Source organism: Mustela nigripes, chromosome 2 (assembly GCF_022355385.1).
Source record: "Mustela nigripes isolate SB6536 chromosome 2, MUSNIG.SB6536, whole genome shotgun sequence".
Classification (NCBI taxonomy): Eukaryota; Metazoa; Chordata; class Mammalia; order Carnivora; family Mustelidae; genus Mustela; species Mustela nigripes.
Window position 1 is genome coordinate 57,063,977 of NC_081558.1, and position 143,744 is coordinate 57,207,720.

Sequence of the window (143,744 nt, forward strand, 5' to 3'; positions counted from 1 at the left end):
GTAAGTACTGTTGACCCTGCACTGATGAGTAAGCAGCTCTGAACTGGGAACTGGGAACTGGGAAGCTCCATGTCTGCAGCTTGTTCCCTGGAACCGAACTGAGGCAATGGTCACAGCAGGATGCCAGGTGCAGAGTCCCCACTGGGGACAGAGGCCTGAAGCACAAGGCCCGGGTGTGGGAGGGGTGGGACACATCCCGGGCTCCCTCTCAGGGCAGAGGCTGGGGAGGCCCCCAAGATGGCCCTGGTCAGAGCACACCACGGATGCCCAGGAAGCAACAGTCAGAGCCAAGGCTGCCCTCTGGGCTGGGTCTGTTCTTTCCAGTAGAGATGCGACACAGCAGTCTCCAGGGCTGTGTGTGTCGGGGTGTGGGGTGCTCCATGTACTCTGTAGGGATCCTGGGAGGGTCTGGGAGTCAGCATCAGGACTAGGGGGCTGTCCTTTGGGTCTGGGCCCCAACTCAGACTGTGTGTCAAAGGGAGGCCCTGCTTGGGGAAGCCTGGGACACAGGGGGGAGTTGGGCTTTTTGGGCGGGTCTGGGGGTCTGCCCGTCAGGGGAGCAGCAGGGTCAGGGAACAGCAGAGCCCCCTATGGCTGGGGCTGGCCAAGTGTCAGGGGAGAGGCTAGCCAGGCCATGGCCAGCCAGGACAGGTCCCTTGAGGGAGCCTGAAGGCAGCAGGGAGCTACGCAGATCCAAGCAAGGAGCTGAGCTGAGTAGTGTGTGACCTGCCTTCGGAAGGTGCGTGGAGCTGGTTGTGGAGACAGGAGGCCGGAGGCAGGGCAGGCAGAGGCTGGCTGGGGAGGGAATGGCTGCACGGGAAGGGCAATGGAGGGTGAGGAGAGGGGGGGTAACTGGGGTGGGTGCACCTTGCCTCCTGGCTTCCCTCAAGGCAGGGCTGGCTTGTCCCCCCTCAGCTGAGCCCCTGGGTGAATGTGTGCAGAGAGCAGGGGGGAGGCGGGGTTGCAGCTTTGGGAACCCCCAGGGGAGGGAGGGGCAGAGCCAGGCTCAGCTCTGGGACCTAGGCCCCTGGCCATAGTTTCCCTGTTTTAAAGCCTAGGACTCTGTCCCAGGGTCCGGCAGTGCTACGGTGCAGGCAGAGGCAAGCGAGGGCCCTCATCACAGCCTCTTTGGGGTGTGTGGTGGCCGGGCTCAGACCACTCTCTTGGGGATTTTTCTTCCAAAGGGCACATGTAGGCTTGGGGGCTGCCCAGCATTCAAAGACAGCAGGAAATCCAAACTGTAGGCATTTCTTCTCCCTGGAAAAGGGGCCTGGAAATGCCTGGAGTGTGACCCCTCTGGAAGGTCTAGGCTCCAGGCCTCCATCCCTCAGTCAGTGGAGTTACCAGGCTTCTAACCCCTGGAACAGAGCCAGACACCAGAGCCCCTGCTCCAGCCCCACTGTGTCCAGAGCCTGTCCAGCTGGGGTCTTACAGTGGCTTGCCAGGATGCAGGCAGTACAGGAACGAGTGTCCCATATCTGAGGAAACTGAGGCCCAAGGCCCAAGGTCACACAACTAGTCACAGCAGACCTGGGATTTGTCTGGAGGTTGGTCTGACCTCCACGATGTCCGTCTGTCATAGAGCAGGGCGTGGCAGACTGAGTAGTAACCAAGTACAGTAGGACCCAGCCACAGTGAGCAGCCGTGCCAGGCAATCTTTATCTGGCCCCCATGTCAGCAGAGGCGCCCTTCTGAGAATGACCGGGAACAGACCCCAGAGTACCTGGGTGGGCTAGGAGTTCATGGACTTCCTGGTGCCAAGAGTCCCAGTGAGGCACCACTCCCTACTAGGTGCCGAAACCATTCTCTGCCCTGGGAACATAACAGTGAGCAGAACCAGTCTGGCCCTCGAGGGGGCTCTGCTGACTAGGAATAAAAGTTCTGACTTGTTCCGGCTTCAATGCTGGGGCAAGGAACTCCCAACCCCTGAGCCGGTTGGCTCATCTGCAAAGAACAAGGATAGTAATACCTTCCCACAGGGTTGTGGATCAGAGATCCCAGGCCTGGTGCCCCTGGTTATCGCTCAATCATACGCCTCAATCTGCCTCCACAGCTCAAACCCAGCTGAAGGCACCTGAGGCCCAGAGAAGTGCAGTAACTTGCCCGAGGTCACACAGTTACATCAACTCAAGCTCCTTCCTGCCCCTTAGGCATTCACTGCTTCTCTGCTAAAGGATCCCATATGGGTCTAGGGCAGAGAAGTCTTAACAGGACAACACAAGGCCTGTAGGCAGTGTGTAGGCCCACCCCACCCCACCCCACCCTCACTCTGGGCCTGGAGACTAGTTAGGGAAGCCCGCTGGGCCAGTGGAACCATCTGTGGAGACATGGCCACCTGGGCCAGCTCTAGGCTCAGTGGTGGACAGAACCAGTCTTGGGCACCATCAGCTCTTTGCAGAAATCTGTTTAATGGTTTAGGAATGTGTACATTCTGGCTCTGCCGTTTCCATAAAGGCAACTTTTCCATGTTTCAAAAAAAATAGATTTGCTATAAAGATTTATGTATCATAAATAGGAAATGTGAAAAATCCCCCCCAATGCAAACGGCATCCTTGGGCTTAGCGGAGGCCCTCCCCACGGCCCAACGGTCCAGGCCAGCAGGGTGTGGAGGGTCCGAGGCCCCAGCCCTGGCAGCCCTCCTGGGAAAGAGTAACTGAATTCAATATGAATTAGGAGCTTCCTCCAGCTCCGTGCCTTCTGGGGCCTGATGTCCACGAACCCCTCTTCTGGAAGGACAGGGCCCCACCTCTCCGGTTCGGTAATCATGATCCGTGTCCCTTGTCTTCTTGCTCTTCAGCCTGTGTGGCACTGGCTGCACCCCCACAGAGGGTGCTCTCCCCGGGCCTGCTGGCCGCCAGGACACTTCCACGCCCTCTGTCCCCTGCCTCCTCTTCCACACCCTACCCCCTGCCCAGACCTGTTCCTGCTCTTGGGTAATTTATAAACAGAGGAAGAGTTGAAGCTCGCTGGCCCCAGAAGCCCCAGGCCTGCTGCGGGAGGAAACCGAGGTGGGTTGTATTATTTCTCAACACTTCCCCACTTTCTCCTACCCAAGTACAGGTCCCCATGTGACAAAAGATGGAGACCCAGGAGACGGTGAGGCCTCTGGCCAACAGGGCCCTACAGGCAGGCAGCGCAGCCGGTGTGCAGTCAAGGCCACACCAGCGTCGGGCCCTGAGCACGAACGTTTGTATCTGGGCCTGAAGCTTGTAAATGGTCTATTTGAGCCTGTAGGAAATGGTTCCCGCTGAGGCAGAGGGTGACAAAGAACTCAATCTTTGCCAAGGGATACTGTGAGCAAGGGACCAGCTTGGGGTGGGGCCAGTTCTCAGAGGTGTCCAAGTGGGTCATTTGTGGGACTCTAAATGACACAAATAAAGGCTGGATGAGTGGGTGAGTGGATGGGAAGGGGCAGCCTGGACAGAGGGTGCTCCTGGGGGACAGGGTGCTAGGGAGAAGCCAGGGCAGAGCTGTGGAGGCCATGGACATCCAGAGCCTGGACTGTATCCCGAAGGTCCCTGGTACCCCAAAAGGTGAGGGGACAGCATCAGTATGACCTTTTGCTACTGCCACACTGACCGCAGCAGGAGGGTGCCTCGGGCTGCCCAAGCTAGAAGCCCAGGGGCCCAGGAGGTCCATGAGGTGTGCTGGGGAGGCTGGGGCCTGTCCAGAGCAGGGGCAGGGGGCAGAGTGAAAGTGGGATCCTAGCACTGTGCTAGGGTAGGGAGAGAGAGTGAGGAACCTAAGACAACCCCTGGATTTCTAAGCTAAACCCCTGGAGGCCGTGGTGGCAAGACACCCTGGGACTGAGAAAGGCAGGAAAGGGAAGTGTTTTCAGTGTTGCTAGGTGAGCTAAAAGCTGCCAGTGGGCAGAAACCTCCTTGGTCCTAGATGAGCCGGCTGCTCTCTTCCCTCCTCAACCAAGCCCCTGCAAGGTTTCGGCCTCTAACCCTGGGGTCTAGAGCAGGAGGATGGTTCATAGTCCAAGCCTCTGTCACCAGCCAGCTACCTGTTGCTGTGCCTCCCAAGGGCATCCCTGTGAAGGAGGTGGAATGGAAGGGCCTCCCGTGTTCCCTAGCAATCCAACCCTGAGGCACAGAGACAGCAAGCAAGTAACAAGGGGCAGGGTCCGTATCTGGGCTCAGCAGGAACTGAGGCTGCAAGTCAATCATGGGGGTAGGCCCAGGCCTGCACTCCAAGGCCCCCTGCACCCTTGCCACCAGCCCCCAAAGCAGCAGGTCTTTGCAAGGTCAGGCTTCCTGAGATTTCTCTTCCAGCCTGAACAAACATCACCCCCCCAGCAGAGGTCATAGGGCAGAAGACCTCTGCCCTTGGCCTGAATGAGCATTAGTCACAGACACATTCTACTTTGCAGGTAGAGCCCAGGCACTGCGGTGAAGGGGCATGGCAGACACCAGTTCTTCCTGCCAGCAGCTGGGCTCCAGGCCCCACTCACCCCATCCCACTGGCAAAGCCACTGAAGAAGGAAGCCAGGTGGCCTTCTTACTCTCAGGTGCCACCCCACCCGGCCACCAGTGAGCTGGTTCCCCTCAGTGCAGGCCCCTGCTCAGTAGCTCCTGGTCCAACCAGACCACATCCTTCCTCTCCAGAACCAGGCTCAGCCAATCCCAGGGCTGCCTCCCTGCCTGAAAGGGAGTCACCAGCCCTGCTTGTCTTGGTCTCAGCCAGGGAAGCCTTCCATGCCCGACCCTACTTCACCAGACTGCTGTGGGTCTGGCTGCTGCAGAAGATCTGGCTTCTGGCTCTGCAGTCAGGCCTGCCTGCGAGAGGGGGTGACGCAGGCCAAAGGATGGGAAATGGAAGGCAAGGGAAGTCAGTTGGAGACCTGTGGCCCACCACTGGAGGGCCAGGGCTGGGCCTAGGGCGCTGCCTGGGCTCCACATCCACAATGTGGGCTTGTGATATGCCAAATGGCTCTGATGGCAGTGTCCTTCCTGGGGCTCCATAGAGAGGGGTACCTAAGGGACTAAACCGGGCTGACACGGAGGGCCTGGGTGGTACAGGAAGATCACCTGCCTTCCCCAGCTCAGTCTCTGTGATCCTCTGAACTACCCCCAGAGGCTGGTATGCTTCCCAGAGCCCCAGGAGGAGGACATGGCCAGACCCAGAACTGCCAGGGCCTTGCCTTCTTCGTCCCGGAAACCACAAACTAGACTGGGAGCAGTGGGCGAGCTGTCACTCTACGGCTGCACGGGTGGCAGGAAGGGCTTCTGCACAGGTCAGACTAGGCATCCCGAGCATCCCTCTCAGACCTTAGCCTCAGCCTTTTCCCTTAAATGTCCACATTCCTACCTCTTAACCCCCCAAGTTCTGAGAGTCAGTGCTGAAGAATCAGCTGGTTTTGCAACCTGAGAGGCAAAACTTTGGGCCCCAAGTGAGCAGACAGTCCCTGCTTGGCTGCAGGCCCTGACCCCATGCTCATGCCGATGCAAACAAGAAGCTACATGGAAAATGAGAAAACTTGAGAGGTCTTGCTAAGGCAGCAAGCCAAACCCCAAGCTATCTCTGAGCTTAGAGCTGGCAGTGAAGGAAGGAAGAAGGTTCCTTGCCCAGAAAGAGCTAGGGCTTCCCTGGGGCTCAGGAACCAAGTCTGTCGGCCCGGTTTTTCTCGTGCTCTGAGGCTCACGCACAGAGGCCCTGGAATGACTCCGAAGAACCCAACGCACCAGCTGCATCCCTGGAGGCAGCCACCTGCCACCATAGCCGCAACAAAATGCAAGGAGTGGAATGGTCAGAACCAGTTGGTGCTGAGCAGGGGAGGCACGTCCTGGCCCCTTCTCCTATGGTGGTCCATCCCGGCAGGCCTGGAGCCAATCTTGGACTGTGAAGGATGCAGAGGGGACAGTCCCTGGCTGGTAGAATGGGCCCCACACCTGATACCCGGTATGATACCCGCTTCTTCCTTCCTCGAAGGTAGCCTTCCCATCAAGTACCCAGGCCACGGAATGGATCATTCCAGGACTTTATCTGGCTGCTCTAGAATCACTGGCGCCATGGAGGGCCAGCTCTGGAGGGGGGCCCGGCAGGCCAGAGAGAGAGAGAGAGAGAGAGAGAGAAAGAAAGAGAGAGGAGGTGGGGAGGGCCCTGCCTGCCTGCCCTGTCCCCCGGTCAGCAGCCACAACCCCAGCTCTCCCCGACGTCCTTGCTGTCCAGCTGGATGTGGTCGGTGCCCTTCTCGCTGAGCAGAGGGCCGCCGTGCCTGACGACCAGCTCCGTGGCCACCCTCACGAAGGCCTCCTCCACGTTGCTCGAGTCCTTGGCGGATGTCTCGATGGCACACAGGATGTCATAGTGCTCTGCCAGGCTCTGCGCCTCGGCCAGCGGGACCTCCCGGAGCTCGCCCAGGTCCGACTTGTTCCCTGCAGGGAAAGGCCGGGAGCAGCTAGGTGAGGCCCACAGGTGCCAGCAAGCCCTGTCCCCTCCCTGGCAGGGCCAAGCTGAGAGACCCTGGTGGCCCTGTCCACCACCAACGAATATCGTTTTGTGTGACCATCTCTTTTTTTTTTTTTTAAAGAAAACAAACAAAAAAGACCTTGTTAAATTTTAAAGCACTTATTTCAACCTTCCATCCCTCATTTTTTTTTCTTCTCTCCTTTTTCTTTTTGCCGGAGGCTCACATACTTTATTGCTTCCTCTTAACAAGTAGGAGCAGGAGAGTTTGGTGCACAGAACGTGGTACTTCAGAGATGCGAGGAACTTCGGCTCCCCTTCCCTAGCTGTGTGACCCTCAGGTAAGTCACTCCATTCCTGAGAGTTGGTTTCCCCATCTCTGATGCCACCTTCAGCGAGGGAGGGGGACTGATGGTACACGGAGCAGGAAAACAGCTGGCACTCGCCAGGCACACCCTATGTGGCCATGTTAATAAGGAGATCAAGCATTGCCAAGTCTGTTCTTTGCTAACATTTTGTTATGCTTATTATCTATTCTCTCCTATTTTCCTTTGGAACTCTCTCATTCACTGTAAGATCGTGGTTTTCAATTATTTTGCTTTTCTGCACACCTCTGGCTTCTCCTACAAGCTATCAGATGTTTCATTATGTTCCCCAAAATCTGGTCAACTGCCCCTTGACCCAATTTCTAGAAGAATTCTTTTACATCTCTAAATGGTTGACTTTTGTAATGTGACTATATGGGGAGTACCAAACAAACAAACAAAAATAGAGAACCATCTAGAAAGATCTAAACTTTTTTTTGTAGCCTGAAATGATGCAGTAACCGATTTCAGTGTGGGGAGCTTATCTGGATCCTGCTTTCAATAAACTGAAAAAAACAGTACACGTGATATTTAGGAGCAATGATAAATCTGAATGCCGATCAGCTACTGGATTGTATTATAAAAATATCAATATTTTTCAGACGTGAAAATGGGATTGTTGTCAGGTACTATTTAAGTGTTTGTATCTTATATCGATTCATGCTGGAATATTTACAGGTGAAATAGTTAACGGTGCTGGGATTCGCCCCAAAGCAAGACAAGGGAGGGGAAGAGATAAGGGTAAAGGAGAAACTGGCCATGGAGTTGCGCAGAGCTGAAGCCAGGGGTTGGGTATTCGGGTTTCACTGCACTATTCTATTTTTTATATTTGTATAAAACACCTCTAGGACAGGATGTTTTACTTTAAGTGTTCTGGATAAAAGGGAAGTGTAAGGCCAGGTAAGGAGAACTCCACTCCGGCCTGGGGAGTCCAGCTCGGCCAAGCGCTCCCCCATCCCAGGCCAGGCAGGCTAAGTAGAACCAAGCACCACCCTTTCCCCAGATGGAGTGATGGTGAGGCCCCATCTGAACAACCTCATCTTGGAAGAAATCAGCCTGACAGCTGGAATGAGAATCCCAGGGACCACACAAATGGTCCAAAGCTTCTTGGGCTCAGGTCTGGGAAGGTGATTTAGGAGGGAAAGGGAAAATGGCAGTAAGAGCAACAGTGGTTCTCAAAGTGGGGTCCCTCGGGCACAAACATGGCACCGCCTGGAAACCTATGAGAAATGCACATTCAAGGGCCTGGCATCCATGTTTACACAAACTGCAAAGTGATCAGGAAGCACAGAGATGGTTGAGAAGCCTTGCTCTGCAGCACAGTGTGACCGAATGATGATTGGCAGAGCTCAGTCACCGAATGATGATTGGCAGAGCTGAGGCTGCCTATTCATGAGCTCACAGGCTGCATGGACTGGGATAAATTACTTCACTTTTCTGAGCCTCAGCTCCAGCCCCTGACAAACAAGGAGTTGCCGGGGTTACAGGAACTAAATCCAAGGACACCAGTGAAGCTTTAACCAGTGTTACCCACCGTGGAGATACATGGTAACTGCAAAGCGAACATTAGCTCCCTGTCTTCCTCCAATTCCGATTTTGAATATAAGCATGAGAATTTGGAAGATCACTGTTCAAGTTCTGGCTTCCTTCCTGCCTGGCTGAGTTCAGCCTCTCTCTGTGCTCCATGTGCTCTTTATTTAAAAAGGAGAAAGAGACAAGGACAGACAGAAAGACAAGATCCGCGGTCCTGAGGAACCCTCCTGCCCCTGCCTGTTCCCTGCCCCAGCTCACCAATCAGCAGCTGCACGATGTTCGAGCCTGCATACTTCCTCACATCCTCGATCCAGTGAGGTACTGACAGAAAGGAGCTCCTCTTGGTAATGTCGTAAGCAAGGATGGCCCCATTGGCACTGCGGTAGTAGCTCTGGGTGATGGTGCGGAATCGCTCCTGGCCAGCTGTGTCCCAGATCTGCAGCTAAAGAAACAGGGGGAGTCCCGTGAACCTGGTGGTGTGACCACACACAGGGGATAGGGAGGGCACTTCCTACAGACCCATGCCCAAAGCGCTGGACCCACACCTTGGCAGGAACCATGCAAGAGGGGCTAGAAGGTGGACAGAGAGAGAAGGGACTTCTGAGCCCTTAGGAAACAGCCCAGTGGCCCAACTTTTGGGGGACACAAGGATGCAGAGGGAAGGTGGGGAGCCCTCATCTCTGCTCTCTAGAGTCCCCAGGGAGAGGTACTAAGGGGACATTCTGCACTGTAGTAGGAAGTACATATAACCCAGGGTCCTCTGTGTGCCTTTCTCCCCTATACACCGGGCTCACTACTGGGAACAATGAACCTGAGGAGCTCCATCAGCTCATGGTTCCTTCCAGGTGGGCTATGATGCTGGCTGAGTGTGCACATCCTGTGCCTTCCCCTCTCTGAGCCTGTAAATGCACCACTATACCCAGCCGTGTGGAAAGTTCCTCCAACATTAGGGTTCTCTACTCCTGCCTCAGTGATGCCCACGAAGATGGCTCACAACCTGGTGGTTGAGGGGGCCTGGACTGTGGCAGTGAGGGCCCAGGGGGAAGCAGTGGATAGTGTCCTCCTACTGGGCCTTGACTACCTGCTGGCCCAGCTTGGCCAAAGGCAAGAAACTTAGGGTCTTTCCTTGCCATGTCTTCACTTAGCAAACATCCATTGGTGCCCATTGCCAAGCCCTCCTGGACACTGGCCATGGAGGAGAGGTGCCCATAGTAGGAACTCCCCTGGTTTCTGCAGAAGCAGCAGCCTGGCATGACAGACGCCAAATAGGGTAGGGGCAGGGGATGCAAGTGGAGCAGACCTGGACCTCCACTGTGCCCGGGCTGGGTGGAGATCATCAGCTCTATGCCCAGAAGAGATGGGCTGTTGGGGGCCATCAGAGTGGGCAGATGCCAGGGCCCTTGGGTGCTCAGGGTTTGTCTTCTCTGCTCCACAAATCACAGGTTCTTGGGGCTCTCTGAAGGTGAACACGAGCCTTTGATCTCCACCGAGCCGTGGGTCCATCCATCCTCCTTCACGGGCACAGGCACTGTAGGGGCCTCTTTATCTAGTTCACAAGGTGTGGGAGGCCTCCTCATCTGTCCAGGATAGGGAAAAAACCAGAGGCCTCAGACAGTTCCTGAGGCCAGGGCTGTGGAGGGGACTGCCTCTTCCCTAGGCACCACCGACAGAAGTTTAAGAGTTAACAAACTCTGGGCCACAACATGCCCAGTGGAACCCTCCAGTCCTGAGAGCTCCTATTTACTCCTCAACTATAAAAGGCTCCAAGGAAACCAGGTGTCTGCTAGCTCACGCATGGGGTGAAACCTGGAATCCAGATGACCAAGAAACCCATCTCCACACCCCAGAGGAGAGCACGTAAGAGAGGCCAAACAAACACAGAAGAAAAGTGACTTGGACCAAATAAAAACTACACTGAGGCCAAGTTTTGTTTACCAAAGACAAACACCAGTATTTTTAGAGATAGGAAAAGATCGTAAAACAATAACAGAATACTATTTCTTAAAAACAACAACAACAACAAAACAGTTGAGGGGGTGTTCAGAAAAAGAAACAGAGGGGCATCTGGCTGGCTCAGTTTGAAGAGCATGCAACTCTTGATCTTAGGTTGTGGGTTCAAGTCCCATAGGGATGTAGAAATTACTTAAAGATACAATCTTAAAAAACAACAAAAAAAGAGCTTTTGATAATTCAAAATAGAACATCAATGGAAAATGCAACCTAAGAGTTGGAACATAAAGTTGAAGAAATCCTGCCAAAATAAAGAAATACAAAGAGATGGAACAGAGAGGGGGAAAAAATTGTAGAGCCAGCCTAGGAGGTCCAATATGGGAATAGTAAGCATTTCAAAAGAAAAGAATGGTAAAATCAAGGGGAGGAAATCAAAGAGAAACCTTGAGAAAACTTCCTCTGGGTTGAAAGAGCCCACAAAGCACCCACACAATGGAGGAAAACAAACCTCACAAAACACACCATATGGGAATTCCACAACAGTGGGGAAGGGGAAAAGGTCCTAAAAGCTTCCAGAGAGGAAAAGAATAAGAAAAAAACAGGTTTTAACATTAAAGTTTGATAAAATCCACATGGCATTAGATACTCAATGAAAAAAATGCCTCAAATTAGGAGAGAAAATGATTTCCAACCTAGAATTCTCTACCCAATTAATCATCAGTCAAGTGTAATGGTTTACTAAACAACATTTTCAGATATAGGGGCCTCAAAAAATTTATCTTCCTGCCACACTTTCTCAGGAAGCCACTGACAGTTCCTCTAACTAAAGAAATCAACTGAAAAGAAGAAGATGTGGGATTCCCCAAAACAGAGAATTCAACTCAAAGGAGAGGCATAGGGAACCCCAGGATGGTGGTTGAGGGAGATCCCAAGATAAGAGCCGAGCAGCAAGCCTGGACATCAACCCGTCTGCAGCAGGCCACCGGGCTCCAGGCACAGCTCTCAGCTCTGGCAGAGTAATTACTGGCAGCTGAGCCCTCCCTCCACAAACAACCACTAGACTGAGAAAAATATGGGAGGTTGCTGTTTTCAAAATGTAAACAACAAGCAGCAGGAGACAATAATCCTGAAAGACGCAAAACTTTTAAATTGCGTCTCCCATCACCATGACTCTCTACCCGGGGATGGCTTCCTGACTGCCAGACAGTGGGCTAGAATCCAAGCAAAGCAGCCTGGTCCCACGTGGCCAGGAGGCAAACAGATTCTGGAGCAGCTGATGGGACTGGAATGAGAAGCGAAGCAGGAGTGGGAAAGCCGAAAGTCTGGGTGTGGTGTGGGAGTCTTTGGTGAGTCCTTCCCTGAGGGATCCATGCACACGGTGGGACTACCAGAATTTTACCAGAGAGTGACTCCTGCCAGATTGAGAAAAGACCAGAGATAGAGGCTAAGCAGTGCTAAGGGAATGCTGGTTCTAATCCAGTCATGATGAAGAGGCTTCCCTAGCACCTTGATCAAAGTAACCCAGGTAGTAACCGGAGACATCAGAAAGGCTTTCACCTATGAGTGAAGACCATGACCAGACAAAGGCCTCCAGATACCTGCCCTAACAAAGCCTAAAACCAAGCACCAACACGAGTTTCAGGTTTGGAGGCTGACTTCTGTCAAGACAGAGAGGCTAGAGAAACATCCTTGGACTTCTACCTATCTGCCCTAACAAAACATAAAAGCAAGGCTACACAGGTTCAAGGTGTTTGGACAGCAAACTGAATTGACTATTAGGTCATGAATCAATGGGGGTGCTTGAGTGGCAGATAAATGAAATCATACTACTGCAAGGTGAGCTACACTTGTGAGGTGTCAGAGGTGAAGTGAGAAATGATAAGTGTTAAGAGTCAGTTGTAACATATGAAGTTATACAAAACTGATTCTAAAGAGACTTTGTAAGTTAGTCCTATCAGCTAATAAGAGAAATAGAAGGTCAATAGAGGAAATACAGTAGTATTCTTAAAATAAATAAATAAATAAATCAACTAAACCAAAAGGAAGGAGGAAAGGAATAAAGGAATAAGAAATAGAAGAGGGAAAGAGAAAAGGAAGAGCAAATGGTAGATTTAAACTCAAACAGATCAGTAATTACATTAAATATAAATGGATTAAACACTCCAAATAAAAGCCACAGCTTGTCAGACTGGAAAAAAGGCAAGACTACATGCCATCTCCCTTAAATATAAGGACACAAATAGGTAGCCCCCCCCCCAAAAAAAATATATATATACACACACAAAGTACATGTTAAAAATAAGCATAAGAAAGTATGACTCAAGTTATAGGAATATGAAAATAGGCTTCCGAACAAAGAATTACAAGAGATAAAGAGAATTTTGTAATGTAAGAGGCAATTATCAGAAAAGACATAATGATACCAAATATGTATCTACCTAACTGTAGAGTTTTAAATTTCATGAAGTTAGAACTGACATAACTAAAGGGAGAAACAAATCCATATTCGTAGTTGGAGATTTTATTACCTCTTTCTCAGAAATTGATAGTTGGTAGACCGCCCCCCCCAAAATCAGTGTGAATAAAGAATATCTAAACAACACTATCGCTCAAAATGACATTTCCAAAACATTAAACCCAATACTGCAGAACCGCACATTTTTTTTCAAGTGGATCTAAATATTCAACAAGGTAAACCATACATATGCTGGGCCTCAAAAGTCTCAATAAATTTCAAATGGCTGAATTCTTAGACTATTACTCTAATCACACACCCACACCCCACCCCCAACACACACATGCAAAACTAAAATAGAAATCAAGAAAGCTCTGAGAGATTTCTTCAAGAAGACAGAACTGAGAGGTGCCTGAGCCATGGGGGTTTTGAACCAATCAGGCTTACTAACTGACTTTCAGACAGTAAGTGTCTGACTTCGGCTTAGGTCATGATCTCCCGTCCTGGGATCGGGCTGTGTCAGGCTCCCTGCTCAGTGGAGAGTCTACTTCTCTTTCTACCTCTCCCTCTGCCCCTTCCCCCACTCATGGTGTCTCTCTCTCTCTCTCTCAAATAAATAAATAAAATCTTTTAAAAAACCAAAAACAAAAACAGAAGACGGATCTGAGAAAAGGCCATACATTGAGAGGCAAGGTATACAATACACTGGACAGATAAGGAGGAAAGGTGTATCAATTAGGATCCCCCCTAACTGGGGAGATGAATTAATGGTAAATACATAGACACCTAAGCAAAACAAACATGATTACTACTTCCAGGAAAAACTGGTGACAGTGAAAAATAATGGCAGTGCACCACATGGCTTAGCAGTGAACAGCACTTACTAATCATAAGGTATTCATTCACCCATTTTGGTAAGAACTTACTAGAAACCTACTATGCATTCCAGATACTGGAGTGGAGATACCAGGGCTGACAAAACAGATGCAAATTCCTATCCTCAAGCTTATAGTCTGGTGCAGGAGACAAATGCTAAGTAAGATCAGAAGTAATAAGGATCTATAGTTATTAAAAAAACATACATATTTATACCTACATATATAATATAAATTAAAATACTTATTACAAAATAAATAACAAAAATAATAAGTATGCTAGATAGTGAAAAGAGTGGAACAAATGAGCAGGGGAAGAAATTATAAAGCACAGTGAAGAATGAAGATTTAGCCAGGACAGCCACAGAAGGCCTCATTGAGATAATCATTGGTAATGATCTGGAAAGGGGTGCCTGGTTGGCTCAGTCGGTGGTGTGTGAGTCTTGACCTTGGGGTCATAGGTTCAAGCCCCAGGCTGGGTGTAGAAATTACTTAAAAATAAAATCTTAAAAAAAAATAATAAATATACAGGGGTGCCTGGCTGGCACTGTCAGGAGAGTGTGCTACATTCGATCTCCGGGTGGTAAGATGGAGCCCTGTGCTGGGTGTAGAGATTACTAAAAAATAAACTTTAAAGAAATTCTCTTTTAAAAAATAGGGGTGCTTGGGTGGCTCAGTTATTAGGTGTCTGTCTTCGGCTCAGGTCATGATCCCAGAGTCCTGGGATTGAGCCCCTCATTGGGCTCCCTGCTCAGTGGGAAGCCTGCTTCTCCCTCTCCCACTTCCCCTCCTTGTGTTCCCTCTCCCTCTCTTGCTGTGTCTCTCTCTGTCAAATAAATAAATTAAATCTTCAAATAAATAAATATAAATAAATATGTGGAGGAAGTTAGCTAACTATGCAGATGTCTGGGAGACAAGCATTCCAGGAATAGAGTAGAACAAGTGCAAAGGCCCTGAGGCAGAGACAAAGCAAGCAAGAAGATTGGTGTGTTTGGAGCAGAGTACAAAGGGAAAGAATAATAAGGGATGACAGAGAAATATCAAGAGGCCCAGATCACACAGCACCTTCTAGACCACAGTAAGAACTCTGGACTTTACTCTGAGTCAAAGTGGGAAGCCATGGGGGTTTTGAACCAATCAGGCTTACTTTTTAACAGAATCTCTCTGGTTGCTGTACTGAGAAGAGATCAAAAGAGTTCAAAGACGGGGCGCCTGGGTGGCTCAGTGGGTTAAGCCGCTGCCTTCGGCTCAGGTCATGATCTCAGCGTCCTGGGATCGAGTCCCGCATCGGGCTCTCTGCTCAGCAGGGAGCCTGCTTCCCTTCCTCTCTCTCTACCTGCCTCTCCGTCTACTTGTGATTTCTCTCTGTCAAATAAATAAATAAAATCTTTAAAAAAAAAAAAAAAAGAGTTCAAAGACAGAAATAAACCAATTAGGAGGCAATGGCCATAATCTGGGTAAAAGACAGTGGCTGGACCAGGATGACAGGTAACAGTGGAGGAAGGGAGAAGTGAGCAAATTCAGAATACATTCTGGGAAGAGAGCTGAAAGGAATGTAATCATGATCTAATCACTGTTGCCACACAGCTCTACTGGGAGGATGCAAAGTGTGTACGTGTGTGGTGGGGGCTGGGGCAGCACTGAGAGTTAGTTAACCATCACCTTCCAAAGTCAGAAGTCAACAAACTACGCCTTCAACTTGGGGGAAAGGGGGGTGGGTCACAATATAAGCAAAAGAAATGGAAAAATCCCATCAGCTGAAAAAGAACCCGAGGTGATTACCTGCCCTCCTACCGCTCCCCCACCAGGCTGCAGGTGGGGGTACCAGGAGACAGACATTTTTGTAACAAGCCTTGTTGAACCTAATGACTCTTTAAATCACACATACGTGTAACTCTGATAAAAATAAAAACTAAATTAAAAACCAACAAAATAGCTCCAGATTAAGGTATCTAGGTCAAGCAATTGGTGAAATCTGGGCAGCAATGGAGGAGATATTTCTGGAAAGTAGGTCCTTCCCATGACTGGTCATATTCTCATCCTACTCTCCCACATTAGAGAAAGGGAAGGAAAAGAACAGTGTCAGTGCTCCAGGGTCCAACAGGCCTGAGAGCATAAGCCAGCTCCCATCACTTTCCAGCATGGTGTCTCTGAGCTACAACTTAATTGAGTTTCTCATTGGTTTCAAAAAAAAAAAAAAAAAAAAGTACAGTAAGGGCCAAATGATAGATTCAGGGTGCATGGTACCTGACAGAGAAGGTGCTAGACAAATACATCCATTTAGGCTCAGTCCGTGTCTGTCTTGAGCTCAGGTCATGATCCTGGGGTCCTGGGATCAACCCCTGCATCAGGCTCCCTACTCAGCGGGGAGCCTGCTTCTCCCTTTTGCTCTGCCTGGCGCTCCCCCTGCTTGTGCTCTTTCTTTCTATCAAATAGTTTTTTTTTAAAAATCCATTTAACAATATTTACTGTGCTATTACAATTTTTGCCTAGTGTTTTAAATATAAGCAAAGGAGCTTTAATGCAAGGTAGAATATATAAAATGCCCAAAGAAAAATATATTGGCTGTGTGCATGGGCCAATTGACTTATTTGTCTGCTATGTACTGCGTTTCTGCCATGGGCCCCTCCTTGTTCCAGGAGCTGGGGAGACTGCAAACAAAACAGAGTTCACATCCCAGCGAAAGAAGACAGCAAGAAGAAAGCAAATAGGATCATTGCAGAGAAGGATAATGAGCACTCTGCAGAAAATAAAGATAATAGGGAGAGACTGCCCGGGACAGGGGCCACCTGGGTGGTCCCAGAAGGTGACACTCGAGCTGAGGCCTAAGGATGAGAAGCCAGGCACAGGGACAGTGTTCAGGCAGAGGGAACAGTGTCACAGTGTCCAGAAGGACAAAGCTTGCCGTGTTGGAGATACAGAAAGAGCAGTGTGGCCAGACAGCAGTGAAGCAGGCACATGTTAGGAGATGCAGTCAGGGGCAGCTGAAGCCAGAATATGCAGGATCTTACAGGCCGACGTTGAGGGTGGATTTTATTTTTATGGCAATGGGAAGCCACTGGAGACTGTCCGAAGTGGGAAAATATGTATTAGAGGTCTCTTTTATCCCACCTCACATATCTTAGCAGCCCACCCTGAACTCCAGCCCACTGCAGGTAACAACCAGCCCACACAGTATAACGGCCTCAGTAACTTCGCTGCCTACCTTGGAGCCTCCCCAATTTCAAACCAGGAGACCTGCTGGAAACCACCAAGCATTTGTCCATTTGTGACCCAGAAGTAAGAAGGCCTTACCCATTTATGGATCAACCCTTGGCCAACGGGGAACAAGGCATGCCTGGCTGGAACAAGGCATGCCTGGCCAAATCAAGCCCTACTTGCCCATGGGAGGGACCAACTTGAGGATGCAGCCTTGTAGCATTTCCTTCCTCCTCTGTTTACTCTCTCTGGTACCCAGAACAAAGGAGCTGCACATAAGCCCGTGTCTCAGGCTCTTGTTTTCCAGAGGGAACACAGGCTGAGAAAAGAGGTGCTCTGACTGATGCTCATCAAGTGTCACCTGGGGTGCTGGGCAGAGCGGGGGTCCTACTCTGTTCAGTAAAAGAAGCTCAGTCTCCAGGCCCAGATGCCCTGTTCCAGTACAGGTGGGAGAAGCCAAGCCAGGTGAGGGCCTACTTTCCCAGCAGCCAAGCAAAGCTTCCCGTTAGGCAGGGTCCCAAGGGGGTCTGGGTGAAAAGTTTAATGAATGCGATCAGCCGCCTTAGCTACTCAAGAGACAGGTGAGGACGGCCGCAGGCTCTTTTTCCCAGAAGCCGAAGCAGAAGCCACCTCATGGATGCTGTGGGGTCCTGAGGCAGCAGGCTGGGTCCCCATCGGAGCCTGCAGGCAGAGACCACCAGCCCAGTGCACATAGCAGAAGGGCAGACTCCCACCATGCCGTGACTGGCCAAGGCATCAGAGCCTCATGCTAAGCCCACGCCCATCTGTCTATATGTCTGTCTGCCTACTTCCCTGCTCCCCTTCTGTCCTCAGCAGGGGCCTGGGTGAGCAGCAATCATGGGCACCAAGTACTTTGCTGCTCCCTCCCCTCCACACCGGCTGTCACTGAGCCTCACACCACAACCGCCACTGCAGCCAGCCACAACCCTGCCCCAGGCTTCCGCCCACGCTGCGGTCCACTCTCCACATAGCAGCCTAGGTGAAGCCCCGAAAAACAGTGTTTTAAGTAGGATCTTGTTGCTCCTCAGAGCTCCACCCCGGAAAGGCCTAAATTTAGGACCTGCACAACCTGGACTTTATCTGCCTTCACATAACTTCTCTTCAGCTGTACTTGCTCCTGGCCAGTCCCCTGAGCCCTCAGGGGTCTCTCTATAAAGACCCCCACCCTTGACATTCCCCTTCCTGAAGTGTTCTACTCCCGGATCAGCACATGATGGCTGCCTCCCTTCACTCCACCTGCTTTCAAGCACCAAGGGCACACACGGGTCTTTTGTGATCCTCCTTTCTTAAAAGAGCAGCCCATCCTGTCCCCTCATCCTGATTTACTTTTCTCCTGGGGCAGCCCTCACACACATGCACTTTTTTAAATGTTGCCAGCCCTTGGCCGCCTGGGTGGCTCAGTCGTTAAGCATCTGCCTTCCACTCAGGTTGTGATCCCAGGGTCCTGGGATTGAGCCCCATGTCGGGCTCCCTGCTCAGCGGCAAGCCTTCTTCTCTGTCTCCCACTCCCCCTGCTTGTGTTCTCTCTCTGGCTCTTTTTCTCTCTGCCAAATAAATAAAGAAAGAAATATTGCCTGCTCTCTTTCATAGGAGTTTCACGATGGCAGGGCCTGACTAGCTGGCTTTCCACATATGCCCAGTACCCAGCATAGTGCCTGGCATGTTGAAACTGCTCGATTAATGCAGGCTAAACAGGTGAGTACCCTTCTTGCCCTTAGAGCCTGTCCCCCTGCTCTGCCGGGTTTCCATCTAGCAGCTCGGGCTGCAGGCCTTAGCTTAGGAAAGCAAACCATCCAGTGTCTGCAGTCTAACAAGACTGAGTATCTGACATCAGCCTGAAACCAATGAGAGCATCTGCCAGGTGGAAACCGCCACCTCACCCACCAGAAGTCCTCGGCCAGCATGCTCACTTGACAAATAGGCAGGGACTTTGGACTATGGGCTATACCCCAGTCGGCCCTCCCCAACTCTCCCACTTGCCACCTGGCACGCCACCAGCCTCTCCTACCTTCCCCAAGCCAGGCCTTCTTATCTTACATTGGACGTCAGGGGAAATTTTCAGGGCTTCTGATGTCTGTAGTAAAGTTCAGAAGCATCTGCCGGGTATGGAAGGTAGGAGCATCTCCGGGTATGGAGAAGGGCTCCTAGAACATTTATTTATACTCAGAAGAGGGGAGCTGCAGAGGTCAGTCAGGTAGGTTCAAATGGGTGGGGGCAGGGGTGGCTCCCCTCTTCTGTGGGCATTTCTAAGCTGTAAGGTCCTGGGTTTCGTTTGGGTCCTTCCTCTGCCCTGGTGATGGAAGGGCTTGGGCCCATGGATTGTTGCCTCAGTCTGAGAAGTATGATCTCAGGGTAAGAGATGAGGCCTGTTTTGTCTTCTAAGCCCCACAGTCAATGACTCCTTGTTTACACTGTCCCTCCGAGTCCCTAAACCCGTGATGGCATATTCTTGTCTTTATCTTCCTTTCCTAGGAGAGATTGCATTCATCTTGATCTTTCGTGAACTCCTACCTAACCTTCAAGACCCTAGTTCAAAAGTCACCTGGTCAGGAGAACTTTCCCTGACACACAGGCCCAAGCCTCGCCCAGGGCAGAATTCACTTCTTGCCCTCCTGCTCCCTAGCATCTGTGTTCTTTCCTCTGTAACAGCACACACTGCAGAGTATGCTCAACATTTAACTCAAGTGTCCCAAACTGAGGTGCCTTTGGGGGCCAGGCAAGGAACATAAAATGCAGCAAGACAACAGAAAAGCTTATCCGACCTAAAGCAAATCCAATTAAAAACAAAGCTGCAAATGACCGTTCTGCAACGACCAAAAAAGAGGTTTTTTTTTTTTAGTGGGACTGGCCTAAGACTGTCTTCTTGGTTTGTAAGTCTCTCTTGCTCTCAAGAATGGGCTCTTGAGGGGAGAGACCCCATCTTACTCCTTTATGCCACCAGCAACCAGGCACAGACCAGGTACTCAATAAAGGAACCCCTTCTGAAGGCAGAGCCTGGTAGTCAGGCCAGTGAGAGGGAACAAGACGGGGACAAGAGGTATGGTGAGGCTAAAGCTGCTTTCCAGGGATTTGTGCCTGCTTGGCCCTAAGGAGTGACTTCCCATGTGCCCCAGTGGGAAATCAAGTCTGCTCGTTAGCTTAAAAGCGCCGCTAGCAGGGTGGTTGCATGGCTCGGTCAATAAAGTGTCTGAGTCTTGATTTCGGCTCAGGTCATGATCTCAGGGTCATGAGATCGAGCCCCCTGTCCACCCACACTCAGTGCAGAGTCTGCTTGGGATTCCGTCCCTCTCCTTCTGCCCCTCCCACTAGTGCTCTCTTTCTCTCTCAGATAGATAAATAAATCTTAATAATAACAAGCATGATTAGTGGTTCAGTTCCCAAAACCTACATCCAGCACCATCTCCCCTGGTGGAAACAGAAGAGGATTTTACTCAGTCTTTCTCCTGCATGATGAAACAGACAGTGGAAAGTTCCTTGCTTCTTCATAGTAGGAAAAGACCTTGGAAAATTTAGTTCTGAGGACAAAACTCTGAAAACTGGTCAGACTGACCCAAATACGAGTTTCTGAGCTATTTTTCATTATGTCTTGGGATGTGGTGTGAACCAGGAGGTGGAGTCTTCAGGCCACTTCTCTGGCCAGCCACTGTCACTTCTCCTATGTCAGTCCTCTAAGGAAGAGCCTGGCCTGGGACGTGGGGTGACAGACCCAGGGTGCATTCTTAGGAGCAATAGCGAGAAGCTGCCAAACATCTGGTATGTTAGCTGAAGACACACAGGCAGGTGGGCAGAGGCCGAGGGAGGGAGAGCAGGGTAAAAACAGGCTGGGCTAGTGATACAGGGAGGGGCAAATGACACGGTCCTGAACACAGCCAGCTCCTCTGCAGTGGGCAGTAAGGGTTACATGCGTCCTTCTGAGCTCAAAACACCTCCTGCCCCCTCAACACAGCTGCTCAAGGTCCCAGTATCACAGATGTTTCTTTGTCCCTTGTTACAAGGCAGCCCTCCTTGGCAGGTTATCCACAGCTGGAAGGGAACAAGCAATCGGGAATCTCGGGTTCCCGTTCTACTCCTTCAGCACAGGCATCAAGGACAGTCCCAGTAGCTTCCTGGGGTCTGGCATTTCCTCACCGGGAACTTGGGAACAGTGGTGGCTGGTCCCACTCCACAGGGCTGGTGGGAGCATGGGGTACAGGAGGGGTTCTAACGTCCTTCGAGAACCTCTGGGTGCTACCTGTGTTAGTGTTCCCCTCTGCCAGCCAGTTACTTTCTGCATGAGGGGTCTCAGGGAAGCAGCAGCAGCAGAACTTTGTCGGACTCTAAAACCCCATGCCCTCTACTATGTACACAATTTCCTCTAGAAACCTTAAACTCTTTTGTTTTGTTTTGTTCTGTTTCTTCTGTGAAACCTCAGTGATGATTCATACCTCCTGCAGGAATCCGTCAAACCCCTTCCCGAACAGTCTTGGTGGAGAAAAGACAAGACGTGGGAAATGGACCAAAGCCTCTCACCAAGGAGTCTTGCCTTGGTGGCTCGCAAAGGGCCACTGGCTCCCCAGGGATGCCCCTTCTCCCTCTCACAGGGAAGCTGAGACCATCAGGCACAACCCAAGCCCCTTCCTCTGTGGCCCCCTTCCCTGCTGCCACTAAACTGCACTCAAAGGCCCTCTTCAGCACTACAGGGAAACAGAGAGCGATCAGACTGAAGCAGGGAGCCAGAAGCCCCTTCACCCCTGATGCAGTGGTCAGGCAGGCCTTCGAGGCTGGGAAGAGCCTGTAAAAAAGAGGTGGACTGCCAACTCCTCGTGGCAACAACCTATGCCCACCAGGAGAAGCTGAGAGCAAGTGATGGCATTTCCAAGACCATGGCCACCGGCTCCAACTTCCTGGGTAAATGGTGTCATGGAGCCCTCACTACTTCCACACTAATTCCCTTATACCCACCTGCCTCTCTTTTTCCAAAGCTCCTCTGAAGCAAGGACCTAACCTAGAGAGGAGTCAGATGCCCTATGTCCCAAAACGAGCTCTGCCTTCCCTCGAACTGTCCCTCCTGCGCCCCTGCCCCTAGGGTTCATGGACAGTGTGCCAGGCCGGGAATCTTGCTCAGCCTTGACCCCTTGGTGCCCCTCTGCTCAGTCACAGCTGATAGTGCCTCCAGCCAGCATCAAACTTCCGGACAAACAGTGGGTCTCCCACACACAGCTTCCCACGGCCCTCAGGACACAGTTGACGCACCTTTCATCATCAGAAGTCTGGTGCTGAGCCCCATCCCTAGTCTCATCTCCCCGACACTCTAGCTCTGCTTGACTTGGACAAACACCCACACTTCCTCTCCCACACTTCCATGGCTTTGCACATAGATGGCTGTGGTAGCAAAGCCCCTTCTATCTTTCCTCCCTGGGAAATTCACATATCTTTCAGTAGCTTGAAACTCACTGCCCCCGTCACCCTGGGGAGGGCAGATTGCTGCCTCCTCTGTGCCTCTGTGGCACTCATAAGACATCCCTGTGATGGCCATGGCAACCACAGGGCCCTGCTTTGCAGGAACAGTCCTAATTTTCAATATTCAGTCTTGCTGTTGCCAAAATAAACATACACATACTTGTCAGGCCATGTGTTTCCGACTCCTGGTTCAGAAACTGGGCAACGCATTAACAGCACTGCACGCTAGCTATCTGTTTATGCGTCTGTTCCCCCCAGTTAAAAGCTCCTGAAGAATGGGGACTATCTCTTATTCACCTTTTTGACTTGAGCTTAGAAGAATGCCCGGGAAAGGAGGTAATTCTCAACGGACAGACCAACTGTCCACTATTTGCCATTTAATGATCTCCCCAATACACAGTTTATGTCTCAGGGTATCAGATGGTCACATCTACCAACAACTATAATTAGGCTGGACAAAACACTTTTGAAGTTTCAGGCATTTTGCCCTTTGAATTCAATTGCATCCTGCTCTAGGCAGAAAAGGCCAGCTCAAGTTATGATTTTTGAGTGATACCTCAAGGAACAAAGTTAACAGAGCAAAAAGGCATCTTTTAACAATAAATGCAAATAGATAAATCTGGTAGATGCTACCAAGTGATCAAACCAAGGCATCATCAGTACCAAAGCAGGAACCTGGCATTGTGTGCCACCTGTCACAGCAGCAAAGGGCAGCACACAATGTTACTTGTGATTCATTCTCACCAAAACTGTCCCACCCAAGTCGAATCTGGCCTCTAACTCAACCTCCAGCTACAGGAAACTCAGGAGACAAAGGAACAAGTGCAAAGACACCACAAGGGAACCATGAGACAAATCCAGGAACTGAATCTTAAAAAATCAGTATCATTAACAACACCACCAACAAAAAGTCATTAAAAAAAAAAAAAAAAAAAAGCAAGGTGTTGTTCTGGACCGAACTATACTGGACAATGGTTCAAAGAGGAAAAACGGGGGCGTCTGGGTGGCTTAGTCGGTTGAACCTCTGCCTTTGGCTCAGGGCATGATCTCAGGGTCCTGGGATCAAGTCTTGCATCAGGCTCCTTGCTCAGCTGGGAACCTGCTTCTCCCTCTCCCTCTGCCTCTGCCCTTCTCCCTGCTCATGTGTTCTCTCAAATAAAATCTTTCCAAAAAAGAGCAAAAGACAAAGAGGAAAAACACTATTAAAAAACATTTGGGAGAAAGTTGGAAAAACTTAAAAATTTGACAGGAGATGCTATTTGATAAAAATACCAGTTGACCCTTGAACAACATGGGGGTCAGGGGCACCAACCCCCGAGCAGTCAAAACTCTGTGTATACTTCTGACTCCCCAAAAAAGTAACTACTAATAGCCTACTACCGATGGGAAGACTTGTAGATAACATACAGTCGATTTAAAACCTATTTTTGTACATTATATGTATTATATACTGTATTCTTAGAATAAAATAAGCTAGAGAAAACCAATGTTATTAAGAAAATCATAAGGAAGAGAGAATACATTTACAGAACTGTACCATAAAAAAAATCCACATAGGGGCGCCTGGGTGGCTCAGTGGGTTAAGCCGCTGCCTTCGGCTCAGGTCATGATCTCAGGGTCCTGGGATCGAGTCCCGCATCGGGCTCTCTGCTCAGCAGGGAACCTGCTTCCCCCTCTCTCTCTGCCTGCCTCTCCATCTACTTGCGATTTCTCTCTGTCAAATAAATAAAATCTTAAAAAAAAAAAATCCACATAGAAGTGTACCCAGTTGTTCGAGATGTACTGATTTACTTAGGCATGTTAAAAGAATTGTTCTTACTCTTATTGGGGAAATAAAAATCAAAACCACAATGAGATGTCACCACCTGTCACCTGTCCCAATGTCACCCGAAATCTGTCAGAATGACTAAAATCAAAAAGACCAGAAATAGGAAGTGTTGGGGCACCTGGATGGCTCAATCGGTTAAGCATCTGCCTTTGGCTTGGTCATGATCCCAGGGTCCTGGGACTGAACCCCACGTCAGGCTCTTCACTCAGAGGGGAGTCTGTCCCTATCCCCTGCTCACTCTTTCTCTTATTCGCTCTCTCAAGCAAATAAATAAAATCTTAAGAAAGAGAGAGAGAGGAAAGGAGGGAGGGAGGGAGAAAAGAAGGAAGGAAGGAAGGAGGGAAGGAAAAGGGAGTGTTAGCAAGGATGTGGAGGAAAATAAAGCCTTGCACACACCATTGGTAGGAATGCAAACTGGTGCAGCCACTGTGGGAAAAAGTATGGAGGCACCTCAAAATATTAAAAACAGAACTACCCTATGATCCAATAATTCCACTCCTGGGTATTTACCTAAAGAAAATGAAAACACTAGTTCTAAAAGCTATAGACACTGAAGCATTATTTACAATAGCTAAGACATGGAAGAGACCCAACTACCCAACTACCCAACCACAGATGAATGGATAAAGACAATGTGGTAAATTATTCAATGGAGTATTACTCAGTCATAAAAAAAATTATGGGACCTTGGCATTTGCAACATGGACAGATCTAGAGGGTATAATGCTAAGTGAAGTAAGTCAGACAGAGAAAGACAAATCACTCATATGTGCAATTTAAGAAACAAAACAAAACAAAAAAGAAAACAAATGAGCAAACAAACGAAAAGAGACAAACAAAAAACAGCCTCTTAAATACAGAGAATAAGCTGGTGGTGGCCAGAAATGGGAGCGGAGATGGATGAAATAGATAAAGGGGGTTAAGAGCACACTACTCAAGGGGCGCCTGGGTGGTTCAGTGGTTAAGTGTCTGCCTTCGGCTTAGGTCCTGGAATTGAGTCCCACATCATCAGGCTCCCTGCTCAGTGGGGAGCCTGCTTCTCCCACTCCCTCTGTCACTGCCCCTGCTTGTGTGCTCACTCTCTCTTTCTGCAAATTAGTAAGTAAAATTTAAAAAGTAAAAGAGGGGCCCCTGGGTGGCTCAGTGGGTTAAAGCCTCTGCCTTCGGCTCAGGTCATGATCTCAGTGTCCTGGGATTGAGCCACCACATTGGGCTCTCTGCTCAGCAGGGAGCCTGCTTCCTCCTCCCTCTCTCTCTGCCTGCCTCTCTGCCTCTCTGCCTACTATCTGTCAAATAAAATAAATAAAATCTTAAAAAAAAAAAAAAAGTAAAAGAGTACCCTTACCTTGAAGAGCACTGAGCAATGTACAGAACTGTTATGCTGTACACCTGAAACTAACATAACACTGTATGCTAACTACACTGGAGTTTAAAGAATATTAAAAAAAAATGCCGATTCTTAAAAGTTGTATTTAAGCTATGGGTGATAGATCATGTTATCTGCAACCCACTTTCAGGTGAAAAAAAAAAGATATTACATCTACGGAATACAAAGCAAACAGAGCAAAACAGGAACAATCTAGGTGGAGGATAGGTTTGGGGTTTACTGTGCTCTTCTTTCAAGCATATTCAGCTTTTCTATATGCTTGAAAGTTTTCATAATAAAAAGTCAGGTGGGGCACCTGGGTGGTTCAGTGGGTTAAGCCTCTGCCTTCAGCTCAGGTCATGATCTCAGGGTCCTGGGATTGAGCCCTGCAGCATCGGGCTCTCTGCTCAGCAGGGAGCCTCCTTCCTCCTCTCTCTCTGCCTGCCTCTCTGCCTACTTGAGATCTCTCTCTTGCTGTCAAATAAATATATAAAATCTTAAAGAAAAATGAGAGAAAGTCAGGAAAAAATAAGAGTATTAATACCCGCAGAATGAAAATATTACTGATATGAAAAAGAACCAAGTAGAGATCTTGGAAACTAAAACTGTAATTGTCAAAATAAAGAAAACAAGAGATGGAATGAATGATCAGAACAGATACAGCTGAGGGACACCTGCGTGGCATAGCTGGTTAAAGTGCACAGCTCTCGATTTGGGCTCAGGTCACAATCTAGGGATGGAGCCTGGGGTCAGGCTCTGTGCCCAACACAGAATCGGCTTGAGAATCTCCCTCCCTCTCGTCTTCCCCTCCCACTCATGCTCTCTCTCTCTCTCTCTTAAATAGATAAATCTTAAAAAAAAAAAAAAAAAAAAAAAGAACAGACACAGTGGAAAAGGAAATCAGCAGGGTGCTGGAAGGCAAAGCCCAGGGTTTGTCCAGAACATAGCACAATACAACACTATGTTATTAAGATGGAAAAGGTAAGAGATGTGGAGAACAGACCCTAAATTCCAGCTCCCGACCCCTGCAAGCTCCAGAGGGAAGAAGAGAAGCTAATCAAAGACATTTTTTAAAAATTCCTTAGACCTATAGGGATGCCTGAGTGGTGCAGACAGCTAAGCATCCAACTCTTGCTTTTGGCTCGGGTGATCTCAGGGTCCTGAGATTGAGCCCCATGTCTACTCCGTGCTCAGTGTAGAGTCTGCTTGGGTGGGTTTCTCTCTCTCTCTCCTTTTGCTCTTCCCTGCCCCATGCTTGCTGGCATGTGCGCGTGCTCTCTTTCTCTCTCTCAAATAAATACATAAATCTTTTCAAAAAATCCTTAAGACTTTTAGAAATACAGGAATTTTCACTCTGATTATACCTACTGACTTCAGAGCAGGGTGAATGAAAAAAATATCCCACAACCTAGACACACTATGGTAAGATTTCAGAACATTAGAAATCAAGGGTCACTTGATTTCAAGAGTCCCTTAGGGATTCTTTCTGAAAGAATCACTTAAGGAACAATTCAGGCAAAATCCAAATGAACTAAAGAAATAGAAAAAAACATTAAGCCAAAAATAAATCAATAAAACTTGGAATTAAAGTCTAAAATAACTGTTGATGCAAAATGTCAAAAAAAAAATCAATAATGATCTGGCCTAACCCCAGATGATTTCAACGAGGAAAGTGGGGGTGGGAGGCAATGAGGAGGGAGGAAAAGTGCCTCACAGTTCTTGTCCTCTTAGGGTCAAAGAAATAAACACTAATTCTAGACCCCAGGTAGGAAAATATAAATTTGAATATATGGGATGAATTTCCAAATTACTAAGAGGGTGGCATGGGGGGAGAGATCTAACAGAAGCCAAGAGTACTTTGTGATGTGGAAAAATTCAGTCACTGAACAATGAGGGCAGAAATGTTCATTAGTTAATTCAGCAACAACAGAGAGGGTGCGATGTTGAGTGCTGGGACACAGCAGAGCTCACACTCCCTCTTGAGTGCTGGGACACAGCAGAGCTCACACTCCCTCACCGGCATGGGAACAAACAAGTGAGCAAGACAAGGGTTGGGAGTAAGTGCTAGGAAGAAAAACACAGAGCAAGGCAAGTAAGGGAGATAACTCAGACTTCAAAAACATTATGCTTGGTGAAAGAACCCAGATGCAGGAAAACCCGCAATATTGTAGGATTCTATTTATATGGAACGTCTAGAACAGGCAACTTTATAGAGACAAAGTAAACCAGTAGTTGCCAGGGGCTCTGGGGAGGCAGGAAAATATCTGAAAAATGATTGTGGTGATGGTTATACAACTCTGTTAGTATACAACACCACACTGAACTGAGTTCTACGGCATATGGATTATATCTCAATAGATTTTTTTTTTTTTAAGGAACTTGGTAGAGTGCTACTTTAGACAAAACAGTCAAGTAGGGGGCACCTGGGCGGCTCAGTCAATTGAGCATCTGACTCTTAATTCTGGCTCAGGTCATGACCTTGGGGTTGTGGGATTGAGCCCCATGTCGGCTTCTGCACTCAGCGCAGCATCTGCTTGGGATTCTCTTCTCCTTCCGTCCCTTCCCCCAACTCACACTCTCGCTAAAATAAATTTTAAAAATCTTTCTAAAAAAAGATACTCAAAACCATAAGAGACTCTTAATCTCACAAAACAAATTGAGGGTTGCCGGGGGGAGGGGGTACAGAGAGGGTGGTTAGGTTATGGACACTGGGGAGTGTATGTGCTATGGTGAGTGCTGTGAAGTGTGCAAACCTGGTGATTCACAGAACTGTACCCCTGGGGCTAATAATACATTATATGTTAATTAAAAAATTAAAAAAAATTTTAAAAGTTAGTCAAATAAGGCCAACTCATGTAAAGCAAAACAACAATCTATTGATGTGTGTACACATGTATACACACAGAGCAAACTGCCCCCAAACATCTTAATACACAACTTAACTTCTATCCATTATCACTGCTCAGAGGCAGGGGAATCCCTGAGTGGTAAAAAGAATCCAGCTAGAATTCTGTAACTTGGAGTCCTTTTAATACTTAATGAGTTTTTCATGCTAGGCTTGAAAACACCAATCTTGACCATTTTGCCTCAAATTGGCAAAACTTTGCCAGTTAAATTTTAAGAGATTAAGCTTTTTAACAAACCAGTCTACAAAAATTTCCCCACCAACTTGAGCTATGGTGATCCTGTTTCTCAAAAGTCGTAAAACCAAACTGAATAAAACCAAACCCCCGAGTTCCTATAACGTCTCCCATTTTCACCTGACACTTCTCTCTCCTTGCTGGCTGGAAGCCCTTCAGCTCCTGCGTGAACCCAACCCTTCAAGCAGAGGTTCACTGATACCGTTTCTTGCTTAGAAGGCTCTCTTTTCTCTCCCTCCCTTCCTCTCTCTCCCTGTGTCTCTCTTTCACTACTTGCTAGTTCATTCGGCCAACACTTACCAAAGGCTTATTCTGGGGAGAATAACCCCAAGAAAACACTAGAGTTAGAGTCTACACTGAGGTATTAACCTTGTAATTTCAATAATAAAATAGATTTTTCTCTATGTATTTCAAAGAATTTTCCCATATTTTATAAAACTGATCTTTTTCTATGTAATTATCTATAATGTAAACATGGCAGATATTAACAATTCATAGCTAGTGAACTAAACTTTCTTCTGACAGCTAAGATCTATTTTTTCATCACAAAATCTTTCACTATTTGTGTACTCATGAGAGTTAAAACCCAAAAATAAAAAACAAGTTAAAAGAAAAAAAAAAAAAAACCCACAAAGTTTTTCATTAGAAAATGTAAACAGAACATTTTGAATTTTTTTTTTTTAGATTTTTTTTTTTTGGAAATTTATTTCTTTAAGAGAGAGAGCGTAACACAAGTTGGGGGAGGAGCAAAAAGATAAGGAGAATTCCAAGCAGACTCTGTGGTGAGCATGGAGCCTGACACGGGGCTTGATCTCACAACCCCAAAATCATGACCTGAGCCAAAATCAAGAGTTGGATGCTAACCCAACTGAGTCAATCAGGTGCCCCAAGATATTTTTCATTTTCAAAATACCTAATTTTTACCCTTCTCAGGCATCAAAATGGCAGGAGTGGGGATTTCCTGGCTTCAAATTGGAAGAATTTCTTTTTTTCAGAGAGGGATGGGATCCTTCAGTGATGAAATGGTCCAACACCATCAGCATGAGCTAACCTAACCCACTAACCATAAGCTGTGAGCTGCAAGTCAACCTTTCAGACCTCTCGCATCAAGATGAACAGCGTCTCCTTCAAAAACAGTCACCTCAAGAGAGGACACACTCTAGTGACCTGTCACTGCCCAACACACATTGCAATTGCTGTCAGGGCCCTTGGACAAGCCCCCTGGCCTGACGTGAACCAGGATTCTGACTTTCTGGTTAGACCTCCCTTTGGAACAAAGAACGATACCACTATGGAATGTTTTCCAATACACCCCTGAAGGACCTGCCAGGAGGAAGAGCTGCAGGCTCTGAAGAATGTAAATAAGGATCATCACAGGATGCCTGGGTGACTCAGTGGGTTAAGCCTCTGTCTTCAGCTCAGGTCATGGTCTCAAGGTCCTGGGATCGAGGCCCACATCTGGCACTCTGCTCAGGAAGGAGCCTGCTTCCCCCTCTCTCTCTGCCTGCCTCTCTGCCTATTTGTGATCTCTCTTTCTCTCTGTCAAATAAATAAATAAAATCTTAAAAAAAAAAAAGTATCACCACAGCTGATCAAACACCTGGGAAATCCGTGCACAATTTCTCAAGGAGACTATCCTGAAAGTGGGGAGCACCCAGGAACACATCAGTCTCATTACATCTTAGTCACACTCCAAATCTGGGACGATGTCACCTCAAACATGGACGAACAGGTGCGAAAACCTCGAAGAACTCACGATGTTTACACACCTCATGGAGGACTAAGTTCCTGTTTTTCCAGTCGAAGAAAGGGAGGCTCACAAGGCAGAGGAGTACAAGTCAGATCAGAGGAGTCCACATACATCACAGTATAGACATAGAAGCTATTAATGAGAAACGGTCCTTGCTTATCAATTTATCACAGCAGCTTGGAGAGATCCTCTCTCTAACAGCAGTGGCTTGGGTTCTGCGGCTCCATGTTCAACAGAACAGCATTTTGTAAGCCGTTCTAGAAGATGGGCTTTTTCTTTTGTTCACAATAGCCATATGCACCAATTCACCCAATGCATCTGAATTAATAAGGATTTGTTTGTTTAACAAGCACTGGGCATTAGGATGCTGATACAGTATTGTATCAAAACACCAAAAAACATAAAATGCAAGTGATATACAATGGCCCAGATATTAAACTCATCCCCCACATTTCCGTACGTGTATGTGTGGTGTTTATGCACGTACTACCAGTGGGTGATCTGGAACACAGGCCTCCATGTCCTGCTCTGTAAGATGAGGATCCTTCTCACAGGGTGACAGTGAGAAAACCCTGTGTGAGTAGGTGAGATAGGGATTCTCTCTGCAGCTCACTGACCGAGAAACAGATCACTGAAATGACTTGTACAGGTCAGCTGGGCACCCAAACTGAGAAGCCGAGCTTCTGGACTCCCCATGCCATGCTCTCTTCCAGGTAATTTCCATACCAACATCAGTCCCCATTTACTGATGATCTGCAATGGGCCAGGTCGCTGAAGCTAAGAGGGCTCCAAGAGAAGCAGATCAGGAGTGGTGATGTCATGTGCCTGGAGCACTACATGCGAAGTCAAGATTTTAAGGTGGTGCCTCATGGGTCTAACACTGACCCTCCTTCCACTGTCTTTCCATGACATGTGCTATGTCAGGGCTGTCAGAAAGCTCAGGAGGCAAGGTTTATTTGGCAACAGGATAGCTGTCATTGGCCTCAAGAGCAGATTTCAGACAACCAGTATGACCCAGAACTTCTTTCTTATCTAGCAGTCCTTTTGCTATTTCTTTTTTTTTTTTTTTGAAAGATTTTATTTATTTGATAGAGAGATCACAAGTAGGCAGAGAGGCAGGCAGAGAGAGAAGGGGAAGCAGGCTCCCTGCTGAGCAGAGAGTCCGATGATGATGCTGCGGGGCTTGATCCCAGGACCCTGAGATCATGACCTGAGCCCTTTAAAGGCAGAGGCTTAACCCACTGAGCCACCCAGGCGCCCTCCTTTTGCTATTTCTGATCAAAACTGAAAAAGTCAGGGCGCCTGGATGGCTCAGTGGGTTAAGCCTCTGCCTTCGGCTCGGGTCATGATCCCAGGGTCCTGGAATAGAGTCTTGCATCCGGTTTTCTGCTCAGCAGGAAACGTGCTTCCCCCCCCTCTCTCTCTGCCTGCCTCTCTGCCTACTTGTGATCTCTGTCAAGTAAATAAATAAAATCTTTTCTAAAAATTAAAAAACAAAAAACTGAAAAAGTCAAATCAATAACATCCATATAAGGAAGGCACCTGATCCAAATAGCAAAATCAGACCCCTGATTGGAAGGACCAAAGAAGCAAACTTTAAAAACAAGGCAGTTCCTATTTCCTTGGCCGCCCCCTCCTTTGGAAGCCACTACAAAAACAAAGGTGATTTGTAGGGCCTAGAGAAGCTTCAGTGCCAAGGCCCAAGGCCATACACTTTACCTCTGTGAGAGATCTGGCAACATCCCCAACAAGGGGAAAGTGAACCTGACAGAGAGTCGAATAAAGGGGGTACAATTCGACAAGGCTAACCTCTGTGTGTGGACTTGAGGCCTGTGTCCCCAGTGATCTGTAAAATGAGTTTACATAACAGGCCTTTGTGTTGTCCCAGATAAGAGAGAGTAGAGGAGTGGTCAGAATGTTTTAAGGATTTAGAACCAGCTGAGATTTCCTGGGGGACAGTGAGATTGGGGGTGGCAGGGAGCAGGGGTGGAGCCAAGGATGGGGGAAGGGTGAGTTAAGAAATCATGTCTGATCTAAGGAGGAAAAAGGTTAACAACGACCACAATAATTTAAGTCCTCCTTTGTAATTCCTTGGTTTTATTAGCATTAGCACTTTCAGGATAGACAAGAAACCAGTAACACTGATTTCCTCTTCTTAGAAGGCAGTGTGGAGTTAGGGGATGAAGGTGGAAGGGAGCTGTTGTTTGTTTTTGTTTTTACTGTATGCCCTTTTACACTTTTGAAATTTTGAAATTCTGGACCATGTATTTGGATTATCTATTCAGAAATATATAAAGTGAATTTTTTTTAAGATTTTATTTATTTATTTGACAGAGAAAGATCACAAGTAGGCAGAGAGGCAGGCAGAGAGAAAGAGGAGGAAGCAGGCTCCCTGCTGAGCAGAGAGTCCGATGAGGGGCTCAATCCCAGGACCCTGAGATCATGACCTGAGCCGAAGGCAGCGGCTTAACCCACTGAGCCACCCAGGCGCCCTATAAAGTGAATTTTTATACTAGTTTAAGCATGTCCATAGTTTTCCAACAACCCTAAGAAGCAAGCAGAGCAAAGATCATTAGTCCCAACTCCCAAATGAGGAAGCTGTGGGGTCTAAGAACTAAGAAGGGAAAAAGAATTTCTAACATAGAGTAGGAGAAGAATCAATGAAACAAGATGGGATTGGGAGAGAGACAAACCATAAGTGACTCTTAATCTCACAAAACAAACTGAGGGTTGCTGGGGGGAGGGGGGCTGGGAGAAGGAGGGTGGGGTTATGGACACTGGAGAGGGTATGTGCTATGGTGAGTGCTGTGAAGTGTGTAAACCTGGCGATTCACAGACCTGTACCCCAGCGGATAAAAATATATTATGTTTATTAAACAATTTAAAAAAAAGAAACATGCATATAAATAAATTTTTTAAAAAAAGGATTTCTAACATAACACAATTTTAAAAAAAGAAGGAAAGAATTGGGCCACAGTTGTGGTGAGACTGGAAATAAGACTCGGACCTTCCAAATCCTAAGCCAACGCTCTCTTTCAGAGACCCCACAGTTTGAAAGATGCAGCCCACCCCCGCATTCGCTCTTAAAGTTCAACCTGCATAGCTAGAGCTGTGGGAATCCACATGGGGTATGGCACAGGAACCCAGCACAGCAGGCTAGGTGAGCTGTTCAGAGCTGGCTAGATGTTTTGGGAGCAAACATCCTGAAACTTGCTAGAGTTTCAACCTTTATTACTGAAAAATCTATCAAATGCCCAAGTCCACGTTGCTTCTCAAAGTACAGTGGCTGCAACTGCATTTTTACTAGATTCATTAACTTCCAGGCTCTTGGGGTCATCACTTTGAACTCAGAGGGACTTAGACAGGTGATCAAGTGTAAAAATGAGCACTGGGCTTAGAACCCAGGCAGACCCTGGGTTCAAGTTCTGATTTTGCACCTGATTTGGGTGTGACCTTAGATATGCTGGTCACTTCCTTTATTTTGGCCTCAGCTTCCCCTCTATTAATAAAAATCAATTCACAGACATGTACTGTGCACCGTGTGTCTAACACTGCTGCGGGTGCGGGGCCTCACAGGCCCACAGAGCAGACTAGATCCCCGCACTTTCAAGGAGTGGACAGACCCTGTACAGGAGGAGATCAACACATGGGGTCATTTCCAGTCTGATGAGCTATGAATTTACCCCCTGAACTCACCCTGTAATGTGGAGAGAGGGTCCACATTTGCAGTGGGAGCCAAATGAAGAAGCAGGAGGGGGATGTAGGGACATAATATGACAGGCAGGGGGACAGATACAAAGAGCCCAAAGCAGGCATGTCTGAAGGACAGAAAGGGCTAGTGAGGCTAGAGAGCAGCAAGTGAGGGCAGAGGGAAGGAGATAAGACAGCCAAGGCAGACAGGGGGCCCACAGCTTCAGGTGAGGAGTCTGGATGCCATTCTAGTTGCAACAGGAAGTAATTACAGAAATAAAGAGGTTTAATTAGATCTGTGATGTTGCAAACTTTCTTATTTTGTAGCAGCAGAACTTTTCAGTCAAATAAAAACAAGTGGAACCTCAATGTAGAACTGGATAAAAGTGGTTTTGCTTGGGCTGGGTGAGAAGCTAATTAAGGCCCTTCTGAACTTGTGGCCTCTTGGCCTTTCCCCTTTACCCCTGCGGCAGCTCCCAAGCACTGGAGCTCAGAGGAGCTGCAAAAACACCAGGTGATCTACCTCTGGGTTCTTCAAGCTCTAACAAAATCTGGCATTACAGGGAGAGGAGGCATGGGGAATCATGCTGGATCCTAGCTGGGCCCCTGACAGCCCCTGGAAAGGTTTTAAATCCCTGAAGTGCAGGAACAATAACAATAAAATCTGGCTCATCAAAGGTTCCAGTTAAAGTGACATTGCTGAAACTATAGGGACAGAAAACAGATCGGTGGTTGCCAGGGGCTAGGGTGAAGGGAGGACACTGACACAATGGGAGGGACACAGGGGAACTTTCTGGGTTGCTGGAAGTATTGTATACTGTGACTATGCTGGTGATTATGGGACTCTATACGTTTCATCAGAATTCACAGAACTGTACACCTAAAATGGGTGAAGCTTAAGGAGCATAAATTTAACTTGAACAAACCTGATGTTTAAAAAAAAAAAAACAAAATACAAAGACACCTCCGAGGTATTTTATGGATGGAGAAACAGACTTGGAGAGCAAAAATGACTTGCTCCTGCTGAGTCAGAAGAGCCCCCAAATGGCTGATTGAAGGGCTACCTCCACCCCCACGCCACCGCTCCTCAGTTTCAATCCCAAGCCTCTTTAGTACCTAGCCTCAGGTTTCTCTGACTTGCAAACTGAGGAGGTAGATACTTGCCAAAGACTTTCCCACTCCAAACAATCAGATTCTAAGAAGCAGGCTGGTGTAGGGGAAAGACCTCAATGTCAGAAACACTGGAAGAAAAATGCCCACTTGTGTCAGTTACGAGCTGGGTGCCCTGGGGCCAGCCTGTCCTATGCCAGGATAGGGTTAATAAGAACAATCTGTACATCAGCTGGCACACAGCAGCCTCCAAGAGGGGCAGCCATTATCACCCTTCTACCCCGACCAGATCCCAGTCCCTATCCCACCAGGCTGCTTCCTAAGAACAACGTGGAGGTAACCATAGGGAACAGAAATCGCCAACTCCCTGCCCTGCGTTGCATAACCTGTGCTCGGGTACACAGTACACCCTGGGCTCCACTGGGGCACAGGCTGTTATCTCGCCAGGTAAACAGGAACACCCCGCCCCCTCCTTGACCACCGTCAGCACCCAGCCACCACAAACACTCGGGGGCAGGAGAAGGCCGGCAGCGCGCAGGAACACCACTGCTCTTTATGCCTATATTTTGGGCACTCCACTTTCCCTGTGGCTGCTGGCATCATCGCAGGGCACAAACTCATCCACAGACACACTCCACCCATCCTACAGCCCTTCCCTCACCACCTGTTCCAAAGGGGTGTTCCCAAATAATGACTCAAAGCTGCCGGCCCCACCTTGCTTTTTTTTTTTTTTTTTCTCTCCAATGTAAGGCAACCAAAAACACAGAAACCCAAAAGATTCTTTAAGACAAAACAAAACAAAAGCCTTCAGGCAAAGAGATTCTGCTTCCGCTGGCACATCAAATCATGTAAAGTTTGTTGGCTTACTATTTCTCCACGGAGGAAGAGGGGGTAGGCAACACCCAGAAATTATACCAATTTTGCAGAAACAAAGAGCTAAGTACCCTGGAAGGCAAACATGAGCGGGGCTACAGCAGCCCAGGGACGCAAAGCCCCAGAGCATCAGGTCTCAAGGGACTCCCCCATACCTTGGCTCAACTTCTAGAAAACACAGAGATAACAGGAGATAACCCTTGTCCTGTGCTGCCCCTGCCCAGTGCTCTTAAGGACTGTCATGGAGATCATGTGAACTGAAAATCGTGAGAGAATGGAAACGATTTCTGCAGAGCTCAGTTAAGTTACTGAGCAAAAACGATGCTTTGCCCCAGCCACGGTCTCCTCACTCTATGAGGGAGGGCTGGTAGCCAGGTTAAGAAACTGATTCATTAATCACAAATATTATTTATCAAACCACTGCCAGGACATTGTGGCAACTACATCCTGCTGTTTCTCTTCAGAGTCATTGCCAAAGTTGGGTCCTCTCCCCCACCTTCCGGTATCAGTGAACTTTTCAGTTTCTATCAAACTCCAGCTGGGGGAGGGGACCCAGGGCTGGCCCTCGTCGAGTAAAGTTCCACCACCAGGTCCACAAAGAGACTGCAGGGAGGCGTGGCCAGGCCGGAAATTCTGACAAAAAGTTTTGGCCCTCGGGTCCTAGAAACAACTACTTCCCGATCCTTCCTAGGCTTGGGGCGGTGTAGTTCTCAGGCCGGGTTCCCCCCACCAGGGCCGAGCTGGGGGCTTCAATCGAGGGGGGGAGGGTCAGGCCAGCCTGGCGGCCTTCTGTCCCCCGCACCTCGAGCCGCTCTGCTGCCTTCCACTGGCTAAGTTATTTTGGAGCAAAAGCGCCCCCAGGGTGTGAGCTCCGGAGGGCAGGGCCTCCTCCCCCGCAGCATCCCCCAAACACACACACACACAAACACCCCAAGGCCGGCGTTCTGAGGACTGAACCCGACCCAGACCCCAAGGCCCAGGCCTGCTCCGACAGGAGGAAGGGAAAGGGGGAATCGAAAGGGATTTGCCAGAAACCTGAGGACAATCCGGGGCGCTCGCAGCGGCCTGGTGCCGCCTCCGCTAAGGGAGCGCTTTCTAGGGGCCCCGGTCAACCCCCGGTGCCCGTCGGAGAACGGGCTGCGCGGCAGTCAGAGAGGGCCAGGCCACCCCCGCCCGGCGACCCCAGGCTGGGCCTCCCACCTTGACCCGCTTGCCCTGGATCTCCAGCGTCTTCATGGTGAAGTCGACGCCGATGGTGCTGCCCTGGCGCTCCGAGAAAGCGCCGGTCTTGAAGCGCTGCACCACGCACGTCTTGCCCACGCTCGCGTCGCCCACCAGCACCAGCTTGAACAGGAAATCGTACTGCTCGTCCGGGTCCCCCGGGCCCGGGCCCGGCCCCGCCATGGCCGCGCGGGAGCCGAAGGGCCGGCGCTCCGGACGCTGAGGGAAGCCTGGGCTCACGGAAGCCGCGGACCGCTTGGCGACGTGGAACCACCGCAACACCTGAAGAAGGGGCGCCGCCGTCTGCCGGTCCCGGCCCGGACCCGCCCCGGACCCGCCCCGGCCGGCCCCCCGCCCCGCCCCCGGCCAGCCCGGAGCCCCGCGGGCCTAGCCTCAGCCAGGGACTCGCCTAGTCCCGCCTCCGCAAAGCTCGCGGCCGGCCCTCTGCTCCTTCCGGGCCAGTCCGGTCCTCGCGCTCTGCCTCAGCCCCGCCCCGGCCCCACTCTACCCTGAGCGCATCGCGCCCGCCCCATCCCCCGCTCCAACCTCAGCCCTTCGCGGGACAGACTCCGCCCTCAGCCACACCCCCAGTTAGACCCCGCCCCCGGCCCCCCAGCACCGCCCTGGCCGGGCTCCGCCCCCAGCGTCGCTCTAGGCCCCGCCCCCAGCCCGACTCGCTGCCCTCGGCCCGCGGACAGTCAGCTTCTCAGCTCCTCCCCTAAACCCGCCCACAATCCAACTCCGCCCAAGGCACTGCCAGCACTCGCCACGCCCCCCACCGCCGCGGGCTAGGCTGCCTCACTGGAGCAATCAGGACCCGCCTCGAGGGTACGGTGGAGTCCCTGGGGCTGCAGGCCTGGGGGCCCATTAACCCAAACCTTGAACCAGGAACGGCCTCCTCTAGAATGGATCACTGGTAAGGGGACAAGCGGTGGCAGAATCCCTGCAACAGAGGATGTCTGTGTCTCCGACACAGACGGGAAAGGCGAAGGAACGAGAAGGCTTCAGTGAGGCCAGAAATTAAGCCGGCTACAAAACTGGGGTGAAGACCAGAATCCTGGTTGGGAAAGGGACCCGAAGGCTGCCCGCTCAAGGTGACGCCCCCTTCAGGACTCTCGAGAGAAGGGAACTAGAGAGCCCATTTGGTGGATGGCAAGGCGGGAAGGAGGAGTTGGGAGATCACAACCCCCAAAGGCCTAGGGGTTGTTGAAGCAGCTGTCCTAATGGCTCAGGGTGGGCTGGTTCAGTTGGGGTTATGGGTGCATTTGGGGGAACTGACCCAGCCAAACAGCACCAGTGCTTGGGCTGAGCAGAGGAGCATGGGAAGTTTGTGGGGAATTCTGTGGAAGGTCAGACAAGCTTTTGCCAAGATAATCCATAAACCAAGAGTCCTTGAAGAGGGCACCTGGGTGGCTCAGTGGGTTAAGCCGCTGCCTTTGGCTCAGGTCATGATCTCAGGGTCCTGGGATCAAGTCCCCTGTCGGGCTCTCTGCTCAGCAGGGAGCTTGCTTCCCTATCTCTCTCTCTGCTTGCCTCTCTACTTGTGCTCTCTGTCAAATAAATAAATACAATCTTTTAAAAAATAATAAAATAAAATGTCATAGTATCTTAAAAAAAAAAGAGAGAATCCTTGGAGAAATGGAACGGAGCTAAGCTTAAAATAGATCCAAATGGAACCTATCCCCAAAAAGGGCTTCCCAACTACCCAGCAGGGAGGGCATTGAGGACACTCCTGCCCTCTTCAGACTCCAGGTCTACTTGGTTCAATAAATTGTTATTAATGCCTACTATAGACCCTTGGAACAACACATCAGTGAACAAAGCGAGCAAAAATCCATACCCTCCCCAGCAGAAAAGGGAAGAGGGCTTTCCCATAGCTTAAGGAGACCACGGAGGGCAAGTCCACCAGGACCAGTAGTAGTACCCTGAGGATCCCCGACCTACCTTACTGGCTAAGTGGGGAAGAGACTGGATTAGGAGGCAAAGACAGACCCATGGAGAAGATGGAGCAGCAATCTGTTCTGGAACCATGGAAGCTCTTCTCCCATGGGAAGTGCCCAACAGTGTTAGACAGAAACCCCCAAAGTGCTATGGAAAAACAATTCGGGGAGCCCAGCTTTATTATATCAGACTGAAGGGGCAGGAAATAGCTTCCCATTCTGAAGTAGTAGGAGACAGAAGGACATGGGGTGGAAGACTTCCACAGGCTGGGGTTGGCTCTGGGGCATGTCAAAGCTCAGAACCCCAGAAAATAACTTCTGTTCCAGCCCAGAGTGGCTCCTCACAGCCACTGGTGGAAAGAAGAAAGGAAAAGGTGAGCCCGGGGGCTGAGATGAGCCAAGACTCAGCTACTGGAAGCATGGGGAAAGGAACAAAGAGAATAGACATTCACAGGGTGGGGTGGACATGTGGCTGAATAACTGAACTGGCCTTTACGTTTGCCTTGCCTGGAATTGGTTTAGGGTAGGGTGAAGGCCCATTGGGCTGGCTATGGATCTTGCCAGAAAGTCCAGCTACCACTTGTCTTTGTGGGTGATGGAAATGTTCTAAACCTAGACTGTTGGGGCACTTGGGTGGTTCCATTGGTTAAGTGTCTGCCTTTGGCTCAGGTCATTATCTCAGGGCCCTGGGATCAAGCCTTGCATTGGGCTCCCTGCTCAGTAGAGGACTCTGCTTCTCCCTCTGCCCCTTAGCACTACCCCCCACCTCCTACAAGCATGCCCTCTCTCTCTCCCTCAAATAAATAAATAAAATCTTAAAAAAAAAATAAAACAAAACTAGACTGTCATAAGGGCTGCATGACACAGGAAATGTATTAAAATTCTTAAATTGTACACTTACAATGGGTAAAATTGATGGTGAGTAAATTATACCTCAATAAAGCTATTAAAAAATATCTGCATTACCTCTTTTGGTGGTAAGTTTCTACGTAGCACAATGGCATTTTATCTGAAATCAAATTATGCTCATTTGAAACAGAGTGATTCAAATCCAAAAATGTTTATATCTCACTTAATGCCCCAGTTTTGAAACAATGCATATCCCAAATTTTTTAAATGTGCCAAGAATTTAACATTCTTGGGGCACTTGGGCACCTGGGTGGCTCTGATGGTTAACCAGCTGCCTTTGGGTCAGGTTGTGATCCCAGGGTTCTGAGATTGAGCCCCAGGTCTGGCTTCCTGCTCATCAAGGAGACTGCTTTTCCCTCTGCCTCTGCCTGCCACTCCTCCTGCTTGTGCTCTCTCTCTCTTTCAAATAAATAAAATCTTTTTTCAAATTTTAAATTCCTTTTTTAAAGATTTTATTTATTTATTTGACAGAGAGACACAGTGAGAGAGGGAACACAAGCAGGAGGAGTGGGAGAGGGAGAAGCAGGCTTCCTGATGCAGGACTCAATCCCAGGACTCTGGGATCATGACCTGAGCAGAGGGCAGATGCTCAACAACTGAGCCACCCAGGGGCCCCACAATTTAACATTCTTAAAGCTAGTGGTGGGTAGGCTGACTTTTAACTGTCTTTGTACTGTTGCTACATGGGAGCACACCATCCCAGTTGATAAGCCAAAGCGCCCGTGGTCACCCCAACAGTCTGTGGATCAGAACTCCAATGCCATCTTTCTTGCCCTTCCTTGGAGCCTGATGTGGGACTTGATCCCAGAAACCTGGCATTTTGACCTGAGCAGAAGGCAGTCAGTCGCTTAACCAACTGAGCCACCCAGGCACCCTTCTTCCTCCTTTCTTTTCTTATCTTTATTCTTTCTACAGTCACCATGATTAAAATACACAACCTCTAACAATATCACCTGAGTTCTATTTCGCAGCACCCAGACTTAGTGCTAAAAATGTGCCTCCAACAGACCCATCAGACACGAAGGTGAGAAAACACAGTAAGGAAGCGAAGACCAGACATCAACGATGATACCCTGCATTCTTAATATAGAAGAGGGCTTGCTAAGCGACATTAGAATATAATGGCGCAGCAAGGAAGCAAAGCTATCTTACCAGAGCTGTAGACATGGGTACCCTGGGCTGGTGCTGGCTGATGACTGGGAAGGCGCCCTCCCGGGGGCCAGCCCTCAGCCAACTGGAGATCAAAGAAATGCCAGCTATCCAACTCTCTCCCCACTCCCAGAACCCCAAAACATCACGAACATGGGGAAATGAACCCCAGTCCTCCCTGCTTCTGTTGATTCCATTTCATGCTTGAGGCTCTGTCTGAAAATAAAGGGATCAAATGGCTCTCGCAGCACCCCTACTTCTACCTCTGCCAGCTCCATGCTGTCCTCCCACCCCCACTGCCACCCTCCACCTGGCACAGTGTCCTACCCAGGCCTGTGCTGGCTTAACAGCCCCCCCTCCACAACACCCCCTCAGCATCAGGTTCCCACAGTTCCCCTCCCCCCACCCAAGGGGCTCTGAGGAGGCCACTCCGCTGCTCAAACTTCAGTGATAAGTCCCAGACCCTCTGAAACACAGTATTAAACCTTATTCCTCCGTCATCTGTGTCCCCCATCCCCGCCCTTTTTCCCAGACCCTCCAACTTGCCAGTTTGCATGGAGTCCTCCATGGCATAGCCAGAGGGACTGAGGGGGATCAAGCCCTGCTCTCCCCACTCCTCACCACACTGACTGAGATGGAAACCCAGGCTTTGAGATGCGCAGGAAATACCCTGTGTGGAAACTCAGCACCCCTCAACCCTGCAGGGAACTTCCCTCTACATTCTTTTTGGGAGGGGGTGTTGGGGGGGAAGTGCAACAGGAGAGGGACAGATATGAAAATGCCTGAAGGGGCGGTGTGCTGCCACTGGCCTCCCCAGGGTCCCGTCTGCTCATTAGTCAAGCGCTGCCTGCCCCACTAGGGAAGGCCTGATGTACCCAGATGGGTTCCTGCTGTCACCGCTTCACAGTTTCTGTGAGCAGGGGCTGAGACACCCCCACTATATCCTTTCTTAGGGCTTTGGGAGGAGGCAGTGGGATGCTGATGTCTCTTCTTCAGTTCAGTTGTTAGAGGATGGAGGGGCTGCTGTCTGTGTGGCCACACAACCGGAACCTTTGCTCCCCTGTGACCGGCCTGTCCCTCTCATCACTGCTCAAGGTATCCAGGGTCAGAGTAGAACATGTTCATCTCTTCCTTGTTTATAAATTGCTCAAGAGCCCGAACACAAGTGTCACGGGGGTCAGAGTACAGGGCGGGTGGGGATACATGGGGAGGAAGCCCAGCCTAAGGCCTGGATGGTGCTAGTCTGATGAATCTTAAAGCAAACCAAGAGGAAGACTGATGTTTCACTTGTAGGAAAACCAGTGGGGTGAGCAAAAGGGAGGGAAGTCTATGGAAATATGGAGAGTCGTGTTTTTGGAAACTTCAGGCAAAGCCAAAGCTAATATAAACCACGAAACAGATTTTGTCAACAAACTCAAGGCTCCCAGGACTGGCTCTTTTGTCTCTGAGCAATGAACTGGGCCAAGGAACCACATCCCCACCAGTGATGACACCTGCTGATTCCTCTGCTGTTGCAGGTCCAGAATGGGAGCCCTGCAGAGATCTTCCCTCTCTGGCCTCTCACAGGGCAAGTAGCCAGGGCCTCTGGGATAGGAAGAAGCCTGGGGTCAGGGCCATCTCTGCCAAGGACACCTATAGGACATGGTGCTAGGTACTTTCCCACCCAGCCCTGGTTTCCTCAGTTATGGGACACTCATTCCTGTCTGCCTACGTCCCAGCAAGCCACTGCAAGACTCTAGCTGGGACAGGCTCTGTACACTGCGGGGCTGGAGCAGGGGCTCCTGTGTCTGGCTCTATCCCAGGGGTTAGAAGCCTGGTAACTCCACTGACTAAGGGATGGAGGCCTGGAGCCTGGACCTTCCAGAGGGGTCACACTCCAGGCATTTCCAGTCACCTTTTCCAGGCAGAAGAAATGCCTACAGTTTGGATTTCCTGCTGTCCTTGAATGCTGGGCAGCCCCCAAGCCTACATGTACCCTTTGGAAGAAAAACCCCCAAGGGAGTGGTCTGAGCCAGGCCACTACACACCCCAAAGAGACTGTGATGAGGGCCCTCACTTGCCTCTGCCTGCACCGTAGCACTGCCGGACCCTGGGACAAAGTCCTGGGCTTTAAAACAGGGAAACTAAGACCAGGGGCCTAGGTCCCAGAGCTGAGCCTGGCCCTGCCCCTCCCTCCCCTGGGGGTTCCCAAAGCTGCAACCCCACCTCCCCCTGCTCCCTACACACATTCAACCAGGGGCTCAGCTAAGGGGGGGACAAGCCAGCCCTTCCCTGAGGGAAGCCAGGAGGCAAGGTGCCCCCACCCCAGTCACAACCCCCCCTCTCCTCACCCTCTGTTGCCTTTCCCATGCAGCCACATCCCCCTGCCCCCAGCCTCTGCCTGCCCTGCCTCCTGCCTCCTGTCTCCACATCCAGCTCCACACACCCTCCTAAGGCAGGTGACACATTGCCTGGTTCAAACTCTTGCTAGGATCTGCACAGCTCCCTCAAGGGGCCTATCTGGGTTGGCCATGGCCTGGCTAGCCTCTCCCCTGACACTCACCACCCTCAGCCACATGGGGATTTGGCATTCCCTGACCCCGCTGTTCCCCTGACAGGCAGACCCCCCCAGACCTGCCCAAAGAGCCCAACTCCCCCCTGTGTCACAGGCTTCCCCAAGCAGGACCACCTGTTGACATACAGTCCAAGTTGGGGCCCGGACCCAAAGGACAGCCCCCTGGTCCTGACGCTGACTCCCAGACTCTCCCAGGATCCCTACAGAGTACATGGAGCACCCCCCACCCCGACACACACACAGCCCTGGAGACTGCTGTGTCCCATCTCTACTGGAAAGAAGAGATCCAGCCCAGAGGGCAGCCTTGGCTCTGACTGTAGCTTCCTGGGCATCCGTGGTGTGCTCTGACCCAGGCCACCTTGGGGACCTCCCCAGCCTCTGCCCTAAGAGGGAGCCCGGAATGTGTCCCACCCCTCCCACACCGGGGCCTTGTACTTCGGGTCTCTGGTCCCAGCAGGGACTCTGCACCAGGCATCCCACTGCACCTCAGTGCGCTTCCAGGAACAAGCTGCAGACATGGAAGTTTCCCTTTCATATAAAAATCTTTAATAAAAATAGCTCTCTTCTGAACGAGTCGTAAGACAGAAGTAACGAATTGAAACTCCTGCCACCTGGGCAGAAGGGAAGGAGGCAGGCTGAGTGGGCCACAGACAACTGGGGGCAGAACCTGACCCAAAAGGAACAGCCCTGGATGGCAACTGACATGTGACTATGGACCCAGGGTTGACACATTTTGTCATTTTTCAAGAGGAGGTAGCAATACGTCTTTTTAGGAAAAACTGCATCTTTTTAATGGCAGTCATAAATTGACCTCCCTCCCCAGCGATGACAGTAGAAAGCTAAGTAAAACACAGGCCGTCTGTGAGCAGCCTGTTTTACACACTCCGGATAAAAATAAGTGGGTTCCTACAATAGCAAAACATTTGTACAAAAGTGACAGCTGAACGGGTTCAGTACGCAGACAGCCTGCCAGCGAGGCCCAGGCAGCCCCTCCCTTCAGATCAGGAGAGGGGGGTTAGGAAAAAGAGGGGAAGTAGCAGGAAGACTCGAAGCACTAGCCAGCCTGTCTGCGATCCCAGGACAGCAGAGTGCGGTGGGCTCACCAAGGGCCACTGGGGGATGATGGTCTTCTGTCAGATTTTCAGACCCTGAGCAGGTCTCAGCTCAGCCCTAGTAGCCCAGAAGTCTCTTGGCCTCTTCGCTCTGGGCCTGCAGGGTCTCACTAGCATACTTCTGGAGGAGTTCCATCTTCTTCCTCCGTACCAGGGCCTCCTCGATCTGTGGATGGCAAGAAGAAAGGGCTCATCCTTTACTCCTCCGAGAGGCCCTCCATACCTTGCTGGAACCTGGCCAGGAGAGAGTGCCCGGGACAGAGGCCACTGAGGAGCCAAAACCCAGAGGCATCTACCCAAGCCCCACTCTTCCCCACCGGAAGTGTGGGAACACCGTGTGTCAGTATCCCCTAAAGCAGACGAGGGCCTGCCTCCTCGGAAGTCCACACCCTGTTGTGAGCAGAGCAACCAGTGTGGTCGGAGTCAGAGCTGCCCTAATGGACAGGAAGGCCGAGGCAAACCCGCTCCCCCACTCCGTGCAGTCTCCTTTAGAGGTGAGACCCCTGGCGCTGGAGAAGCCCTACCGGCAAGGGCAGCTCCCCCCTCTCTGTCCTACCTCTTGCTGGGATGGCACTGGGACGTGGGCGATGAACTTCTGCTGCCCATCTTCACCTCCTTTCTCCTGGCTGCCTTCCTCATCAGACTACAAACAGAACCCCCAAACAGTCAGTGAGCAGGAGCCTATTAAACACAGGCCAGTATCACTACAAAACTGGACATCTGTGCAGCTGCTTACAAGGAAGAAACAAAAGGAAAGAGGAAGCTCAAGGCTCAGAAAGACATGAAGAAGCACCACTGACTATATATTTGTTTATTTTAATTTTTTTAAATTTTATTTATTTATTTGAGAGAGAGAGAGAGAGAGATCACAAGGAGGCAGAGAGGCAGGTAGAGAGAGATGGGGAAGCAGGCTCCCCACTGAGCAGAGAGCCCGATGCGGGGCTCAATCCCAGGACCCTGGGATCATGACCTGAGCCGAAAGCAGAGGTTTAATCCACAGAGCCACCCAGGCACCCTATTTTTACTTTTTTTAAAGATTTTATTTATTTGACAGAGAAAGAGACACAGCAAGAGAGGAAACACAAGCAGGGGAGTGAGGGAGGGGGGAGCAGGCTCCTCACTGAGCAGGGAGCCTGATGTGGGGCTCCATCCCAGGACCCTGGGATCATGACCTGAGCCGAAGGCAGGCGCTTAACCCACTGAGCCACCCAGGCGCCCCCACCATTAACTATTTAAAGAGCAATGAGGGGCGCCTGGGTGGCTCAGTGGGTAAAAGCATCTGCCTTCGGCTCAGGTCATGATCCCAGGGTCCTGGGATCGAGCCCCGCATCAGGCTCTCTGCTCAGCAGGGAGCCTGCTTCCTCCTCTCTCTCTGCCTGCCTCTCTGCATACTTGTGATTTCTGTCTGTTAAATAAATAAATAAAATCTTTTTTAAAAATTAAAAAAAAAAAATAAAGAGCGATGAAGCTATGTGTAAATGATGCCACCTTTTGTCTGAGGAAAGAAAACAGGAACAGAAACTAGCGAGAGCTATGAGAACCAGGCGCATCTCTGCACTAAGAGACCTATAGAATTTTTGTTGATCTTTATGTATTTTTTTTCTTTTGAACCTCATACATGTTCTCTTTTTGTTTAATGAAGATCGCATAGAGAAAAAAAGGCCAACTCAGAGGCTGCACTTAAGTCAAGAGAGATTACTAATCACCTAAGGAAATACTGTGGCTTGGGAGACCTGAGCAGCAAGGACCTCTGGGAGGCCCTGGGTGGCCCGCACTGGCCTCTTGGCACACCCTTCAGTGGAACGTCTTGGATGCTGCTGGCAGGAGGGCAAACGCACCTAGCACCCCAGGAAATGGTTCAGCCGCATCTTCTGAAGCCTAGCATGTGCCTCCCTTACAACCTGATAATTCCGCTCCTCCATGTACACGCAACATAAACGGCTCCCTGTGAACGAGGAAGGCCACAGCAGCCTCATTTGGTACTGAATGAGGTACTAAACAGATTCCCGTGACCATGAGACACTAAAGAGTATGCATGATTCCACCGACAAACGTCAAGTTCAGAAATAGGTAAGAGCTTAAGGGTTATCCAAGGTCAGGAGAGTAACACCCAGTGGGGCAGCAGCAAGCTTCTAGGGTGCTGGTCATGGTCATGTTGTTTCATGACTGGGTATTTGCTCCTTGTGAAAATGCACTGACCGGGCACCTGGGTGGCTCAGTGGATTAAGCCACAGTCTTTGGCTCAGGTCGTGATCTCAGGGTCCTGGGATCAAGTTCCGCACCGGGCTCTCTGCTCAGCAGGGAGCCTGCTTCCTCCTCTCTCTCTCTGCCTGCTTCCCTGCCTACTTGTGATCTCTTTCTGTCAAATAAATAAATAAAATCTTTAAAAAAATAAATAAATAAAATGCACTGACCTGCCCACTTACCACTCACATACTTCTCTCTATATGGAATCTACCCAGCAATAAAAGGGAATGAACTCTTGAACCCAACAATTCCGATGGATCTCAAGGGCACTGTGCTGAGTGTCGGAATCATCCTCAAAGGTGACATAAGGTATGATTTCATTTATGAAACATTCTCAAAATGACAGAATTATAGAGAAAGAGAACAGACTGGAGTTTGCCAGAGGTAAGGGATGGAGGAAGGAGGGAGGTGTGACTCTAAGGGAGCAGTGCAGAGAGGGAACAGCTCTGTATCTTAACTGAAATGGTGGTTACAGGGGCACTTGGATGGCGCAGTCAGTTAAGTGACTAACTCCTGGTTTTGGCTCAGGTCCTGATCTCAGGTTTGTGAGCTCGAGCCCCACATTGGGCTCCGTGCTGAGCAGAGCATCTGTTTAAGACTCTCTCTCCCTTTCCCTCTGCCCTCCCCACCGCACATGCTCTAATAAAGAAATCTTCACAAAAAAAAGAGAGAGAGAGAGAAAGAAATGGTGGTTACACAAATCCACACATGATAGAAGACACCAAACTCTATGTACTCATTACCCCAACTCTGTCCTGCAGCGTGGATACTGTACTATAACTCTGGAAGATGTAACCATTGGGGAAAACTGGGTGAAGGATACACAGGACCCTCTGTGCTACCATTCCTGTAAATTATTTAAAACAACAACAACAACAACAAAAAACAACACTTGGGACACCTGGATGGTTCAGTGAGTGAAGTGGCTGCCTTCGGCTGGGGTCATAATCTCAGGGTCCTGGGATTAAGTCCCACAACAGCCTCCCTGCTCAGTGGATAGTCTGCTTCTCCCTCTCCCTCTGCCTCATGCTCGTTCTCTCCTCTCTCTCAAATAAATAAATAAAATCTTAAAAAAAAAAAAACCCACAATAACCTTTGGAGGCCTGCTACTGCTCTCCGGATAAAGGCAAAGCCTCCTCCCTATAGAGCTGGGGCGCTCACTTGTCCTGCCTTGCCCCTCTCTCCCACCTCCTCTCTCTCCCCACCAGCAGCCCACACTGTGCTTCAGCCACATGGGCCTGTCCTCTGTCCCCCAACTCCCACAGTGTCTCTCAGTACATGCTGTTCCCTTCTGCCTGGAACACTCTTCCCTCACCGCCTCTCACTTGGTTAACTTCTCCTGATCTTCCAGGCCTCAGCTAAATGGGCTGCTCCCCAGGAAAGGCTTCAAGGGCTCTCCCCACCCTGTGCCACTGTCTCAGAGCTGCTGTGACAGCCACTGTTTTCCACTGATTCTACCCACTGGACTGTCTCCTCACTGACTTTAAGCTATAAGCAGAGCTCCATTACTGCTGTGGCCCCAGCATGGGCCCGGCTCACAGTAGCCACTAATTAAGGCAACAGCTGCTAAAAGAACAGATGAATGTTTGCAGCTAAAGAAGACCTTCCTAGGTACGGGCGCCTGGGTGGCTCAGATGGTTAAGCATCTGACCCTCGATCTCCACTCAGGTTTTCATCACAGGGTCTTGAGTTCAAGCCCTGTGCTGGGTTCCACTTAGGGGAAAAAATAAAGGAAAAAGGAAGGGAGGCAGGAAGAAAAGAAAAAACAAGAGAAGAAAATACAAGACCAGACGAGACCTTCCTAGGGCATGCTGCCAGCCTACTTCAGTGGATATGCCGCTGAAGCAAGCACATATGCCAGCTTATTTCAAATGCTTCACTCTTCCCACTGCTCATCAGCCAAACCTGCCCAGAAGCCTCAGGTCAGCTATATCATGTGTGATGCCAACAAGTCGCTAACCTCTGAGACTTTGCCACCCGTATCACAGCAAGCTCCTCATACAGGCCCTGACCTACCGCCCACACAGCGGTAACGCCCCTCCCCTTCTCAGTCCAGCAAATCCACTTCATTCTCTCTGGATGTGTCAAGGCCTGCATGGCAGGCCCCTCAGGAGAGCCTGGAACTAGAAGGCTCTGGCTTTGAGGCAGGACCACAGCTCCACCCTTGGGGTGACCTTCTGCATCAAAGCCTTGTCTGCTCTGGGTGGGTTTCTATCTCTACCCTGGAGGGATGGGGGGTGTTAAGACTGCAGCAGAGCTCCTGGACCGGCATCTAAAGAGAAATGACAAGACCTACTGCTGACACCTTGAGCTCAGACTTCCAGCTTCTAGAACACTGAGTAAACCCATTTCTGGTGTTTAAGCATCCCCATCTGTGGTACTTTATAAAGTAAAAGCAACTAATGCAACAGATCTATAATTGCGCTTGAAAACACAGTAACAATAAATAAGTGAACAGATAAGTAAGAAGGAAAAATGGGGATGGGGCTGAAAATCATATGGCTTCCCAAGTGTTTAGAAGTTGGGTAGCAGTATATTCAGGGGGACCTACCTCTAAGAAGCAGGAAAGTAATTCTGGGTGTAAAGCACAGATTACAGAGTGTTCTCACACTCTCACAGCCATTCCCTTCTGGAACCCTCCCTGGGATGCGCGAGGTAATCCTCATATCCATCTTCCAGGTAAGGAAGAGGAGTTCCCAGCCAGAGAGCTGGGCTTTGACCCTGATCTCTCCCCAGTGAGCTGAGGCTTCCCACCGCCCCACCGATTCCCCCAAGGTCCAGTCTAGCCGGTGGCTTGGAGCAGAAGGCAGTGAGGACCAGTCCCCCCACCCCCACCCACAGTACCTCCTCCTCAGTGACAGCATATATGTTGATCTCTTCCTCCTCTTCCTCCTCCTCCTCCTTTTCTCCTCTCGCCAGCCGGGCCTCTCGCTCTGCTTTCCACTTTTCCACCAACCCGGCCCTGACTGCAGAAATAGGAGAGTCAGGCCTCTGAATTAGCTTTACCCACCATGCAGGGCAAGGCCCCGTGTCCCCTCTCAAGAGGAGCTCCCTCCACTCTGCCGTGGCAGGCAGGAGCAGGATGTGAGAGAGTCTGGTCACACCACAGCTCTGGCCGGAAGTCACAATAAGGCAGCTGTTTAGGGGACATTCCAAGATCCTCCCAAGTTCAGCAACCTGAGTGGCTTCAGGTTGACAAGGGAGACACAACTGTACATGCTGCTGGAAACAGGCTCAGACTCCCGACCAAAGCCCTAGCTCCACACACCACTGGGAGATCAGCACTAATGATTCCTCACAGGGCTGTCATGAGGCTTCAGAACAGAGTCCAGAAAATGGTTAGCACAAGACATGGCGTGGAGGAAGTGCTCAGGGTCAGCCATCTTGCTCTGCACTGTTAATGTATTAGCTGTGTTTCAAGCAGACTGAAAAGCCACTTCGATGGGCACCAGTTCCTGAGTTCAAGAAAGGCCAACGTGGGAAGGAATCCAGATGATGAATTACAGGTGGGGAACAAGTCTGATGTCGCCCTTGGGCTTCCCCCATCTGCTGCTTCTGGCCCCACACAGCCCTGGATGGCATCGTAGTTAATGGAGGGTTCAGTTATGAGCAGACCATCAGCAATACATAAACTCGCTTCTGGCATATGGCACTATTTACAAACCCATTTTCTAAGGACAGAACGGAAACCAGATGCCATCTATAATGAAATGAGTTGCTCATAGACCTACATTTCTTCTCATAGTCCTGTTCCAAAGGCACGATGACACCATCATCTTCATCAAGGTAACCGTAGTATTCAAAATCGATTGCTTTCATGAGCTCCGCACGTGTCTTTCTTGGAGGAGGAAGAGCTAAAAGAAACAGCACCAACTTAACTAAATCACCACAATCACACTCGAGCCTGCATCCCATACAATGTTTCTCAGCCAAGGGAGTACGCTCAAGAAAACACCATGATGGGCGCCTGGGTGGCTCATGGGGTTGGGCCTCTACCTTCAGCTCAGGGCATGGTCTCAGGGTCCTGGGATCGAGCCCTGCATCAGACTCTCTGCCTAGCAGGGAGACTGCTTCCTCTCTCTCTGCCTGCCCCTCTGCCTACTTGAGATCTCTCTCTGTCAGATAAATAAATAAAATAAAATAAAATAAAGAAAAGAAAGAAAACTCCACAACATAAGCAACTCCTATACTAGCCATAGAACTACGTTAAGTGGTACAACCCACCCTTTTCTCAATCAGTTTTGAAACCTTTAACCCAATTAGCCTACTTATTTATTTTTAAAGATTTTATTTATTTATTTGACAGACAGAGATCACAAGTAGGCAGAGAGGCAGGCAGAGAGAGAGAGAGAGAGAGAGAGGGAAGCAGGCTTCCTGCAGAGCAGGGAGCCCGATGCGGGGCTCGATCCCAGGCCCCTGAGATCATGACCCGAGCCGAAGGCAGCAGTCCAAACCACTGAGCCACCCAGGCACCCCCCAATTAGCCTATTTAGAAGGAATTTATCCTAACTCAAAAAACAAAAACAAAGGCAGGCAAAGCTCTATGGACGGAGATGTGCATTGTTTACAGAGTTGTGAAAACCTGGAATAACTATGGCTGTGAACGACAGGATGTGTGGGGAATGGGGTTCCCTATGGCCCCCCATAGCTGTTTCACAAGGTGTTTTGATAATACAGGAAATGTCATGAGGTTTAATAAAAATGCGATGAAAAATCATAAGTATATAGATAAGACAAAAGAAACTATAAATAAACCAAAAAGATAAATGAGAAAGTCTTGAAGAAAATATTTTCAGACTAAGGGTTAGTACTCAGAGTATTTATGTAATTCTTAAAAATCGAAAGGGAGGGGGGCCCTGCCTAGCTCAGTCGATGTTCAACTCTCTATCTCTGGGTCATGAGTTCCAGCCCCATGTTGAGTGCAGAGATTACTTAAAAATAAAAAAATCTTAGGGGCACCTAAGTGGCTCAGTCGCTTACATGTCTGCCTTTGGCTCAGGTCATGATCTCAGGATCCTGGGATCCAGCCCCACATCGGGCCCCTCCCCCACACTTGTGTTCACTCTCTCTCTCTCTTAAATAAAGTATTTAAAAAATTTTTTCAGACAAACCATAGAAGACTCAATCTCAAAAAACAGACTGAGGGTTGCTGGGGGGGTGGGGACAAGATAGGGTGGTAGGGATATGGATATTGGGGAGGGTATATGCTATGATGAGTACTGTGAAATGTGTAAACCTGGCAAGTCACAGACCTGTACCCCTGGGGATAAAAACACACTATATGTTTATTTAAAAATTTAAAAATAAAAATTAAAAAAAATTTTTTTTCAAAAATTAAAAAAATAAAAAATATATTTAAAAAATCAAAAGGGGTGGCACCTAAGTGGTTCAGTAGGTTAAAGCTTCTGCCTTTGGCTCAGGTCACGATCCCAGGGTCCTGGGATCAAGCCCTGCATCAGGCTCTCCGCTCGGCAGGGAGCCTGCTTCCCTTTCTCTCTCTCTCTCTGCCTGCCTCTCTGCCTACTTGTGATCTCTGTCGGTCAAATAAATAAATAAAAATCTTAAAAAAAAAAATCAAAAGGGAAATGATAACCCAACAGGTGAAAGAGTAAAAACTGATCATTTCAGAAGAAAAATATTGCATGTATAAAAATTTCAATTAGGGGCGCCTGGGTGGCTCAGTGGGTTAAAGCCTCTGCCTTCGGCTCAAGTCATGATCCCAGGGTCCTGGGATGGAGCCCCATATCAGGCTCTCTGCTCAGCAGGGTGCCTGCTTCCTCCTCTCTCTCTGCCTGCTTCTCTGCCTACCTGTGTTCTCTGTCTGTCAAATAAATAAATAAAATCTTTAAAAAAAAAAATTCAATTAGTGGGGCGCCTGGGTGGCTCAATGGGTTAAGGCCTCTGCCTTCAGCTCAGGTCATAATCCCAGGGTCCTGGGATCAAGCCCCACATCGGGCTCTCTGCTCAGCACGGGGCCTGCTTCCTCCTCTCTCCTCTCTCTCTGCCTATTTATGATCTCTGTCAAATAAATAAAATCTTTTTTTTTTAAATATTTTATTCATTTATTTGACAGACAGAGATCACAAGTAGGCAGAGAAGCAGGCAGAGAGAGAGGAGGAAGCAGGCTCCCCGCTGAGCAGAGAGCCCGATTCGGGGCTTGATCCCAGGACCCTGGCATCATGACCTGAGCTGAAGGCAGAGGCTTTAACCCACTGCGCCACCCAGGTGCCCCAAATAAATAAAATCTTTAAAAAATTTTTTCAATTAGTAACTGAATTCAATTATTAATTTCATTAGTAAATCAAGGAAATAAAAAGTAAAAATAATAAATTTTTAACCTTCAGATCTGCAAAAATTTTACAATTATGGGAAACTAGAAACAGCTAAAGGTCTTCCAGTGAATGAATAGTTACATAATGTATGGCTAATTCATATCCTCTATGCTTTAATCCTTCACATCCATTCACAGAGTTCTAAGCAGAACAATGGGAGGATATCAACACAGAATATGGCACAACAGGTATGGGAGTGCCACTGGGTCTTGGCAGTCCTCCACCCATCACCCTGACACTGGTGATAGCAAATCTGTCCAACCCTGCACCACTCTTGGTCCCTGTCCTGTGACAATTTTGGCTGCACCCAGCACAGGGTACAGGGCTAAAACCTGGCTGGCTCAGAACATCGCAGCCCTCCCCATCATAGGGGCTGGTTCAAGGATGGACCTAGGATCCAATCCAAGCCAACCAGAGCAATTCTAGGAGTTTTGCTTTAACCACTTTGGGGTGGCGAAAAATCTCTTACAGAGAGAGGACAAAGCATAAACTGATGATGGACCACTTGCCACCACAAGCAGAGAGCTAAAGAGAGAAACAAGCTCACAGACTGGAAGTCAAAACTAAACATGGAAGAAATGTGACCCGGTATCAGCCTTTCCTGAAGACAAACCACCCGTGGGCTTTTCAGTTATGTGAGTCAATAAATTCACTTTTCTGCCTAAACAGAACTGGGGTTGAGTCATCTGTCACTTATAATGATGAAATTTAGCTGATGAAATAAGCATGTAAGTGCATTTAAAAAAAAAGCCTAGAAGGGAATGTACCAAATCAGATAATTATGATTACCAGTTATCCAGGGGCACAGGGATGGGGGAGACCCAGGGGACAGTGCTATTTGAATTATACTCATTAAGACTGACTTAAGTACTTTCAGGGTACCTGGGTGGCTCTGTTGGTTAACTGTCTGCCTTCAGCTCAGATCATGATTTCAGGGTCCTGGGGTAGAGCACCCTGCTGCTTATCCCTCTGCCTGCTGTTCCTCCTGCTTGTGCACTCTCTCTGTCTCTAATAAATAAACAATCTTAAAAAAAAAAAAAAAAAAAAAAAAGACCAAAGCAGATATTTCTAAAAAAATATCTACAACTGACTTTTTTAGAAAAATGCAAATTTAAAAAAGTAATTATGTACAGTATAACCTCAGTATAGGAGCCCCCTCCACATACATATTTTCATTCACATGAATTTTCTCTTCTTAAATTATTAGCTTTGATTCTTTGACCAATATGTTGGATTGTCATTTCCCTTTAAAAACTGAAGAAAATATGCCCCAACATGTCAACAACGGTCATTTATAAGATGTGAAAATATGGACAGGCTTTTTTCTGATTTTCTGTATTTTGCAACTTCTCTGTAATAAAATTATATTAATTTCATAATGAACAGCATGATACTTAAACTCTGAATTATTTTTTTTAAGATTTTTATTTTTAAATAATCTCTACACCCAACACGGGGCTCAAACTCACAAGAGTCCCACACTCTACCTACTGAGCCAGCCAAGCACCCCCTATATTGTTATTATTATTATTTTTTAAGATTATTTTTTAGAGAGGGGAGGGGCAGAGGAAGAGGGAGAGAATCCCAAGCAGACTCCCCACTAAGCACAGAGCCTGATGCAGGGCTCAACCTCATGACCTTGAGATCATGACCTGGGCCAAAATCAAGAGTCAGGTGTTTAGCCAACTGAGCCACCCAGGTACACTGCCCCCTGAGTTATTTTTAAGTGTTGTTAATAAAACAGGCAAAACAGTTTGGGCATAATTAATTTAAAAAGAAGGACTTAATATAGGTAGAACTGTATTTGTATTTGTTTGCATTTTTTTTTAAAGATTTTATTTATTTATTTATTTGACAGACAGAGATCACAGTAGGCAGAGAGGCAGGCAGAGAGAAGGGAAGGGAAGCAGGGCCCCTGCTGAGCAGAGAGCCTGATGCGGGACTCGATCCCAGGACCCTGAGATCATGACCTGAGCCAAAGGCAGCGGCTCAACCCACTGAGCCACCCAGGCGCCCCTGTTTGCATTTTTTAAAAGATTTTATTTATTTATTTGGCAGAGAGAGATGCAGCAAAAGTGGGAACACAAGCAGGGGGAGTGGTAAAGGGAGAAGCAGGCTTCCTCCTTAGCGACCCAGGTGTCCCTAGGTAGAATTATATTTTTAAACAAACAGAAAAGCTGACTGGAAGGAAATGGGGCAGAATCTTAACAGCGGTGAGAATACTAGTGTCTTCTCTGCTATTCATACTTCTTTGTATAAAGAGTTCAGACTACTTTATTTTTTTTTCTTTTTTTTTTTTAATATTTTATTTATTTATTTGACAGAGAGAGATCACAAGTAGGTAGAGAGGCAGGCAGAGAGAGAGGGGGGAAGCAGGCTCCCTGCTAGGCAGAGAGCCCTATGAGGGGCTCAATCCTAGGACCCCAGGATCATGACCCAAGCCGAAGGCAGAGGCTTAACCCACTGAGCCACCCAGGCACCCTAGCATTTCCACTTTTCTCCATTTATACCTCCTGGTGTTTGGCCCAAGGTTGTACGTGTTCTTCAGGTAGGGCTTTTCAACTAATAAGTAACTGAAACAGGAAGCTGTTTCAGTGAACATCAGAGTCTGTCCTGATAATCTCAGGAAACCTCAAACAGGGAAACATTTAGGCTGAGAGACTGGCATGTGCCAAGGGTGAGAATTTGGTGCCAGTCAATTCTGGATCCACCTCCCAGGCCCATCTGTGCACCCTGGGCCTACAACTTCAACTACTAGTACTTACAGTTTCTCATTTGAAATCTGGGGACAATAAGGGGCACCTGGGTGGCTCAGTGGGTTAAAGCCTCTGCCTTTGGCTCAGGTCATGATCCCAGAGTCCTGGGATCAAGCCCTGCATCAGGCTCTCTGCAGAGAGCCTGCTTCCCTTCCTCTCAAATCTGGGGACAATAATTCTGACATCACTGCAGAGCACCTGAGGAACAATACAGGAAGAGCACCTAGCCTACAGGTGTGTTATGATGATCACTAGCAATCAGAGGCTAAAACCTACATTACATCATCACAAACTATATCACAAACATTAACAGTTACTTACGCTCTTTTTCAAAAAGCTCTCTGACACCAGGCAAATCTTTAGCTGCTCCAAAGTACTTGTAACCTCGATTTCCTGGGACTTCTTTCCCTTCATGATCCAGCATTTTAGGGCCAACTTTCTTATTGGGAAGGAAAAAGAGAAAATGGATCTGATCTTTTAGTTCACATATTTGCAAATATACCTGAATGTGGGAAAACACTGATGTACAGAGAAAAATATTTAGGTCCATTTTTTTCATAAATTAAAATCAGCCTAAATTAAAATAAAATAAAATCAGACTAAATACCTAAGAGCACGAGGACGATTTATGTAAATTTCAGCATACTCAAGGATGGAAAATATTCTATGCCTTAAAAATGATGATTCTTGGGGCGCCTGGGTGGCTCAGTGGGTTAAGCCTCTGCCTTCGGCTCAGGTCATGATTTCAGTGTCCTGGGATCAAGCCCCACATCGGGCTCTCTGCTTGGCAGGGAGCCTGCTTCCTCCTCTCTCTCTGCCTGCCTCTCTGCCTACATGTGATCTCTGTCTGTCAAATAAATAAATAAAATCTTAAAAAAAAAAATGATGATTCTTATGAAACTTTCCTATCACCTTAGGATAACACTTATGATATGACCCAAGTGACAAAAGCTTAAAGAAACAATTGCAAACAACTTCAATGACAAGGCAGTAAAAGACAAATGAGATACATCCTGAAGAGAGAAATCTAACCATCAAAGATGATCATATCAACAGCTACATGTAGTATGTGACCCTGGACTAGGTCCTGTCTTAGAGGGGCAAATGCTAAAAAGGAGATTACTGGGAGAATCAGTGAAACAGCCAAGAAGGATGGATAAAATGATTATATCAAAGGTAAATGTCTTGGGGCGACTGGGTGGCTCAGTCAGTTAAGTGTCCACCTTCAGCTCATGTCATGGGACCCCAGAGTACTGGGATCGAGCCCCACATCAGTCTCCCTGCTTGGCAGGAAGCCTGCTTCTCCCTCTCCTGTTCCCCTTGCTTGTGCTCTGTCAAAAAAAAAAAATCTTAAAAAAAAAGTTAAATGTCTTACACTTGATAATTCCACCATGGTTATGTAAGGAGAACGTTCTTACTCTTAGAAAATACACAGAGAGGGGCGCCTGAGTGGCTCAGTCAGTTAAGCATCTGCCTTCACCTCAGGTCATTATCCGAGAGTCCTGGGATTGAGCCCTGTTTCCGGTTCCCTGCTCAATGGGGAGCCTGCTTCTCCCTCTCTGCCTGCAGCTCCTCCTGCTCGTGTGCTAACACACACACTCTCTAATAATTAAATAAAATCTTAAAAAAAGAAAATATAGACAGAGTGAGGAAAAAAGAAAATATACACAGAGATATTAAGTATTAAGGGATAGGAAACATGATGTATTTAAGCTTCAAATGGTTCAGAAAAAATAAATCTGAAGGGACACACAGAAAATGACAAAGTAAATCTGGCAAGTAAATCTGTATGAATGGTATATAAGAATTCTCTGTACTAATTTTCCAACTTTCTCAAAAATGCTTTAAAATAGTGATACAGGGATGCCTGGGTGGCTCAGTTGGTTAAGCAGCTGCCTTTGGCTCAGGTCATGATCCCAGCGTCCTGGGATCGAGTCCCACATCGGGCTCCTTGCTAGGCAGGGAGCCTGCTTCTCCCTCTGCCTCTGCCTGCCATTCTGTCTGCCTGTGCTCGCTCTCTCTCCCCCCCATCTCTCTGATAAATAAATAAATAAATCTTAAAAAAAAAAGTAAAATAAAATAAAATAGTGATACAAATGACTATTTTTTTTTTAGATTTTATTTTTATTTATTTGACAGAGAGAGATCACAAGTAGGCAGAGAGGCAGGCAGAGAGAGAGAGAGGAGGAAGCAGGCTCCCCGCTGAGCAGAGAGCCCAATGCGGGACTCGATTTCAGGACCCTGAGATCATGACCTGAACCAAAGGCAGCGGCTTAACCCACTGAGCCACCCAGGCGCCCCTACAAATGACTACTGACATGAAAATATGCTGCTGATACACTTTGTTAAGTGATACTTTGTTACGTGAACAAAGCAGAGTAAGAAATAATCTGGTTAGAATAAGAAATAATCTCTGTAAAAATGAACATATATATTCATAGGATAAAAGTTAGATAAGTAGAAAATGTCAGTAGCAGCTCTGTGGGCTAAAAAAATATAACATACTCTATATCATGCAGAAAACATAACAAAGTTTTAAATATTTTATAATTTTTATATTTTCTCTCTTGCTCTTTTTTTGTTTTGTTTTTTGTTTGTTTTTGCACAGAACTATGTAGTATCTACATAACCAATGCTACCATTTTGGAAAGAAGCACAAATGCTACAACCAAAGTTGTACAGACAGTAAGTGCGATCTCAGTCAATGGCATTCACAGAAGAACAACAGAAGGAACTATTCAAGTTGCATCCAGGTAATGACATTCCGACTGAATGCTCTGCTACTTTATACTTTTCTGACCTTAATGATAATGTACTACTTTTTCTTTTCTTTTTTATTGTGGTAAAATATAGATAGCAAAATGTACCATCTTAACCACTGTTAGTGGACAGTCCAGTGACATTAAATACGTTTGTAACTATCATGTAACCCTCACAACCATTCATCTCCAGAACTCCTCTCATCTTGTGAAACTAGGACTCTAAATGTATTACTTTTACACATAGAAAATGGAAATAGAATTGGTAAGCATTAAAAAACTCTAGAAAAAGGGGCACCTGGCTGGCTGAATCGGTACAGCATGCAACTCTTGACCTCTGGGTTGTAAAGTTCAACACCCATGTTGGGTGTAGAGATTACTTAAAGATAAAATCTTAAAAAAAAACTCTAAAAAGAAATATATTAAAACACTGATGTTGAATGGCGGCAAAAATTATAAAATACCTAGGAATCGACTTACCCAAGAAGTCAAAGACTTATACTCTGAAACTATAAAACACTGATAAAAGAAATTGAAGATTTGGGGCACCTGGGAGGCTCAGTGGGTTAAGCATCTGCCTTCATCTCAGGTGATCGTAGGGTCCTAGGATCGAGCACTGCATCGGGCTCTCTGCTCAGTGGGGAGCCTGCTTCCCCCTCTCTCTCTGCCTGCCTCTCTGCCTACTGGTGATCTCTCTCTTTGTCAAATAAATAAAATCTTATAAAAAAAAAAAAGAAATTGAAGGAGACAAATGAAAAAACATTTCACACTCATGTACAAGAAGAATTAATATTGTTAAAATGTCCACATTACCCAACACAATCTACAGATTTAATGCAATCCCTATCAAAATATCAGCAATGTTTTTCAAAACACTAGAACAAATAATTACAAAACTTATTTAGATCCACAAAAACCCTAAATAGACAAAGTAATCTTAAGAAAAACGAAGCTGAAGTCCACATTTCAAGATATACTACAAAACTATAATAAATCAAAACAGTAGGGCTGTGACAAAAAACATGCATAAACCAATGGAACACAACAGAGAGCCCAGAAATAAACCTAGGATTGGACGGTCAGTTAATGCATGACAGAGGAAGCAAGAATATCCAACGGAAAAAAGACAGTCTCTTCAACAAACGGTGTTTGGAAAACTGGACAGTCACATGCAGAAAAATGAAACTGGACTGCTTTCTTACACCATACATAAAAATAAACTCAAAATGGGTTAAGGACCTAAAAGTGAGACCTGAAACCATAAAGTCCCAGAAGAGAGCACAGACAGTAATATCTCTGACATCAGCCATACCAGCATTTTTCTAGATAGGGCTCCTGAAGCAAAGGAAATAAAAGCAAAAACAAACTACTGGGACTACATCAAAATAAAAGCTTCTGCACAGCAAAGGAAACAGTCAACAAAACTAAAAGACAATCACTGAATGGGAGAAGATATCTGCAAATGATATATCCAATAAGAGGTTAATATCCAAATAAAAAAAGAGGTTAATATCCAAAATATTAGAAATTAACAACACCCAAAAACAATAATCCAATTAAAATATGGGCAGAGGACAGGAACATTCTCCAAAGACATAAAGATGGCCAACAGACACACTGAAAAGATGCTCAACATCACACATATCAGGGAAATATAAGTCAAAACCACAGTGTGTGATATCACCTCACACCTGTCAGAATGGCTAATATAAAAAATACAAGAAACAACTGTTGGCAAAGATGTGGAGAAAAAGGAACCCTCTTGGACGCTGGTGGGAATTCACACTATGGTATAGCCACTGTGGAAAACAGTACAGAGGTTCCTAAAAAAATTAAAAATAGAATTACTGTATGTTTCAGTCATGGCACTACTGGATATTTACTCAAAGAAACAAAAACACTGATTTGAAAAGATATATGCACTCTTATATTTATTGTAGCACTATTCATAGTGGCCAAGATATGGAAGCAATCCAAGGGTTCACTGACTGTTAAAGTGATAAGGAAGACATGGAATACACAAACACACACACACACATATATATAAAGAAATATATATAAATAGAAATATATATATACACAATGGACTGTTACTCAGCCATAAAAATGAAAGAAATGTTCCCATGTGTAACAACATAGATGGATCTGTAGGGTATCATGGTAAGTAAAATAAGTCAATTAGAGGGAAAAAAAAAATGCCACGACTTTCCCCATATGTGGAATTTAAGAAACAAATGAACAAACTAAAAAAAGAAACAAACAAAAAACCAAACTCTTAAATACTGAGAACACACTGAGGGTCACTAGAGTGGAGCTGGGAGGGAGAATGGGTATAACAGGTGAGTGGGATTAAGAGTATATTTACCATGGTGAGCACTGAGTAATGTACAGAACTGTGGAGTCACTGTATTATGCACCTGAAAGTAATTATACTGGAATTTCTTAATCAATTTTTTCAAGAAATCTAGTCAATAATATAATAACTATGTAGTGACAGATGGTTAACAATGCTCATTGCATAATGTATATACAAGAGTTGCTGAATCACTATGTGGTACACCTGAAATGTCATATTATGTGTCAACTATATTTCAGTAAAAAATAACACTGAAAATTTTAATTTTGGGTGGTGGCAGTTAAGAGTATCTTACATAGTAATTTTTTTACTGCTTCTGAGGTCACTTTTCCGGGAGGGTTAGCAAACCTCTGCATTACTTTAAAGCTGTCCGACAGGACACACAAGATCACCATCACCGAACGGCTCAAGAGTTAAGTGAGACAGTTCCTCACACGGTGCCAAGAACAAAACCAGGGCTCAAGAAACATGAATGCCTCTTAAAAAAAATTAAAAAAAAAAAAAAGAAACATGAATGCCTCTTCTTCATTTGCACACCAGGTACTTAAGTGAGAATTAGGTGTTAAAGTTTCATAAAAGTAAGAATACCAGCAGGTTAGAAAAACTTCACCTACTTCCTGTGTAACACATTACAACTAGTGGAACAGGTCAAATGACCTGAGGTAGACCTCTTCACAAACGAATCAATGGGGTGGGCTCTGGGCTAGTATTTTTTAAAGTTGAGACCCATGAGTGGGTCATGAAATCAATTAAGGGGGTCACAATCATCAATTTTTTAAGTCAAAATATAACAGAACAGAAAAATCTCAACATGCATCAACACGAATTTTTTCGGTACATTTTTGTATGTATTGGGTTTTGACAGAGTCTGTATTATGTGTGTGTTTTATAATGGGTCATGGTCCTAAAAACTTGACAGCCAGTCTAGACTACTGTATTTATGAATGTCCAAAGAAAGGAAAGAATGGAGGGCCCTCAAAGCCCCCTCTAGGAAAGAACCCAACAATGGCTGCCCCGACTCCCAAGAGGCTCGAAGATGATGTAAAGGGACCATGGTCATTTTTGGTTTTTTAAGACTTTTATTCTTTTAAGTTATCTCTACACCCAACATGGGGCTCAAACTCACAACCCCAAGATCAAAAGTCACATGCTCCCCTGACTGAGCCAGCCAGGTACCCCAAGACTAGGGTCATTTTAAACAAAAGGCCCAGAGAGATTAAGTGGCTTACTCAAGAACATCTGGGCACTAAACTCAGGTGCCTTGTCTGCTCTGAGGGCTGTGCTATAGGGTCTTTAAGGATTATCCTACCCATGCTTCCTGTCCACATCCAACGGGCACTTTCCAAGCCGTCTTTCATTCCTTCCTTCCTCAAGTGCCTCCTCTGTGGCAGACATGGGCCAGGGGCTGCAGGGGATTCAAAGTTACCCAGCTGCCCAAAAAGCTCGCTCGCTTACCCCCAAGATCCTCTGAGACCACTGCTTACTTACTCCATAATCAGGACCTCCCAGCTCCTTTATCCGGACTTCCCAGTGTCCCTTCTCTCTTAGCAGTTTGTTAATTTCATCATTCAGGTCACGAATTCGGAATTCGCCTAAACCGGCTAGAAAACAAAAAACATTAATATCGTTTCTTCAAAATAGCACTCAATGTTATACTCTTAAAAATGAACGTCAACACTTATAAAAGTATCCGGTACAAAAATACTCATTTAAGTTTATAAGAAAAACCATCAACACCCAAATAAAGGAAAAACAAGGATTAGTAACAGAGCTCTCACAAGCACAGGGGGAAAAATAAATCCTTGAAAAACAACTTCCTCCTCCTAACTGAAGCAATCCTGCAGTTCCGTTTATCCACCTATTAGAATGTCTCAGTGGGGGCGCCTGGGTTGGCTCAGTAGGTTAAAGCCTCTGTCTTCAGCTCAGGTCATGATCCCAGGGTCCTGGGATCAAGCTTCACGGGCTCTCTGCTCGGCAGGGAGCCTGCTTCCCCCTCTCTTTCTGCCTATCTCTCTGCCTACTTGAGATCTCTGTCTCTCAAATAAAAAAATAAAATCTTTTTTTAAAAAAATGTAGAAAAGAATCTGGTAACCTATTCACAAAGAAAAAAAAATCCTACTGGGATTTCGTCAATGTTATATGCTGAGGCTTCCCATCCATGAATGTTGTGTATCTCTTCATGTGCTGGGGTCATCTCTGATTTCCTTTATCAGTGCTTTGTAATTTTAAGCATACAGATTACAGGGGTGCCTGGGTAGCTCAGTCAGTTAAGCGTCTGCCTTCGGCTTGGGTCATGATCCCAGGGTATTGGGTTTGAGCCCCAATTGGGGCTCCCAGATCAGCGGGGAGCCTGCTTCTCCCTCTCCTCCCAACTTGAGCTCTCTCTCACCAAGAAAACTCTCTCTCTTCTCACCAAGAACTCTCTCTCTCTCAAGAAAATAAATAAATTAAAAAAAAAAAAAGGCATACAGATTGCACATATGTTTTGTTAGATTTATACCCAAGTATTTATTGTGTTTTGGAGGTTCTGTAAATAGCACTTTTTAAAAATGTTCTAGTACCAATTTTTCAGTGCTATGTTATAAAAATAGAACTGATTTTTGTGTATTGACCTTCTATCTGTGACCTTGCTAAACTCACTTATTCATTTTAGAAATCTTTCTATAGCTTTGTTGGGATCTTTTACAGGGAAAATTACATGATCTGAGAACAGAGAATTATAGTTCTTCCCTTCCAGTCTGTGTGCCTTTTATTTCCTTTTCTTGCTTTACTGCACTGACCAGGAACTCCAGTATGACCTAGAATATAAGTGGTGAGAATAGGTATCCACCTCATTCCTGCCCCTAGGAGGAAAGCATGCAATCTTTCACTATTAATTATGATACTAGTGATAGGTCTTTTGGTAGGGTTAAAAAAATTTTTTTCCTCTTATTCCCAGTCAGTGGAGTTTTCATCACGAGTAACAGTTAAATTTTGCCAAATATTTTTTCAGTATCTACTGAGAAGGGCATGTGGTTTCTCAACTTTAGAATGGTGATTAAGTGAATTACATTAAATTTTGAATGCTGAATCAGCAATGCATCCCCAGGATAAATCCCACTTGGTTGTGATTTATTACCCTTTTTATAAATTGCTGGATTTGGTTTGCTAATATTCTGTTGAAGATTTTTATGTCTACATGCATGTGGAGTATTGGTTGGCAGTTTTTTTCTATCCACATAATGTCGTTTTTTTAATTTTAGTATCATGATAATGCTAATACTAAAATTTATAAAATGAATGAGGCAGTATTCCTTCTCCTTCCCCTTCAATTTTCTGGAAGAAACTATGTTGAATTGGTATTATTTCTTCCTTAAAGGTTTGGTAGAACTGACCAGGGCCTGGAGATTTCTTTGCTGGAAGGCTTTAACGATGAATTCAGTTTCATTAACAGATACAGGGGTGCCTGGCTGAGTTAGTCAGTAGAGGATGCAACTCTTCATCTTGGGGTCATGAGCTCAAGCCTCACACTGGGCACAGAGTTTACTTAGAAAGAAAAAGAAAATTTTTTTTTATTATTTTTTAATAGGTATAGGGCTACTCAGCTTTAACTTTCCTTTTGAGCTGTGTTTCTAAACAGTGGCACTACTGAGATTTTGGGTCAAAAATTCTTTGTAGGAGGCACTGGAGGATACTTAGCGGCATCCCTGGCTTTATCCACTAAATACCAGTAGCAACCCAAGTTGTAAAAATAGAAATTTCTCCAGATCCTGACAAATGTCTCCTGGAGTGTTTTATAAATGTCAAATTGATTAACACTATTGTTCAGTTCTTCTATGTCCTTATTGATTTTCTATCTACTTGTTCTATTGAGAGAAGTGCTGAAATCCCCGCATCTAATTGTGGATTTGAGAATCAACACTTTAAAAGGCAGGTTAGGGGTGCCTGGGTGGCTCAGAGGGTAAAGCCTCTGCCTTCAGCTTGGGTCATGATCTCAGGGTCCTGGGATTGAGGCCTGCTTTGGGCTCTCTGCTCAGCAGGAAGCCTGCTTCCCCCTCTCTCTGCCCTCCTCTCTGCCTACTTGTGATCTCTCTCTGTGTCAAATAAATAAATAAAATCTAAAAAAAAAAAAAAAGGCAGGTTACCTTACCATTCTGAATTTGAGCCACTTTTTTTGAGATTTCTCCAATGATCTGTGAAAAAAAAAAAAAGGTAATTCTCATGACTTTTGAACATGTCTGAAAGCACAGAACAAATGTAATCCAAAATCAGTAATTAAAAATACTTAAGGGGCACGTGCGTGGCTCAGTGGGTTAAAGCCTCTGCCTTCGGCTCAGGTCATGATCCCAGGGTCCTGGGATCAAGCCCTACATCAGGCTCTCTGCTCAGCAGGGAGCCTGCTTCCCTTCCTCTCTCTCTGCCTACCTGTGATCTCTATCTGTCAAAACAAATAAATAAAAATCTTTCAAGAAATATTTAAAAAATAAAATTTAAAAAATATTAAAAACAAAACAAAACAAAACCATAGAATCCTAGTAATGAGCCATTCAGATAATAAGAAACAACAGAATACAAAATCAAAACCAAAATGAGGTTTCACCTTACACCTGCCAGAATGGCTAGAATCAAAAAGACAAGTAATAACAAGTGCTGGCAAGGATGTGGAGAAAAGAGAACCCTGTTCTCTTTTCTTTTTCCCCCTGTTTAGTGGGAATATAGACTGGTGCAGCCACCTTGGAAAACAGTATGGAGGTTCCTTAAAAATTAAAAATAGAAAGAAATACCATACGATCCAATATTTCCACTACTGAGTATTTACCCAAAGAAAATGAAAACACTAATTTGAAAAAAATGTATGTTAACTGTAGTATTATTTACAATACCCAAGATATGGAAGCAGTCCACATGCCCAGGGACAGAGGAATGGATAAGGAAGATGTGGTGGGCATATACAATGGAATATTACTTGGCCATAAAAAAAAAAATGGCATCTTCCCATTTGTAACAACATGGATCGACCTAGAAAGTGTTATGCTAAGTGAAATAAGTCAGACAAAGACAAATACCATGTGATTTCACGTATATACAGAATCAAAAAAACAAATGAATAAACAAACAAAAAAGTAGAAAGAGACCCATAAATACAGAGAACCAACTCATGCTTGCCAGAGGGGCGAGGTTGGGGATGGGCAAAATGGATGAAGGGGAGTGGGAGGTAAAGGCTTCCAATTATAGAATGCTAAGTCACAGCGTGGGGAAAGGTAAAGCAGAGGGCATATAGTCAGTGGTATTATAATTGGGTTTATGGTACAGATGGTAGCTATGTTTGTGGTGTCACCATGCTGTACACCTGAACCAATGTAACATTCTGTATCAATTATACCTCAATTCAAAAAGAAGCAATTAGAGACTTGTTACTTCTACTAAGACCAGATTCACCCAGAACATACTTGTCGTCTCCACTTCTCAGCTTTGGGCAGCTCAGTACATTCTGAGGCAAGGAAGGGTCTTCGTTCCTAAGAAGAAGCAAAATACACATGTTGCCACTGTCCTAGTTACCAGCTTTATACAGCATCCACAACTGATTCAGCCCTGAAGACTAAACATCCAATGGACTAAATACATCTGAAGCTTCAGTTTCAGATGATCTTCAAGCCTTTTCACTCTCCAGTCTCTACTTAGGAAAGAAGTATACATACAAAAACATACATACAGAGGCTGCACCGTATCTAGTAGAATGAACCACTGGAAACTACTTAAAATTCCAGAGAGATGGCCAAGTAAGCTAGGTTATATCCATTTCATGGCATATTCATATTATCTTAAGAAATAATGGCTTCGGTGTTTAGAACAAACATACATGTGTATACATGTGCGTGTTTGTAAGCATGTATGTGTATAATTTTTCTTTAAAAACAAAAAGTAGGGGCGCCTGGGTGGCTCAGTGGGTTAAGCCGCTGCCTTCGGCTCAGGTCATGATCTCAGAGTCCTGGGATCGAGTCCCGCATCGGGCTCTCTGCTTGGCGGAGAGCCTGCTTCCCTCTCTCTCCCTCTCTCTGGATGCCTCTCCGTCTACTTGTGATTTCTCTCTGTCAAATTAATAAATAAAATCTTTAAAAAAAAATAAAAAATAAAAAATAAAAACAAAAAGTATTGAAAGAATGGTACATATTATTCTTAACCTGGCTGAGCCTCCATGAACTAAGATCACTCACTGGATGCAGCTTTAGAGCTGCTCTCCATGGCACTTCCTATATTAGACAGAGCTGGGATAATATGGGAAGCTAATTATCATAATACAAAGGAGGCGGAAGAACAAGCAGCTAGATTGTCACACTGCCCCAGCTAGAGGGAGGTACACATAGAATTCACAGGTACAGACTCATAAGAATGTCAGCAAGCACAGACAAGGAACAGGAAATCGAGCCTGCTCAGAAGGGAATTTTACCACATTTGTTCTTGAGACTTTACAATTCACAAGGAAGCTTTACACCAACCTTCACTTTTCCCTCTTCCAGCTGAGCTTGGCGAAATCTTGCTAAGGCCGTCCTATCAGAAAGAGAGAAAAGAGAGAAAACTCCGTAAGATACTGCTCCCAGAGTTATCACCCAAGTTCCTAAATGGGGTAGATTGGCTCATGACCATCATGTAAGGTATTCATTATATATATATATATATATATATATATATATATATATATATATATACACATATATATGTGTATATATATATATTATTATATACTTTTTTTAACTGTCCAAAGTATTTGTTAGTTGTTTATTTATCAAGGCAAACAATTCCATAACCCAATATTCACGCTTCATAGTTTAGGAACACAGGTCAGTGACAAACTTCAATTGAACTCAACCTAAAGAAATTCTTTACATTCCGAAATCACTTTGCACTCTGAAAGATACCAGCCTTCTTCATCTCCTCAAAATCTTTCATGGAATCATAATTTCTGAGATATCTGCCGTCTTTCTTGGTTCAGCCACAGCAAACTTATAGAAAGTGCAACCCCCAGGGATACAACGAAGGCTCCAACAACATGAAATCGCAGACGCTTGGCCAGAAAGCCTCGCACCTGACATTCCGTCAAAGCACTGGAAGTGATGGTAGTTATTCTCCTCAAAACCAACCTCAAACCTAACGTCCTTCCTAACTGATAAAGAAATGGACCTATTATATACTTTTTCATAATACTTATTCATTAAAAAAAAAAAGAGAGAGCATACACGAGAATGTGAAAGAGATTATGACACCACAGAGTAGTTCTGAGTTTCCATGTTCCAACAGTGAGGGACTTAAAAAAGCCACTGGTGTTCCTGCACACCCAAGTAACTATTTTACTTATACTGGATGTAAAGACTGTGGGGAGCTCCAAGCATCAGACCACTGTGGTGAGCAACACATCCAGATGTTAAAAGACTAATATCATGGGGTGCCCAGTTGTCACTCTCACACCCCGTGCACCATCCCCAGGTGAGCTAATGTTTAACCAGTATAAGTTCTGGGATCTGTCAGAAAACACTAATGGGGAAAACAAACAGCAAATATGGGAATACTATTTTAACACATGTAGAGAAAGAAACATACCAAAAGGAGCAAACACACAAAGAGCTCCGTGGTGATAATTAAGTAACATAAAATTTACAAACAAAATTAAGTTGATACTTACATGGCCTTTTCTGCATTTCGGGCCTAAGAGAGAAGGGAAGAAAAATGCCCATGTTTAAAATACCCTTTTTTTCATGTACTATTTAGAGAAAAGTATCACAAGGACAGTCACAAACATAAAGTTTGACTTTACAGGAAAACTAGTATATGTACACTGTAACAACAACAACAACAGCAAAAAAAATCAACAGATGTCCAAATCCTGTGACTTTTTACACTGCTCCCTCCACCTAAAATCTTTACCTCTCCACTATCCCCACCCTCTTGGATCTGGCTAACTCCTATCCATCCTTCAAAATGTATCATCTGTGTCATCACCATCCCAGAAAGTTCTTCTGTAGCCCCTTCTTCCCAACGGGGCTGCTACCTTTTGTTTGGTTTATAACTACTGTGGTCCTTTCCACCTAGCATCCCAACTGTCTGTTTCCTGCCAGCAGAATTTGAGAAAGAAAAGCCTGGCTTTTCCAAACTGAGTTTTATGTAAGTATTGTCATACTAGTGTCAAGACAATTGTCCCTGAAACACAGTGTCAAGCACAGAACATGTTTTCTGGGTTGTAGTATTAAGTATTTCTGCTTATACTTATACTTGTTGAGTCAGGGACTTGAATTTTACTCTCAGCTTACCAGTCCTGAGAAGCAGTCTGTTTTCCCATCTTTACAATAGGGATCATACCTCTTATCTCATAGAGATGTCATGATGACTTGATGAGAAAAATACCTGAAAACATCAGGTATGCAGTTTATACTCAGCAAAAGCGAGCTCAATTTAGGTATCCTTTCTGGTCCTCCCTTTCAATGACCACAGGAAAAAACTTGGCGAAAGCTGGGTGGATACATGAATACATTATCTACTAAGGAATAAAATAGCTCAGCTTTCCCAGGGGAAACCATCATCTTGAAGGCTGAGGCAGTGTCCTACCTATTTCATTAAATCCTACAGATTCTGAATATTTAATTTAATGTTTCTCAATGGTTACTCCATGCTTAAAATACCATGGTAGGTGCTAGCAATTGAGCCATGGATCTTCTTCTTGAGGGGACTTCTTGGAACTACCCCCCCCCAGTGAATAAATGTGATAAGGGAATATACCCAGGATAATGTAGGCCCACAAATACAAATGTGTGATGGTTAGAGTGTTATAAAATAACCAACAACTCCTGTATCCAGAAATATCCAGGCCCAGGGAGCCCTCTCCCCTGCTAGGGAATGAAGAGATGGATTCCCTATGCTTGCTCGAGTTCAGAAAGGAAGAGCCTCAAGGCTGAACAGTATAGTATGAAGCAGTAATTTGGGGCATATTCTCCCACAGAAAGGGTTGTTTCTTTTTTTTCTTTTTTTTCTTTTTTTAAATTTTAAATAAACATATAATGTATTTTTTTCCCCAGGGGTACAGGTCTATGAATCGCCAGGTTTACACACTTCACAGTACTCACCATAGCACATACCCTCCCCAATGTTCATAACCCTACCTCCCTCTCCCAACCCCCCTCCCCACAGCAACCTTCAGTTTGTTTTCTGAGATGAAGAGTCACTTATGGTTTGTCTTCCTCCCAATCCCATCTTCTTTCATTTATTCTTCTCCTACCCCCTTAGCCCCCCCATGTTGTATCTCCACTTCCTCATACCAGGGAGATCATATGATAGTTGTCTTTCTCCAATTGACTTATGACACTAAGCATGTTACCCTCTAGTTTCATCCACATTGTTGCAAATGGCAAGATTTCATTTCTTTTGATGGCTGCATAGTATTCCATTGTGTATATATACCACATCTTTATCCATTCATCTGTTGATGGACATCTAGGTTCACAGTTTGGCTATTGTAGACATTGCTGCTATAAACATTCAGGTGAGGGACGCCTGGGTGGCTCAGTTGGTTGGACGACTGCCTTCAGCTCAGGTCATGATCCCAGAGTCCCGGGATCGAGTCCCGCATCGGGCTCCCAGCTCCATGGGGAGTCTGCTTCTCCCTCTGACCTTCTCCTCGCTCGTGCTCTCTCTCACTGTCTCTCTCTCTCAAATAAATAAATAAAATCTTTTTTAAAAAAAAAAAACATTCGGGTGAACGTGCCCCTTCGGATCACTATGTTTGTATCTTTAGGGTAAATACTGAGTAGTGCAATTGCTGGGTCACAGGGTAGTTCTATTTTTAACATTCTGAGGAACCTCCATGCTGTTTTCCAGAGTGGCTGCACCAGCTTGCATTCCCACCAACAGTGTAGGAGGGTTCCCCTTTCTCTGCATCCTCGCCAGCATCTGTCATTTCCTGACTTGTTGATTTTAGCCATTCTGACTGGTGTGAGGTGATATCTCATTGTGGTTTTGATTTGTATTTCCCTGATGTTGAGTGATAAGGAGCATTTTTTCATGTGTCTGTTGGCCATCTGGATGTCTTCTTTGCAGAAATGTCTGTTCATGTCTTCTGCCCATTTCTTGATTGGATTATTTGTTCTTTGGGTGTTGAGTTTGCTAAGTTCTTTATAGATTTTGGACACTAGCCCTTTATCTGATATGTCGTTTGCAAATATCTTCTCCCATTCTGTCAGCTGTCTTTTGGTTTTGTTAATTGTTTCCTTTGCTGTGCAAAAGCTTTTGATCTTGATGAAGTCCCAATAGTTCATCTTTGCCCTTGCTTCCCTTGTCTTTGGTGATGTTCCTAGGAAGAAGTTGCTGCAGCTGAGGTTGAAGAGGTTGCTGCCTGTGTTCTCCTCAAGGATTTTGATGGATTCCTTTCTCACATTGAGGTCCTTTATCCATTTTGAGTCTATTTTCATGTGTGGTGTAAGGAAATGGTCCAATTTCATTTTTCTGCATGTGGCTGTCCAATTTTCCCAACACCATTTATTGAAGAGATTGTCTTTTTTCCACTGAACATTCTTTCATGCTTTGTCGAAGATTAGTTGACCATATAGTTGAGGGTCTATTTCTGGGCTCTCTATTCTGTTCCAGTGATCTATGTATCTGTTTTTGTGCCGGTACCATGCTGTCTTGATGACGACAGCTTTGTAATAGTGCTTGAAGTCCGGAATTGTGATGCCGCCAACTTTGGCTTTCTTTTTCAATATTCCTTTGGCTATTCAAGGTCTTTTCTGGTTCCATATAAATTTTAGGATTATTTATTCCATTTCTTTGAAAAAATGGATGGTATTTTGATAGGAATTTCATTAAATGTGTAGATTGCTTTAGGTAGCATAGACATTTTCACAATATTTGTTCTTCCAATCCATGAGCAGGGAACATTTTTCCATTTCTTTGTGTCTTCCTCAATTTCTTTCATGAGTACTTTATAGTTTTCTGAGTATAGATTCTTAGTCTCTTTGGTTAGGTTTATTCCCAGGTATCTTATAGTTTTGGGTGCAATTGTAAATGGGACTGACTCCTTAATTTCTCTTTCTTCTGTCCTGTTGTTGGTGTAGAGAAATGCAACTGATTTCTGTGCATTGTTTTTATATCCTGACACTTTACTGAATTCCTGTACAAGTTCTAGCAGTTTTGGAGTGGAGTCTTTTGGGTTTTCCACATATAGTATCATATCATATGCGAAGAGTGACAGTTTGGCTTCTTCTTTGCCAATTTGGATGCCTTTAATTTCCTTTTGTTGTCTGATTGCTGAGGCTAGAACTTCTAGTACTATGTTGAATAGCAGTGGTGATAATGGACATCCCTGCAATGTTCCTGACCTTAGCGGAAAAGCTTTCAGTTTTTCTCCATTGAGAATGATATTTGCGGTGGGTTTTTCATAGATGGCTTTGATAATATTGAGGTATGTGCCGAAAGGGCTGCTTCTGGCCCACTGATTTCTCTTCTTCTTCCGATCTTGGGCTCATTAATCTACAAGGGCTTGTAATAAATACATCTACAACTTTATTACTGCATAGAGTGGTTCTTACGGGGGGCTTCACTTAATGAAAATATTATGGTTACCAAGACGTATGAGCAACTTTTTCGTACCAGCGCGATGTGCATTCTCACATTTACTCGTCGTGAGCGCTACTGAACGAATGGAGAAGCCAACAGACCACTCCAGAGAGATCACATCCTCACGCAATAACACTATATCATCCGTTCAATCATTACTGAACACCCACAACGTGCCAGACGCCGTTTTAGACATTAAGAAAGCAATGGTGAAAAAACCCTGACCTCGTGAAGTTTGTATCTCGTGGGAGAGACCGGGAACACATAAATCAAACAACCCAGAAACATACTGTCACAACCGCTGTTCATCTCCCGTATGAGACTTGGGGACAAACAAGTGGGCCCATGCCGGGCATCGTGACTTGGGGCCGGTCCTTGCGCCTCTCTATGCCTTACTTTTCCTGAGCGGTAACTTAAAGTGCTTGATCGACATGAAAACACTATCGGAAAAGAGAACTCCTCCGCTCCCGAGGTTCCCGTTTCCTCCCCCAACTTCTGACAGCTGAAGCAAGGAGAAAAAAACCCAAGTTACAGGTAGCCCAGGAGCCTGAAGCCTGCAGTGATGCCCGGCTGCGCGGGCCTACACCACGAGCACCCCGAATGGGGCCGGGAACCCTCACAGCCCGCCCGCTCGCCCCCTTCATCACGCACCCACCCAACTCACCATGGTTGAGCGAGGGTGCCGCCTTGGGGCCGCGTGGCCCCAGCCCCCGGAGTTTCACCGCCTCCCGCGAGGCGGACCCTAACAGGAACAGAAATACCCTAGGCGATCGCACTACCAATTTTTCTGTCGGAAGGGCAAAAGGAGAGGACCGGAAGTGGGGAGCCGGAAGTGAAATTGAAGAATTGACAAGGGGTGGAGGAAAAGTGAGCGCGCTCCTGTAAGGCTGGTCCTCCCCAGGAGTCTGGAGGTTGCACCAATACAGGCGCACGAAAAATGGGCGGGACGGGTGTTGGCAAAATTGCGCTTGCGTAGTGAGACTGATATGGTTGGCTTAGCCCCCTGGTTTTGATCTCGCGATAACAAGTGCAAATTTTCTCGCGTTAATTATTGGTATTGCGGAAGCCGGCGATACCTGCTGCTACTGAGACTGAGCTGTTTGGTGTTGGTACTGTAGGTCACATCCCTCCATCCGCCTTTCTGCTTCTTTTGGTGAGAGCAAGTGTGCCCTTGTGGAAATCGCTCATCCTCATGCCTCCGAACGAAGTCCTCCCAGCCTGCGCAAAAGAGGGTAGGCAGCTCCAGAAGTGGAAGGCGCAGACTCCAGCTAGCGGGCGCTGAAACGCCTCTTCGGGCAGAGCTGAGCGAGTGCTCTCCAGGAGTTCGAACTGGCCGCGCTTCGTCAATTCCTTCGCGTTTTCCTGTCATTTGCGTGCGGCCTTTTCCCGAGCTCTTCTGGAATCGCGGGCCTTATCAGAGCTGGACCGGTACTTGAAGTCACTTTCTTTTAAAGTAAAAAATGTAAGGACCGGGGAAGAAAAAGCTACCTACTCGGAGAAGGAGGTTGGTTAGAGAGGTGGTATGTGTAGCACTACCAGAGAGAGGCGGTCAGTGTGTGATGAGCTTACTGCTACGATAAGATGATCGTTACACAAGGACCCAGGAACACGGGAGAGGCCACTTGATGGGTGGGTATGGTTCTGGGGGCTCCTCCCGTATGGTGTCCAGAGCTGTGGTGTGGAATTCAGGGGAAGGAAGGTAGCAAATTAAGCCAGTAACAGCAGCTCTCCCTTTTCAGTGCCTTTCTCTGCCAGAAGACCTAACCAATGGTGAGCACTTCGGCTCCAACCTGAGACACAAGTCCGCGGGGGGAGGCGGAGGGGAAGGCAGCTAACTTGTGGTTCAGGATCAGGCAGGACAAGTACTTGGAAGAGTAGACACCAGAATCTCATGCCTGAACCATGGTAAGGACAAGTTGTCTCCTTAAAAGTTTCAGGTGGGCGTTTGGCCATCCAACCAGACTCCACCTTCCCACGTTTCTGGCAGCTAGTTATGGATTTGTGATTATATAATAGTCAATGGGAATTGAATGAGAGGATTGTGTTGCCACTTAGGCAGTGTCATGAAAAGTATGGGCATGCCTTTCCCTTTGCCCTTTCCCTTCCCTGCTGAGAGGCGAGTATGGCAACAGCCACCTTGAACTCAGAAATGGAAGAATTGTGAGGATGCCAGAGCCACCTCCCAGCTGTGGAATATCTAGCTCTGTAGAATGAGAGAAAAATAAACATCGTCTTGTTTAAGCTGCTGCATTTGGGGGGTCTTTTATTGCCTTTATTAACCTTTACCATAAGTAACACATAACAAAGCTTGTTGATCCCAAACAAGCAAGGTCATTCCTCACTCAAATGAGGTTTTCTGAGACAGAAGTTTCTCAGACTTCTGTATCTTTACCCATTAAATCCCTGACACTAGGATGCAGAGGTCATATGAAACAGGATTCATAAGTCATTACCTATATTGATTGTCCTTCCAGCATTCGTTCTGCCTACCCACTTACCTGAACTCCATTTGGGAATCTTAGGGTTCAGGGGAAGGAAACTACATTCCCAGCTTTAAGAACAGAATAAGAAGTCCAGGTTAAGCTAAACAATCCATGTCATCTCCCTATGAATATTGATTGAGTGATGGGCTTAAGACCCAGGCTGACCCAGAGTGAGTCTCCAGACTTTGCTTGCAGTGCTGGGTGGATGTCAGAACAAACGTAATACCAGAGCTGCTGTCAGCCACTCAAGGACTCCCAAGACAAGACTCAGTATTTGGGGACCTAAGTGAGTTGCTGAATAAGGCCTCAAGCCCACGGCTCAGTCTTCACTTGTATAGACCAATAAACTCTTAGTGTAGAAACCAGTAAGAGTCGGACTTACGGTAAACTAAGAGCATCCTGATGATACCATTCATCCTGCCACAGTCTGCTAATGTCCTTTCTTTCTCTGTGCACACTGGTCCTGTCTGCCCATACTGTTCCTTCTGCCCGCAGCACCCTTCCTTCATTTTGCTACCCAACTAATCTCGTTTATGCCTTCCTCATTTGAGACAATTTAGACAGCCTTAGATGACTTAACCTCTGTGTTTAATTTCTAGTCTATGAAATTGCCATAATAGTATTTACCTTTCTATTTTCATTTTTCCTCATTCATGATATTGGGGCATTTGCTTTAGAGTTGTTAAAAGAAGCAACTATATATAAGGAGCTCAGAACAGATCTATGTAAAGTACTCAATTATTTTAAAACCAAAAACCCCATGATCTGCAAGTCACATCTATTATGTGGCCTTACCGAAGTCTATGTAGTCAGCTGGTCCAGCCTCAGGGACTCTGTAAAAACTCTTTTGGCCTGCTTTTTTTTTTTTTTTTTTTTTTTTTTTTTTTAGAATCTATTTGTCAGAGCGAACACAAGCAGGGGAAATGGGAGAGGAAGAAGCAGGCTCCCAGCTGAGCAGGGAACCCGCTGAGGGGCTGGGTCCCAGGACCCTGGGATCATGACCTGAGCTGAAGGCAGTCACTTAACCAACTGAGCCACCCAGACGTCTCTCTGATGACCTTTAAATAACTGAATTTAAGATTTACAGGCTTTTCCCTATTGGAATCTTATCTTGCCCCAAAGGTCTGGCTCGTGAGATAGGATAGCCAAATGAGTAAAGCAACAGAGACACTATACTGCCTTTTTTGGTGTGCCAACAGCCCCAACTTACATTGTTTCTCAGCCACCCTGTAAATCTGAACAGCCTGTTGTATTGCTAAGATTTTCTGTACTTACATCCCAGTGTCAATCCTAAATATCTTACTTATCTATGCATCTACAGTTGAGACCTATCATTAGATCACATCACTAATCTACAGAACAATTGTAAACTGACCAGCAGGCTGAATTGGGCCTACAGGGTTGGTTTTGACTTCCGTCGTGAAGAACCGGAAAATCTCACACAGAAATCCTGATATGAGGCAACACTAAACCCTTCTTCGTGCTCGGTAACTGTCAATACAGGTGAAAATCCTGGGTGGCTGAATTGGTTAAGCATCTAGCTCTCAGGGTCTTGAGTTCAAGCCCTGCATTGGGCTCCACGCTGAGTGTGGAGCCTACTTAAAGAAAAATGCAAGTAAAACATCCTAATGTTAAGGGTGCCTAATGTTAGGGGCCCAGTCATTAAGCGTTTGCATTCCGCTCGGTTCATGATCCCAGGGCCCCACATCAGGCTCCTGGCTCCCCAGGAAGTTTGGTTCTCCCTCTCCCCCTGCTTGTGTTCCCTCTCTCGCTTTTTCGCTGTTCCCTGTCAAATAAATACATAAAATCTTTATTTAAAAATCCTAATGTTAGGGGCGCCTGGGTGGCTCAGTGGGTTAAAGCCTCTGCCTTCAACTCAGGTCATGATCTCGGGGTCCTGGGATCGAGCCCTGAATCGGGCTCTCTGCTCAGCAGGGAGCCTGCTTCCCCCCCACCCCCCGCTGCCACCTGTCTCTCTGCCTACTTGTGATCTCTCTGTCAAATTAAAAAAAAAAAAATCCTAATGTTAGGTCAGTGCATGTTAAAATCTACAAGTGGTTTGGAACTGGGCAATTGACAAAGGCTGGAGGGATTATGGGGATGATAGGAAAAACCTAGAATGCTTTCTGCAAATGGTTAGTACAAACATGGATAATAGCAACTCTGCTAGTGAGGACTCAGAAGGAAGTGAAGAGCTCAACAGAGAAAATCTGTGTCTTAGAGAACACATAAATAGAAATATGGACACTAAAAGCACTGCTGATGAGGGCTCAGAAGGAATTGGGGAATGTTATCAGAAATTGGAAAAGGGACGCCTGGGTGGCTCAGTGGGTTAAAGACTGCATTCAGGCTCAGGCCATGATCCTGGGATGGAGCCCCGCATCAGGCTCTCTGCTCCGTGGGGAGCCTGCTTCCCCCCCTCTCTCTGCGTGCCTCTCTGCCTATTTGTGATCTCTGTCAAATGAGTAAATAAAATCTTTTTTAAAAAAACTGGAAAAAAGGGAAATCCCTATATGATAGAAATCCCTATATGTAGCTGAGTTGTAGACTAGTTATGTGGAAGGTGGAATTTGTATATGACAAACTTGGATATTTAGCTAAGAGGGGTTTTGGTTTCTTTTTTGATGCTTATAGTAAAATGCAAGAGCAAAGAGATAACCTAAGGAAGTACTGTTAAAACAGATTCTGAACTTGATGATTTGAGAAAATCTTAGCCTATCCATACTACAAAAGATGCTAAAATTAGGAGGTTCACTGGAAAGTTTGCTCTGGAGAAAAAGCTAAGGGTGTGGTTGAACCACCTTTTTCTAGTGCCTTAGAATGATCAAAAGGTCAGAATATTCATCCACTTTGGAGAGAGGGTAAGAGATTAGGTGTGTGACCCCTGAATCCTTTCAATCATTGCAGCAGAACCCAGGACAGAGATGGAATTATCCAGGAAAGTTCTGTGGAGGAGCCTCTTGTCTAATGAAGTGAATTCCCATCACAAACACAGAAGACCCATAAGGTTGTACTACCAGCTTGGACTCCAATGGACAGAAAAAGAACAAAATGAAAAAAGGCTGTTAAATTCCCCAAATTTTATATGGAGGAAACAAGCTGATAAATCTACTCAGCTATACTGGGACGCCTGGGTGGCTCAGTCAGTTAAGCATCTACCCTTGGCTCAGCATCTACCATTGGCTCAGGTCATGATCCTGCGGTCCTGGGATCTAGTCCCGAATCGGGCTCCTTGCTCAACAGAGCCTGCTTCTCCCTCTGCCTGTCGCTCCCCCTGCTTGTGCTCATTCTGTTAAAAAGAAAAAGAAAAAAAGAAAAGGGGTTGGCTCCTGGGAGGTCAGCTTGAGCCTGGAGAATATCCTCAACCATTAAACCTGATACTGTTTGCCCAGCTAGATTTTTTAATTGAGACCAGTGACTCCCTTTTCCCTTCTAGTTCCTCCCATTTTAAAGGGCCTTATCTGTTACTAATGTTCTATACCTTTATTACCATTGACTTTTGGGAGAAGATAACTTAAAACCAAACCACAGATGGGGAGGAATTTCACCCCAGGATAGATCATATCTAGCTCTCACCTATACCTGATTGATTGGATTATTTTTTGTAAAGATTTATTTACCTGGCAGAGATCACATGTAGGCAGAGAGGCAGGCAGAGAGAGGTAGAGGGAAGCAGGCTCCCCACTGAGCAGAAAGCCTAATGACGGGCTCGAACCTAGGACCCCAGGATCACGACCCGAGCCGAAGGCAGAGGCTTTAACCCACTGAGCAACCCAGGCGCTCCTCACCTATACCTGATTTAGACAATGAGACTTGGGACTTTGGATCCAAGACTTAGAAATGTTGCTTTGGTAGTGTGTAGTGGTCGACACTTGGGGTGACGCTGGGATGAAATGAATGCATTCTGCATGTGAGATGGCTGTGAAATCTTTAGGGGCCAGAGTCCAGACTAAGGAAGAATAATACCCTGCCAAAGTGTACATGTCCTAATTCCCATCACCTGTGAATGTTACTATACATGGCCAAGGTTCTTTTGGGATGTGATGAAGTTACATCATCAACAGGTAACTAACACAGTGATTGAGTCCTTGTCCAGGGGCAAGAAAACCCTTGAATGGATCCTGTAGAATTCTGTCCTTAGGAGAAAATAAGATGTGACAATATGAGCATAAAATAGTAAAAATGAGGGGTGCCTGGGTGGCATAGTCGGGTGAGCCTTGGACTTCTGGTTTCACCTCAGGCCATGATCTCAGGGTTTTAAGATCAGGCCCGACCTGGGCTCCCCACTCAGGGTGAGATTCTCTCCCCATCTCCCACCGGCCCTTCCCCCACCCTCTAATAAGTAAAATCTTAAAATAAAAAATTAAAAAAAAAGGAAATTGTAAAAGCCCATGAGTTCATACTTTTGCTAAGAAAAGTTAAAAGTTAGGGTGCCTGGGTGGCTCAGTGGGTTAAAGCCTCTGCCTTCAACTCAGGTCATGATCTCAGGGTCCTGGGATTGAGTCCTGCATCGGGCTCTCTGCTCAGCAGGGAGCCTGCTTCCTCCTCCTCTCTCTCTCTCTGCCTGCCTATCTGCCTACTTGTGATCTCTGTCTGTCAAATAAATAAATAAAATCTTTTAAAAAAAAAGTTAAAAGTTAGTTAAAAATTAGTTGCAAAGATATAAACATGAAGGAGTTCTGCTAAGTGAACTTCTTGTTACAGAAAGTACTTATTATATAAATGTATTTTTTTAAAGGATTTTATTTATTTGTCAGAGAGCATAAGCAGGGAAGCAGCAGGCAAAGCAAGCAGAGGGAGAAGTAGGCTCCCCACTGAGCAGGGAGCCCAATGTGGAACTCTATCCCAGGTCCCTGGGATCATGACCTGAGGCGAAGGCAGACACCAACCGACTGAGCCACCCAGGCATCCCCAGATTATTCTTAGTAAGTGTACTTTTCACCTGCAAAAAATTGAATAAAAATGTCCATTTTATATGAGCTGCCAAAGTGAGCACGAATAAAAATGTCCAAAATCAGCTAAACAATCCAGAAAATTTATAAACTATACAAAGAATAGAAAGGTCCGATCAACACCTGTAGCCTAATAAAAAAATATTTCAAGAACACTTTGTTTCTAGAAGAAAGGGTCCAAACATTTTTAAATATGCTTAAAATATAGGGATTGGGAGACCTGTTGCTGAATGACCATACTAGGAGAAACTGTTAAAAAGAGGATTCAAGCTCACTTGCAACATCTCACACTTTAATCACCTTTGGACTTCTGTGTCCTAATCTAGGGCTAACCAGCCCAAAATACCAGAAACTCCCATGCTGATAACCCAAGATGAGATGGTATCCTTTTTCTCTTGGGTCTGAGAGTGTTTACACTCCAGAACAAGTATAAAAATGGAATATGGTAGAGTTATAAAATCCTGGGGTACCTAATCATTAGGATGGCGTCACAAAGGCAGAACATTCTACAGTTATAAACAAAATTTAAAACCACTGTATTTGTAGTGTTTCCAATTTTCAAAGCCAGATTAAATTTGTAATCAAAGTTTAAATTTAGAACAAATTTAGAATCAAGATCAAAATGCCTAAGGAAAACTGATTTTCAAAATGTTCCTCAGGTTTAACAGAGTATGCATTACACAAAGTTCAAAATAGTAGACTGCTCCTCCATGCATGAAAGCATTAGACAATCTCTCAATTAAGAGAAGCCGAGTAGCTATTGTCCTCAGAGGGATGTGGGCTCTTCTCCAGTTCTCTATAGCACCACCTCCTCCATCTCCCAGCTGACCAGCTTCATTCACATCACCATCTGCTGCCTTCCAAAGGCTCTGGAGGTAAAGGCATGCATTAAAGGTATCCCTGATCTGGTTCAACCAGGCCTTATCTCAGACTTGCCAAACATACTGAGAGGTATTCCTCTCAAGGTGGCATACAAACAATCTTATGGCACTGTAGGAAGTTTGCATAAAACAGTTAAGTACCATTTATTATTCCAGTTAAGTGGTAGGCCCTTTATGAGTAACATTTTGTGTAATCCATCATAGTGATCCTGCAAAATATAAGTTTTGGGTTTTTTTCCTTCACTTTATATTTGAGGAAACCAGAGCTTAGAACTGCTTGCTGTTTCTTTTTTTTTTTTTTTTTTAAGATTTTATTTATTTGTCAGAGACAGAGGGAGAGAGAGTGAGCGAGCACAGGCAGACAGAGAGGCAGGCAGAGGCAGAGGGAGAAGCAGGCTCTCTGCCGAGCAAGAAGCCTGATGTGGGACTCGATCCCAGGACCCTGGGATCATGACCTGAGCCGAAGGCAGCTGCTTAACCAACTGAGCCACCCAGGCGTCCCTGCTTGCTGTTTCAAATTGGAACAGACATTCCAGTCAAGTCTGACACCACAGCCTATAATGTTTACATGATGCTATGGTCCCTAAAATGGGCAAGGCTCTGCAGCTAAAATCGGGTTTTTGGATGCCCAGGTACTGCAGTTCCAATAGACCTTGGGGGATAAAGTGAAATATAACTTGGCCAGCATTTAGAAGTCATACCTATTAATTCCTGGGGTCTTCTATCCTGGGCTTGCATTTTTAAGGATTTAAGGTCCTTTAACTATTTGTTCTTTATAACTGAGGTATTGGTAGAGATCTAGTTATCATCTGTGGCTGCTAAAACCATGAGGTGCAAGGCTATTGGAAGACTTTATAATAGAAAACACTGAAATCACCGCAACCTACGGATCAAGACTAGTACCACCAGAAGTAAGGCAACCTGATATTATGTCCCTCCTGATGTGATGCAACAGGACATACAAAACCCCCTACGATGTACCTAACCTAAAAAAAAACAATCAAAATGTAATCACGCTTCTAGACTTGACTACCACTAAACTCTGGGAGGTAAAACCATATGAGACAATACTATAGGGATACAACCAACCAAATGCAGGTCATTAGAGATTCTTAAACTTGTCTTTTCCAAAAAGGATGGACAACTTAAAAGACTTAAGAGATATTACCAAATGCAATATATAGAGAGCACTGGATCCTGACCCAGCAGGAAAAAGTTAAATGAAATCAAATTTGTGTTTCCTCCTACATTACCATATTTTGCAAATATCCCAACTCCAAGGCATTTTTTGGGCTGATCTGATTCAGAAACCCGTTAATGAAGCAATTTTGTACAAAGTCGATATAAACTTGGCAGCTAGGAGAACTGATCTAATTCTGAAATTTGGCACAAAACCCACTAGAGTGAATTGACTTTCTCTTCCATTCACAACAGAATCAGCAAAGGTTTGAAAGTCAGTGACAAGTAACTTTTTGCTTCTGTTTCAGCCCTCAGCTGTATGGTTTAAAAATGTAAAAAAACAAAAATCTTGCCTCTAAATTTTTGTCCTACTCAGAAAAAACAATCTGTGACTATAAACTCTGACCTCTTGCCCTATCAGTTCGGGTTCGCTGTGTGAAAACTATCACCCCAAAATATTAGCAGACAAGCAAATAGCAATAGCCTGAAGAGTGTCATCTTGTCTGTGTTACACGATATAATTTGCACAGTTTCTGACTTTTCCAAATTAAAAATACCACCTGGAAGCACTGAATGAATGCCATTCCTCTAAGGAGCTTTAAATCAGCCAAAAGCCTTCTGACCACTCAACCAGGTATAATCAGTTCTTGATTAGAAAGCTCCTGAGAGGGGCACCTGGTGGCTCAGTGGGTTAAAGCCTCTGCCTTCGGCTCAGGTTATGATCCCAGAGTCCTGGGATTGAGCCCCCCATTGGATTCTGTTCCGCAGGGAGCCTGCTTCCCCGCCCGCTCTCAGCCTGCCTCTCTGCCTACTTGTTGATTGCTGTCAAATAAATAAATCAATCTTAAAAAAAAAAAAAAAAAAAAAAAAGGCAAGCAAGCAAGCTCCTGAGTTCCAACATAGGACTGCCTCATAAATGTTAGGTGCAGTCAACTAAGCATCAGACATCAAGTACATGTGCCTATTGCCTACAGTTTTGTGGCCTGATCCAAGAAGTATAAATGTAGTAGACATAAGGACTGGAGTTCCCCATTCTCCTTCCAGGTAACTGTCTCCCTGCCCCCCCTGATTCCATCCCACTTGCATCCACTTTGAGGTCCCAGTGTCATAACACGTCTCCAATGACTTTCATTATTGGGGACACAAGAGGACATACTAACTGCAACTAAGAATATTTGAAATGAACCTAAGGGCAAAGGATGGTTGTTCTGTGAAAGCAAAGCAATGAAGGAGCCGCACTGAGGAAAGAAGTCCATCCCAGTCAAGTGGTCATTCACTGAATGACTTCTCTGCACCACCAAATTATTTCTGCCCAAGTTTGGTCAGTTAGCAATGTTCTCTGGGGAGATAAGAGTAGGCAGGTTCTAGGACCTGGTTCATGGGCCATGCTGCAGAGTAACCTCAATGAAACTTCAATGCTGGAAACCAAAACTAGGAAGGATCAAGACGAAAACACATCCAAACTACTTGAAATTGCTTGATCTCTTCAGGCCCATTTAGGAAAGGATGTTTTTACAAGTAAGTAATTAAGTAAAAAAAGACAGGCTTGTTATTTTTAAGAAAACACTACAACTATCCTTGCCTTCGGATATGTAACAGCTACCTTAGGAGGTAAAACACTGTAGCTTGCTATCAGAACATACACTTGAAGATTATAGATAGCAGCTAAGTTCCTTGTAAAGGTTTGTTGTGCGGTTGAAAATGGACAGAAGGGAAGCAGTTATGTGTAATGAATGTTCTTTCCATTCTAACGCAAGCAAGAGGGCGCCTGGGTGGCTCAGTGGGTTAAGCCGCTGCCTTTGGCTCAGGTCATGATCTCAGGGTCCTGGGATCGAGTCCCGCATCGGGCTCTCTGCTCAGCAGGGAGCCTGTTTCCTCCTCTCTCTCTCTGCCTGCCTCTCTGCCTACTTGTGATCTGTCAAATAAATAAATAAAATCTTAAAAAAAAAATAAAGCAAGCAAGAAAGGGTAATTACACACAAATCAGTGTAATTAAGAGCATAAGCACAGGCCTAGTTCTCAAATTCCAACTGCACCACCAGGACTATGACCTTGGTTACTTACACCAATGGTTTTCAATCCAGTGGTACCTGAGAATCATCTGGAAGCTTATAAAATAGCGCTCAGGACCCACCTAGACAAATTAGAGCAAAATGGCTGCATGTCTAATTCTAGAAGTTACTAGCTCCCAGCCGTTAAGCCTGTTGCTAAGATTCACACTTCTCTGCTGCTTCAGCAGTTACCTGCTCTTCACATCAAGCACCCAAGACTCAAAATAGGAGCCCCCAATACTTCAGGTTACACACATGAAATGCAATGTTTAATCCTTCCTATGACATACCAGAGCCTACCACAAAAATGTGCCCCCAATCTTTTAAAGAATTTTCAGTATCATGGAGGTTTAACTTCAATGATCACAAAAAATACTCATACATATTAAGGCAAACACATCCAAAACAGATAAAGCTGGTAAAAGACAAATATGCACTATAAACTTCACTCCCCTCAAACCTCAAGGTTTTACCTCTGGCACTTTAAGTAGACAAGGTTACAAGTGAACCTGAACCTGTACCAGATACCTTAATCTAAATGTTTTCTGGAAGCCAAGTTCCCCAAAGTCCTATGCTACTCATCAAAAACATGTCGGAAAATTGTAGTACAGTGCAGCAATGAACTCCCAAATTAAAACCAGTGTCACTACATTAACACCATCGCTGTTAATTCTTCATTGTAACACAGCACATTGATTGGATAGGGAAGGGAATTTATTATTATCTACTGTAAAGAAAGGAAGGAAATCTTTTCAGTTGTCTTTGAAGTGTCAAAGCAGGAGCACCTAGATGGTTCAGTCAGTTAAGTATCCAACTCTTGATTCTGGCTCAGGTCATGATCTGGGGTTTTGCGCTCAGTGGGGAGCCTGCTTGAGAGTTTCACTGACCCCACCCTTGCTCACTCTAAATCTTCAATAAAATAAAGTTTCAAAGATCACTGAAATTAACATTTTAAACTACTACTTAATAGGAGCACCTGGATGGCTCAGTTGCTTAAGTGTCTGCCTTCAGCTCAGGTCACCATCCCAGAGTTCTGTAATGAGGCCTGCACTGGGTTCCCCTGCACAGCAGGGAGTCTGCCTCTCCCCTAGCTCATGTTCTCTCAAATAAAATCTTTTAAAAAGCCAACTTAATAATGTAGCTTTAGTATGCACATCTAAGTTAAATGGAATGCTCAATTTGAGTATTTTGAGAGTGTATGCATGAGCAGTGGGGTGGGGATGGGGACACAGGTAGAGAATTTTTAAAAAGATTTTATTTATTTGACAGAAATCCAAGTAGGCAGAGAGGCAGGCAGAGAGGGGGAAGCAGGTTCCCCGCTGAGCAGAGCCCAACGTGGGGCTCAATCCCAGCACTCTGGAATCAAGACCTGAGATGAAGGCAGAGGCTTTAACCCACTGAGCCACCCAGGCACCCTGAGGTAGAGAATTTTAAGCAGGATCCATACCCAGTGCAGGACCCTGAGAGCATGACCTATTTTTTAAAATGTAACCTCCAGGGATGCCTGGGTTGCTTAGTTGATTAAGCCACTGCCTTTGGGCTCAGGTCATGATCCCAGGGCCCTGGGATCGAGTCCCATAGTGGGCCCCTTGCTCAGCGGGGAGCCTGCTTCTCTCTCTGCCACTCTGCCTGCTTGTGGTGCGTGCACTCTGACGAGTAAGTAAAATCTTTCAAAAAAAAAAAAAAAAAGTAACCTCCGAAGCCCTATGTGGGGCTTGAACTCAGGACCCCAAGATCAACAGTTGCATGCTCTACTGAGCCAGCCAGGTACCCTTCAATGTATGGATTATTCTTTTTTTTTTTTTTTAAAAGATTTTACTTATTTATTGGACAGATGGAGATCACATGTAGGCAGAGATACAGGCAGAGAGAGAGGAGGAAGCAGGCTCCCCGCTGGGCAGAGAGCCTGATGTGGGGCTCGATCCTAGGACCCTGGGATCATGACCTGAGCCAAAGGCAGAGGCTTTAACCCACTGAGCCACCCAGGTGCCCCTTAACTATTCTTTACTAGATTCTTCAAGGTAAGTTTGTAGGCAAGATTTCCATCTGATCCACTCCTGTTGAAGCAGCTTCAAGAGGCTGAGAAATTATTGTAGAAGCAAGCAAAAAGGCAGCAAAACTTAACAGGGATGCAAAGATGAAAATGTTAGACAATGTAGAATTCTTTGCAGCACCTCCACTTATCCTTCCATCATCCCCTCAACCCTTGGTAGGAGAAATCCTTGCCCTTTTATCGACTTGGCAGGCATAGGACTCTCAGACCTTAAGAAATGGGGGATTGGTTTCTTACCCAAAGTGAAAGCTGCTAAATCCCAAACCAACCCCATTTTTGACAGAGCTGACCTATCAAGGCAATATACTACTTACTATCTGAAAATTATTTTTAAAAAGTTGCTTAAAACCAAGGCTCGTGGGTGGCTGTTGGTTGTTGGGTGTCCAACTCTTGGGACTGAGCTCAGTGTCAGCCTCCACACTGAGGAGTCTGCTTCAGAATTCTCTCCCTCTGCCCCCTCCAATAAATAATCATTTTTAAAAGTCTTACAACAAATCCTTCCTTGCTACAGGAACTTCTCATTGGCTTTCAGCAATTAGTTTGAATTCCCTAGAATACAAGTATTTTCACGTTGTACTTGCTCAGTCAAGATCAATGCAACTAAATGCAACCTTATGAAAGAACACTTATGTGGCCTGTGAATAGGCCCTCAGTTATGCGTATCAAAGGGCTTTAAACAAAAGGCTCCTTCCTAGGTACTACAAATGCAGGACAAAGAGCAGTTGTGTGAAGCAAAAACGGTTCTAAATATCTCACTGCTAGGTTTTCCAACTTGAGGCTGGAAAACCTCAGGGGGAAAATAACCCCATGCATACCACCCCCTAAACCTGAATCTACATTTAACAATATTGCCTTTGAAAACAGATCTTCCTTTATGCTATCTTTTCCTTGCAACAAAAACAAAAATTATCAAGACATTTAACATGTCTAGTTAACATCTGATATATATCATTTGCTCAATACAAATATCAAAGGAGAAAGAAACTTGTTAGCTTGTAGTCATGAGTGAAAGGACCTACATACCAGGGCTTCACACTTTTTTACTTTGCCTCCTTCTGACTATTAATGAGACCAAGTAGAAATTGGCACAGCACAGCTTAGACACCAACATCTTAATCTTGCAATGGTATAGATAAAAAAAAAAAATGGACTACCTGGGGAAAACAATATATATCCAATGTGAAGAACCACATGGCAGTATGAAGGGGAAAGAATTAACTAAGTCGGGAAAGCATAAATCACTAACTACAGTTAGTTTAGCTGGGGGTGTGGGGTACCAAAAAAAGAGGACATAGTGTGGGGGAGGTATACTTGCATAGGTGTAGGTTCCAGACTCTAGGTAACTGTATTTCTCAAACAAGTTAAGCTTCCACTTATGTATGCTTATATGAGCTTTGAACTCATTTATAAAGTGAGTTTGTTCATTAAACCAAGTAATTTCTAAGGTTTGTCTCAACTCTATAACAATCTTAGAGACAAGAAATGAAAAACATTTCACATCCTTGTGATGCCCAGGAAAAATATCACATGTTAAAACATAACAATGGCATTAAAACTATCAAGAATGAACATAGAGGTAAAGGACAGCACTGTAATGGGTTACAAAGGGAATTTTTTATATCCCCTGCATAACAGGACACCAAAGGATCTATACTTCCTTATAATAGCTGTTTTTCATTATTGAAGACATGACTGGGTTAGAACACAAAGAAAAGTCCAAACTGTCAGCTTTTAGTCCTCCACATTCCCCTCTTTAATATGGCATTTTGCACTATATACATTAATGAAAATTTGAAACAAACAAAAAGAACTTTAGTCAAACTCCCCTTCCTCCTCCAGCTTTATTGGATAGTTTAAAATTACATTTCTATTTTCTAGGACTTCAGTTGCTTTTTCCATCTGACTTTTTAAAAACTGATTACAGCAAATGAAACACAGTTGTCTAAGTGATATAGTATACAAAAATAACATCTTGATTTCTGTGAAAATGCATTTCTCTGCAATTCCTGAATAACTCCAAATTATGCTAACTCTGAGCATAGATGTTTACTCTGGGTTTTAGATTTAGTCTTTGAAAAAATGTGTTCTAAACCTTTGCCATCACCTTATGTATATCCAGCATCAACGCTGTGATGAAGTTGTTCCTGTTTAGGCCTTTATCCCGATTTTTCTCGCACAGCCATTAACACACGTTTGTCTTTTTATTTTGTTTACTCCCACTCAACTGTATGTTCTATGTAGGGCCTGATACAGATGTTACTTGATGTTATTTAATAGCTACTGAGGTCAGACAATCCAAGGCCATCATTATGCTAAAATTAAAGTTATTTATGGAAGCTCATAAATACTTCCAGAATTGGTTTTACCTCCTACATGGGAACATATCCAAGAAACCCAGAATGGGCTTACTGGTCTGACTCAACTCTTCCCATTCCTCAATCCCTATTCACCAGTGGCGCGGAAAGGGGGTTCTTTAACAAAGCATTATACATAACACCTCTACCAAACTAAACATAAACTTTTTTTTTTGTAGTTAAATGCAGAAAGTCGATTTTTTTCCACCCCTTTCCTCCTTTTACACGGCAAGTAAAGCTCACTGGCCTGGGAGTAGCCTCTATCCGCCAACCTTTGGCCAGTGAAGAGGATTCAGAGAAAATAATACAACCATCAATCAGAAAAAGGAGGGGCGACAAAGGAAAATAATTAAGCTGTGGCTTCAATCGTGCATTCCCGTGCAAGGTGCCCTGACTCGCCACAGCGGTAACAGTTGACTTCACTTGTCTTGCTGCAGTTGATGGCTACGTGACCAGTTTCACCACACCTTAAAAAAAAGAGAGAGAGTTTTCACAATGTACTCAGAAAATGCAAAACTGTACTGGAGCAATAGTAACTGAGGAACAAAAAGCATAGCAATGAAGCAATGCATTTTTTTCCCTCAAGAGTCTCATTAACCCCTAAATTAAGAGCAGAAACAGGAATTAAGTAACAAAGCACTCAATTATGCAGCCAAATAAAATTAGAATTTTCACCGTTAACAGATCCACCAAAAACAGGGACACCTGGATGGCTCAACTGGTTAACCAACTGACTTTTAATTTCAGCCCAGGTCATGAGCTCATAGTCATGATATCGAGCCCTAAGCCCCATTCTGTGCTGGGCATGGAACCTGCTTGGGATTCTCTCTCCCTCCAAAATGCTAAAATCAATGACACTGGCTAAGATGTACCTTCTTCTTAAGTTGTATTTAAGTAATCTCTAAACCCAGGTAGGACTCAAAATCATGTCCCCAAGATCAAGAGTTGCACTCTCCTCTGAATGAGCCAGCCAGGTACCCCAAGATGTACCTTTATACAAATTAATCTCTAAGATTTCACTGGCAGATACTTATCAAAACTTTCCAAGTTTTATACCTTAAATATGTACATTTTATTGTATGTTTTATCCACAAAGATTTCTGGTTATAGGACAGAGTATTTGTATATGGGAATTAACAGTTTTCTACAATGCCTCTGAAAACTCCAAATTACAGCATAAGAGTTCTTATTTTTAAATCGTTAAAAGTTCCAAAGTTGTGTAAGTTGTCCAGCTGCCATAAGCCACAAGCCTTGATGGCAGAACAGTGACTCATGTACAGACAGGCTGCTGGTTACATATGCTGAAAATTATCATCATCTGGTCACAGCCAACTTTCAGTAAATGGTCCCCAAGTCCCTTCCATTTATACGTAACTCACTTCTAAAATAATCTCTGCCACAAGGCTTCCTCTAGCAACACTCTAACTTACCTATAGCACTTCACTTTGGTGCAGTCTTTCTGAATGTGTCCAAATTCTCCACAAGAATAGCACTTCTGCTCATCCGCATGGTCACAGTCACGAGCCAGATGGCCTGGTTTGCCACAGTTGTAGCAGCATTGCTCTCGCTCTCTCTTGGGCTCCTTGCAGTCCTTGGCAATGTGGCCACCTCTACCGCAGTTATAGCAGGCTTCAACAATAAGGAAAAGAAGCAGACCAAGACTATAAAACCTTTACAAAACATTGCTTTGTTTTAAGCCATACAATACAAAACCTCAAAGGTATTAAGTCTTTCCCAATGCTATGTGCAGCAGTAGTACATGCTCACCTCTCCAAATTCTACAAGAGTATGAAAAGAAGTGTTAAATACTTACCATCCTCTTGAAGATCACAATCCTTGGCAAGATGACCAGACTCACCACAGCGATAACAGATGTCTGGAAGAGATGAGGAAACAAACTGGAAACCTATTTTGGGCAAAAACAAAAGAATTTGGCTAATTAGGCCAGTCTTGATACTAATAAACACTGAAGTGCTTCAAAATTTTTTATTCGACAAAAATACCTCTATCCGAGGTAAAACCACCTCTGCCACGGCTTCTCATTCCACGACCACGGCCTCCACCAGTAGGGCATTCCCGGGCCCAATGGCCAGATCGTCCACACTTGAAACACTCATTGCTGCTCATGGCTGCAGTTAGATCTTCGAAATATTAAAAATGACATTGTTAAACTACTTGAAATTACTTTTAGCTTTTACTGCCCTTTTAGTGTATTTTTGGATAATTATTCTGAAGGAAGCCAGCATATATACTGGTTAGAAAAAGGGCCACACAACTATGTACTTAGGCATCATATGCCTATTAAGAAATATAGTAAAACTGAAAAAATGTAAAACGTTTTGATATAATTTGATTTTTAAAACCATTAAATTATGAATATGTAGACTAATACAAATGTTATTCAGTTATTAATGGGGTGATAGAATGCACATCCATATAAGAAATAATAGTATCTCCTTCCAGGTCTAATTTAATGGCCACATTTTCATGGTTATAAGCCAGTCAACTTTATTTTGAGCAACTGGTTATTTAATGGTCATAAAATCGGAATAGCTCAAAACAACAGAACCACAGTATGTACTTTTGAGAGTGAGGGGTAGCTAAAGAGAAACTTTCTAACTTTAGCATCTAACAGTGCCTGGTTAACCACAGCACTTGTCTGCAGACTCTTTACAGCAGACATGTTAAAAGAAATGCAGGATATAAATTTTCTCTAGAAGATACAATATGTTAAAAATATTAGAAAAACAACAAAAGGGTACACCAAAGTATCAAAACCATCTAAAGCCCAGGACCTTTTTTTTTTTCTTTTATTCTCTTCTTTCCCAATTTTCCTGTAGTTTTACATTTCAAACAAGGCTATCTGGAATGTCACAACAGATTCCTTTATTGGGTATTATTTACAAGGGGGCCAAAACTCCCACTAAAGCAAATGAATTTTATACTACTTATGTAACAATCTAAAAATAAACAGGAACTATTCCTAGAATAGAATGGAACTCCTAGGAAAGTGGTTTTTAAAAAACAAATTAGCTCAGAATAATGCAGCATAGTAACTTCCACATCTCAGTATCTTTACCCTATTCCCAGTGTCAACCCATGGTACACCAAGTTTTTAAACTACCCTCTCAAAGATAAGCACCATGATCTAGCAAAACAACTAAGACTGACTAGAGAGTGTAATTATCCAAGTCAACCACAGTACCAAAATTCAAGTGACAGTGAAATGCTAAAGTCCCCCCTCCCCGCCACCCTTTCAGTAACCAGTTCATTGCTAAGTTATAGAGAATCCACTAACTAAAAATTAAGCTAAGTTCAGTTTCAGACGTTTCCATTGTGAAATATTCAAAAGAACTCAATACTTACCCCAAGTATCTACAATCAGATTCAGGGTAAGTTTTCAAAGGGATCTTTTTATCAATTCCTGCTACTTGGCATATAAACACATTACCAAAAATGGGCTGGGGGGGGGGGGGGACAGGCAGGGACCAGCATGGGATACTTAAGAGTTAGTGGTTTCAGGGGTACTGAGTGGCTCAGTTACCTAACTGAGCCAACTTGTGATTTAAAATGACTCAGGTCATGATCTCATAGGCAGATCAGCAGAGAATCTGCTTAAGATTCTCTCTCCCTCCCCACCCTTCAAATAAATCTTAAAAAAAAAAAAAAAAAAAAAAAAAAAGGTTAGTGGTTTCAGGATACATAATGCACATTTCTAGTCAGAAGAAAGCAGCCAGGGGCACCTGGGTGGCTCAGTGAGTTAAAGCCTCTGGCTTCGGCTCAGGTTATGATCCCAGGATCCTGGGATCAAGCCCCACATCGGGCTCTCTGCTCAGTAGGGAGCCTGCTTCCCTTCCTCTCTCTGCCTAATGTGATCTCTGTCAAATAAATACATAAAATCTTTAAAAAAAAAAAAAAAAAAAGGAAAAAAACACCCAAAAAAATTAAAAATGTGTTTTTGCAAAGCATGAGATTACTTTTTTTTTTTTTTTTTTTAACTAGTATTTGCCTTTTAAGTCATATAAAGTACTGGTTACCACCAAAAAGAAGAGTTAGGATAAAAAATAATAAAAAATAAAAAGATCACAGAAAAGAGCTGCTTATGGTACCTTGTACCCTCCTTTTCATTTTGCATCTTCTCCAGTTTATTATAGCCAGACCAATTTAAGCACATTTAATTACTGCTGTCAATGAATTCTTTGCACAGAAATGATCACTTCCTTTTATAAGGTAATACAGGCAATCTGACAAGTCCTGAGTATTTTATCATTTAATATTTAAACAAGAGGGGCTCCTGGCTGGCTCAGTCAGTTCAGTGTCCAACTCTTGATTCTGGCTCAGGTCATGACCTCAGGGTTGTGAGGTCAAGCCCTGTGTCAGACTCCTCCTACAGCAGGGAATCTGCTGGAGGTTCTCTCCCCTGCCCCCCCACACTCACTCTCTAAACGAATCATAAATATTATATATGTATAGGGCTCCTGGTTGGCTCAGTCAGTTAAGTGTCCGCTTAGGCTCAGGTATGATCTCTGGGTCTTGGGATCAAGCGCTGCTGGTCTGCAGGGAGTCTGCTTCTCCCTCTCCCACTTGTTCACGCTCTAATAAGATCTTTTTTTTTTTTTTTTAAAGATTTTATTTATTTATTTGTCAGAGAGAGAGAGAGCAAGCGAGAGCAAGCACAGGCAGACAGAGTGGAAGGCAGAGTCAGAGGGAGAAGCAGGCTCCCTGCGGAGCAAGGAGCCTGATGTGGGACTCGATCCCAGGATGCTGGGATCATGACCTGAGCTGAAGGCAGCTGCTTAACCAACTGAGCCACCCAGGCGTCCCTTAATACACATTTCTTTTTTTTTTTTAGAAAAGATCTCCACATTGTTAGTGGTGATTTTTTTTTTTTAAGATTTTATTTGACAGACAGAGATTACAAGTAGGCAGAGAGACAGGCAGAGAGAGAGAGGAGGAAGCAGGCTCCCTGCTGAGCAGAGAGCCCGATGTGGGACTCGATCCCAGGACCCTGAGATCATGACCTGAGCCGAAGGCAGCGGCTTAACCCACTGAGCCACCCAGGCGCCCCCTTAATACACATTTCTAAAGCTACTTTCAATCACCCCTTTAGACTGATGCTTTAAAAGAACACTTTATTCTATAATAAACTACAAAAGAAATATGTTACAATGAATCATCATGTATATACTCAAGAACTGATTTCTCTGGGTGCCTGGGTGGCTCAGTAAAGCACCTACCCTTCTACCCTTCAGCTTGGGTCATGATCCCAGGGTCCTGAGATGGAGCTCCCATCTGGCTCCTTACTCAGGGAGCCTGCTTCTCCCTCTCTGTCAAATAAATAAGTAAAAAGAAGATACCACACCCCCCCAAATTGATTCATCTATGTGTACAGTTTTTCATGAATTGTTTCTCCATTTTGTCTTATCTGAATGCACAGAAACCAGATCCAAAATGAACAGGAAGAAAAAGAAATCACAGGAAAAGTACTTCTGGAAAGAAGACAATTAGTTAAAATAACATTTAAAGATTAAACACTACACTCTACTTCTTCTCCTCACCCTAATTCCTAATTGAAATTTGGTTAAAGTGTAATCATTTCTATATGAACCACAAATTATTTAGGGAAAGCAGTATTTCTCCATTTAGACAGTAATTAACAACTCTACTAAAGAGATAGGCAACTTTATACACTTTAACTAGTTTTAGATATTTGCTTTGCCATCAACAAATTTTAGTCTCACATAATTTTGTTTACTGGAATAAATCCAGGTCAAAAAACAAAACAAAACAAAACATGAAGTCTTAAAGGGAAAGAAACATTTCATTAACATCCCAAAGACCCATCATCAGTAGGCCATATGCTTTCTCAAAGTTCTTCCCAGTGGGCTTAGGTAATGTATTTGCAATCTGCCTTCTCCCCCTTTGGTCAAACCAATCACAGTCAATTAGCTGTTCTACATTTTCACTTAGTCTCCTGTGATAGATCTGTCTCATCAGTAACATTAAACCAACTGATTCCCACTATGTTTTAGAGACCAATCATTTATCCTAGAAGAAGGTCCCCTTACTAATATTCATCTTATATGCAAAATGTAGTTAATTAAAAGGTCTTTATAGAGAATTATATGCTATTCCCTATGAAAAGAGGCAGTAAGGTAAGACCGTCAAGAATTATAGTTCTGTGATTCTCACTGCCTATGACTACTCCTGGCTGGAATTTTGCTGTACTGTGCTGCCGCTGCCCTCTCCACCTGTCACAACCTTTTCCAACCTTCAATGGCCAACTCAAATGCCAACTCTTATAAAAGAATCTGACCACATCTCCTAGACTGGAACTCTCTTTCCTATTAAAGCTGACAGTACTTTATTGGTATGTCTGATGACACTACTATATTGACTTTTATCATATTCCTGAGGGCAGAGAACAAGTAATTCACCTTTCAATCACAACACCCCATACAATTTTCCTTTTAGTAGAAGTTACACTCAGTACTTTAACTGCCTCCGGGAAGGGGACAATTAATAATCATTTGCTGAATGAAACAAACTGTTTCTTGTACAGAGTCAACCCAATCTAACCAAGTACTAACACCTAAATTCTTGCTATCACAAGAGTTACTGCACCATTAATTTAAAGTAACAATGTAGGAGCACCTGCGTGGCTCAGTCAGTTGGGCATCTGCCTTCAGCTCATGATCCCAGGGTCATGGGATAGATCTGCAAGTTGGGCTCCCTGCTCAGTGGGAAGTCTGCTGCTTCCTCTCCCTCTGCCCTTCCTGCCCGTTTGTGTGCTGTGTCATAAAATCTTAAAAAAAGTAAAAAAAAGGTTATGTATTTTTAAATTATGTTCTCAATGAGGATGTACTATCACTCTCAAAAAATGTTTATTTCGGATTATCTAATAAAATTCTATTACTCCAGGAATTCACAATCTACTAGACCTCTAGTATTTTATGGAATGCTACAAGACATATCTACTAATAAAGATAAAAGACAAAATGCTGTATTTTCACTGTTGCCAGGCAGAAGGAGAGCATGTATTTCCTTCTTTTTGCTGCTAAAAATCATTGCTTGTATCTACAGCAACTATCACTGTCACACAGTAAAGATCTGGAAACTCTTTTAACAGGTAAGCCTGGGTAACACCTGCTGGGTTACCTCAGACAATTTAAAGTCTGTCCTTTTCAGGAAAAAAAATGATAAAACTGATCTGTAATAAGGATTGTTACCAGGGATCTTGTCCTTAACAGGTGTCCAACTTAAAAACTTTATGGGTTTATGTCCCCCGTTTAGTCTTTCTACTCTTCCCTCAATTAAGTTAGACTGCTTACAGGTGGATTAGAACCCAGTGCAATGCCTATAGAGCAGCTTACAACAGGGCACACTCTGCTTATAGTCAAGTTTCCCATCTCGAAGTCTACTTCCTAAATGGAATGAAGACGTAAGAAAAATTGGGTAATAATGCCAAACGACTTTATATTTCCAACAACAGAAACCAGTTATTTAGTTTCCACTTCACATTTTCATGACACAAACCAGCTTAAAGAAATGCAGGAGGGGTGCCTGGGTGGCTCAGTGGTTGAGTGAATGCCTTCTGCTCAGGTCCTGATCCCAGAGTCCTGGGATGGAGTCCTGCATCAGGCTCCCTGCTTGGCAGGGGGCCTGCTTGTCCCTCTCCCACTCCCCTGCTTGTGTTCCTTCTCTCACTGTGTCCCCGTCAAATAAAATTTAAAAATCTTAAAAAGAAAAAAGAAATGCAGGAGAATGTGGCATGCCAGGCAGCAGTAAGACAGTCAAGATACCACTTGAAAAGACCGAAAATCCACTGAGAGACCATATATAATTAAGAGGTCCGACTATTTTACACTCATCTAGGCTTAAATTCTGGAATTGATACGAAAACAGTATTGATTATACTAACTTGTCTTTATCAATGTAAGTGTTCCACCATTTCTGATACTAAGTACAAAGCTAGTAAACTACTTAAATCTTAACAGCACACTTTCAAGACTAACAATGTGAATCCCAGTTAAGACCCTAACTCTGGCTATAAATGTATTTAAATAAGTAGTAACAGGCAAGTGGTGGTGGGGGGGACAAGTTTTTTGTGGATCTGGCTCTCTATTGCTTTACATGGTTTTCATAACCTAGCTGTTGTGTATCCACACTTACTGTATCTCCTGTTATTTCCCTTAAGTGTAGGGTTATCTCTGACTCATTCATGCTGCTGACCTAACTATATCCACATCATAGGGGAGCTTTTGCCCCTCTGAAGGTACTCATCATTATGCTCTAATAAATCAGTTTAGTGTTCCAACATGGTACTGAAACACTTCAGACCCTTAAGATAGATAAACTACAGACAGAAAAGAAGGAAGCAAGTTACGCTGTACACTGCCTGCATTCTGGCCAGAATAAAGGAGACCAGAGTTTAATACTGGGAGTGATTCTGGGTTTTCACCCTGGTTCCTGCCCTGATTACCCCAAAGGGTTTTAATAACTAAATATCTACTATGACTCAAAGGTTAATAAACATATTATCTGTAATCCTTACAACCCTGCAAGTTAAGGTATTCTTGTTCCCATTTTACTGACAAGGAGACTGAAGATCTGAGACTGTGTTAAAACATGTTAATTTGTAATGCCAAAAATCTTCTTTTTAGGTAAACTGAAACTAGAACTCATCAACCTTTTAAAAACCCACTGTCATATATTAATTTATTCACAGTATACCATCACACAGCTTTCCTGAATTTTAAGCCAAGACAGATTTTCTCAACCTTCTTTGTGGTAGAACTTAAAGAGTGTCACCACAGAACCAAAGACTGGCAACCTGATTTCACCAGTTAACAGCCTCATTTGTAATTATGGAGCCACTCCAGGTGAGCACTATACTACACTTTCATACTACTGCTTAACAGATTCTACCTACTTACAACTTAAATTTTGGTGGCCACAAGCTCTCACTTTATTATTCCAGCAGTTATTCACAACACAAAAATGATGCACAGCTTACTGAATTCTCACAAGCATGCCCTTACTGCAGCAGCAACTGACACTGCCAGAATAGGAGTTCTATTAAGTCAGACAGTAGGGAAAGAGCATTCTCCACATAGCAGACCAGGATGCCTTGGCATCAGTCTTCTGGCTCTCCACTTACTGTCAGAAGGCTAGGAAGAGGAAAGAAGCCAACAATTTTTAAAAACTCTCTCTCTCGCAAGAGGGGGAAAAAAAAAACTGCAAAATCTCTCTTGTGGTCAAGTGCTTAGCTAACAGACCATTCCAATTATTCAAACTGTAGTTCTATCGCTTTTAAGCACCAATCCGGTAACTTCTCATATACATACCACATATTTTTATTAGATTTTTTTAAAAAGGCAAAATAATCCAAAGTCATATAACCATTTACAAAACCCATTTATAATATCTTAAAGAAGAGATCCAGTTGTTCAAACGCTAGTGAAATAAATGCCCTTTGGTCTTCCACGGATTTGGCTCAAAATATTTGACAGAAACTCTACATCTGTTTGAAACACATTACCTCCCATCAGTATGAAAACGTGGACCTTTAGGCTGCTAAGACTTACCCAAGTTTTCCAATGTGACACATGCAGATAAGTACACAAACATAAACTGTTAGCTTTAAAAACAAAAAACAAAAAAACAACCCTGCTGCCAAGAGTTGTGATTTGGAAAAAATTTTAAGTCCTTAATTCAGCCCTTGGGAATCTAATAAATTATTTTTTTATATTCCAGTACAGAGAGCTCCTTGTAGACAAGAATCAGGCTCAACAAGCTAAACACAGCATGTACATAGGTACATCGCTTTTGTAGGGATTTGATTAAACCATGATCAGAGTGATCTTTTAAGCACTGAAAATGACAGCTCTGCAGAAGGAAAAAAAAGCCTAAGAGGTAAGAATTTCATCTCATACATCTTTTAAAAGCCCGCAAAATGGTACATGCAATTTATAGTGTTTGGGCAAAAGTAACCAAGTTGCTATCTTAATTTATGGTAACTCCTCCATGCGGAAATTAACTGGTTATATTTCTTTCAAAAATGAGATCCAACAATAGGAAAGAAGGAAACTTTTTTTTTTTTAATTTGTATACTCTGGGGTATGATGAGGATGTAGGATGTAAATTTATCCAGACTCCTGGCTTCTTACCTTCTCTATGGCTCTTTCTGGATAATGACTGAAACACACTATCCCAAGTCACAGAGGACTACTGAGCAGTATTTGCTTTTTCTAAGACCTCCAAGATCAGATGTAGTCACTTCCTTTGGAAGTGCCCTGTGGCTGAGAACATGTGGTTAACATGTGGCAACAAGCATATGCCTTACCCATAATAAAATCAACACTCAAACCCAAATGTGGGCAATTATGTCGTCCTATAATAGGTTTTCACATTTGGAATATCTAGATGGGGACTGGTCCATCAACTTTCACATCTCAATTTCAAATTAAGTTGTATTTGTTTAATCCACGAAATGGTTGGATTTCGTTGATTCACGGAAAGCAAGACCTATCTACCGCTTTTTTGAATTGCAATGTTAAGAGAAGTAACCTAGCATTTGAACCACGATAAAAATTCAAGTATGGAGAGTACGAATTTCGAAGATTCTCGGGCCTTCTGGCGGACTATCCCACCACTCTAAACCCAAGCGCGTCTCCAGTGACCCTTTTCTTAGCCCATCACAACCCTTGGCACATGGCCCGCCAGACCCACTACCCCAGCACATGGCCTGCATAAATACCAAAACCCATCCCCCCTCCAACCACACCAGGGTCCTTTTCCCACCACACAGCCTCCTTCCAAGAAGTTCCCGCCAAATCGACCCTCCGGCCAGCATTCCGCGACCCTCGAAGTCTCAGGGCCTCAGTCCCAAGGGCGCACGGGCTGGGGCCTCTTTTGCTGTGAGGCTGCGGCCTGGGGTGCGGCCTTGGCTCTGGAAGAGGCCCCGAGGCGCGGCGACCCAGCTTCCCAAGACGGAAGGAAAGGCGGCAGGGACGCCCGACTGCGGCAGGCCGGAAAGCTGAACATGAGGTGGCGGTGGCAGCCGAGTTTCCCGCCTGACGCAGCAGCAGAGCAGGCCAGAGTGCGGCCGCCATCGCCGCCTCACCGCTCCCAACCTCTCCGTCCGCCTCGGCCAGGGCCCGCACCGCGACTTCCCCCCAACCCCAGGCCCCGCTCTAGGCCCTCACCTTCAGCGTCTGAGCGGGCCCGCAGCGGCGGAGACTCGGACGCAGGTCTGTGAAAGGAGGCTCACAAGGTAGCGGCTGTTTATTTTCAGGGTCCTTGCCTGCGCCACACGCGGGTCTGCACACGGCCCCACACACGCCGCTGCGCACGGCTCTCCTCCGCCTCGCCCACGCGGCCAATCAGCACGCGGAGCTCCGCCGTCCAATCAGAGCCGCCCCAGAGGAGAGCCGCCCAGCTTGAGCGCGGCGCCGGGCGGGGCGGGCTTCTACCTCCGCGCGCCACGGCCTTTCCCGGCGTGCCCTGCGCGCGGCCTTTCCCGCTCGGAACCCCAGGTCCCGACCTTTCTTGGGCCCTTTCCGCTTATTCCAGGCTCCACCCCACCCGGGGGGAATTTGGGTGTCCAGCGTTGTGATCTCTCGCGGCGCCTGGCGACCAGGGATGCTAGAGGGCGGGTCTCAGTGAAATGGCTGTGATTAGTGTGGGATCAGGGAAAATCCCTATCCCTTTTGGGGCTCAGAAAAAAGGGTCTGCTCGGAGACCTCTGTTTGGGATTTTCAGAGCTAGGACCCATTTCCTGAAACACACATCTCAGTTTAGGGAAAGGTCGCGGCAGCCAACTGACAGAAGTTGCTGTGGCTGTAGGTCACAGGCCCTAAGTTTTGTTTTGGTTTTTGTGTGAGCCTAGGCAGAGCCTGGGAGCCCTGATGCTTAAACCTCTTAACAGATAAACTAGCACCAACAACGCTCACAAAATGCTCCCCAGGAGGGAAAGGGACCTGCCCTGCGGAGGGTGTGAAGACGCCAAAGGAATGGCCCTGAGACTTCTCTGCCCCACAACACACCTTGTGACCATTTAACACATTGATGAGTCACATTCCCTGCGACTCAAGGGGGTCACACGGTGTGCCAGGAGATCCATCTGGCCTGGGCTATCATTTTCAGGAATGGCTTTAGTTGAGATTTCGTATCTTCTCCAAGAAAGCCTGGATACGTAGTCATAGATATAAATTGTTGAATGTGAACTAAAATTTCAAGACTTTTGTGTACCATCTTGAAATGACTTTTGTTAAAAAGAGGAGAAAAAATTGAAGAACCCCCCCCCCAGTCTCTTGAGCTCTAAAAGCCCTGAAATTACTATAGTCACCTATTAACTTAATATGCTCCTCAAGGTTGGTAAGCTGCCAAGTTGTTGGCTGGTATATCCCAGAAATTTACTTTTCATTCCTTTAATGAGCATCTTATTTGAAATTAATTGCACAGATCTATTAAGATGTTAAAACCGTCATAAACAGTCCTTGTTTGTAGCATTAGTTCGGTGAGTAGCTGTGAAGACTTTACCCGTCCTTTGCCCTTGGTCTCATCCCATTGAATCCTCCCAGTCCCCAGGCTGTATGACTTTTGAAATCATGTTGGTAGGAAGACACAGTGGTTAAGAGCACAGGTGTTGAGAATAAGGCATTAAACCTGGATTCAAATCACTAGTGCTTAATCACTGTATAGTGCATTTAGCAAGTTGTGCTCAACACAGCGCTTAATGAAGGATAGCAATCATCAAAGAGTGAATCACCTATTTCAAGGGCCAGTGATTTTTTTTTTGCAAGCTTTTTTTAGCCAAGAAAATTAAAGTAAAAACATATGAAAATTCAGTTTGAAAGGGTCCCAATCTTCCAATAAGATTGAACTGCCTAGCAGTTTGTATATTGAATTTTATAACACCAGAGTTACCAATAATAAAACTGTTTTGTGCTTACATGGTTTTATTACCAAGAAGCTTACTCAGCTTTATAGATTTCCCCTCCCTAACTGATTAATCTTTATAATATCTCCAGGTAAGTAGTAGTGCGGCATTTGCAGACACTTAAGTAGTGATTTCCTAAGCCCCAGCAGTGAGTCAGTATAATGCAAGAAGCTAAACGAAGGAAGTCCACCTTGTATGCATCCAAGCCACGCCAGGAAGACTAGTTAAATTATCATAGTAACCATCAATTCCTATTTTTGACCTGATTTTTATTTATCATTCCAACCACAGCTTACATAAATGTTTGATATTTATTATAGATGCAGGGACAGAATGTTCCTAATGTTAAAAAATTTTTTTTAAAAAGAGGGTGAATGTAAAATAGACAGTGGACATAAGGTTTTGCAGGTTTCAAAAGACTAAAGTGGAAGGAATGGAAATGTAATGTGGTTTTTGCTGCTTAGCTCTGGTAATAGGTAATGGCTCTTCTCTACCTGGCATCCAGCTTTCTGCAATAACTATTACTATTAACATAGCCACACTGATCATGAGGCATTCTGTCTCCAGAGGTTTATGATGGAATTTAAGTATACTTGTTTGTGTTGTCTGGATATGCCCTTGGGTATACCTATTTCACTAGAGATGCTTGAAAAGAAGAAAGGAAAAAGCCAGCCTACTCAAAAGATAAACTGCCAACTATATATGAAGAAAGAGTCCCTCCTCTAAAAATATGTTTTCTCCCCCTCCTCCCTTCCAGTATTCAGTCTTACCCAGTCTTTCCCACTTTTTGTGCTCAGCACTGTTAACTGTTACAAAGATAACTAGCTCAGATGTAGATCTTTCCCCAGAAGATCTTGCAAGATGAAATGGACCATAAGAAAGTACTAAGTGGGGGTGCCTGGGGGGCGCCTTGGGGGGCTCGGTTGGTTATGTTTGTGCCTTCTGCTCAGGTCACAATCTCAGGGTCCTGGGATCAAATCCCGCATCAGGCTCCCTGCCCAGGGGGGGCTCTGCTTCTCTCTGCTTCTGTTCTCTCTCTCTCTCTCAAATTAATAAATAAATCTTAAAGAGAAAAAAAAAAAAGAAAGTATTAAGTGTCCTGAGGGAGGACCAGCTAAAATGCTATGATTCAGCATGATTCAGGATTCCTTAAAATGAGTAGCAGTTGAGAAGCAAGACCTGCCAATTCTTAATTTCCGCTGAAATGCCCAACTGCATAGTACATGCCTTAAATTCTGCTGTCCAATGGAGATGATATCGTATATATCTTTCTAAACCCTCCATGTCTTGCTTTCTCTGCCTACCGGGAAAGAGTCCCTGTGACTTACATTGGAAAATATGCAAATAAGTTTAAGGAGCATAAATCCTTTCACCATCTCCTGTCTTCTTCTTAAAACAGTTTACTAAACTAAATCCTGAAACTGGAATCAGTTAATCTAATAATAACTAATAGTACATATAAAGTTCTTTAACAGGGCCTGGCACAATTACTATAAAAGTGTTATCTACTATTTTTGTTATTATTATGGATGCTTATTATATGCCAGTCATTGTTTATGACCTCTTTTTAGGTTTACACAAAACCTCTATGAGATATGTACTTTTATTATCCCCATAAGGAAATAAAATTCCAGAGAATTCAAGGATTCTGCCAAAGGTCAGAGAGTGAATAAATGACAGGACAGGCTTCAGACAGAAGAAGCCTAAGTGCTTAAACACAAAGCTTCCAGCCTCCCAGTAGTTATCGAAACCTAATCCTACAATTTCCCATTGACTCCTTAAAGTGACAGTATAGGGAATACTAACGGATGATAAGGAAAATATGAAACACTGACTAATGATTTAGTGAGCTTTCCATTAGTTGGCTTTCTCCTCTATGACCCCAAATTGAAACTATCTCTACTTCTTTTTTTTTTTTTTTTTTTTTAAAGATTTTATTTATTTATTTGACAGAGAGAGATCACAAGTAGGCAGAAAGGCAGGCAGAGAGAGAGAGAGAGGAGGAAGCAGGCTTCCTGCTGAGCAAAGAGCCCGATGTGGGACTCGATCCCAGGACCCTGAGATCATGACCCGAGCCGAAGGCAGCGGCTCAACCCACTGAGCCACCCAGGCGCCCGAAACTATCTCTACTTCTGCAAAATAACTGGTAAGAGAACATCATTTGCAAATAGTTGTTTTTTTTTTTTTTAAGATTTTATTTGTTTGACAGAGAGATCACAAGTAGGCAGAGAGGCAGGCAGAGAGAGAGGGGAAAGCAGGCTCGCTGCTGAGCAGAGAGCCCCATGCGGGGCTTGATTCCAGGACCCTAGGATCTGATCTGAGCCAAAGGCATAGGCTTAACCCATTGAGCCATCCAGGCACCCCTCGCAAATAGCTTTTAAAGGTTCGAAGTAAAACCATCCATTTTTTTCTTAAAAGAAAAGCAGATGCATTCATATAAAAAAGTAACTTCATATGGATCACTTTCATTATTTAAACTTTAAAACAGGTAGTGAATGGCAAATCACAAAATGTCTTAAGTTGTTTTTTGAGAGAGCATTAAAAATGTGATCACCTGGCTCTCATAATCTACAGAAATAATGTAATTGACTTTTCGAGGTTAAATTGAAAAATAAGTACTATATAATTGGGTGAATTAGAATCTAATATCTAAAAGAGTATTTAGCCTAATCTCAGAATATTTCATCTAATCCCCTCATATTTTTCCTCATTTTTATTTTTATTATTTTTTTAAAGATTTTTTAAAAAATTTATTTGACAGACAGATCACAAGTAGGCAGAGAGGCAGGCCGATGCGGGACTCGATCCCAGGACCCTGAGATCATGACCTGAGCCGAAGGCAGAGGCTTTAACCACTGAGCCACCCAGGCGACCCTTTTCCTCATTTTTAAATGAGACAGAAACCTATAGAGTTACCTAGAGTCCCTACAAGTCCCTAAAAGAACTGATGTTTTTAAACATGAGCAAATCAGAGTCCCACCCACATATCATAAGGAAGGAACAACTACTTACGCTTATGACCTGATTAATCCAAGTAACTGCAATGGTGATAAGAAAAGGGGAACCCAGTGCTCGCTTCGGCAGCACATATACTAAAAATAGAAAAGGGGAGCCCAAATCTAATACCCTACACTTGTGCCTTGTGTCTCCAGCCTTTTTCTCTGGAAATTAACTCAATGGTCATTCTCATTTATAAAGTAGTGATAAACTTATGAGTTTAACGAGGATGAACAAATAATTTCTAAATCTTGGGACATGTACTTAGACTTCAATATAAGAAACACTAACTTGGGGGCGCCTGGGTGGCTCAGTGGGTTAAGCCGCTGCCTTCGGCTCAGGTCATGATCTCAGGGTCCTGGGATCGAGTCCCGCATCGGGCTCTCTGCTCAGCAGGGAGCCTGCTTCCTCCTCTCTCTCTGCCTGCCTCTCTGCCTACTTGTGATCTCTGTCTGTCAAATAAATAAATACAAAATCTTAAAAAAAAGAAAAAGAAACACTAACTTGAAACTCTGTGTGTTTATACTAGGAAAATGCCTTTCAATTATGAATTGTAACTACAAAAGAGAACATTTGAAATTACATCTGGCAAAAGAATGGCTTTTAGGCAATTAGAATATCATAGACACAGCTAATGTTCCCTTTATCCCTCCTTACCCTGAGTCCCACTTCTTTTCTTTCCTCCTAATATCACAAAAACGGTGTGTATCTTTTTGGTCTATTTTTAATAATATATAATAAAACTACTATATATATAGTATATAATGATTCTATATGTATACATATACTACATACATAGTATGTAGTAACTCCACACTATGTAGTGCCTACATTACATATATATGTACACACATAACTACATATATATGTGTATGTGTGTATATACACATGAACAGCTAAAAGTTTTACATAAATAACCTCATATATATTTGCTTATTCATTTGTGTTCCCTTCTAAGAACTCTGGCTTTGTCTGCTTTCTGTTATACTTCCAGGTCCTAGAACAGCTTCTTATATATGGCAAGCTCTCAAATATTTGCTGAATGAATAAGTATCACTTTGTATCTTGCTTTTTAAACTTGATGTTGTGTTTCTGAAATATTTGATATGTAAATATAATATATATTGTATATATAATATTATCTGGTTCATTTTTACAGCTATGTATTATAAATATACTATATTTTATTTAGCCATTCCCAATTTGGAAGGCAATTATATTACTTCCACTTTTTGTTATTATAAACAATGTTGTAATAAGCACCCTTGCATACAAGTCTCTTCAGGGACATGTAGGAGACTCTCTAAGGGTATACAAACCAGAAGGAGAACAGTTGGGCAAGGAAGGGTATGTATTTTAAATTTCACTGGCTGCCTGCCATATTGCTTTCCAAAGTGGTCCGAATTATACTCCCCGCAGCAGGGAGTAATGGTGCCATATTTCTCAAATCTTTGCCAACACTTCACACTGTGAAATTATTTTTTGCCAATTTGATGGATGAAACATGTTGTCTCTGTTTTGTTTGTTTTTACTGAGATAACTGTGGATTTACATGTAGTTGAAACAAGTAATACAGAGAGGGGCGCCTGGGTGACTCAGTAGATTAAGCCTCTGCCTTCGGCTCAGGTCATGATCTCAGAGTCCTGGGATCGAGCCCTGCATCGGGCTCTCTGCTCAGAGGGGAGCCTGCTTCCCCCATCTCTCTCTGCCTGCCTCTCTGCCTCCTTGTGATCTCTCTCTCACTGTGTCAAATAAATAAATAAAATCTTTTTAAAAAAAGAAGTAATACAGAGAGATCTTGTATATCCCTTACCTCAATGGTAACATCTTACAAAAATGTAGTATAATGTTACAGTCAGAATCATGAAATCAATACAGTCCAATTATTTTGTTCAGATTTCCCCCATTTTACTTGAACTCTGTGTGTCTGTGTTTGTGTGTAGCTGTTTGTGTGTAACTGCCTACATACTCAAGATACAGAACACCTGGACACCTTCAACATCACAAGAGTCACTCCTGTTGCCCTTTTATACCCACACGTACTTCCTTCCCACTCTTTTCCTCCTCCCTAATTCCTGTTCTTCATTTCCAAAATGTCCTTTGAAAAATATTATATATAGGGGCTCCGGGTTGGGTCAGCTGGAGGAACATGTGACTCTTGAGTCCTAGGTTAGGCGTAGAGATTATTTAAAAAATAAATAAACAAACTTTTTAAATGTTATATATAAAATTTTTTAAAGATATTTATTTTTTTAATTTTTTAAAAGATTTTATTTATTTGACAGAGATCACAAGTAGGCAGAGAGGCAGGGAGAGAGAGAGAGGAGGAAGTACGAACCCTGCTGAGCAGAGAGCCCGATGTGGGGCTCCATCTCAGGACCCTGAGATATATATAAAATTTTTAAAGATTTATGAGAGAGAGAGAGAGAGCAGGGGAGGGCAGAGGGAGAGGGAGAGAGAGAATCCTCAAGTAGGCTCCCTGCTGAACGTGGAGCCCCACAAGGTTTGATCCCAGGATCTTGAGATCATGACCTCATCAGAAATCAGGAGTCGGATGCTTTAACCAAGTGAGCACCCAGGCGCCCCAAAAATGTTATATATAAAATTTTCAAAAAGTTATATAAATGGAATTGTGCAGTATGTTACCTTTTAGGATTGGCTTTTGTTTCACTGAAATAATTGGCTAGAGAACCATGGGAGTTGTGTGCATCAGATAATTTGTTCCTTTACTACTGAATAGCATTCCACTTTATAGATAAACCATCGATTAACCAACAGTAGAGGACTACTGTTTCTGATTTGGGGCTATTACAAATAAAGCTGCCATGAACATTGGTGTGCAGGTTTTTGTGTAAACATGCTTTCATTTGGTATTTCATTTTTCAATTAACATTTCCCACATTACCAGTGAGGTTGATCACCTTTTCATATATGTGTAGGCTCTTCAAGTTTCCTCTTTTGAGAAGGGCCAATTTTGATCATTTGGTCTATTTTGTTTGCCTTTTTCTTACTGAGATGAAAGCATTTTTTTTAAGATTTTATTTATTTAGTTGACAGGGAGAGAGAGAAACAGCGAGAGAGGGAATACAGTGAGCTGGGGGAGTGGGAGAGGGAAAAGCAGGCTCTCTGCTGGACCCTGGGATCATGACCTGAGCCAAAGGCAGACACTTAGTGACTGAGCCACCCAAGTGCCCCTGAAAGCATTTTTTATATGTTCAGGATGCCAATCCTTTGTCAGTTATATGAAATTGTATGTGTTGACATCTTGGTGATCATTGTTTCTCAATGTGATGTAAAGTTCAGACAGGGATAAAGAATTCCTGAAAATTGGATTTGGATCACTGATGAAGAGACAGAGTGATTTCATTCAGGGAAGGTCACTCAGGGCTACCCATTGAGAGTTTGGGGAGACTACTGCAACCCCTACATTTTGTAGCACCATTGCATCTGTTAAATGCCAACGATGTGCTTTAATGATGTCATGTTGAAGGCCAGGCAGAGCATATCAAAATTTCTGCCTGCTTGAGAGCAAATGTCACGAGTCCTCGGATTTGATTTTAGCAAACCCTTTGCCTCGTTTTGGGGGAGGGCATTCAGATGCATTTATTGCATCCCAAAACCATGATTTGCAGCATTTTAATCAGCCCTCGGAAACTGCTGACATCATGATGTACTCCTCCACTGGTATTTCCATTTTCCCTAGCGCTGCAGCCAGAATTTAGAATCCTGACTCACCCTTCAGCCCGCCACAGAGAATGCTGATCATTCTGGTATGGTCAGTGTTCTCCAAGTGACTTTGAAACGGGAAATAGCTTTTGAACAAACCAAAAGTAATGCAATTTCAGGTAATAGTGAGGCTTTTCCTTTCTAATTTTCTCTTCTGCTCAGCTGCTCTCCTTTCTCCTTTGACTGAAGAGGAAGCCACCCTTCTGCAATCCTGGCCATAAAGCTGTGGATTGTACGAGCTGGCACAGCCAGTACCGTCTTCTGAGCTCAGTGAGCTGTCTTTCCCATCTGCAGAGTCCCGGCTGGGGCGTGGTGCTTACAGTGAAACAGTCTGCATAGCTGAATTAACAACTTCAAATTTAGCTCTCATTTCAATAAATTACCTTATAAAATATTCACTACCCAAAATTATCTTGACTAGTTTATTTATAAGAACACTGCAACTGTTCATGTGGATTGCCTGTGAAGAAACTGATATACAAAGCTTCTTATGATTTCCCCTCAAACCACAGGAGGGGGAAAAAAACCATAAAGGAGAGTACCAGGATTTCTAGGAGCATGAAATTTACCACTATGCTATACAAACAAATGTTAGGGGTCTCAGTTGGTTAAGCATCTGACTCTTGATTTCTGTTCAAGTTGTGATCTCAGGGTCATGAGATCGAGCCCCACTCTGGAATAGAGACTGCTTAAGATTCTATCCCTTTCCCTCCGTACCCCCAAGCACATCTCTAAAAAAACAAACAAACAAATAAATGTTAAAGAAAAGAGACTCTGGATATTTTCAAAGGGAAGTGGTGAAGATTGAATAAGGTATTTAAATGGAAAATGCTTCACAAATTCCCAAGTGTTTTACTAAGGTAAAATATTAAGAACAGTTTCTGAAACATCTAAGGCATGAAATTTCTTTCCCATGCTGATTAAAACAAGATATAAAGACAATATCTTGGACACTTGAATAGGCAATGATAATATTTCTATTGCATTTGAAGAATGATTGGAAGTAATATTTTTCCTTTATTTAGAGGTTGGCTTCCCTACTCCATGCAATAAAAGTTCTCAGGGGACTGACATTGACTCTAAAACTTCTGATGCTGAAGATTTATCCAAAATGAAGTTTGCTTTCGGTGGCACAGAATTCAAGGACAGCTCTAGACTAAACTAAAGGGGGTGGTCAATGGGATCTTTCCTGTGCTTCCTATTTTCTTCCTTTCTGACCCTTCAAATACACATCTAGTTTCCTAGTGATTTCCTGATTCCGTCAGGGTCAGCTTCCTTCTCTCGTCAACGTTGACATGCCTTGCTCTATCAGGGACTATCATTTTATCAACCAATGCATGCTAGGTTAATAATAACTTCATTTACATAGCACCTTATAGTTTCCATATAAACGTTCAACCAGAATTTACTGAGAGATTATTACAGACACACCACCCAGGGTGTCTTTTTACTTTATTTAGTTCTTACAGATGCCTCATGGGGCATCTGGGTGGCTCAGTCCATTAGGCTCGTGCCTTCAGCTCAGGTCATGGTCCCAGGGTCCTGGGATCGAGCCCCATAATGGACTCCCTCCCTGCTCAGCGGGAAGCCTGCTTCTCCCTCTCCCACTTCCTCTGCTTGTGTTCCTGTTCTCACTATCTCTCTCTCTCTGTCAAATAAATAAAACCTTGCAGGGGGGGAAAAAAAAAGGTCTATATATTTCTACTTAATATGTATAGACCTTTTTTAAATATTTCTTTTTATATTTTCTATATCTTATATTTTTATATTTCTACTTTTATATTTTCTATTTCTATTTTTTTTATATTTCTGCTTAAATATATAGACCGTTTTTTCCCCCCTCAAGATTTTATTTGTAGGAGGCATCGGCCTCCTTAGTGTTTTTCGCAGAATGGGATGCATTCAGTGCTTTCAGGTGGCATATGGCAGGGCATCAACTAAAGTGACATCAGACGGTAATAAAGTCTCATTTCAAGTTCTTTCAAGCCTTCTATCTGTCTCAAGGGAAAACTCCCAGTTTGGTGCTTGCCAGTCTTTACCTCCACAACACTGTATTTAACCTTTCTTAATGAGGAGAGCATAGGTCCAAGTAACATCTAGAACATTATCTTTTTATTATGAAAACATAAGAGATAAATTACCCTGTTTTCTCATTTGTGTAATCAAACTTCCTCTTCTATTCACATACATACATACATATTTTATTGCTAAGGCAGCTGAAAGTAAGTTGCAGATTTGGGGCATTTTAAAAAAATATTTTATTTATTTATTTGACAGAGAGGCAGACAGAGAGAAAGGGAGAAGCAGGCTTCCCACCGAGCAGAGAGCCTGATGGGGGGCTCGATTCCAGGACCCTGAGATCATGACCTGAGCTGAAGGCAGAGGCTTAACCCGCTGAGCCACCCAGGCAACCTGGGGCATTTTTAATCAAGATAAAATTGATAAAGGGGTGCTTGGGTGGCTTAGTCGGTTAAGCACCAGCCTTTGGCTCAGGTCATGATCTCAGGGTCCTGGGATCAAGCCCCATGTCAGGCTCCCTGCTCAGTGGGGAGTCTGCTTCTCCCTCTTCTTCTGCCTTCCACACCCCCCAGCTTGTGCTCTCTCTCTCTCTCTCTCTCTCAAATAAATAAATAAATTCTTCTTAAAAAAAGATAAATTTGATTTAAAAAACACATTAGTTTTGGGGCACCTGGGTGGCTCAGTGGGTTAAAGCCTCTGCCTTTGGCTCAGGTCATGGTCTCAGGGTCCTGGGATCGAGCCCCACATCAGGCTCTCTGCTCCCCAGGGAGCCTGCTTCCTCCTCTCTCTCTGCCTGCCTCTCTGCCTACTTGTGATCTCTCTCTCTCTGTCAAATAAATAAATAGATTAAAAAAAAGTATTAGTTTCAGGTGTAACAATATAATGATCTCATATTTGTATATATTGAAAAATGATCCCCACAATACATCTACTTAACATTCATCACTATACATAGTTATACATTTTTTCTCATTATGAAAACTTTTAAGATTAACTCTCTTAGAAACTTGCAAATATACAATACAGTATTATTCACTACAGTCTCTCTCGCAAATAAATAAATAAAATCTTAAAGAAAAAAGAAAGAAAGAAAGGAAATGGGGCACCTGGCCAGCTCAGTTGGTGGAGTAGGTGACTCTTGGTTTCAGGGTTGTGGGTGCAGAGATAACTTAAAAATAAAATCTTTTAAAAAAAAAGAAATTAAGAAAATAATACCATCTATAATTGCACCATCAAGAATAAAATATCTAGGAATAAACTTAACCAAAGGTGAAAGACCTGCACTCTAAAAACTATTAAACATCAGTGAAAGAACTTGAGGGGCATCTGGGTGGCTCAGTGGGTTAGGCCTCTGCCTTTGGCTCCGGTCATGACCTCAGGGGATCAAGCCCCACATAAGGCTCTCTGCTCAGCGGGGAGCCTGCTTCCCCCTCTCTGCCTGCCTCTCTGCCTAATTGTGATCTCTCTGTCTCTCTGTCTCTCTCTCTCTCTCTCTGTCAAATAAATAAATAAATAATCTTAAAAAAAAAAAAAAGAAAGAACTTGAAGATTCCATAAACAAATGGAAAGACATTTCATGCTTATGGATTGGAAGAATTAATATTGTTAAAATGCCCATATTACCCAAAACTATCTAGAGATTCAATGCAATTCCTACCAAAATACCAATAGCATTTTTCAAAACACTAGGACAATACTAAAATTTATATGGAAGCACAAAAGACCCCAAATAGCTAAAACAATCTTGAGAAAGAAGAACAAAGCTAGAGGTATCACAATTCCACATTTCAAGATATACTATAAAATTGTAATCAATGGGATACCTGGGTGGCTCAGTGGGTTAAGCCGCTGCCTTCGGCTCAGGTCATGATCCCAGGGTCCTGGGATTGAGCCCCGCATCGGGCTCCTTGCTCAGCAGGGAGCCTGCCTCTCTGCCTGCTTGTGTGTTTTCTCTCTGACAAATAAATAAATAAATAAAATCTAAAAAAAAAAAAAAAAAACTGTACCCAAAACTGTATGGTACTGGCACAAAAAAACAGACACATAGATCAATCCAACAGACTAGAGAACCCAGAAATAAGCCTACAATTGTATGGTCAATTAATCTAGGACAAAGGAGGCAAGAATGTGCATGAGGAAAAAACAGTATCTTCAATAAATGATGCTGGAAAAACTGGACAGCTACAGGTAAAAGAATGAAGTTGGACCATTTTCTAACACCATACACAAAAATAAACTCAAAATAGATTAAAAACCTACATGTGAATCCCAAAAAAAAATCCTAGAAGAGAGCAAGCCAGTAATTTCTCTGACATCAGTCATAGCAACATTTTTCTAGATAGGGCTCCTGAGGCAAGGGAAACAAAAGCAAAATAAACTATTAGGACTACATCAAAATAAAAACGTTTTGCACAGGGACGCCTGGGTGGCTCAATTGGTTGGGCGGCTGCCTTCAGCTCGGGTCATGATCCTGGGATTGAGTCCCGCATCGGGCTCCTTGCTGGACAGGGAGCCTGCCTCTCTCTCCGTCTCTTCCTGCCACTCTGTCTGCATGTGCTCACACTCTCTCTCTTTGACAAATAAATAAATAAAATCTTTAAAAAAAAAGTTTTTTACAGTAAAGAAAACAATCAACAAAAACAAAAAGTCAACCTACTGAATGGGAGAAGATATTTGCAATGACATCCCTGATAAAGGGCTAATATTCAAAACATATAAAGAACTTAAAAAACTCAACACCAAAAATAATAATAATAATAAATGATCCAGTCAAAAAACATACAGAGGGGGGCACCTGGGTGGCTCAGTCAGTTAAGCATCTGCCTTCATCTCAAGTCATGATCTCTGAGTCCTGGGATCTGGGCTTTCTGCTCAGCAGAACGTCTGTTTTTCTCTCTCTTTCCCTCTGTCCATCCCCACCACTCATTTTCTCTCTGTCTCTCTGTCTCTTTGTCTCTCTCTCTCTCTCTCAAATAAAGTCTTTTAAAAAGATAAAAAATAAAAAATAAACAGGCAAAGGACCTGAAATAGACATTTTTCCAAAGAAGAACTCCAGATTACCAAGAGACACATGAAAAGATGCTCAATATCACTCATCATCAGGGAAACACAAATCAAAACCACAATGAGATATCACCTCACACCTTTGAGAATGCCTAAAAATAAAAAGACATGAAATAACAAGGCTTGGTGAGGATGTGAAGAAAAGGGAACCCTCTCCTACACTGTTGGTAGAATGTAAATTGGTGCAGCCACTGGGGAAAACAGTGTGGAGTTTCTTCAAAAAATTAAAAATAGAAATACAGTATGATCCAATAATTCCATACTGGGTATATACCAAAGAAAAAGAAAACATTTATTTGAAAGATCTATGCACCCCTATGTTTATTTTATTGCAGCATTGTTTACAGTACCCAAGATATGGAAGTATCCTAAGTGTCCATTGATAGATGAATGGATAAAGAAGATGTGAGATATCTGATATTTATATATATAATGTTTATATATATAAAATATTATGCATATATATAATATTAGGCAGCCATAGAAAAGAATGAGATTGTGTCATTTGTGACAATGGGGACAGACCTAGACAGACCTAGAGGATTTTATACTAAGTGAAATAAGTCAGACTGAGAAAAACAAATATCACATGATTTCAGTCATATTTTGAATCTAAAAAAAAAACAAAAAACAAATAACAAATAAAAAGCAGAAACAGACCCGTAAATCAGAGAACACAATGATGACTGCCAGAGGGGAGGGGATGAGGCGATAGACAAAATAGGTGAAGGCGAGCAGGAGATACAGGCTTCCAGTTACGGAAGGACTAAATCACAGGAATAAAAGGCATAGCCTAGGGAATATAGTCGATGGTATTTAACAATGTTGTATGGTAACAGATGGTAGCTACATTTGTGGTGAGCAGAGAATAATACAGAAATTTGTACAAATTCGTATGTTGTAGCCTGAAGCTAGTGAAACATTGTGTCAACTACATTTAAATAAATTTTTTTTCAAGTTTCCTTTTATTTATTTTTTTTTAAAGATTTTATTTATTTATCAGAGGGGGGGGGGAGAGAGCGAGCACAGGCAGACAGAATGGCAGGCAGAGGCAGAGGCAGAGGGAGAAGCAGGCTCCCCGCTGAGCAAGGAGCCTGATGCGGGACTCCATCCCAGGACGCCGGGATCATGACCTGAGTCGAAGGCAGCTGCTTAACCAACTGAGCCACCCAGGCATCCCTCAAGTTTCCTTTTAAAATAAGAGTAAAATGTGAATTAATGTAAGTGTAAATATGGGGCGCCTGGGTGGCTCAGTCGTTAAGTGTCTGTCTTTGGTGTAGGTCATGATCCCACAGTCTTGGGATTGAGTCCCACATCAGGCTCCCTGCTCAGTGGGAATCCTGCTTCTCCTTCTCCCACTCCCCCTGCTTGTGTTCCCTCTCCCGCTGTGCCTCTCTCTGTCAGGTAAATAAATAAAATCTTTAAAAAGAAAAAAGAAATTTGTCCATATCATTGTGTTGTACACCTGAAGCTAGTGGAACATTGTGTCAACGACAATTACAGAATTTTTTTTCAAGTTTCCTTTTAAAGTAAGAGTAAAACATGAATTAATATAAAAGTAAATATGGGGCGCCTGGGTGGCTCAGTCAGTTATGCATACTACCCTTGAGTTAGGCTCTTTTCCTTTACCCCCTCCCCAACTCCAAAATAAAGAAATAAATCTTTTTTTTCACTTGAGAGAGAGAGAGCATGGGCGGCGGGGAGGGGCAAGGGGAGAAGCTGACTCTGACGTGGAACTTGATCCCAGGACCTCAGGATCCTGACCTAAGCCGGAGGCAGACACTTAACCAACTGAGACATTCAGGAGCCCCATAAATAAATAAATCTTTAAAAAAAAAAAAAGAAAAGGAATAAATATGAAGTAAATAAGAGCAGAGGAAGTACAACAGAATGTAAACAATCCCAAAGATAGCACAAGGGATGGGTAGGTTTGCTAAAGACAGAGTGGAGGGTATGCAAAGGGAGCAAGTGTGGGAAAGCAGATGAAATTCAAAGGAATCCTTAACAGTGGAAGAGGAGGGGGCACCTGATTGGCTTAGTCAATTAAGCAGCTGCCTTTGGCTCGGGTCATGATCCCAGGGTCTTGTAGGGAGCCTGCCTCTACCCTGCCTGCCTCTTCCCTACCTTTGCTTGCTCTCTGTCTCTCACTTGGTCTCTCTGTGTCAAATAAATAAATAAAATCTTAAGCAAACAAACAAACAAACAGTGAAGAGGAGCAGAGAAGTAGACGGGGTGCACTTCCAGAGCCTCTCACCTAATCCAATCTCAGTATCTGCCTTTGAACTCTGATTTTGAGGGTTAGCTGCTGGAGGAATTTGTGTGGTAATTATGGTGGAAAAAAAGATCCTCAAGAAATACACTATTGCTGTTAAAAATAAAACACAAGATCATTTTCTCCCTTGAATATGACAAGGATGCTGTTGAGTAATCATACTACCTTGACCAGCTATCCTTGAGCATTAACAATGTTTTTAACTTGAGGGAGGAGAAAAAGAGGGCAGAAACAATTTCCTGTTTTCTATTCCCTCTGCAGTTTTCAGAGCTGATGAACCTGGAGCCTAGGAAGCACTGGAACCTTTGAATGTCTGACTGCTGTTCAACCATCTTTTCCTGTTGGTTTGCTATTCCCGGGAAACTGTCTACTGGCTGTTTGGTGGGTGTGAGGAGGGGAGTGAAGAAGGGCTAATGGAAGGGATGTTTGAGAGCTTTAGCACCTGAATGGTGTGTATGTCTGAAGAATTCAGTGTAGGTGTAGGTCTCCAGCTGCAGGCAGCATTCCAAGCTCAGAGCAGCAACCTGATTGTGTGTGTGTGCGTGCGTGTGTGTGCGCACGCGTGCATGCGCACGGTGTACACACCTGCCCACAGCACCTTATGTGCCCTTGATTACTAGAAGATCAAATGAAAAACACAGGAGGGTAAAACCTCCTCTGCATATCAACAGCTCCAAGGATACTGACAGGGCCTAGACCCAACTGGAGGGTGACAATTTTCTTTGATTCTATCCTTCTTCCTTTTCATAATGCCCTTTTCCACTCCTTACCATTGTCTTGCCTGTACTATTGACTAGTGATCTCAGCTGAGTAAAAGAACCAACACAGAGCTTCCTGTTGAGAAGTGAGGGGACATTAGCCAAGGGTCTTATCTTTTCCTGGGTTTCTTCCATGGGTCCTTCTTGAAGAGCCCATTCAATCCTTTGTGGTAGATTTCATAGAGAGGCTAATAAAGGACAGGCTCTGGGCACCTGGGTGGCTCTATCGCTTAAGCATCTGAATAACGGCTGTCCCCTTTGGGCAGGTGGGCTCTCATGATCCTGGGATGGAGCGGCTCATCAGGCTCCCTGCTCAGCGGGGAGTCTGCTTCTCCCTCACCCTCTGGCCCTCCCTCTCCTATGTGTGCTCTCTCAATTTCACTCTCTCTCAAATTAATTAATTAATTAACTAAATATTTTTTAAAAGGGCGCCTGGGTGGCTCAGTGGGTTAAGCCACTGCCTTCAGCTCGGGTCATGACCTCAGGGTCCTGGGATCAAGTCCCGCATCCGGCTCTCTGCTCAGCAGGAAGCCTGCTTCCTCCTTTCCCTCTGCCTGCCTCTCTGCCTACCTGTGATCTCTGTCTGTCAAATAAATAAATAAAATCTTTAAAAAAAAAAAAAGAGGATAGGCTCCTCAAGTTTCCTTACATCATAGGCACAGACGCTTAACTACTTTTTTATTCTACCCACTTTTAAGACTTTTATATGTTGCCATATAAAGGACAGTACATTGGGTTATCATGTGGGGACATAAAAGCTGAAACTGTATTTTAAGATCCACAATAGGGAAAATGAGGAGAACTCTGAAAAGTAAAATCAGAGAAAGTCTTTGAAAACAAATTTCCTGGGCACCTGGGTGGCTCAGTTCATGATTCCAGGGTCCTGGGATCTAATCCCCCATTGGGCTCCCTGCTCAGCAGGGAATCCTGCTTTTCCCTCTCCCTCCTCCCCTCCTCTCACACCCCCACACAGGCTCGAATCCATGTGCGTGCTTTCTCTCTTTCTCTCTCTCAATAAATAAATAAAATCTTTAAAAAAGAAAAGAGATTGGTTAATCTCTTAAGGTCGTTATATGATTCTAAACTCTAGACTGGGGGTAGGCAAAGTCTGACTAATTTTTATAGGACCAGTACCTAACAGAGTATCTTGAACATCGGAGTTCAGTGAATTATTATTTTTTTTTTAAATACTTTATTTATTTATTTGTCAGAGAGAGAGCAAGTGAGAGCGAGCACAGGCAGACAGAGTGGCAGGCAGAGTCAGAGGGAGAAGCAGGCTCCCTGTGGGGCAAGGAGCCCGATGTGGGACTCGATCCCATGATGCTGGGATCATGACCTGAGCTGAAAGCAGCTGCTCAACCAACTGAGCCACCCAGGCGTCCCACAGTGAATTATTATTAAGTGAATGAAGATTTCATTTTCCCTCTCGGCATCAGGCCTGAGAGTGCTCAGATTGTTCATTATCCTCAGAGCCAGCATTTATTATATCTCACTCGAAAGTCGCTAGGACAAGGCATTTTCCACAGACTTTTCCTGTTTTTTCAGTACTGGCCAACCTTGATTTGCTGATGACAACATCAGTTGGCTTGGGTTTTATGAGACCTTTGCAATGATGCAGTAAGAATCTGGAATCTCCAGAACTGTTGTTAACACAAATAGCTTTAAAATGGAACTACCATAGAAAGGTAAGATTGGATGCTTACCTAACAAGAGGGTTGAGAGAGTTTACAATGATGTCTGTACAAAGCACTTTTTATTTTATTTATTTATTTATTTATTTATTTGACAGACAGAGATCACAACTAGGCAGAAAGGCAGGCAGAGAGAGAAAGGGGGAAGCAGGCTCTCCGCAGAGCAGAGAGCCCGATGCGGGGCTCGATCCCAGGACCCTGGGATCATGACCTGAGCCGAAGGCAGAGGCTTTAAACCACTGAGCCACCCAGGTGCCCCGTGCACAAAGTACTTTTTACACTGTAAAGTGCTACCCATATTTAGCTACTATTATTACTAGAATATCAGAAAACTACCTGTTGGACCTTACAAAGAGTATTCCAGGACATTTTTACTCAACATGACAAAACAGTGGTTCTCCAATATTTTTTGGTCAGTTAATTATTCTGGCAAAATACCTCAAGACTTGTTATCTCATTTACTCTTATCTAATGTAAGTGTTTTATTCCAATGAATGGGAAGAAAAAGACTACTTTTAATTTCCAGTTTTCAATAACCTTCTGTCTAGGAAAGAGAAAAAGGAATAAAAGAATTACAGAAAGGTGTTCCAAGAACAGGATCAACTACAATTAGACTCTTCAATGACTCCTCCAAGATCAACTATGATTGGATTCTTTTTTTTTTTTTTTTTTTTTTTTAAAGTAGGCTCCATGCACAGCATGAAGCCCAACACAGGGCTTGAACATGGGACCCTGTGATCAAGACCTTAGCTGAGATCAAGAATTGGACGATGGGCGCCTGGGTGGCTCAGTGGGTTAAGCCACTGCCTTCGGCTCAGGTCATGATCTCAGGGTCCTGGGATCGAGTCCCGCATCGGGCTCTCTGCTTGGCAGGGAGCCTGCTTCCCTCTCTCTCTCTCTCTCTCTCTGCCTACTTGTAATCTCTCTCTGTCAAATAAATAAATAAAATCTTAAAAAAAAAAAAAAAGAGTTGGACGCTTAGCAGACTGAGCCACCCATGTGCCCTAGTGATTAGATTCTTGGTGAAGCAACAAAAAGCCAAGCTAAGGATTAGGGAAACCCAGAAAACGGCTCAGAAGAGGAACATATGTTCGATGGAACATAAGGCCTACCAATCTTTAATTATTGGTGTTCCCAAAGGGTCTGTCCTTACTGCTTAATTTCCTTGTTCCAATTACCATTTACCTAAGAGGAAAGGAGGTAAGGGGAAAGTTACCTAAGATAACTTAGGGACAGAGTAGAACGAAATGATCAAAACAAACTTGAGCATGCAAGCCCACCTGCCCAAAAGGGATAGCCCTTATTCAGATCTTTCTGAATCTTTCACGGTTGTCTTTGGAGAATATGGGATTAGGATTGTCAGGTGTCTCATTTGTTTGTTTGTTTGTTTTTGTTTTTTGGTTTCTTTCTCATATTTTCTTTTTTTTTTTTAAAGATTTTATTTATTTATTTGACAGAGAGAGATCACAAGTAGGCAGAGAGGCAGGCAGAGAGAGAGGAATGGACGCAGGCTCCCTGCTCAGCAGAAAGACTTGATGCAGGGATCGATCCCAGAACCCTGGGATCATGTCCTCAGCTGAAGGCAGAGGCTTTAACCCGCGGAGCCACCAGGTGTTCCTCTTTCTCATATTTTGAAAGAAGTTGAAATTCTTGGTTTTTATGACAAATCTCCCACTTTCAACTGTTGGAAATTTATTTTTTAAATTGCAGAAGATTTTTAAGGGAGTGAAACTACTCTATATGATACTATGAAGGTGAATATATATCATTATAAATTTCTCCAAACCCTAAGACCAAGAGTGGAAACTATGGGCTTTGGGTGATTATGGTCTGTCAGTATAGGTTCATTGACTGCAACAGATATACCATTCTGGTGGGGGATATTAATAGTGGGGGGCAAAGTGTGTGTGTTCAGGCAGAGGGTATAGGGGAGCTCTGTACCTTCCATTCAATTTTTCCAGGAACCCAAAACTACTCTAAAAAATAGTGTCTATTAAAAAAATTACTGTAGCCAAATGGGAAACCCATTTGTAGTCTGGATTTGGCCCATAGACTGTGGTTAGCAACCTGTGACTGACAGCCCATTTCCTGGCTTTACCTTACACTTCTTACTTGAGCTTGAGACCTATATATTTAATGAAAATTTGGATAAATTAACTGGGGCATTCCACAGACTACTCAAATACAATTTGTTTAAACTAGAGTACACCTTATTCAACGTACAAACAAACAGAATGAAACTTGCCTCCCATCCTGAAGTCCCTGTTGGTCATAGTCCATCTGTTTGTCCAGATTAGAAGCCCTGGTGTCATCTGTGGCCTTATCTCTACTTTACCTTTCATTTCCAATTCCTTTATTAAACCTTTGCTGAGCATTCCCTAAGTGCTAGGTACTGTGCTAAGCACTGAGGATATAAATATAAAAGATGCAGTCCAGACTCTGGAGGGAAAGGTGGAAAGGGACAAGTATTTACAAAACAATATTTACTAACTGTTATAATACACATATATAAAATGACTCATTTTAACCTTACCTTTTTTTTTTAACTTGAAGGTCTAATTGGGTTAATTAAGTGATTCATGAACTAGGAAGCAAGTAGAGGGGAGCTCCCCCTCATGAACTTATTTAATCTGCACAATCCTATGAAGTGGGTATCTTTTTTTTCATAACAGCTTTACTAGGATATAATGGATATGCCATAAAAATCACCCTTTTATAGTGTATAATTCGGTGGGTTTTAGGACATTCACAGAGCCATGCAATCATCACCACTATCTAATTCCAGATTTTTTTTTTTTAAGAGCAATTTTAGATTCACAGCAAAATTGAACGGAGAGTACAGAAAGTTCCCACATCCCTCCCCTGGGAACTCTGGCAAGACGGCTCATTTTACTGTCTCCAGTTTTGCCTTTTCCAGGATGTCATATAGTTGGAATCATACAGTATATAGCCTTTTCAGATTGGCTTCTTTCACTTAGTTACATACATTTAAGTTTTCTCCATGTCTTTTTGTGGCTTGATCACTCTTTTTGGTGCTAAATGACATCCCATTACCGGGATGGACCAGTTTACCTATTCATTAACCTACGGAAGGACATCCTGGTTGCTTCCAACTGTTGGCAATTATGAAGAAAGCTGCCCATAAACATCTGTGTAAAGGTTTTCTGTGCACAAAATTTTTCAGCTCCTTTGGTACACATCAAGGAGTATGGGTGCTGGATGCTATGGTAAGAGTATATTTAGGGGCACCTAGGTGGTGTAGTTGTTAAGTGTTCAACTCTTAGTTTTGGCTAAGGTCATGATCTCAGGCTCATGAGATCAGCCCCATGTCAGGCTCTGTAGTCTGCTTAGATTCTTGTCCTGACATCAATAAATCTTAAAAAAAAAAATCTTTTAAAAAAAAGACTCTTCTTTTGTATTTATTGATGTTAGAGAGAGATAACAAGCAAGTGAGCATAAGGGCAGAGGGAGAGGGAGAGAAAAACTTTAGCAGACTCCTCGCTGATCTTACAACCCTGAGATCATGACCTGAGCCAAAACCAAGAGTCAGACACTTAACTGACTGTGTCCCTCAGGGGCCCTGCATATGTTTAGTTTTGTAAGAAACTGCTGAACTTGCTCTGTCTACTTGTGATCTCTCTCTCTGTCAAATAAATAAATAAAATCTTAAAAAAAAAAAAAAACTGCCAAACTGTCCTTCAAAGTGACTGTACCTTTTTTGCCTTCACACCAGCAATGAATGAGAGTTCCTGTTGCTCCACATCTTTGTCAGCATTTGGTGTTGTCAGTGTTTCAGACTCTGGTCATTCTGATAGGTGTGTAGTGGTGTCTCATTGTCATTTTAATTTGCATTTCCCTAATGACATATGATGTTGAGCATCTTTTCAGATGCCTTTTTTTTTAAAGATTTTATTTATTTATTTATTTGACAGAAGAGAGAGAGCAGGAGAACACAGAAGTAGGAGTGACAGATGGAGAAACAGGCTCCCCACTGAGCAGGGAGCCCAATGTGGGACTTGAGCCCAGGACCCTGGGATCATGACCTGAGCTGAAGGCAGTCACTTAACCAATTGGCCCACCCAGGTGCGCCAATCTTTTCAGATGCTTAGTTGCCACCTTTGTTTCTTCTTTGGTGAGATGTCTGTTCAGGTGTTCTGCTCTTTTTTTTTTTTTTTTAAAGATTTTATTTATTTATTTGACAGAGAGAGACACACAGCGAGAGACACACAGCGAGAGAGGGAACACAAGCAGGGGGAGTGGGAGAGGGAGAAGCAGGCTTTCCGCTGAGCAGGGAGCCTGATGCGGGGCTCGATCCCAGGACTCTGAGATCATGACCTGAGCTGAAGGCAGACACTTAACGACTGAGCCACCCAGGCCCCCCCATGTTTTGCTCATTTTTTAATTGGCCATTCCTTTTCTTAATTTTGAATTTTAAAAGTTATTTTTATATTCAAAAAATATTTTTAAATATTTTATTTATTTATTTATTATTTGAGAGAGAGAGAGAGAGGGATAAGGGAGAGGGAGAGAATCTCAAGCAGACTCCTCAATGAACACAAGGCCCAATGCAGGTCTTGATCTCATGATCCTGAGATCATGACCTGAGCTGAAAGCAAGAGTCAGATGCATAACACACCAAGCCACCTAGGCACCCCTGGATATTCAAAATATTTAAAAATTTCTCTTGAGACTTATTCTTTGACCCATGTGCTATTTAGAAGTGTGTTGTTCAATCTCCGCGTTATCTGGGGGCTTTGAAGCTCTCTGTTGTTGCTTTCTAGTTCAATTCCATGTAGTCTGTGAGCAGGCTGGGACCACCCAGATATCTCTCAGTACATGGCAGAGTTAAGGCCCTGAGTACCAGCACCACTGAATCTCAGCCAAGTCTGACTATAATTTTAACCTGGAAGGATTAATTGTCTTTACTGTTTTTTAAAGATTTTTTATTTATTTGACAGCGAGAGAGGGAATACAACCAGGGGGAGTGGAAGAGGGAGAAGCAGGTTCCCTGCAGGGAACCTGATGTAGGGCTCGATCCCAAGACCCTGGGATCATGATCTGAGCCGAAGGCAGATGCTTAATTACTGAGCCACCGAGGCGTTCCAGAATTAATCGTCTTTGAAATAAGTCCCCAAATCGCCACCTCTCTATGTTTTAAACCAATTTATGAAAATTAAAGAAAAAAAGGCTCAGTGTTTAGTAAAGGAATACTAAGCAGATTTCTGTTTAACAAGCCAAAGCCTAAATGTACAGAACTATGTGGATTCGAGGTAGATGCTCTAACCGAACTTTCTTTTTTACTTTAGTAAAATATACCTAACATAAAATTTACCATCTCAACCATTTTTTATTATACAGTTCGGTGGTGTTAAGTACATTCATGTTGTACAACCATCACCACCATCCATCCACAAAACTTTTGCATCCTCCTTCTTTCTTTCCTTTTTTCTTTTTAAGATTTTATTTACTTATTTGACAGAGAGAGAGAGAGAGAGGTAGCACAAACAAGCAGAGTGGCAGGCAGAGGGAGGCAGAGGGAAAGGGAGAAGCAAATTCCCCGCTTAGCAGAGAACCCGACATGGAGCTTGATCCGCCCCAACTTTTGCATCTTCCTAAAATGCAACTACATTCATGGCTACAGCTATGAAACAGCAACTTCCTATTTCCCCTCCCCAGCCCCTGAAAACTACCATTCTACTTTCTTTCTCCATCAGTTTGAAGCTTCTAGTAGTAGAACAGAGTATTTGTCGCATAAGTGGAATCATACCATAGTTGTCCTCTTGTGACTGGCTTATTTCACTTAGTAAGATGTCCTCAAAGTTCATCCATGTTGTAGTATGTGCCAGAATTTGTTCCCTTTTTAAATCTCTATCTGAATCTTTATTTCTTCATTTTGTTTCACATTAAAACTACAATGATCAAAATCGGTCCTGATTTTGCAAACAAATGTATGGAACCAAAGCAACCTAAAGACATGGGGTCCAAGAGGGACACTGGCTTCCCAGCCCTCTCCAGATGCTGCCTTTGCAATGATGATCATTAAGACAAGGAGCTCAAAGCTTTCTCTATTGACCGAGGCTCAGAAGTAGCAGAGCATTCTTTAGTTTTCTTTGCCAAAGAGAATCTAAATTGTGCTGAATCAGAGCAACTATAAACGTTGTTTGCTTTTAGATATTTTACTTTATCCCGCAGGCTCTGAGATAATCAGCCTGTGTTCTGGAGCTGTGTTTCTGAGAAATAGATACAAATGAGTCCGCAGAGTCCATGAACAAAATATCTTAGGACTTTCCATTCGAGGACAAACCAATTAATATAAATCATGGATTGTACTGCATTATACAAATCTTTACAAAAAGTGTGCATTAATTGGCGCAAGGAAAGTTTTAGTCTATAGAAAAATGGCAATGTATAAAATATTTAATAATGCCTTATTCTCATACTTTAACATTCTACTATATACTTTTTCATACAATATTCTCTAAGTACAATAATTTTTATCACCTCTTCCTATCATAAGCTTGTCAAACTGAACTCAAAGCAATAACTGCTAGTGCATCTAGAAAAAAATCCAACCAGAAAACACTGCTTTCTTACACCATATTACCATAAAGAACGTAGTTATATTCCATATTTATAAGTATATCCATAAATGTAGCATATTTGTATTACCATAAAGAATATAAATATAGATTTATATACGTATGCAAAATTAATGGTATTTACTGTTTAAAAGAGTACCCCCTAAAATATCAATTGTGACAAATAAAAGCTGCTTTGAGGGATTCCTGGGTGGTTCAGTTGGTTAAGCATCTGCCTTTGGGTTGAGTTGTGATCCCAGGCTCCTGAGATCGAGTCCCACAGAAGGGCTCCTTGTTCAGTGGGGAGTCTGCTTCTCCCTCTGCCTGTCACTCCCCCTGCTTGGGCTCTTTCTCTCCCCCTGACAAATAAATAAATAAAATCTTGAAAAAAAGAAAAGCTGCCTTGATGGTTTTATCAGTAACCATCATAGGAGGAAAATTCAAGACAAGATAAATGTTATTATTTAAAAATACATAAAGCAGAGGTGCTTGGGTGGCTCAGTTGTTGAGCTCAGCTGGTTAAGCATCTGCCTTCAGCTTAGGTCGTGATCCAGGGGTCCTGGGATTGAGCCCCACATCGGGCTCCCTGCTCGGCGGGAAACCTGCTTCTCCCTCTCCCGCTTCCCCTGCTTATGTTCCCTTTCTCGCTGTGTGTGTCTCTCTCTGTCAAATAAATAAATAAATAAAATCTTTTTTAAAATACATAAAACATAATAATAACAATATTTCAAATGCATGTGGAATGTAAACTTGAGTCATTCTGTATGATTTCAGTTAAAACCAATTTTGAGGCATAAATCACTCCTGTGATTTGGATATAAAGGTTTAAATATAATTAGGATCTTACTTTTTAAAATCTCAACATCAAGCTTGGGCATATTAGAAGTGTTACGAAGACATACTATATGACTGGGTTCCTTTTTTCCAAGACAGACAATCTTCTGAAAAACTAACTCAGACATGATATCTCCCAACATCCTCCATGAGGCAATAAGCCCAGAAAATGTCAGTGGCTTGCTGCTGGTCACAGACCTAAGACACCAACCCTCTCCCAAATCCACCAGGCTCTAATAAGAAATTCTTATTTTCTTTTCTTTTTAAAGATTTTATTTGTTTATTTATTTGACACAGAGAGAGAGCACGACAGCACAAGCAGGGGGAGCAGAAGAGGGAGAGGGAGGAGCAGGCTTCCCGCTAACCAGGAAGCCCAATGTGGGGCTTGATCCCAGAACCCTGGGATCATGACCTGAGCCGAAGGCAGATGCTTAGCCAGCTGAGCCACCCAGACATCCCAAGAAAGTTTTCAAGGAGTTGAAAAAATATGTAACAAAGCAGAAATATGCTAGAATAAGGGAGAGCTAATAGCTTTGCTCAGAATCTTCATAGTGTGGGATCTATTAGGATTAAAGAGAAAGGTAATCACTATAGAACCACCAATAAATAAATAAATAAAAGCCTTAGGCACTGCAATAGCCCAGAAGCAGGCAGTTTACACAGAAGTGATTTCCTAATCCCCCAACAACACTGCAGCAAGCCAGGAGGGAGGTGGCTTGGGGAGGGTTCTCTTATTTCAGTGGTGCTCGAAATCTTCCCGTGGCCCTTTGTGCATTACCGGTAGGAATGTAAAATGATGCAGCCACAGTGGGAAACAGTTTGGTTGTTCCTCAAAAGGTTAAACATAGAAATGCCATATGACCCAGCAATTCCACTCCTAGGCACAGATCCAAAGGAACTGAAAACGGACTCAAACAGATACTTGTATGCCAATGTCCATCAAGCATTAGTCATAATAGCCACAAGGTAGAAACAAGCCAAGTGTCCTCAACAGATGAATGGATAAACCAAATGTGATATATACATTCAATGGAATATTATTCTGCCATAAAAAAGGAGTGAACACAGAAAATAACAAGTGTTGGTGAGGATGTGGAGGAACTGGAATCCTTATGCTTCATTGGAGGAAATGTGAAATGGTTCAGTTGTTGTAGAAAACAGTTTGGGTTCCTCAAAAAATTAAATATAAAATTACTGTATGACCCAACAGTTCCTCTACTACCTATATAACCCAAAGAACCGAAAGCAAGGAGTTGAACAGATACTTGTCCATCAATATTCACATCAGCATTATTCACAATAACTAAAAGGTAGAAATGATCCAAATGTCCAAAAATGGATTAATGGATAAGCAAAACAAATGGATAAATAATGCAGGAATGGATAAACAAATATTCAGGCTTAAAAAATAATGAAATTCTGGGGCACCTGGATGGCTCAGTCAGTACAGTCTGTAACTCTTGATCTCGGGGTTATGAGTTCAAGCCCCATGTTGGATGGAGAGATGACTTAAAATGTTTTTGAAACCTTTTTAAAAAGCCTAAAAGAATAGGGGCCCCTGGGTAGCTCAGTCGTTAGGCGTAACCTTTGGTTCAGGTCATGACCTTCGGGTCCTGGGATTGAGCCCCACATAAGGCTCCCTGCTCAGTCGGAGACCTGCCTTCCCCTCTCCCACTCCTCCTGCTTGTGTTCCCTCTCTCGCTGTGTCTCTCCCTGGCAAATAAATAAATAAAAGCTTTTTTAAAAATCCTAAAAGAATAATAAAATTCTGACGTGTGCTACACCGTTGGTGAGCTTTGAAAATGTTACGCTAAGTGAAATAAGCCAGTCCCACAAGGACAAATATTCTATGATTCCATTTATTTGAGGTCTCTACAATAGTCAAATTCCTAGAGACAGAGACTAGAATGGTGGTTGCCAGGGGCTGGGGGAGAGGGAATGGTAGTTAGTGTTTAAATGGAGACAGAGTTTCAGTCTGGGAAGATGAAAACATTCTTGACAGATGGCAGGATGGTTGTGCAACAGTGTGAATATACTAATGCCACTTAAAAATGGATAAACTGGCAAATTTCATGTTATGTATATTTTACCAAAGTAAAAGCAAATGAAAACATGACATATTTATGACCCCCCCAAAAGGGGGAGTGGGATTCTCATACATTCTGCAACATGGGCGAATCTTAAAAATGTTTCTAAATGAATAAACTGAATGCAAAAGGACAAGTACTGCATGATTCCACTTAAATGAAATGAGCGAAGTCACAAGGTGCCTGGGTGGCTCAGTGGGTTAAGCCTCTGCCTTCAGCTCAGGTCATGATCCCAGGGTCCTGGGATTGAGTCCTGCATTTGGCTCTCTGCTCAGCAGGGAGCCTGCTTCCCTCTCTCTCTCCTTGTCTGCTGCACTGCCTACTTGTGATCTCTCTCTCTTTCTCTCTCTGTCAAATAAATAAATAAATAATCCTTTAAAAAAAAAAAAAGCGAAGTCACAGAAGTAGGAAGTAAGCTAGAGGTTACCAAGGGCTGGGAGCAGTGGGGAATGGGGAGTTGTTGCTTAATGAGTACAGAGCTTCTCTTTGGAGTGATGAAAAAGTTTTGGAACTAGGTAGTGGGAATGGCTGCACAATACCATAATTAATGCCACCGAATCGGACACTGAAAAGTAGTGGAAATGGTCAATTTTATAGGTATTTCCCCACCGAAACAGATGAAGAAGCAAAAAACCAAAAAAATCCTTCAGCTCCACTGCTTTGGAGAACTAAAAATCTACAACTCTATGGCTGGGAGGCAGGACCCGCCATTCTGCCTTTCCAGACTTCTTTTCCACCAGTTCTTCTACCTCTCCTAGGCTGCTCTTGGCTGATGCCCAAATCCTACTGGCCCAGCTCCCAATTCCCAGTTTCCCTCATGTGAGTAACCAGCCACTCCTGTACCACCACCCCACCCTGACCCCTCCTAGCCTCAACTCTGAGTCATCTGGGCTCACGCAGGGCTGTCTGCTCAGCAATTGTGTGGACCAAGAGAGAAAGAGGTTCGAGCAGGGGTAGGGGCTAGCCAAGGTCACACTTCAGGAACCGTGTGCTTAGGCAGAAAAGCCACCGGATGTGCAGTCAGAAGACAGATGTTCCGGGTCCACCTCTGCCACCACCTAAAGGAGAGACCATGGACAAGCCCCTTTCTGGATTGGCTTTCTCTTCTGTAAAATGAGAGGGCTACATTGCTATCTTCAAGAATGCTTCTAATTCCAGGGCCTGGGGACCAAACGTGGGTACACAGTACAGCAAGATAGAAATAATCTTTCCTACAGGTGTCAATTGATGATTTTATCCTCATCAGGGCACCTCAACAATCTCTAAAGGTTTCCTGAGAAACAAGTGGGAAAAATAAACACACTGGAGAGTTTTGGGGCTGACTTATCCGATAATTTTAGTGTTCATTACAGTATTGGGATTTTCACAAAAGAAATTATCCGAAGGAGATATTTAGTTATTCTCTCTATGCTTAGCCCACAAACGTCAGCCTGAGATGTTGAACAGAAGAACCTGGATATTAGTAATGAACAGCTTAATGTAGAAGTCACAGGAGGCAGTGGAACGGAGTGTGGCAGTCACTCTGCAGCAGTGACAAGGAACTGGGGAGGACTCCCTGCCACCACACAGATGTGTGTCAGAATCACATACTGTAGGACTCCCCTTTATCAAATGTTTGGAAGTGGCTGAAACTAATAGATGGTGAACCTCCTTATTCCACCACATGCCAGCTTGAGTTAACATTTAAGCATTTAAAATAAAATATGGAACAATTAGGGAAAAATATTTAAGACATTTTAACTCACCATTTTCATCAGTTTATCTTAATGGAATATTTGACAATGCGCACAAACACTTAGTTGTCAGGATGTTCGCTGAAGGACTGTTGCTGTGGACTGGATGTCTGTGTCCTCCCCCCACCAAATTCATATGTTGAAAACCTAATCCCCAATGTGATGGTGTTTGGAGGTGAGGTCTTTAGGAGGTATTTGCTCTTATAGGACAGAGTTCTCATGAACAGGATCAGCAACCTTTTAAGAAGAGGCTAGAGAGCTAGCTTGCTCCTTTTCTACCATGTAAGGACACAATGAGCAGATGGCCAGAAGCGGGCTCCCACCAACACTAGGTCTGCCAGCACCTTGATTTCCACCTTCCCAGCCTCCATAACTGTGAGAAATAAATACTTGTTGTGTAAGCCCCAAAGACTATAATTTGTTATAACAGCCAAAGGAACTAAGGTAATTGTTTATAATGAAAAAGAAGAAACAACCTAATGTCTAAAGATTACTAATTGGCTTTGTACATATTATATAGATAGATATGATAGTGTATTTATAAACAAAAACATACTGGTATGCAAATGCCACCATTATTGGTCTATCAATATATATGCCATATATATGTCATATGTATATATAATTAAAGAACATGTAAATATGTTTATATTTTACAAATTCTATAAATTTATATTTACTTAACATGTCAGTGTATCAATACAATAAAATGCTATATAGCCATTTAAAATTTTGGAGGAGTGTATTTAACCATTTAACCACTTAAATATAGTAACTAATATACACTAGACCTTAATTTGATTAAGTGCTCCACATGTATTATTTCATTTAATCTTTATACTATAACTCCCTATGATAGAATACTCGCATTTTTTAAATTTTTATAACTGAGAGCACTGAAGCATGGCGGTTAAGTAACTTGTTCAGGCCACCTAGTTAATAAACGGCAAGCTCAAAACACATTCATTAATTTGTTTAAGTGAAAAATAAGATATGTAACTGTATGTATACCATTATCTCATTTTTATTGCTGTAGTTTTTATTTTAACTTTTTCAAAATATGTGTCTGTACAGATAGGTAAAATACAGCAACACAACAGACATACATAACACATAATCACAACACATACACAACACACACATAATCTCAACAAAATATTATCAGTGATGGGATTATGAGAAACTATGACTTTCTTCCTTTTTATTTATATGTATTGAGTGGGTGTGCATCTGAGCTTTAACTCAAAGTCCTAGTTCTGCACATGTACGTTATCAACCACCAACATATGGGGGCTGCCCTCCTAGGGAGAGTCAACACCTCATCACAGTATCAACATATTGGGGTTATCAATTTGCATATTCATGCGACCTACAGCCGGGACAGATGTGCGCCAGTCATTCCTAGAAACAACATGCTAAGATTTGCTCATTTGCATGTGGCCCATCAGATCAGATGATGGGAGGCAATGGGCAATGATTTCCCTGAGGAAATGAATCTCAGAAAGCCACTCCCTACTCCAGAGTTCAAGAGCCTGAACTTGCACAGCTTGCTGTCATTAGTGCCAGTACAGCAGGTGTAGCATACTGTTCTCCCAGTTTCCAACCCTTGAAGGTGGGGGGAGTCTCCAGTTGAAGGCTCTGGCCTTCTCTCCTATGGGGAAGCCTTTGTCCTGGATCCTAGCCACAGTGAGCAAGCGCCTAGCAGCTGTAAGGAGGGGGCCTACCTAACAGGATAGTCACCTAGAAGTTAAGGTACTATATATGGCCTCTGCTCCTACCCACAGAAATTTGCCTCTGTGTGCTGCTGCTTAAGAGGAAGCTGGGATAAATCAATGCTTTTATATTGGACAATCTTTTGTTATGTTTAAGACTTGTATAATAAATTGGTGCCTGGCTGGCTGGCCTCGTCCGTAGAGCATGTGACTCTTGATCTCGGGGATGTGAGTTCAAGTCCCATGTTGGGTGTAAAGCTTACTTTTTAAAAAGCAGGGGAAGGGGAGCCTGGGTGGCTCAGTCGTTAAGCATCTGCCTTTGGTTCAGGTCCTGATCCTAGGGTCCTGGGATCAAGCCCCACATTGGCCTCCCCAGTCGGCAGGAAGCCTGATTCTCCCTTTCCCACTCCTCCTGCTTGTGTTTGGGTTCTTGCTGTCTCTCTCTCTCTCTGTCAGCTAAATCAATGAAATCTTTTAAAAAAGAAAAAAAAATTCAGGTACCTTCTCTTAAAAAATGGGGCGGGAGGTAAAGGAAGAAGTATTTGTTTGATCCCAGGGTCATGAGATTGAGCCCTGAGTCAGGCTCCACACTCAAAGTGGAATCTGCTTCAGATTCTCTCATTTTCCCTCTGCCTCTCCCCATGTTCATGCTTTCTCTCTCTCTCTAAACCAACCTAACAAATAAATAAATAACATCTTGTTTTTTAAAAAGGCATTTTATAATAAATAAAAGGAATTTGAAAAGGCTGCCTAAGCTTCCACTTCATTCTCTCAAAGCCAGCGGACTCAATTAATTAAGTAGCTTTGACAAGGTCTATTTTCTAAAGTTTCTTTAATGAATGGGTAAATATTTTTGCCATGAGTATTCCTTAATTAAAAAATATTTAAAACAAAATTTTAAAAAATTACGGGTGCCTGGGTGGCTCAGTGGGTTAAGCATCTGCCTTCGGCTCAGGTCATGATCCTGGGATCCTGGGATTGAGCACCGCATTGGATTCTCTGCTCAGCAGGAAGCCTTCTTCTCCCTCTCCCTCTGCCTCTCTCCCCTGCTTGTGCACTTTCTCTCTCTCTCTCTAAAAATAAATAAATATTTTGAAAAAAAATTTTTAATTAAAAAATATTGGAAGCATTTAGGGGGCTGACCATGTGCCAGGCCTCCAGGAGGAAGAATGAGACAAGATTTCTACCTCACAAGTTTATAGAATGCACATAGAAGCACCCATTTTCCTCTACTCTTCTACCCCCCATCACCAACAAGTAAGACCCTAGATTCTCTGTGTCTGTGCCTTTGGAGTATGGGCCCCCTGCCCTCCTGGCAGTCTCATCCCCGAAGCCACTTTTACAAAGTCTTATGGTTGTTCCAAGGCTACGGGAGTGCTAATCTGTAACAGTCTTATAACCATAATAATTTACATTTATTGAGTGCTCATTGCGTGCCAATTAACTCTTACTCTTCCCTATGATGCAAGGAGATACGTACTCTCACCTTAAAGGTGAAAATAATGGATGCATAGAGAGGTCAGGTAACCTACAGGCAGTCACTCATTGGGGTTTGAGCTCAGACATGCCAGCCCCAGAGCCCGAATACACTCTTAATCACGTGCTGCGCTTTGCCGCGTCCACCCGCAATGCCCACACACCACCTGGCTGGCTTGTCACATTCTGAAGGTGGAAATCAACCTAAGTTTTTCTGAATAGCAGCAGACATTACAGTGGTCAAGACATACTGCTTCAAAATCCAATTTTTCCCCGGAATCCAGACTATTCCTTTTCTTTCATCCCTAGGCTGCCTCTGCTGGGCCCTCACTGTCAGCAGCTTGCACATGATTTCAGCCCCTCCATCATCTCCACACTAACCACGGGATGGAGTCCAGTTTCTCACATGGCAAGCAAGGTTCTTGGTGACCCAACCTCAGCCAACCTTACCAGCTCCGTCCTGCCCTCACATAGATTCCACCACACTAGACCCCTCACCACGCTCAGCCTGTAAAGGCACATGCTGCCCTTCTGACAGATCCAAAGTGGGCAGAGGAGCTAGGTTTAGCTATGGTAAGTAAATGGCAGTAAATGGTAAGACCATCCCAAGAAAGAGAAGGCATTCATTGGGCTGAGAACAGCAGAAAGGGAGTCCCAGTGTAAAAAGATGTAAAAGAGCTTTTGTAAACTGTGATGTGCTCTGTGCTGTACAAATGTTACTTTATTCACAGTTACAGTGTGAAGACCAGGCTTTGGAGTCAGAGTCGGGGTTGTGATCCAATCCTGGCTCTACCCACTCCGCTCTGAGCTTGTTTACCAAGCAGTGAAAAGGAGATGGGGGTGGGGAGAGATAGGACATTTAAATAGGATATGGGAAGACCTAGAGCATCAAGTGTCCATTTCTTTTCCACTGCAAACCAGACAGCAGTGAGCTCTAGCACTTTGGGGATTGATGTGTCATCCCTTGAACCTGTAAGTCTACTACCAACCCTGTTGTGTTTTTTCTTTTTTTTTAAGATTTTATTTATTTATTTGACAGAGAGAGATCACAAGTAGGCAGAGAGGCAGGCAGAAAGAGAGAGGGAAGCAGGCTTCCTGCTAGGCAGGGAGCCCGACGCAGGGCTCGATCCCAGGACCCTGAGATCATGACCTGAGCTGAAGGCAGAGGCTTAACCCACTGAGCCACCCAAGCACCCCTACCAACCCTGTTTTACATTCAACTATGAAATCATTAATGATCTTGTGTTGGTATGATATTTTTTAAATTACACAATATATTCAAACCTACAGTGTTACTCCTGGGAAATTATTGAAACTAATTAATTGAATAAGTAGTAAAGGGCATATGCACAACATGCTTCAATAAAAAATGAAATATCAAAAGAACTTAAAAGTATCCAAAAGAAGAATAATTTTAATTAATTTATGGATCATTTGGGGGCACCTGGGTGACACGGTTAGGCATCAGATTCATGGTTTTGATTTGGGTCATGATCCTAGAATTGTGGGATCGAGCCCTGCATCAGGATTCCTGCTTAACCATGTGCTTGAGATTCTCTCTCGCCCCCTCCCTCTGCCCCTCCTGTTCATGCTCTATCTCTAAGATAGATAAATAACTCTTTTTAAAAAATTTATGCATGATCTCCAGATGGGGTATTATGTAGCCATCAACAATTGTGAGGGCTGTAACAAATGAGAAATACTTCTATCTTAAGGGAAAAAAGAGAAAGTGTATATGCATTACACTTATTGGGGAATCCAGGAGCTATAAAAGCAAAGATATTCATATTTCACCAATTAAAACATTGTAAGTTTTATGACAAAAAATACTATTGAAAATTCAGAGGACAAAGAATAGAGCAGGAAAAAACTAATATGTACAACAAAGGTTAAGATCCTTAATAAAGGAATTTCTACAAATTAAAATCCAGTAGAAAAATGGATAATTGATACATACAAACAATTTATAAGAGGAAATCTAAGAAACACAACCTGCAAATTCAGGCAACAATGAGGTATTAATATTCATTTTTGAGGTTGGCAAAAACCAAAAAGAATGAGAACATCCAGTCCTTGTAAAGGTTCAGGGAAGAAGACATTCCTGCTCACTGCTGGTAGGATTGTGAACTACCATAACCTTCTTGGAAGATAATGTAGTATCCGCAAAATTACACTCGGCAGCAAAGAAAGGGAGAAACTACTGATATGAACAAGATGGGCGGATCTTGAAGGCATTGTGCCAAGTAAAAAAAGACATATAATAATAAAAGAAGAAAGAAAGAAGTGCCAATAAAAAGACAAAAAAAAAAAAAAGCCAGACATAAGTGTCTACGCAATGATGATTCTGTTTACATGGAATCCTAGGAAACTGACACCTGTATGGACAGTGGGAGCAAGGCTCTTCCGAGAAGGAGCAGGAGGAGCTCTTCAGGGGTGATGAAATGTTCACATTTGGATTGTGTTGGTGGTTACGTTGGTTAAGACATTTGTCAAAATTCATTGAATGAGACACTTAAAATTCGAGCGTTTTACTATATGCACATTATATCTCAATAAAGTTGGTTTCAAAACTAAAAATAAGGGGCATCTGGGTGGCTCAGTCAGTTAAATGTCTGCCTTTGGCTCCATCATGATCCCAGGGTCCTGGAATCCAGCTCCCTATAGGTATCCCTGCTCTGCAGACGCCTGCTTCTCCATCTTCCTCTGCTGCTCTCCCGCTTGTGCTCTCTCTCACACAAAAATAAATACAATCTTAAACTAAAAATACAAATATATGTGTGTATGTGTATGCATATATGTGTAAATATATATGTATGTATGTTTGTGTATATGTATGTGTAGATTTGCTCTTATAAATCCCATTTTGGAGAATCAGGCCCATAGAAATAAAAGTGCCAGTAAGTGGATGTTTTATTGAAGCACTGTTTTTAGAGGCAAAAACCTAGAAATGATAGGGATGTTCATCATTAGGAAAATAGCTGAATAAATGAAAGTAGATCCTTTCTGTAGAATATTATGAACCCATTTATTTACTTACTTATTTATTTAGAGAGGGAGGGGGAGGGGCAGGAGAGGGAGAGAATCTTAAGCAGGCTCCATGCCCAGGGCAAAGCCTGATGTTGGGTTCAGTCTCACAACCCCAAGATCACAACCTGAGCCAAAATATAGAGTTGGACGCTTAACCAAGCGAACCACCCAGGTGCCCCTATTATGAACCCATTTAAAATAACAAGCTAAATTGGTGAGACACCTGGGCTGGCTCACTCAGTGGAGTATGCAACTCTTGATCCCAGCATTGTGGGTTTGAGCCCCACATTGGGTGTAGAGATTACTTAAAAATATAATCGTTAAAATAATAAGTTAAATTGGTATCCATTGACCTGGAGAAATATGCATGTTATATATTTTTAAAAAAGTGATTTGTCAAGAAATGTGAATAATATGCTATTCTGTTAAAAACAAAAAGTATGGGTGTCTGGGTGGCTCAGTGGATTAAGCCGCTGCCTTCAGCTCAGGTCATGATTTCAGTGTCCTGGGATTGAGCCCCCCATCGGGCCCTCTGCTCAGCAGGGAGCCTGCTTCCCCCTCTGTCTCTGCCTGCCTCTCTGCCTACTTGTGATCTCTCTCTGTCAAATAAAATAAATAAATAAAATCTTTTAAAAAACCACAAAAGTATATATATATTGTTTATGTCTGGAATATAGAAAAATATGCTTTGAGCACTCCAGGCTGTCAATATTTTTTACTTCGGGGGATGGAATTAGAGTAGGGAAGATATAATCCTTTTTTCACAAAATTCTTTATTATTTCCCTTGTAACAAATAAGCATGCATTGCCTTTGTAGTGTTTTCAAGTCTTAAAGAAGACTTAAGAATGACAAAGACTATAATAGTAAATATTTTGTAATATAACAGAATTAAAATATTAAATTGAATTCATGTTTGGATTACAACTGTAAAAATGAAATATGCATGTGGATAAGGGCTGGTAAGGAGAACTCAAACAGGTTTTTTTTTTTTTTAAAGATTTTATTTATTTATTTGTCAGGGATAGAGGGAGAGAGAGAGAGCGAGCACAGGCAGACAGAGAGGCAGGCAGAGGCAGAGGGAGAAGCAGGCTCCCTGCCGAGCAAGGAGCCCGATGTGGGACTCGATCCCAGGACACTGGGATCATGACCTGAGCCGAAGGCAGCTGCTTAACCAACTGAGCCACCCAGGCGTCCCTCAAACAGGTTTTTAGAGGTTTTTTTTTTTTTTTTTGGTTTTTAGAGTTTTTTAAAAGTGTGGGAGTATGTATTCTTTTTTTTAAACCTGTGAATGCTTGTGGGCATTAACTGGAATAGTTCTATTATGTAAAATATGCAAAATATGGATGCAGTGAGCAAAGTATAGATAGAAATGCAAAAATTAAAATTGTTTAGTGAAGATGGTAGACCTATAAATACATTTTTTTTTCAATTTCCCCAAACCTTATGTAATATTACACCATCTTAGGATAAAAAGTAACTCCTCCCCTCTAAAATCTAGGTTCTCTTTTTTTGGAATTAATGACATTAGAACACAAATTTGTATCATGCTACAAATGCAGCTTTGTCATAATATACCCTTAAATGGATGAGGGCTAGACAGGAAGAATGCTGAGATTGTAGAGGACTTTCTAATTTTTATTCTCTTTATTGTAATATTGCAAAAATACAAGTGAGAGTAGAAGGAAAAGATATTTAACTTGTGCTTTTCCAGTTCCCAGAAGCTCAATCTTCTTTTTCAAGTCATACAAAGTCTTTCCTAAATACAAGCAGATTGGGTCATCCCTGAAACATTAACTCGAGCTGCTGACCTTTGGAAAGCAAATCAGAGACTACATCCAGAAAGAATTGTAATCAGGCTTGGCCACAGTGAGAGGTATTTAGGACAGACACTCACACTCAGTTACAACCCAATCCTGGGGGGGGCCGGTGGGGTCACAGGAACATATGGACAGCTACTGTGTAAGGGACATAACTGGCAAGGACCTGAAACAGGCTGGTTTTCGGGAGAGAAGCAAAGAACTTCCTTGGCAGTCTCTGCCAAGTGAGGGGACTGTGATTGGCCAGTAACTGTTTTTCCTATATCTGAACACGGGGTGCAGCTGAACATAATCCAAGCAGGTCACTTTTCCCTGCAACTTAAAAAACAAAGTCAATCCTACATTTGATATGGTTCAAATCAGCCAGAGCAGAGGGCTTCTTAGGGGTTGAAAGACTCAGGCCACCTCTAATTTGTTTTTCCAATATGAGGACATATCAAATCATATTTTAATATTGTGGTATACTTTAAATGCTTTAAATGATTAACACTTTGAACACACAAGCATTCCATTTATAATAGTACTATTCTAAAAATGACTACAGTATTTTATATGCATGTACAGAGATACATGTATTTCCTTTTGGAAGATAGGTACTTTTGAAAGTCAGGAAACAGGAAAAGTTTGTTTTTAAATAGTATACTATTTATTTTTCAAAAAAATATGTTCAATATATGTTTATTTAACTGCTAGCAATTTTTTCAGGCAAAAAACATTCAGGGTCACCTAGGTGGCTCAGTGGGTTAAAGCCTCTGCCTGGGATCGAGCCCCACATCAGGCTCTCTCCTCAGCAGGGAACCTGCTTTCTTTCCTCTCTCTCTGCCTGCCTCTCTGCCTACATGTGATCTCTGTCAAATAAATAAAATCTTTTTTAAAAAATCTAAATTTAAAGCAAGAGATCTGACTGTTCATTTGAAAAAGTACATATATTGCAAAAGTTTTACATATAAGGGAATAATATATCTATCTATCTAACTACTCAGTAGTATACTCCAGGTGTTCTGGTTTGATAAAGACAAATTCAAGGTAATATGATAAGCGTCTTTTAATCCTTCCAGGCCTTCTCTGATTCATGCACACCCTTATATGGAGATGAAGCTCTTGGAGAATGCGCAACCTGGCTACCAGCCCATGGCAGGCCCTGCTATGAGACAGCAAATCTGCAGGGAGTGGACAAACCTATGGCACAAAATCAAAGAACTCATGTTGGTATTGCAGTTCTGCCATTTCTGACTCTGAGTCTATGTCCTCCACAGGAAGATGGAGAGAGAAATCAAACCTTCTTTACAGGCTTGTGGGGAAGAATAACTTGGGTAATACATAGGATGGTGCCTAGCACAGGGCTTGGCTCCACGGTTGCTCAAATATTTGCTTCCTGGGACTATCTCTCCTTGCTGAACATGAGGGTTACCTTGGATGATGTATGTGAAAACAAATGTTGGTTATAATTAGAAATGGGTAACAGGGGCCCTGAATCTATGTCAAGGCAGAATGTCTGTTTGCACTGTAGATGGTAGTGATGGAGGTCTTTGACTGTGCTGCCTCCCAACTTCCAGAACAGGGATGTTAGGCTTCAAATGCTGTGATATATTTTAACTTCCTTCTGAGCCCCTCCCTTTTGGACAGTTGCCAGATCTAGCTAGCTTCTCAGAAGGCTTCTGGAAAGGTACAAGGCCAGACTTATAGGCAAGGAAATATGGGTCACAGCTCCTGACATTGAATAAACACTTCAAGGCTGCATCCAAAGGTCCAGCAAGGCACCTGCCTGCTTCCTCTGACTTCACCTCCTATTCTCACCAAGCTCTTCTTAACTTCAGTCACTCTGGCCCTCTTTCTGTCCCTAAAACATGTCAGATTGAGTTTTCATCAAGGTGTATTCCTGCCTTTGTCCTTGTTCTCTCTTCCTAGAACAGTCTTTCCCAGACCATCACATGGCCAGCTCCCTCTCATCATTTCGGTCTCTGTGAAGCTACCCCCCACCCCCGAGGAAGGCCTCTCTTGACCTCTTTAGCTAACGTAGCCATCCCTTAACTCCTACTTACTTTTTACCCTGTTATACTATTTAACATCCTTCCTAGCACTTACCATCATCTAAGATTGCCTTATTTGCATCTGTATTTATTACTCGATATCCCAAAGAGGCAGGAGCACATCTGTCTTCCCTACACTGAACCCCCAGAACTTCCACACTGAGGAAAATATTTGTTAAGTGAATGAATGAGCAAAAGCCTCTATAATAGCTTCACAGCAGAATGAATAGCTTACTCCTGGGTGACCCATGGCAGTGTATTTATTCCTGTATGCGGTGCCTATTTCAGTTGTGCTAGACTGGCACATTGGTAGTCTCCAATGAAACACAACAACCAGTATTCATGCTCTTTTTAGTCCCTCACATATGAACTCCAGGCTTGACCATGCGACTTGCTTTTGCCAATAGGACATTAGCAAGTGTGATGCAAAAAGAGGCTTGATAAATACTTGGATGCTGCTTTGTCCTCTTGGGACCCTGTCTCTTGAGGTCCTCAGTTACCTTGTAAAGAGTTACCCTGATGAAGAGACCACAAAGAGAGATGCGTGAGCCCAGACAGCCCCCATTCTTTTAGCCATTCCAGAAGAAGTACTGGAAAGCTAAGTGAATAAGTTCCCTTGGACGTTCCAGTCCCAGAAGATATCAGGTAGAACCACCTAGTGAGCCCAGCCCAGGTTGTAGAATCATGAGAAATAATAAATCGTTATTTTTTTATAAGTTTGGCATAGCTTTTTACACAGCAACAGGTAGCTGAAACACCAGCTTATCTTCCATTATAAATGGTTGTGTATGAGTCTATTCCTAGACTGTGAGCCCAAGGCAAGGGATGCAACATAATTATCTCTGCTTACCCCACTTTGCCTGGCATCCTGTACAAGCTAAGTCAATCTAAGAGTTTTCATTCAAAGATGTGTTGAGCTCCTCTACACGCTAGTCTCTGCATCACCTGTGTGCAGATAGTTGTGTGTTTGTGTGCATGTATGTGTGTTAGATGGAGAAGGAGCCAAAAGAAGTAGTGAAGATTCACTCCCCAAACACTTCACAAGGCTGTTCCTTGAGGGCAAAGATCATACCCAACTCCCAGCACAGCAACCCAAATGCAGGAGGTTGAACATCAGTGGTTAAAACAAAGGTCTGTGGGAGGGGCACCTGGGTGGCTCAGCGGGTTAAGCCTCTGCCTTCAGCTCAGGTCATGATCTCAGGGTCCTCCAATAGAGCCTCACATGGGGCTCTCTGCTCATCAGGGAGCCTGCTTTCCCCTCTCTCTCTGCCTGTCTGCCTACTTGTGATCTCTCTCTCTTTGTCAAATAAATAAATAAAATCTTTTTAAAAAATGGGATTTAAAAAGAAAGAAAGGTCTATGGGAGGGCGCCTGGGTGGCTCAGTGGGTTAAGCCGCTGCCTTCGGCTCAGGTCATGATCTCGGGGTCCTGGGATCGAGTCCCACATCGGGCTCTCTGCTCAGCAGGGAGCCTGCTTCCTCCTCTCTCTCTGCCTGCCTCTCTGCCTACTTGTAATCTCTCTCTGTCAAATAAATAAAAAAAATCTTTAAAAAAAAAAAAAAAAGGTCTATGGGAGCCCAGAGAGGGTATGGCTAACTGCCACCAGAGACCTGGGGGAAGAATTTACCTACCTCGGGAGCAGCTTTTGAGCTCAGTGTCAGTGTTCCAGCCACTGTCAGAAAGCAGGGAAGTTGGCAAGATATTTGCAGTCATTTGCTCATGTGATCCTTAAGGCCACCAGGTGTGACAGGGTCATTTTAAAGCTCATGAAGGACTGCCATAGCTGGGCTACAATGAGTGAGCTCCCTGCAGACCTTCAAGCCACTCTGTCCCCTCCCTGACTCTGGAGGTTTGGGGGCCACATTCCCCATCCCTGTGCTGTGGGCAGGGCAGGCACACAGCCATCCTATCTCCTGGCCTCCTTTTCTACAGGGCCAGCTTCTCTTTGAGGGGGGGATGGAAATGGGATGGATCTGCCTCATCTTGAAGCTCACTCATGTTTTTAAAAACAAAGTCAAAACCAAGACTGCTCTACATGGCATCCAAATCTAAGTTTAAGTATTTCTTTTTCCTCTTTTTTAAAAACAAATTTATTTATTTATTTTAGAAACAGAGAGAGAGAGAGCATGCACATGGTGGGGGAGGGGTAGAGAGAGACAGTCTCAAGCAGAGTCTATGCTAAGCTCAGAGCCAAACTTGGGGCTCGAACTCACAACGCTGAGACCATGACTTGAGCCAAAACCAACAGTTGGATGCTTAACCATCAGCATCACCCATGTGCTCCTCTTTCTCCTCTTTTTTTTCCCCTCTTGGATGGAATTAAGTAAATTTAAAGTGATGACACAGTTTATCTGAAGGAGATTAGAAGTGATGATTGATTATTTGAGAGTAAAAAAATAATGAACTTCACAGTTACAAATAAATACATAAAAAAATTTTAAATGGGAGGGAGTAAGGGACTCTTTTACCCCTAAAATTTTTTTTGAATATTTTATTTATTTGACAGAGAGAGAGAGAGAGAGAGCACAAGCAGGGAGAGCAGGAGGCAGAGAAAGAAGGAGAAGCAGATTCCCCACTGAGCAGGGGGCCCAATGGGGTGGTTCCATCTCTGGAGCCTGGGATCATCGGATCATGACCCAAACTGAAGGCAGATGGCTAATTGACTGAGCCACCCAGGCGCCCTTACCCCTGAAATTTTTATTTTTATTTATTTGTTTATTTGACAGAGAGACAGCAAGAGGGGGAATACAGGGGCGGGGGTGGAAGAGGGAGAAGCAGGGTTCTCGAGAAGGAGGAAGCCCATTGTGGGGCTCAATCTCAGGACCCTGGGATCATGACCTGAGCTGAAGGCAGAGGCTTAACAGCTGAGCCACCCAGGAGCCCCACCCCTAAAATTTTTTTTTTTATTAAAATATTTTATTTATTTATTTGACAGAGAGAAATCACAAGTAGACAGAGAGGCAGGCAGAGAGAGAGAGGGAAGCAGGCTCCCTGCTGAGCAGAGAGCCCGACGTGGGACTCGATCCCAGGACCCTGAGATCATGACCTGAGCCGAAGGCAATGGCTTAACCCACTGAGCCACCCAGGCACCCTAAAATTTTTATTACAAAGAAGTCTAGGGGCACCTGGGTGACTCTGTTGGTTAAGCATCTGCCTTCGGCTCAGATTATGATCCCAGGGTCCTGGGACTAAGCCCCACCTTGGGCTCCTGATCAGCAGAAGACTGCTTATCCCTCTGCTCCTCCTCCTGCTTGTGTTCTGTCTCTCTCAAATAAATAAACAAAATCTAAATAAATAAATAAATTAAATTAAAAAAGCCAAATATACAGAAGAGTTAAAAGATTCAACAGGCATCCCCAGGTGGCTCAAGTCAGTTAAGTGGCTGCCTTCAGCTTGAGTCATGATCTCAGGGTCCTGGGATAGAGTCCTAAGTCTAGCTCTCTGTTCAGCAGGGAGTCTGCTTCTTACTCTCTTTCTGTACTCTTCCTCTCTCTCTCTAATAAATAAACAAAATCTTAAAAAATAAACAAATAAATAAAGTAAAATCTCCAACAATTAGTAAGTGGCCATAGTCCCTCTGTGTGTGTGTGTGTGTATTTTCCTCAAAGTTTTAGAGGAAAGTCCAACTCTTCTACATAACTACCATGACATTGTTGTACCTAAGAAAATTAACTATAATTAGAATCTTTGAACACAGGGCTTAGAGGAAGAGGGTAAGCCCTTTATCTCCATCTCTTTATCTGGGAGTGTAGGAAAGTCAGCCAGGTTGCTGGGCCAAACGTAGTGGGTGTGAACAAAAGAGCCTTCTGATATTCAGAGACCTGGACAAATGTGTAAAGTTGGCATCATTGTGAGGTGTGCTTAAAACTATATGGGGTAGGAGTGCCTGAGTGGCTCAGTAGGTTAAGCATCTGACTCTTGATTTTGGCTCCGATCTTGATCTCATGGATCATGAGATCAGCCCCTTACTGGGCTCCACACTCATTGGGGAGTCTGCTGAGATTCTTTCTCCCTCTCCCTCTATCCCTACCCCCACTTGCTCATTCTTTCTCTCTCTCTAAAATAAGTAAATAAGCAAGTAAATAAATAAATAAATAAATAAACCTTTTTA

The 143,744-nt window shown here is 44.1% G+C and overlaps 3 protein-coding genes and 1 long non-coding RNA gene across 9 annotated transcripts; 1 reads left to right on the plus strand and 3 right to left on the minus strand.

Annotated features, from left to right (window-relative positions):
* Positions 1 to 2,389: 2,389 nt before the first annotated feature.
* RAB43 (RAB43, member RAS oncogene family) lies at positions 2,390 to 37,566 on the minus strand. The gene is made up of 3 exons (XM_059390430.1): positions 37,205 to 37,566; positions 8,568 to 8,751; positions 2,390 to 6,380 (listed from the first exon to the last, which is right to left on the minus strand). The coding sequence occupies exons 1-3, from the start codon at positions 37,406 to 37,408 to the stop codon at positions 6,130 to 6,132; spliced, it is 639 nt and encodes a 212-aa protein (XP_059246413.1). The 5' UTR covers positions 37,409 to 37,566; the 3' UTR covers positions 2,390 to 6,129.
* A 6,740-nt stretch (positions 37,567 to 44,306) lies between these two features.
* ISY1 (ISY1 splicing factor homolog) lies at positions 44,307 to 73,815 on the minus strand. Of its 2 annotated transcripts, XM_059390428.1 has the most exons (11): positions 73,581 to 73,793; positions 68,997 to 69,019; positions 67,816 to 67,867; positions 66,769 to 66,834; positions 65,469 to 65,511; positions 62,828 to 62,940; positions 56,546 to 56,663; positions 50,868 to 50,990; positions 49,981 to 50,102; positions 45,446 to 45,532; positions 44,307 to 45,055 (listed from the first exon to the last, which is right to left on the minus strand). In XM_059390428.1, exons 1-11 carry the CDS (start codon positions 73,581 to 73,583, stop codon positions 44,948 to 44,950), a joined length of 858 nt encoding a protein of 285 aa, XP_059246411.1. In that variant the 5' UTR covers positions 73,584 to 73,793; the 3' UTR covers positions 44,307 to 44,947. The 2 variants fall into 2 exon arrangements, with proteins under 2 accessions (XP_059246411.1, XP_059246412.1); XM_059390429.1 differs by lacking the exon at positions 45,446 to 45,532 and having other exon boundaries at positions 73,581 to 73,815.
* Positions 73,816 to 73,955: 140 nt separating this feature from the next.
* Positions 73,956 to 75,162, plus strand: LOC132011603 (uncharacterized). Of its 2 annotated transcripts, none has more exons than XR_009402408.1 (2): positions 73,956 to 74,545; positions 74,656 to 75,162. It is a non-coding gene; the product is annotated as an uncharacterized LOC132011603 (long non-coding RNA). The 2 variants fall into 2 exon arrangements; XR_009402407.1 differs by having other exon boundaries at positions 73,956 to 74,378.
* Positions 75,163 to 88,337: 13,175 nt separating this feature from the next.
* On the minus strand, positions 88,338 to 100,237 carry CNBP (CCHC-type zinc finger nucleic acid binding protein). 4 transcript variants are annotated; one of them, XM_059390434.1, is made up of 5 exons: positions 100,077 to 100,237; positions 90,894 to 91,010; positions 90,683 to 90,775; positions 90,300 to 90,501; positions 88,338 to 89,336 (listed from the first exon to the last, which is right to left on the minus strand). In XM_059390434.1, the coding sequence occupies exons 2-5, from the start codon at positions 90,994 to 90,996 to the stop codon at positions 89,219 to 89,221; spliced, it is 516 nt and encodes a 171-aa protein (XP_059246417.1). In that variant the 5' UTR covers positions 90,997 to 91,010; positions 100,077 to 100,237; the 3' UTR covers positions 88,338 to 89,218. The 4 variants fall into 4 exon arrangements, with proteins under 4 accessions (XP_059246417.1, XP_059246415.1, XP_059246418.1 ...); XM_059390432.1 differs by having other exon boundaries at positions 90,873 to 91,010; positions 100,077 to 100,236; XM_059390435.1 differs by having other exon boundaries at positions 90,300 to 90,498; positions 100,077 to 100,234.
* Positions 100,238 to 143,744: the final 43,507 nt, after the last annotated feature.

Coding starts and splice junctions, on each gene's coding strand:
- RAB43 (XM_059390430.1), bottom strand. CDS start 37,408: ATGGCGGGGCCGGGCCCGGGCCCGGGGGACCCGGACGAGCAGTACGAT. Junction 8,752..37,204: donor TCCAGGGCAAGCGGGTCAAG/GTGGGAGGCCCA, acceptor CTGTTTCTTTAG/CTGCAGATCTGGGACACAGC. Junction 6,381..8,567: donor CATCGTGCAGCTGCTGATTG/GTGAGCTGGGGC, acceptor CTTTCCCTGCAG/GGAACAAGTCGGACCTGGGC.
- ISY1 (XM_059390428.1), bottom strand. Junction 67,868..68,996: donor CGAAATGCAGAAAAGGCCAT/GTAAGTATCAAC, acceptor TCTTTCTGATAG/GACGGCCTTAGCAAGATTTC. Junction 56,664..62,827: donor TGGGAGGTCCTGATTATGGA/GTAAGTAAGCAG, acceptor CTTCCCAATAAG/AAAGTTGGCCCTAAAATGCT.
- CNBP (XM_059390432.1), bottom strand. CDS start 90,996: ATGAGCAGCAATGAGTGTTTCAAGTGTGGACGATCTGGCCATTGGGCC. Junction 90,776..90,872: donor TGGTTTTACCTCGGATAGAG/GTATTTTTGTCG, acceptor TGCCCAAAATAG/GTTTCCAGTTTGTTTCCTCA. Junction 90,502..90,682: donor TTGTGATCTTCAAGAGGATG/GTAAGTATTTAA, acceptor TCCTTATTGTTG/AAGCCTGCTATAACTGCGGT.